At 43.6% G+C, this 144,179-nt stretch overlaps 2 protein-coding genes across 3 annotated transcripts in view; one reads left to right on the forward strand and one right to left on the reverse strand.

Moving 5' to 3' along the window:
* Positions 1–3,815, forward strand: part of LOC139372816 (serine/threonine-protein kinase 24-like) — a 23,002-nt gene extending 19,187 nt beyond the window's left edge. For both annotated transcript variants that reach the window (XM_071112621.1, XM_071112622.1), the window contains 2 exons: positions 1,966–2,102; positions 3,320–3,815. In XM_071112621.1, coding sequence (XP_070968722.1) covers positions 1,966–2,102; positions 3,320–3,359 — 177 coding nt within the window. In that variant the 3' untranslated portion in view covers positions 3,360–3,815. The remainder of the gene's footprint in view (positions 1–1,965; positions 2,103–3,319) is intronic.
* Positions 3,816–22,473: 18,658 nt separating this feature from the next.
* On the reverse strand, positions 22,474–90,745 carry LOC139372236 (solute carrier family 15 member 1-like). The gene is made up of 22 exons (XM_071111997.1): positions 90,710–90,745; positions 83,506–83,590; positions 82,787–82,928; positions 81,543–81,662; positions 81,273–81,372; positions 78,458–78,548; positions 77,249–77,332; positions 77,040–77,122; positions 75,109–75,195; positions 73,831–73,920; positions 50,843–50,887; positions 50,082–50,114; positions 42,571–42,659; positions 35,181–35,262; positions 33,358–33,477; positions 33,104–33,244; positions 30,086–30,132; positions 28,913–29,011; positions 28,705–28,822; positions 28,112–28,249; positions 27,837–27,944; positions 22,474–22,836 (listed from the first exon to the last, which is right to left on the reverse strand). Exons 2-22 carry the CDS (start codon positions 83,510–83,512, stop codon positions 22,567–22,569), a joined length of 2,094 nt encoding a protein of 697 aa, XP_070968098.1. The 5' UTR covers positions 83,513–83,590; positions 90,710–90,745; the 3' UTR covers positions 22,474–22,566.
* Between the last annotated feature and the right edge of the window lie 53,434 nt (positions 90,746–144,179).

Below are 144,179 nucleotides of genomic sequence, written 5' to 3' on the forward strand. Positions count from 1 at the left end.
CCCCGCTACAACATACTGTCTGTCTGCTGTCAGTCACCACACTACCCCGCTACAACATACTGTCTGTCTGCTGTCAGTCACCACACTACCCTGCTACAACATACTGTCTGTCTGCTGTCAGTCACCACACCGCCCTGCTACAACATACTGTCTGTCTGCTGTCAGTCACCACACTACCCCGCTACAACATACTGTCTGTCTGCTGTCAGTCACCACACGACCCTGCTACAACATACTGTCTGTCTGCTGTCAGTCACCACACTACCCTGCTACAACATACTGTCTGTCTGCTGTCAGTCACCACACCGCCCTGCTACAACATACTGTCTGTCTGCTGTCAGTCACCACACCACCCTGCTACAACATACTGTCTGTCTGCTGTCAGTCACCACACTACCCCGCTACAACATACTGTCTGTCTGCTGTCAGTCACCACACTACCCCGCTACAACATACTGTCTGTCTGCTGTCAGTCACCACACTACCCCGCTACAACATACTGTCTGTCTGCTGTCAGTCACCACACTACCCTGCTACAACATACTGTCTGTCTGCTGTCAGTCACCACACTACCCTGCTACAACATACTGTCTGTCTGCTGTCAGTCACCACACTACCCTGCTACAACATACTGTCTGTCTGCTGTCAGTCACCACACTACCCTGCTACAACAACGCCTGTTGTGTTCCCTTCTCTCTGTCCTCCCCCCTAACCCTGCTGTTCCCTTCTCTCTGTCCTCCCTCCTAACCCTGCTGTTCCCTTCTCTCTGTCCTCCCTCCTAACCCTGTTGTGTTCCCTTCTCTCTGTCCTCCCCCCTAACCCTGCTGTTCCCTTCTCTCTGTGCTTTCCTCCTAACCCTGCTGTTCCCTTCTCTCTGTCCTCCCTCCTAACCCTGCTGTTCCCTTCTCTCTGTCCTCCCTCCTAACCCTGTTGTGTTCCCTTCTCTCTGTCCTCCCCCCTAACCCTGCTGTTCCCTTCTCTCTGTCCTCCCTCCTAACCCTGCTGTTCCCTTCTCTCTGTCCTCCCTCCTAACCCTGTTGTTTTCCCTTCTCTCTGTCCTCCCTCCTAACCCTGCTGTTCCCTTCTCTCTGTCCTCCCTCCTACCACTGTTGTGTTCCCTTCTCTCTGTCCTCCCTCCTAACCCTGCTTTTCCCTTCTCTCTGTCCTCCCTCCTAAACCCTGCTGTTCCCTTCTCTCTATCCTCCCTCCTAACCCTGCTGTTCCCTTCTCTCTGTCCTCCCTCCTAACCCTGCTGTTCCCTTCTCTCTGTCCTCCCTCCTAACCCTGTTGTGTTCCCTTCTCTCTGTCCTCCCTCCTAACCCTGTTGTGTTCCCTTCTCTCTGTCCTCCCTCCTAACCCTGTTGTGTTCCCTTCTCTCTGTCCTCCCTCCTAACCCTGTTGTGTTCCCTTCTCTCTGTCCTCCCTCCTAACCCTGTTGTGTTCCCTTCTCTCTGTCCTCCCTCCTACCACTGTTGTGTTCCCTTCTCTCTGTCCTCCCTCCTAACCCTGTTGTGTTCCCTTCTCTCTGTCCTCCCTCCTAACCCTGTTGTTCCCTTCTCTCTGTCCTCCCTCCTAACCCTGTTGTGTTCCCTTCTCTCTGCCCTCCCTCCTACCACTGTTGTGTTCCCTTCTCTGTCCTCCCTCCTAACCCTGTTGTGTTCCCTTCTCTCTGTCCTCCCTCCTAACCCTGTTGTGTTCCCTTCTCTCTGTCCTCCCTCCTAACCCTGTTGTGTTCCCTTCTCTCTGTCCTCCCTCCTAACCCTGTTGCGTTCCCTTCTCTCTGTCCTCCCTCCTAACCCTGTTGTGTTCCCTTCCCTCTGTCTTCCCTCCTAACCCTGTTGTGTTCCCTTCTCTCTGTCCTCCCTCCTACCACTGTTGTGTTCCCTTCTCTCTGTCCTCCCTCCTAACCCTGTTGTTCCCTTCTCTCTGTCCTCCCTCCTAACCCTGTTGTTCCCGTCTCTCCAGTTGAAGCAGCGTCAGGAGGCAGTGAATGGGAATCCCATGGCTCTAGATGAACTGAGAGAAGCTATTCTCCTAGCTGAGGAGGCCTACCCTGGGATCTCTGACTCCCTGGTCACACAGCTGGTTAACAGACTGCAGAGGTGTGACTACTATCCCCTATAACCCTAGTACCCTACCACTAACCCCTATAACCCTAGTACCCTACCACTAACCCTAGTACCTTACCACAGACCCCTATAACCCTAGTACCCTACCACTAACCTAACCCTTGTACCCTACCACTAACCCCTATAACCCTAGTACCCTACCACTAGCCCCTATAGCCCTAGTACCCTACCACAAACACCTATAACCTAGTACCCTACCACTAACCCCTATAACCCTAGTACCCTACCACAGACCCATATAACCTTAGTTCCCTACCACTAACCTAACCCTTGTACCCTACCACTAGCCCCTATACCCCTAGTACCCTACCACTAACCCTAGTACCCTACCACTAGCCCCTATAGCCCTAGTACCCTACCGCTAACCCCTATAACCCTAGTACCCTACCACTAACCCCTATAACCCTAGTACCCTACCACTAGCCCCTATAGCCCTAGTACCCTTACCTCTAACCCCTATATCCCTAGTACTCTGCCACTAGCCCCTATACCCCTATTACCCTACCACTAACCCTAGTACCCTACCACTAACCCTAGTACCCTACCACTAGCCCATATAGCCCTAGTACCCTACCACTAACCCTAGTACCCTACCACTAGCCCCTATAACCCTAGTACCCTACCACTAGCCCCTATAGCCCTAGTACCCTACCACTAACCCCTATAACCCTCGTACCCTACCACTAACCCTAGTACCCTACCACTAACCCTAGTACCCTACCACTAACCCTAGTACCCTACCACTAGCCCCTATAACCCTAGTACCCTACCACTAGCCCCTATTGCCCTAGTACCCTACCACTAACCCCTATAACCCTCGTACCCTACCACTAACCCTAGTACCCTACCACTAACCCTAGTACCCTACCACTAACCCTAGTACCCTACCACTAGCTCCTATAGCCCTAGTACCTTACCGCTAACCCTAGTACCCTACCGCTAACCCTAGTACCCTACCATTAGCCCCTATAGCCCTAGTACCCTAACGCTAACCCTAGTACCCTACCACCAGCCCCTATAGCCCTAGTACCCTACCACTAACCCTAGTACCCTACCGCTAACCCTAGTACCCTACCGCTAACCCTAGTACCCTACCACTAACCCTAGTACCCTACCACTAACCCCTATAGATACATCTAAACCCACACCTGTCCACTGTCCTAACCTATCTTCTCTCTCCTCTCTCTTAGATTTTCTTCAGGCAGGAAGTCTTCGTGCTCTTCTCCCTAGTGATTGGCTCTCTGCCCCAGCCCGCCTCTCCCAGGTCCCGCCCCCTGTCTGTGGTCCAGTCAGAGGTTAGAGGTCAGCCTGGATAACACCATAGGTGTCCGTCACACATTCCTGCTGGAGAACCCTGAACACACCCGACGCTTGGTGATCAACTCCAAGGCCTCTTTTAGTAACTTGATAAACCTGTGGAGATCAGAGGGGGCAGTAGAGCCCAGTCACTCTTAACACTGCTGGAGAATTAACCCAAGAGCAAGGAGACACTGCTTCTCAGAGGAGGACCCATCAGTATGGACCCAGTCTGACGGAACCAGAGGAGGACCCATCAGTATGGACCCAGTCTGACGGAACCAGAGTGAGACTCATCAGTATGGACCCAGTCTGTCTGGAACCAGAGGAGGACCCATCAGTATGGACCCAGTCTGACTGGAACCAGAGGAGAACCCATCAGTATGGACTCAGTCTGTCTGGAACCAGAGGAGGACCCATCAGTATGGACCCAGTCTGTCTGGAACCAGAGGAGACCCATCAGTATGGACCCAGTCTGTCTGGAACCAGAGGGAGACCCATCAGTATGGACCCAGTCTGTCTGGAACCAGAGGAGACCCATCAGTATGGACCCAGTCTGTCTGGAACCAGAGGGAGACCCATCAGTATGGACCCAGTCTGTCTGGAACCAGAGGAGACCCATCAATATGGACCCAGTCTGTCTGGAACCAGAGGGAGACTCATCAGTATGGACCCAGTCTGTCTGGAACCAGAGGGAGACTCATCAGTATGGACCCAGTCTGTCTGGAACCAGAGGAGGACCCATCAGTATGGACCCAGTCTGTCTGGAACCAGAGGAGGACCCATCAGTATGGACCCAGTCTGTCTGGAACCAGAGGGAGACTCATCAGTATGGACCCAGTCTGCCTGACTGACTGACTGGAACCAGAGGAGGACCCATCAGTATGGACCCAGTCTGCCTGACTGACTGACTGGAACCAGAGGAGGACCCATCAGTATGGACCCAGTCTGCCTGACTGACTGACTGGAACCAGAGGAGGACCCATCAGTATGGACCCAGTCTGTCTGGAACCAGAGGGAGACCCATCAGTATGGACCCAGTCTGACGGAACCAGAGGGAGACTCATCAGTATGGACCCAGTCTGACGGAACCAGAGGAGGAGCCATCAGTATGGACCCAGTCTGTCTGGAACCAGAGGGAGACCCATCAGTATGGACCCAGTCTGTCTGGAACCAGAGGGAGACTCATCAGTATGGACCCAGTCTGTCTGGAACCAGAGGGAGACCCATCAGTATGGACCCAGTCTGTCTGGAACCAGAGGGAGACTCATCAGTATGGACCCAGTCCGTCTGACTGACTGACTGACTGGAACCAGAGTTAACTAACCTGTGTCTCTGCAGCACCATGCCTGAAGAATCAAATGCAACCAACCCCCCCCCCCCCCCCCCCCCTACCACCCCTAAAACCTGAGTACCACCCCCGACCCCCCCCCCCCTCCTGCTCCTCTCTGTGGTCTCCAGACTCCCCCCTGCTCCTCTCTATGATCTCTCCTCTCTGATCTCCTGACTCCCCCCTGCTCCTCTCTGTGATCTCCTGACTCCCCCCTGCTCCTCTCTGTGGTCTCCTGACTCCCCCCTGCTCCTCTCTGTGGTCTCCAGACTCCCTCCTGCTCCTCTCTGTGGTCTCCAGACTCCCCCCTGCTCCTCTCTGTGGTCTCCAGACTCCCCCCTGCTCCTCTCTGTGGTCTCCAGACTCCCCCTGCTCCTCTCTGTGGGCTCCTGACTCCCCCCTGCTCCTCTCTGTGGTCTCCTGACTCCCCCCTGCTCCTCTCTGTGGTCTCCTGACTCCCCCCTGCTCCTATTTGTGGTCTCCTGACTCCCCCCTGCTCCTCTCTGTGGTCTCCTGACTCCCCCTGCTCCTCTCTGTGGTCTCCTGACTCCCCCCTGCTCCTCTCTGTGGTCTCCTGACTCCCCCTGCTGCTCTCTGTGGTCTCCAGACTCCCCCTGCTCCTCTCTGTGGTCTCCAGACTCCCCCCTGCTCCTATTTGTGGTCTCCTGACTCCCCCCTGCTCCTCTCTGTGGTCTCCTGACTCCCCCTGCTCCTCTCTGTGGTCTCCTGACTCCCCCCTGCTCCTCTCTGTGGTCTCCAGACTCCCCCTGCTCCTCTCTGTGGTCTCCAGACTCCCCCCTGCTCCTCTATGTGGTCTCCAGACTCCCCCCTGCTCCTCTCTGTGGTCTCCAGACTCCCCCTGCTCCTCTCTGTGGTCTCCAGACTCCCCCCTGCTCCTCTCTGTGGTCTCCAGACTCCCCCCTGCTCCTCTCTGTGGTCTCCAGACTCCCCCCTGCTCCTCTATGTGGTCTCCAGACTCCCCCCTGCTCCTCTCTGTGGTCTCCAGACTCCCCCTGCTCCTCTCTGTGGTCTCCAGACTCCCCCCTGCTCCTCTCTGTGGTCTCCAGACTCCCCCCTGCTCCTCTCTGTGGTCTCCAGACTCCCCCTGCTCCTCTCTGTGGTCTCCAGACTCCCCCTGCTCCTCTCTGTGGTCTCCTGACTCCCCCCTGCTCCTCTCTGTGGTCTCCAGACTCCCCCTGCTCCTCTCTGTGGTCTCCTGACTCCCCCCTGCTCCTCTCTTTGGTCTCCAGACTCCCCCTGCTCCTCTCTGTGGTCTCCAGACTCCCCCTGCTCCTCTCTGTGGTCTCCAGACTCCCCCCTGCTCCTCTCTGTGGTCTCCAGACTCCCCCCTGCTCCTCTCTGTGGTCTCCAGACTCCCCCTGCTCCTCTCTGTGGTCTCCTGACTCCCCCTGCTCCTCTCTGTGGTCTCCAGACTCCCCCTGCTCCTCTCTGTGGTCTCCTGACTCCCCCCTGCTCCTCTCTGTGGTCTCCAGACTCCCCCTGCTCCTCTCTGTGGTCTCCTGACTCCCCCCTGCTCCTCTCTGTGGTCTCCAGACTCCCCCCTGCTCCTCTCTGTGGTCTCCAGACTCCCCCCTGCTCCTCTCTGTGGTCTCCAGACTCCCCCCTGCTCCTCTCTGTGGTCTCCAGACTCCCCCCTGCTCCTCTCTGTGGTCTCCAGACTCCCCCCTGCTCCTCTCTGTGGTCTCCAGACTCCCCCCTGCTCCTCTCTGTGGTCTCCAGACTCCCCCCTGCTCCTCTCTGTGGTCTCCAGACTCCCCCTGCTCCTCAGGGCTGTTGCAGCAGTCTTTGTGCACCTCAGGTGAACTGCTTTAGATGGATGGCTCCTCCAAGCCACTGGGGGCACTGTGCTGTGTAGGATTTATTTGTAAACAAACCAAACTGTATATATGTTCAGCTGTCACTGACGTTGCAGACATCAGTCACCGTGTACAAACCGTCATGGTGTGCTTTTGTAGATAATGTTGAAGGTAAATATTTAAGACTCTAATGGACAAAATGCTTTGACTTTGTTTTTTGAGATGCGTTGTAAACATTTGTTTAGCAGTTTTACTGAGCAGTGAAACTCAACAGCACTTTGTTTCCTTTGGGAGTTTGACCCTGTTGGGCTAGGTCAGTAACCATAGTAACCAACCACAGCAGGAAGTTCACTACAGAGGGACTGAGTTTACATGTGTTCTCACCCTCTGATCTGTACTCCCTTCAAGTGTGCACTTGTCCTTATAACAATCCACTGCTTTTAAACCCATGAAGGGCAGTGAGTTCACCCAGCTCCTCTCAGCTCAGTGAATATATAGACACTGTTCTGTTGACGAGTAGTGAGTTCACTCAGCTCAGTGTATATATAGACACTGTTCTGTTGATGGGTAGTGAGTTCACTCAGGTCCTCTCAGGTCAGTGTATATATAGACACTGTTCTGTTGATGGGTAGTGAGTTCACCCAGCTCCTCTCAGCTCAGTGTATATATAGACACTGTTCTGTTGATGGGTAGTGAGTTCACCCAGCTCCTCTCAGCTCAGTGAATATATAGACACTGTTCTGTTGACGGGTAGTGAGTTCACCCAGCTCCTCTCAGCTCAGTGTATATATAGACACTGTTCTGTTGACGGGTAGTGAGTTCACCCAGCTCAGTGAATATATGGACACTGTTCTGTTGACGGGTAGTGAGTTCACCCAGCTCCTCTCAGGTCAGTGTATATATAGACACTGTTCTGTTGATGGGTAGTGAGTTCACTCAGGTCCTCTCAGGTCAGTGTATATATAGACACTGTTCTGTTGATGGGTAGTGAGTTCACCCAGCTCCTGTCAGCTCAGTGTATATATAGACACTGTTCTGTTGATGGGTAGTGAGTTCACCCAGCTCCTCTCAGCTCAGTGAATATATAGACACTGTTCTGTTGACGGGTAGTGAGTTCACCCAGCTCCTCTCAGCTCAGTGTATATATAGACACTGTTCTGTTGACGGGTAGTGAGTTCACCCAGCTCAGTGAATATATGGACACTGTTCTGTTGACGGGTAGTGAGTTCACCCAGCTCCTCTCAGCTCAGTGTATATATAGACACTGTTCTGTTGACGGGTAGTGAGTTCACCCAGCTCCTCTCAGGTCAGTGAATATATAGACACTGTTCTGTTGACGGGTAGTGAGTTCACCCAGCTCCTCTCAGGTCAGTGAATATATAGACACTGTTCTGTTGATGGGTAGTGAGTTCACCCAGCTCCTCTCAGGTCAGTGTATATATAGACACTGTTCTGTTGATGGGTAGTGAGTTCACCCAGCTCCTCTCAGCTCAGTGTATATATAGACACTGTTCTGTTGACGGGTAGTGAGTTCACCCAGCTCCTCTCAGGTCAGTGTATATATAGACACTGTTCTGTTGATGGGTAGTGAGTTCAATCAGCTCAGTGTATATATAGACACTGTTCTGTTGACGGGTAGTGAGTTCACCCAGCTCCTCTCAGCTCAGTGTATATATAGACACTGTTCTGTTGACGGGTAGTGAGTTCACCCAGCTCCTCTCAGCTCAGTGAATATATAGACACTGTTCTGTTGACGGATAGTGAATTCACCCAGCTCCTCTCAGCTCAGTGTATATATAGACACTGTTCTGTTGAAGGGCAGTGAGTTCACCCAGCTCCTCTCAGCTCAGTGTATATATAGACACTGTTCTGTTGACGGGTAGTGAGTTCACTCAGCTCAGTGTATATATAGACACTGTTCTGTTGACGGGTAGTGAGTTCACCCAGCTCCTCTCAGCTCAGTGTATATATAGACACTGTTCTGTTGACGGGCAGTGAGTTCACCCAGCTCCTCTCAGCTCAGTGAATATATAGACACTGTTCTGTTGACGGGTAGTGAGTTCACTCAGCTCAATGTATATATAGACACTGTTCTGTTGATGGGCAGTGAGTTCACCCAGCTCCTCTCAGGTCAGTGTATATATAGACACTGTTCTGTTGATGGGTAGTGAGTTCACTCAGGTCCTCTCAGGTCAGTGTATATATAGACACTGTTCTGTTGACGAGTAGGGAGTTCAATCAGCTCAGTGTATATATAGACACTGTTCTGTTGACGAGTAGTGAGTTCACTCAGCTCCTCTCAGCTCAGTGTATATATAGACACTGTTCTGTTGACGAGTAGTGAGTTCACTCAGCTCAGTGTACATATAGACACTGTTCTGTTGATGGGTAGTGAGTTCACCCAGCTCCTCTCAGCTCAGTGTATACATAGACACTGTTCTGTTGACGAGTAGTGAGTTCACTCAGCTCAGTGTATATATAGACACTGTTCTGTTGACGAGTAGTGAGTTCACTCAGCTCAGTGTATATATAGACACTGTTCTGTTGACGAGTAGTGAGTTCACTCAGCTCAGTGTATATATAGACACTGTTCTGTTAACGAGTAGTGAGTTCACTCAGCTCCTCTCAGCTCAGTGTATATATAGACACTGTTCTGTTGACGAGTAGTGAGTTCACTCAGCTCAGTGTATATATAGACACTGTTCTGTTGACGAGTAGTGAGTTCACTCAGCTCAGTGTATATATAGACACTGTTCTGTTGACGGGTAGTGAGTTCACTCAGCTCAGTGTATATATAGACACTGTTATGTTGACGAGTAGTGAGTTCACTCAGCTCAGTGTATATATAGACACTGTTCTGTTGACGGATAGTGAGTTCACCCAGCTCCTCTCAGCTCAGTGTATATATAGACACTGTTCTGTTGATGGGTAGTGAGTTCACCCAGCTCCTCTCCGCTCAGTGTATATATAGACACTGTTCTGTTGATGGGTAGTGAGTTCTCTCAGCTCAGTGTATATATAGACACTGTTCTGTTGACGAGTAGTGAGTTCACTCAGCTCAGTGTATATATAGACACTGTTCTGTTGACGAGTAGTGAGTTCACTCAGCTCCTCTCAGCTCAGTGTATATATAGACACTGTTCTGTTGACGAGTAGTGAGTTCACTCAGCTCAGTGTATATATAGACACTGTTCTGTTGATGGGTAGTGAGTTCACCCAGCTCCTCTCAGCTCAGTGTATATATAGACACTGTTCTGTTGATGGGTAGTGAGTTCACCCAGCTCCTCTCAGCTCAGTGTATATATAGACACTGTTATGTTGATGGGTAGTGAGTTCACTCAGCTCAGTGTATATATAGACACTGTTCTGTTGACAAGTAGTGAGTTCACTCAGCTCCTCTCAGCTCAGTGTATATATAGACACTGTTCTGTTGACGAGTAGTGAGTTCACTCAGCTCAATGTATATATAGACACTGTTCTGTTGATGGGTAGTGAGTTCACCCAGCTCAGTATATATATAGACACTGTTCTGTTGATGGGTAGTGAGTTCACCCAGCTCAGTGTATATATAGACACTGTTCTGTTGATAGTTAGTGAGTTCACTCAGCTGTGTCGAGTGTTTGAAGGGAAAAAAGTGTTGCTAATGTCCGTCTTCTGCTATACGTTGACTCTGGCAGGGATTCAAACCTATTCCGGTTTATAGGCATTGCGGCTTTTAAAGGGGCACATTTTAAATTGAACCGCCCGTGAATGTGGTCTCCACCAACCCCTGAACAACACCTTCATCCCTTTAACTGGCACACCAAGAGAAACAATATCACCAAAAGGGTTCTGTATGTGTATTTAGCCTCAATATGGGCCGTCAATTAATCATTTTTGACTACATGACTTAAACTTTGATAGAGAATGCATCACAAACATCTCAACCCCGTTGGTTGACTTGACCAATTAGGGTAAACTGATTTAGTGTTGGATTTGCATAGACTTTTTAAATCATCTAAAAAAAATGATCCATTCATTTACATTGTCTGCTGAAGATAGGCCTAATTAAATCAGGACTGATATCTATATATTAACAAAATATTATACATTTGTGTATAATATTTAAATGCATGTCAATTTATATTTTATATTTTACAGTTTATATGCGTAGAACACAATTAAAATGACATGTGCTGAATATATAGTGAAACACATGGAAGATGACAGGCAGTAAATAATGATATGCATTTTGAAAGGATTTTTGTATTTGCGCAGACCAGGAAATCCCATAACAATATGTCTCTCTTGTCCGTCATCACTAGCTTTGATTTCATGGCTTTAATGGGCATCTCAATATGTCTCTATTGTCTGTCATCACTAGCTTTGATTTCATTCCTTTAATGGGCAACTCAATATGTCTCTCTTGTCCGTCATCACTAGCTTTGATTTCATGGCTTTCCTTTAATGGGCAACTCAATATGTCTCTATTGTCCGTCATCACTAGCTTTGATTTCATTCCTTTAATGGGCATCTCAATATGTCTCTATTGTCCGTCATCACTAGCTTTGATTTCATGGCTTTCCTTTAATGGGCAACTCAATATGTCTCTATTGTCCGTCATCACTAGCTTTGATTTCATGGCTTTCCTTTAATGGGCAACTCAATATGTCTCTCTTGTCCGTCATCACTAGCTTTGATTTCATTCCTTTAATGGGCAACTCAATATGTCTCTATTGTCCGTCATCACTAGCTTTGATTTCATGGCTTTCCTTTAATGGGCAACTCAATATGTCTCTATTGTCTGTCATCACTAGCTTTGATTTCATTCCTTTAATGGGCAACTCAATATGTCTCTATTGTCTGTCATCACTAGCTTTGATTTCATTCCTTTAATGGGCAACTCAATATGTCTCTATTGTCTGTCATCACTAGCTTTGATTTCATTCCTTTAATGGGCATCTCAATATGTCTCTATTGTCTGTCATCACTAGCTTTGATTTCATGGCTTTCCTTTAATGGGCAACTCAATATGTCTCTATTGTCCGTCATCACTAGCTTTGATTTAATTATTTTAATGGGCAACTCAATATGTCTCTATTGTCTGTCATCACTAGCTTTGATTTCATTCCTTTAATGGGCAACTCAATATGTCTCTCTTGTCCGTCATCACTAGCTTTGATTTCATTCCTTTAATGGGCAACTCAATATGTCTCTATTGTCTGTCATCACTAGCTTTGATTTCATTCCTTTAATGGGCAACTCAATATGTCTCTCTTGTCCGTCATCACTAGCTTTGATTTCATTCCTTTAATGGGCAACTCAATATGTCTCTATTGTCCGTCATCACTAGCTTTGATTTCATGGCATTCCTTTAATGGGCAACTCAATATGTCTCTCTTGTCCGTCATCACTAGCTTTGATTTCATGGCTTTAATGGGCAACTCAATATGTCTCTATTGTCTGTCATCACTAGCTTTGATTTCATGGCTTTAATGGGCAACTCAATATATCTCTATTGTCTGTCATCACTAGCTTTGATTTCATTCCTTTAATGGGCAACTCAATATGTCTCTCTTGTCCGTCATCACTAGCTTTGATTTCATTCCTTTAATGGGCAACTCAATATGTCTCTATTGTCCGTCATCACTAGCTTTGATTTCATGGCATTCCTTTAATGGGCAACTCAATATGTCTCTCTTGTCCGTCATCACTAGCTTTGATTTCATGGCTTTAATGGGCAACTCAATATGTCTCTATTGTCTGTCATCACTAGCTTTGATTTCATGGCATTCCTTTAATGGGCAACTCAATATGTCTCTATTGTCTGTCATCACTAGCTTTGATTTCATGGCTTTAATGGGCATCTCAATATATCTCTATTGTCTGTCATCACTAGCTTTGATTTCATTCCTTTAATGGGCAACTCAATATGTCTCTCTTGTCCGTCATCACTAGCTTTGATTTCATGGCTTTAATGGGCAACTCAATATATCTCTATTGTCCGTCATCACTAGCTTTGATTTCATGGCTTTCCTTTAATGGGCAACTCAATATGTCTCTATTGTCCGTCATCACTAGCTTTGATTTCATGGCTTTCCTTTAATGGGCAACTCACCGACCTGCTAAAGCAGATGTTTCAAATTGTAAAACAACGTTAGAAATGAAATGCTCTTAAATTATGTTTTAGAGGTCAACAGCATTTTGCAACCTTGTCATTTCACATTTTAAACACACAATTAGCCCCTACGACCCTAGTACCCTACCACTAGCCCCTATAACCCTAGTATGATACCGCTAGCCCCTATAACCCTAGTATGATACCGCTAGCCCCTATAACCCTAGTAGCCTACCGCTAGCCCCTATAACCCTAGTAGCCCCTTTAAGGGTTTAAAAGGGCCGATGGTATTGAATCCCAGCCTTATACGTTGACGATATGTTTCAGATTGACTACTGTAGCAACAAGGCTGAGGAGTTGCATCTACCCAGGGATGAACTGAAGAGAGATCTGACATGTTTATACCGTTAGAGTCCAGTATCAGAGTAAGGATATGGGCCGCAGACGGCCAACACTGAAACGCAGACATTTTGGTTCCTTTATACGATCTGCTGCTTTCTAGGACTGTCTGTGTGTATCACCTCTGCTTGTCATCCGAACCCCTCCAAGGTAATGGAAGCTCCTGTAGCTTTCAGTGACCTCACCAATAAACACTTCCTGCTAACAGACTCTGGTCCCTGGATGTATTTCTGTTCGTCACAAGTGCAGAAGACCCTGGACACCACGTATCAAACTCCAGGCCTTGAGGGCCTTGTGTGTCTGGGTTTTTTCTCTCTTCACTTGATTTGATCAATTAAGGTCCTTTATGAGTTAGACTACCAGCCGAGGGGACTTCCTGTGTCGTAACTGGACAGGAAATAAGGTTGTGTCTACACTGACATGGGACTTCTGCGACCAGAATAGAAGATCACATTGAAAAGACGGGTTCTACACGCACACAAGTGTTCTTCCTGTTCAGATCTGTCTTGACCACTTCAGGTGGTGGTCAGGGATGTGCGCAGGTTTCCTCCTCAGACTGGACCCAATCAGGCTCCTGAAAGAGCATACAGTGGTGACGTCATTAGCGCACTTCCCACAAGAAGAAAATGTGTGTTTTGGAGGTTGGTAGTACCAGAGTGTCCTCTGGGCGCTTCGCTCTCGGAGCTTTCACAGCGTTCACACTGGACGCTCTGGCCGAGGAGGAGGGTTGATCCTGACCTCACACCAGCAGTCACCCACCCAAGCTAACTGGCTAAAGTTGGCTAGCTACACTATTAATGGAGGTGTGGAGGAGGTGTGTCTACTGATACACTGTATTAATGGAGGTGTGGAGGAGGTGTGTCTATAGATCCACTGTATTAATGGAGGTGTGGAGGAGGTGGGTCTACAGATCCACTGTATTAATGGAGGTGTGGAGGAGGTGTGTCTACTGATACACTGTATTAATGGAGGTGTGGAGGAGGTGTGTCTACTGATACACTGTATTAATGGAGGTGTGGAGGAGATGTGTCTACTGATACACTGTATTAATGGAGGTGTGTCTACAGATACACTGTATTAATGGAGGTGTGGAGGAGGTGTGTCTACTGATACACTGTATTAATGGAGGTGTGGAGGAGGTGGGTCTACAGATCCACTGTATTAATGGAGGTGTGGAGGAGGTGGGTCTACAGATCCACTGTATTAATGGAGGTGTGTCTACAGATACACTGTATTAATGGAGGTGTGGAGGAGGTGTGTCTACTGATACACTGTATTAATGGAGGTGTGGAGGAGGTGTGTCTACAGATACACTGTATTAATGGAGGTGTGGAGGAGGTGTGTCTACAGATACACTGTATTAATGGAGTGGTGTCTACAGATACACTGTATTAATGGAGGTGTGGAGGAGGTGTGTCTATAGATACCCTGCATTAATGGAGGTGTGGAGGAGGTGTGTCTACAGATGCACTGTATTAATGGAGGTGTGGTGGAGGAGGTGTGTCTACAGATCCACTGTATTAATGGAGGTGTGTCTACAGATACACTGTATTAATGGAGGTGTGGAGGAGGTGTGTCTACAGATACACTGTATTAATGGAGATGTGTCTATAGATACCCTGTATTAATGGAGGTGTGGAGGAGGTGTGTCTACAGATACACTGTATTAATGGAGGTGTGTCTATAGATACACTGTATTAATGGAGGTGTGGAGGAGGTGTGTCTACAGATACACTGTATTAATGGAGGTGTGTCTATAGATACACTGTATTAATGGAGGTGTGGAGGAGGTGTGTCTACAGATACACTGTATTAATGGAGGTGTGTCTATAGATACACTGTATTAATGGAGGTGTGGAGGAGGTGTGTCTACAGATACACTGTATTAATGGAGTGGTGTCTACAGATACACTGTATTAATGGAGGTGTGTCTATAGATCCACTGTATTAATGGAGGTGTGTCTATAGATACACTGTATTAATGGAGGTGTGGAGGAGGTGTGTCTACAGATACACTGTATTAATGGAGGTGTGTCTATAGATACACTGTATTAATGGAGGTGTGGAGGAGGTGTGTCTACAGATGCACTGTATTAATGGAGTGGTGTCTACAGATACACTGTATTAATGGAGGTGTGGTGGAGGTGTGTCTATAGATCCACTGTATTAATGGAGGTGTGGAGGAGGTGTGTCTATAGATCCACTGTATTAATGGAGGTGTGGAGGAGGTGTGTCTACAGATACACTGTATTAATGGAGGTGTGGAGGAGGTGTGTCTTCAGATACACTGTATTAGTGGAGGTGTGGAGGAGATGTGTATAGATACACTGTATTAATGGAGGTGTGGAGGAGGTGTGTCTATAGATCCACTGTATTAATGGAGGTGTGGAGGAGGTGTGTCTACTGATACACTGTATTAATGGAGGTGTGGAGGAGGTGTGTCTACAGATACACTGTATTAATGGAGGTGTGTCTACAGATACACTGTATTAATGGAGGTGTGGAGGAGGTGTGTCTACTGATACACTGTATTAATGGAGGTGTGTCTACATATACACTGTATTAATGGAGGTGTGGAGGAGGTGTGTCTACAGATACACTGTATTAATGGAGGTGTGTCTACAGATACACTGTATGAATGGAGGTGTGGTGGAGGAGGTGTGTCTACTGATACACTGTATTAATGGAGGTGTGGTGGAGGAGGTGTGTCTATAGATCCACTGTATTAATGGAGGTGTGGAGGAGGTGTGTACAGATACACTGTATTAATGGAGGTGTGGAGGAGGTGTGTCTTCAGATACACTGTATTAATGGAGGTGTGTCTACATATACACTGTATTAATGGAGGTGTGGAGGAGGTGTGTCTACAGATACACTGTATTAATGGAGGTGTGTCTACAGATACACTGTATTAATGGAGGTGTGTCTACTGATACACCGTATTAATGGAGGTGTGGAGGAGGTGTGTCTACAGATACACTGTATTAATGGAGGTGTGTCTATAGATACACTGTATTAATGGAGGTGTGGAGGAGGTGTGTCTACTGATACACTGTATTAATGGAGGTGTGTCTACATATACACTGTATTAATGGAGGTGTGGAGGAGGTGGGTCTACAGATACACTGTATTAATGGAGGTGTGTCTACAGATACACTGTATTAATGGAGGTGTGTCTACAGATACACTGTATTAATGGAGGTGTGTCTACAGATACACTGTATTAATGGAGGTGTGTCTATAGATACACTGTATTAATGGAGGTGTGTTTACAGATACACTGTATTAATTAAGGTGTGTCTACAGATACACTATATTAATGGAGGTGTGGAGGAGGTGTGTCTACAGATACACTGTATTAATGGAGGTGTGTCTATAGATACACTGTATTAATGGAGGTGTGTTTACAGATACACTGTATTAATTAAGGTGTGTCTACAGATACACTGTATTAATGGAGGTGTGTCTACAGATACACTGTATTAATGGAGGTGTGTCTACAGATACACTGTATTAATGGAGGTGTGGTGGAGGAGGTGTGTCTACAGATACACTGTATTAATGGAGGTGTGTCTACAGATACACTGTATTAATGGAGTGGTGTCTACAGATACACTGTATTAATGGAGGTGTGTCTACAGATACACTGTATTAAGGGAGGTGTGGTGGAGGAGGTGTGTCTACAGATACACTGTATTAATTAAGGTGTGGAGGAGGTGTGTCTACAGATACACTGTGTGAATGGAGTTTACCTAAACCCTTCAATGGGTTTCAGTAGACACACCTCCTCCACACCTCCATTAATACAGTGTATCTGTAGAGACATCTCCATTAATACAGTGTATCTGTAGACACACTGTATTAATGGGGGTGTGGAGGAGGTGTGTCTACAGATACACTGTATTAATGGAGGTGTGGAGGAGGTGTGTCTACAGATACACTGTATTAATGGAGTTGTGTCTACTGATACACTGTATTAATGGAGGTGTGGAGGAGGTGTCTACTGATACACTGTATTAATGGAGGTGTGGAGGAGGTGTGTCTACAGATACACTGTATTAATGGAGGTGTGGAGGAGGTGTGTCTACAGATCCACTGTATTAATGGAGGTGTGTCTATAGATCCACTGTATTAATGGAGGTGTGGAGGAGGTGTGTCTACTGATACACTGTATTAATGGAGGTGTGTCTATAGATCCACTGTATTCATGGAGGTGTGGAGGAGGTGTGTCTACTGATACACTGTATTAATGGAGGTGTGGAGGAGGTGTGTCTACAGATACACTGTATTAATGGAGGTGTGGAGGAAGTGTGTCTACTGATACACTGTATTAATGGAGGTGTGTCTACAGATACACTGTATTAATGGAGGTGTGGAGGAGGTGTGTCTACTGATACACTGTATTAATGGAGGTGTGGAGGAGGTGTGTCTACTGATACACTGTATTAATGGAGGTGTGTCTATAGATCCACTGTATTCATGGAGGTGTGGAGGAGGTGTGTCTACTGATACACTGTATTAATGGAGGTGTGGAGGAGGTGTGTCTACAGATACACTGTATTAATGGAGGTGTGGAGGAAGTGTGTCTACTGATACACTGTATTAATGGAGGTGTGTGTACAGATACACTGTATTAATGGAGGTGTGGAGGAGGTGTGTCTACAGATACACTGTATTAATGTAGGTGTGTCTACTGATACACTGTATTAATGGAGGTGTGTCTACAGATACACTGTATTAATGTAGGTGTGTCTACAGATACACTGTATTAATGGAGGTGTGTCTACAGATACACTGTATTAATGGTGGTGTGGAGGAGGTGTGTCTACTGATACACTGTATTAATGGAGGTGTGTCTACTGATACACTGTACGGTACACTGTACCAACTCCATATTAATTCCTTCCCAGAAGAGTGGAGGCTGTTATAGCGGCAAAGGGGGGACCAACATCCTGTTAATGCCCATGATTTTGGAAAGAGATGTTTGACGAGCAGGAAACTGTGCACAACCAAAGTATTTTGGAACCGACTTCAGTGGGCAAATGCTCACCTTCGATGGCCAATGGTGTGCTCTTCACTGATGAATCCCAGTTTCAACTGTACCGGGCAGATGGCAGACAGCATGGCATCAAATCAAATCAACGTTTATTTGTCACGTGCGCCGAATACAACAGGTGTAGACCTTTCAGGGAAATGCCGAATACAACAGGTGTAGTAGACCTTAATACAACAGGTGTAGACCTTTCAGGGAAATGCTTACTGGCTCTAACCAACAGTGCAAAAAAAGGTATTAGGTGAACAATGGGTAAGTAAAGAAATAAAACAACTGTAAAAAGACAGACTATATACAGTAACCTGGAAGAATCCATTGAAGGGTTTAGGTCAACTGTCTGGGACCTGGAAGAATCCATTGAAGGGTTTAGGTAAACTGGGACCTGGTAGAATCCATTGACGGGTTTAGGTAAACTGGGACCTGAAGAATCCATTGAAGGGTTTAGGTAAACTGGGACCTGGTAGAATCCATTGAAGGGTTTAGGTAAACTGTCTGGGACCTGGAAGAATCCATTGAAGGGTTTAGGTAAACTGGGACCTGGTAGAACCCATTGAAGGGTTTAGGTAAACTGGGACCTGGTAGAATCCATTGAAGGGTTTAGGTAAACTGGGACCTGGTAGAATCCATTGAAGGGTTTAGGTCAACTGTCTGGGACCTGGAAGAATCCATTGAAGGGTTTAGGTAAACTGGGACCTGGTAGAATCAATTGAAGGGTTTAGGTAAACTGGGACCTGGAAGAATCAATTGAAGGGTTTAGGTAAACTGGGACCTGGAAGAATCAATTGAAGGGTTTAGGTAAACTGTCTGGGACCTGGTAGAATCCATTGAAGGGTTTAGGTAAACTGGGACCTGGAAGAATCCATTGAAGGGTTTAGGTAAACTGGGACCTGGAAGAATCAATTGAAGGGTTTAGGTAAACTGGGACCTGGAAGAATCCATTGAAGGGTTTAGGTAAACTGGGACCTGGAATAATCCATTGAAGGGTTTAGGTAAACTGTCTGGGACCTGAAGAATCCATTGAAGGGTTTAGGTAAACTGAGACCTGGTAGAATCCATTGAAGGGTTTAGGTAAACTGGGACCTGGAATAATCCATTGAAGGGTTTAGGTAAACTGTCTGGGACCTGGAAGAATCAATTGAAGGGTTTAGGTAAACTGGGACCTGGTAGAATCAATTGAAGGGTTTAGGTAAACTGGGACCTGGAAGAATCAATTGAAGGGTTTAGGTAAACTGGGACCTGGAAGAATCCATTGAAGGGTTTAGGTAAACTGGGACCTGGAATAATCCATTGAAGGGTTTAGGTAAACTGTCTGGGACCTGAAGAATCCATTGAAGGGTTTAGGTAAACTGGGACCTGGTAGAATCCATTGAAGGGTTTAGGTAAACTGGGACCTGGAATAATCCATTGAAGGGTTTAGGTAAACTGTCTGGGACCTGGAAGAATCAATTGAAGGGTTTAGGTAAACTGGGACCTGGTAGAATCAATTGAAGGGTTTAGGTAAACTGGGACCTGGAAGAATCAATTGAAGGGTTTAGGTAAACTGTCTGTCTGGGACCTGGAAGAATCCATTGAAGGGTTTAGGTAAACTGTCTGTCTGGGACCTGGAAGAATCCATTGAAGGGTTTACGTAAACTGGGACCTGGAAGAATCAATTGAAGGGTTTAGGTAAACTGGGACCTGGAAGAATCAATTGAAGGGTTTAGGTAAACTGGGACCTGAAGAATCCATTGAAGGGTTTAGGTAAACTGTCTGGGACCTGGAAGAATCCATTGAAGGGTTTAGGTAAACTGGGACCTGAAGAATCCATTGAAGGGTTTAGGTAAACTGGGACCTGAATAATCCATTGAAGTGTTTAGGTAAACTGGGACCTGGTAGAATCCATTGAAGGGTTTATGTAAACTGGGACCTGAAGAATCCATTGAAGGGTTTAGGTAAACTGTCTGGGACCTGGTAGAATCAATTGAAGGGTTTAGGTAAACTGGGACCTGGAAGAATCAATTGAAGGGTTTAGGTAAACTGGGACCTGGAAGAATCAATTGAAGGGTTTAGGTAAACTGGGACCTGAAGAATCCATTGAAGTGTTTAGGTAAACTGGGACCTGGTAGAATCCATTGAAGGGTTTAGGTAAACTGGGACCTGAAGAATCCATTGAAGGGTTTAGGTAAACTGGGACCTGGTAGAATCCATTGAAGGGTTTAGGTAAACTGGGACCTGGTAGAATCCATTGAAGGGTTTAGGTAAACTGGGACCTGGTAGAATCCATTGAAGGGTTTAGGTAAACTGGGACCTGGTAGAATCCATTGAAGGGTTTAGGTAAACTGTCTGGGACCTGGTAGAATCCATTGAAGGGTTTAGGTAAACTGTCTGGGACCTGGTAGAATCCATTGAAGGGTTTAGGTAAACTGGGACCTAGAATAATTAATTGTATGGTTTAGGTGAACTGTCTTGGAGGTATGAGTATTTGTAGACGAATTGGTGTACATTAATGTCCTAAGTAGACAGAATATTGAGTTTCTTAAACAAAGGTGCAGATGGAGCCAGGTAATTAGAGAGGAGGTGGGTTGTCTTGTAAATGTATTTTGTATAATGAGGGTGTAGGTAGGAGGCATATGTACTGGCACAGACAATATTACAGTAACTGAGATATGGGTAAATGAAGCCTAGGAAGAGTTAGGAAGCCTGGTGAACCAACCCCCTGATACCAACCCCCTGATACCAACCCCCTGATGCCAACCCCCTGATGCCAACCCCCTGATGCCAACCCCCTGATACCAACCCCCTGATACCAACCCCCTGATGCCAACCCCCTGATACCAACCCCCTGATACCAACCCCCTGATACCAACACATTTCCTCACTTTGCTGCAGACATATTGAATGTGATGGTTCCAGGGTAACTGTTACAACTCAGAGGAATCCAGGGGATGTTCCATTTCATTCCCAAACATTCAGATTCACTCTTTTATTATGTTTTAATTATGTAATACATAATTTCAGGTTATAACCCAGCAGGTTATTGATATAGATTAGTATGGTAGAAGACCCAGCAGTCAGGTTATTGATATAGATTAGTATAGTAGAAGACCCAGCAGTCAGTCAGGTTATTGATATAGATTAGTATGGTAGAAGACCCAGCAGTAAGGTTATTGATATAGATTAGTATGGTAGAAGACCCAGCAGTCAGGTTATTGATATAGATTAGTATGGTAGAAGACCCAGCAGTCAGGTTATTGATATAGATTAGTATGGTAGAAGACCCAGCAGTCAGGTTATTGATATAGATTAGTATGGTAGAAGACCCAGCAGTCAGGTTATTGATATAGATGAGGAATAACAAGGTCTAATTATCCAACCCTGTGGTACGCCTGGACATCTTGGCCCTAGTAGATGTACAGCCGTTTGTGTTCTAGTTCCTGCCAACATCAAACTCCACACAGCCATTGAAGAGGAATGGGACATTCACAATCATCAGCCTGATCAGCTCTATGCATCACGCTGCACAAGGTAAATGGTGGTCACACCAGAACCTGACTGGTTTTCTGATCCATGCCCCTACCTTTTTTTAAGCTATCTGCATTCTCAGGCACGTGAAATCCATAGTATAGGGTCTAATGAATGTATTTCAATTGACTGATTGATTTCCTCATGTGAACTGTATCTCAGTAAAGTCTTTGAAATTGTTGCATGTTGTGTGTGTATATATAATTTACAATCCTCTTATACAAATGGCTTACTCATTTACCTAGCTCTTATCAATAGCTAAGAAAGCTGTTATCGTGCTGAAGTTCAAGGTCAGAAAACACGTAGAGAGAAAACTGCATAAAAAGGGAATGACGTTCCATTTAAGGGCGTTTACCTCGGGTTGGAATTCCGCCCTAGGAACCAAACTAAACTGGGATGGAGCGGTCTGAACTGGGATGGAGCGGTCTGAACTGGGATGGAGCGGTCTGATTTTGTCCAAAAGAAACTCTAATTTTCGTTGGAAAACAAAGTGGTTTGCTACGGTTTGGACTAATGATTACCTTACACCTGGCTAACAATATCACCACACAAAGTTAGACTCATCCTCTTTATTGAAGAACTTGACTGCCAGGGACTCACTTGATGTGGAATTAATACCAAGAGTCCCTGGCAACATCAAACCCAAAACAACTACATATCCAGTACACAAAACACTGTACTGGGAAATGAATAGGAATGGTCATTCATACAGTATGTCCTCTTTTGAATAAATTATGATGAGCAAAAATACATTCATAATGTTGCTTTTGCTACATGGTGCAAAATAAATTGTTGTAAAAAATGATTTACAATATATCAAAGTCAAAATTTACCCATAAAGCTGTATCGAAGGATTGATGTTCATAAGATTAAGTTCCAATGGTTCTCTCCCTGAGACCTGTTCTGATTGGTTCAGGAGGAGGAAGTGGTGTGAATGGGGAGTTTTACATCTTGCTCTGTTTGACGTCTTGGTTATGCTGCTCAACAACAGAATCCCTCTTCTTCTTGTCAGAACCCTTGCTGCTCTTGCTGCAGTCTGAGTCCTTTCTCTCCATCTCAACCCGATCTCTCTTCTTCTCCTCCGGCTCGTGTTCCGGCTGGCTGAACTGGGCCTCGATCTCCGCTGGGTCAGTGTAGGTGTAGAAGTAGGACATGACGGCGAACACAATACACACCACCGCAAGGAGAGAGGCAAACAAGATGTATTCTGCCCACTGGAACACACAGACACACAGGGGTTAATATCACTACTCTGCCCCCTGGAACACACAGGGGTTAATATCACTACTCTGCCCCCTGGAACACACAGACACACCGGGGTTAATATCACTACTCTACCCCCTGGAACACACAGGGGTTAATATTATTACTCTGCCCCATGTAACACACAGGGGTTAATATCACTACTCTGCCCCCTAGAACCCAAAGACACACAGGGGTTAATATCACTACTCTGCCACCTGGAACACACATGGGTTAATATCACTACTCTGCCCCCTAGAACCCAAAGACACACAGGGGTTAATATCACTACTCTGCCACCTGGAACAAACATACACACTGGGGTTAATATCACTACTCTTCCCCCTGGAACACACAGGGGTTAATATCATTACTCTGCCCCCTGGAACACACAGGGGTTAATATCACTATTCTGCCCACTGGAACACACAGACACACAGGGGTTAATATCACTACTCTACCCCCTGGAACACACAGGGGTTAATATCACTACTCTACCCCCTGGAACACACAGGGGTTAATATCACTACTCTACCCCCTGGAACACACAGGGGTTAATATCACTACTCTGCCCCCTGGAACACACAGGGGTTAATATCACTACTCTGCCCCCTGGAACACACAGGGGTTAATATCACTACTCTGCCCCCTGGAACACACAGGGGTTAATATCACTACTCTACCCCCTGGAACACACAGGGGTTAATATCACTACTCTACCCCCTGGAACACACAGACACACAGGGGTTAATATCACTACTCTGCCCCCTGGAACACACAGCCACACAGGGGTTAATATCACTACTCTGCCCCCTGGAACACACAGGGGTTAATATCACTACTATACTCCCTGGAACACACAGGGGTTAATATCACTACTCTTCCCCCTGGAACACACAGACACACAGGGGTTAATATCACTACTCTGCCCCCTGGAACACACAGGGGTTAATATCACTACTCTGCCCCCTGGAACACACAGGGGTTAATATCACTACTCTTCCCCCCTGGAACACACAGGGGTTAATATCACTACTCTGCCCCCTGGAACACACAGACACACAGGGGTTAATATCACTACTCTACCTCCTGGAACACACAGAGTTTAATATCACTGCTGTACCCCCTGGAACACACAGACACACAGGGGTTAATATCACTACTCTGCCCCCTGGAACACACAGCCACACAGGGGTTAATATCACTACTCTGCCCCCTGGAACACACAGGGGTTAATATCACTACTCTACCCCCTGGAACACACGGGTTAATATCACTACTCTACCCCCTGGAACACACAGGGGTTAATATCACTACTCTACCCCCTGGAACACACAGACACACAGGGGTTAATATCACTACTCTGCCCCCTGGAACACACAGGGGTTAATATCACTACTCTGCCCCCTGGAACACACAGGGGATAATATCACTACTCTGCCCCCTGGAACACACAGGGGATAATATCACTACTCTGCCCCCTGGAACACACAGGGGTTAATATCACTACTCTGCCCCCTGGAACACACAGGGGTTAATATCACTACTCTGCCCCCTGGAACACACAGGGGTTAATATCACTACTCTGCCCCCTGGAACACACAGGGGTTAATATCACTACTCTGCCCCCTGGAACACACAGGGGTTAATATCACTACTCTGCCCCCTGGAACACACAGGGGTTAATATCACTACTCTGCCCCCTGGAACACACAGGGGTTAATATCACTACTCTACCCCCTGGAACACACAGGGGTTAATATCACTACTCTACCCCCACTGCACACTGCCCTAACCCATCTGGACAAGAGGAATACCTATGTGAGAATGCTGTTCATCGACTACAGCTCGGCATTCAACACCATAGTACGCTCCAAGCTCGTCATCAAGCTCGAGACCCTGGGTCTCGACCCCGCCCTGTGCAACTGGGTACTGGACTTCCTGACGGGCCGCCCCCAGGTGGTGAGGGTAGGCAACAACATCTCCTCCCCGCTGATCCTCAACACTGGGGCCCCACAAGGGTGCGTTCTGAGCCCTCTCCTGTACTCCCTGTTCACCCACGACTGCGTGGCCACGCACGCCTCCAACTCAATCATCAAGTTTGCGGACGACACAACAGTGGTAGGCTTGATTACCAACAACGACGAGACGGCCTACAGGGAGGAGGTGAGGGCCCTCGGAGTGTGGTGTCAGGAAAATAACCTCACACTCAACGTCAACAAAACTAAGGAGATTATTGTGGACTTCAGGAAACAGCAGAGGGAACACCCCCCTATCCACATCGATGGAACAGTAGTGGAGAGGGTAGCAAGTTTTAAGTTCCTCGGCATACACATCACAGACAAACTGAATTGGTCCACTCACACAGACAGCATCGTGAAGAAGGCGCAGCAGCGCCTCTTCAACCTCAGGAGGCTGAAGAAATTCGGCTTGTCACCAAAAGCACTCACAAACTTCTACAGATGCACAATCGAGAGCATCCTGGCGGGCTGTATCACCGCCTGGTATGGCAACTGCACCGCCCTCAACCGTAAGGCTCTCCAGAGGGTAGTGAGGTCTGCACAACGCATCACCGGGGGCAAACTACCTGCCCTCCAGGACACCTACACCACCCGATGTCACAGGAAGGCCATAAAGATCATCAAGGACATCAACCACCCGAGCCACTGCCTGTTCACCCCGCTATCATCCAGAAGGCGAGGTCAGTACAGGTGCATCAAAGCTGGGACCGAGAGACTGAAAAACAGCTTCTATCTCAAGGCCATCAGACTGTTAAACAGCCACCACTAACACTGAGTGGCTGCTGCCAACACACTGACACAACTCCAGCCACTTTAATAATGGGAATTGATGGGAAATTATGTAAATATATCACTAGCCACTTTAAACAATGCTACCTTATATAATGTTACTTACCCTACATTATTCATCTCATATGCATACGTATATACTGTACTCTATATCATCGACTGTCTCCTTATGTAATACATGTATCACTAGCCACTTTAAACTATGCCACTTTGTTTACATACTCATCTCATTTGTACATACTGTACTCGATACCATCTACTGTATCTTGCCTATGCTGCTCTGTACCATCACTCATTCATATATCCTTATGTACATATTCTTTATCCCCTTACACTGTGTACAAGACAGTAGTTTTGGAATTGTTAGTTAGATTACTTGTTGGTTATTACTGCATTGTCGGAACTAGAAGCACAAGCATTTCGCTACACTCGCATTAACATCTGCTAACCATGTGTATGTGACAAATAAAATTTGATTTGATTTGATTTGGAACACACAGGGGTTAATATCACTAGTCTGCCCCCTTTAACACACAGGGGTTAATATCACTACTCTGCCCCCTGGAACACACAGGGGTTAATATCACTACTCTACCCCCTGGAACACACAGGGGTTAATATCACTACTCTGCCCCCTGGAACACACAGGGGTTAATATCACTACTCTGCCCCCTGGAACACACAGGGGTTAATATCACTACTCTGCCCCCTGGAACACACAGGGGTTAATATCACTACTCTACCCCTGGAACACAAGGACACACAGGGGTTAATATCACTACTCTGCCCCCTGGAACACACAGACACACAGGAGTTAATATCACTACTCTACCCCCTGGAACACACAGGGGTTAATATCACTACTCTGCCCCCTGGAACACACAGGGGTTAATATCACTACTCTGCCCCCTGGAACACACAGGGGTTAATATCACTACTCTGCCCCCTGGAACACACAGACACACAGGAGTTAATATCACTACTCTACCCCCTGGAACACACAGACACACAGGGGTTAATATCACTACTCTGGCCCCTGGAACACACAGGGGTTAATATCACTACTCTACCCCCTGGAACACACAGGGGTTAATTTCACTACTCTGCCCCCTGGAACAAATAGGGATTAATATCACTACTCTGCCCCCTGGAACACACAGACACACAGGGGTTAATATCACTACTCTGCCCCCTGGAACACACAGGGGTTAATATCACTACTCTGCCCCCTGGAACACACAGGGGTTAATATCACTACTCTACCCCCTGGAACACACAGGGGTTAATATCACTACTCTGCCCCCTGGAACACACAGGGGTTAATATCACTACTCTACCCCCTGGAACACACAGACACACAGGGGTTAATATCACTACTCTGCCCCCTGGAACACACAAGGGTTAATATCACTAATCTGCCCCCTGGAACACACAGGGGTTAATATCACTACTCTGCCCCCTGGAACACACAGACACACAGGGGTTAATATCACTACTCTACCCCCTGGAACACACAGGGGTTAATATCACTACTCTGCCCCCTGGAACACACAGACACACAGGGGTTAATATCACTACTCTGCCCCCTGGAACACACAGGGGTTAATATCACTACTCTGCCCCCTGGAACACATAGGGGTTAATATCACTACTCTACCCCCTGGAACACACAGGGGTTAATATCACTACTCTGCCCCCTGGAACACACAGGGGTTAATATCACTACTCTGCCCCCTGGAACACACAGGGGTTAATATCACTACTCTGCCCCCTGGAACACACAGGGGTTAATATCACTACTCTGCCCCCTGGAACACACAGGGGTTAATATCACTACTCTGCCCCCTGGAACACACAGGGGTTAATATCACTACTCTGCCCCCTGGAACACACAGGGGTTAATATCACTACTCTGCCCCTTGGAACACACAGGGGTTAATATCACTACTCTGCCCCCTGGAACACACAGGGGTTAATATCACTACTCTACCCCCTGGAACACACAGACACACAGGGGTTAATATCACTACTCTGCCCCCTGGAACACACAGACAACAAGGTTTAGATTTCAATGAACTTAGGCCCAATCTGACCTCAGTACAGTGGTCAGTATTGTTTAGAGGGTTTTATAGGGTTCTAGAGGTTAGAAGATCTGTAGTAACCTGATCTGGGAGCTGTGCTGCCTCGGCAACAATCAGCACTATGATGTTTCCCACAGCGACGGTGAACAGCCAACCAGCCTGCAGCACTGACTTCATGTTGCTAGGTGCCTGCAGAGCAAGAAGAGGTGTGCATTAGGTTTTGGGTTGAGATGATAATTGAAAGTTAATTGACACAGTAACAGGTCGGAGTTGAGTTGTGTTTGGATGACAGAGAAGAGAGCCACTAGAGATCAAGGCTAGTGTGACGGGTGATAGAGGACAGTGGCGCCCCCTACCTGCGAGTAGGAGAACTCCAGGCCAGTCACAGAGAACACCACCTCTCCTGCTGTCATGAGGAAGTACTGAGGGATCTGCCAGCCCATGTGGATGGTGTTGGGCTTGATGTCTTCTACCACCTGGATGGCCTGCCAACACTGGACACAGTAATCAACACATGACACACTATTACTACAAAAAGAATACACAGGAAACAACAGAAAAACATGCTGTAAAACCCTGGTAAACAACCCAACATGGGCCTTCACCACACAATCAGACACAGCAAACATGCTGTAAAACCCTGGTAAACAGCCCAACATGGGCCTTCACAACACAATCAGACACAGCAAACAGAAAACATGCTGTAAAACCCTGGTAAACAGCCCAACATGGGCCTTCACCACACAATCAGACACAGCAAACAGAAAACATGCTGTAAAACCCTGGTAAACAACCCAACATGGGCCTTCACCACACAATCAGACACAGCAAACATGCTGTAAAACCCTGGTAAACAGCCCGACATGGGCCTTCACAACACAATCAGACAGAGCACATTGCTAGTTTGGTTGAGGGTTAGGTATCAGGGGTTATAGGATAGAGGACTTACATCAGGGATTCCAATGTTGAATGTGGATGGTATGACGAGGGTGAAGGCGCTGCCAAAGCCCAGCTCTTTAGAGTACAGACACGATGCACCACCACTGTTCATGATGGTAAACTCCGCCCTGAGACACACAACAGCCAATCAGATCTCTCTCCTTGTCCCCCCCCATACGGTATGAATGTGTGTTGATATGAAGCAAAAAGCCACTCACTTTCCCTGTGGAACCAGACTGTAGTTGGAGACAGACAGAGGAGCGATGTCACCGACTCCCAACGTAACGTTCAACGGACTGCCCAAACCATTCACAAATCTACGGTATGAAAGAGCAAAACAACAGGTCAGCAACACTTTAGATGGATAACTCATTGATCAGTTCAGAACCCAGACCCTAACCACTAACAGGACTGTTGGTAACACTCAGGGTCCTGACCCTAACCACTAACAGGACTGTTGGTAACACTCAGGGTCCTGACCCTAACCACTAACGGGACTGTTGGTAACACTCAGGGTCATGACCTTAACGGACTGTTGGCAACACTCAGGGTCCTGACCCTAACCACTAACAGGACTGTTGGTAACACTCAGGGTCCTGACCCTAACCACTAACAGGACTGTTGGTAACACTCAGGGTCCTGACCCTAACCACTAACAGGACTGTTGGTAACACTCAGGGTCCTGACCCTAACCACTTTTGGGACTGTTGGTAACACTCAGGGTCCTGACCCTAACCACTAACAGGACTGTTGGTAACACTCAGGGTCCTGACCCTAACCACTAACGGGACTGTTGGTAACACTCAGGGTCATGACCCTAACGGACTGTTGGCAACACTCAGGGTCCTGACCCTAACCACTAACAGGACTGTTGGTAACACTCAGGGTCCTGACCCTAACCACTAACAGGACTGTTGGTAACACTCAGGGTCCTGACCCTAACCACTAACAGGACTGTTGGTAACACTCAGGGTCCTGACCCTAACGGGACTGTTGGTAACACTCAGGGTCCTGACCCTAACCACTAATGGGACTGTTGGTAACACTCAGGGTCCTGACCCTAACCACTAACGGGACTGTTGGTAACACTCAGGGTCCTGACCCTAACCACTAATGGGACTGTTGGTAACACTCAGGGTCCTGACCCTAACCACTAACGGGACTGTTGGTAACACTCAGGGTCCTGACCCTAACCACTTTTGGGACTGTTGGTAACACTCAGGGTCCTGACCCTAACCACAAACAGGACTGTTGGTAACACTCAGGGTCCTGACCCTAACCACTAACGGGACTGTTGGTAACACTCAGGGTCCTGACCCTAACCACTAACGGGACTGTTGGTAACACTCAGGGTTCGGACCCGAACCACTAATGGGACTGTTGTAACTGACCTGATGGCGTTCATGCCGTCATCGGGCTTCTTGCTCAAGTCGTAAACCTGGACAGAGCAGACGAGAGAGAAACAGGAGGGGATGTTACATTCCATAGTGGCTGACTGATAAAAACAACAGACATAGTGGCTGATAGACTGATATCAACAGCAGATATAGTGGCTGATAGACTGATATCAACAACAGACATAGTGGCTGATATCAACAACAGACATAGTGGCTGATATCAACAACAGACATAGTGGCTGATAGACTGATATCAACAGCAGATATAGTGGCTGATAGACTGATATCAACAACAGATATAGTGGCTGATAGACTGATATCAACAACAGACATAGTGGCTGATATCAACAACAGACATAGTGGCTGATATCAACAACAGACATAGTGGCTGATATCAACAACAGACATAGTGGCTGATATCAACAACAGATATAGTGGCTGATTTCAACAACATATATAGTGGCTGATATCAACAACAGACATAGTGGCTGATATCAACAACAGATATAGTGGCTGATATCAACAACAGACATAGTGGCTGATATCAACAACAGATATAGTGGCTGATATAAACAACAGATATAGTGGCTGATAGACTGACATCCTCAACAGACATAGTGGCTGATATCAACAACAGATATAGTGGCTGATATCAACAACAGACATAGTGGCTGATATCAACAACAGATATAGTGGCTGATATCAACAACAGACATAGTGGCTGATATCAACAACAGATATAGTGGCTGATAGACTGACATCCTCAACAGACAAGGTCGCTGATACACTGATATCAACAACAGATATAGTGGCTGATACACATATCAACAACAGACATCTTGACTGATAGACTGATTTCAACAACAGACATAGTGGCTGATATCAACAACAGACATAGTGGCTGATATCAACAACAGATATAGTGGCTGATATCAACAACAGACATAGTGGCTGATATCAACAACAGACATAGTGGCTGATTTCAACAACAGACATAGTGGCTGATATCAACAACAGATATAGTGGCTGATATCAACAACAGACATAGTGGCTGATTTCAACAACAGACATAGTGGCTGATATCAACAACAGACATAGTGGCTGATATCAACAACAGACATAGTGGCTGATATCAACAACAGACATAGTGGCTGATATCAACAACAGACATAGTGGCTGATATCAACAACAGACATAGTGGCTGATATCAACAACATATATAGTGGCTGATATCAACAACAGATATAGTGGCTGATATCAACAACAGACATAGTGGCTGACAGACTGATATTAACAAGAGGCCTAGGCCAAGCATTTCGCTACACTCGCATTAACATCTGCTAACCATGTGTATGTGACAAATAAAATTTGATTTGATTTGATTTAGTGGCTGATATCAACAACAGATAGAGTAGCTGATAGACTGACATCATCAACAGACAAGGTCGCTTATAGACTGATATCAACAACAGATATAGTGGCTGATATCAACAACAGATATAGTGGCTGACAGACTGATATTAACAAGAGGCCTAGTGGCTGATATCAACAACAGATAGAGTAGCTGATAGACTGACATCATCAACAGACAAGGTCAACAACAGATATAGTGGCCGATAGACATATCAACAACAGACATCTTGACTGATAGATTGATTTCAACAACAGACATAGTGGCTGATATCAACAACTTATATAGTGGCTGATATCAACAACAGATATAGTGGCTGATATCAACAACAGATATAGTGTGCTGATATCAACAACAGATATAGTGGCTGATATCAACAACATACAGTTGAAGTCAGAAGTTTAAATACACTCAGGTTTGAGTCATTAAAACTAGTTTTTCAACCACTCCACTAATTTCTTGTTAACAAACTACAGTTTTGGCACTAAGTTACTCTAAGTTGACTGTGCCTTTAAACAGCTTAGACAATTCCAGAAAATGGTGTCATGGCTTTAGAAGTTTCTGATAGGCTAATTGACATCATTTGAGTCAATTGGAGGTGTACCTGTGGATATATTTCAAGGCCTTGCCTCTTTGCTTGACATCATGGGAAAATCTAAATAAATCAGCCCTGACCTCAATCCTATAGAAAATGTGTGGGCAGAACTGAAAAAGCGTGTGCGAGCAAAGAGGCTTACAAACCTGACTCAGTTACACCAGCTCTGTCAGGAGGCCTAGAAACCTGACTCAGTTACACCAGCTCTGTCAGGAGGAATGGGCCAAAATTCACCCATCTTATTGTGGGAAGCTTGTGGAAGGCTACCCGAAACGTTTGACCCAAGTTAAACAATTTAAAGGCAATGCTACCAACTACTAATTGAGTCTATGTAATTTTCTGACCCACTGGGAATGTGATGAAAAAAATAAAAGCTCAAATAAATCATTCTCTCTACTATTATTCTGGCATTTCACATTCTTAAAATAAAGTGGTGATCCTAACTGACCTAAAACAGGGAATTTTTACTAGGATTAAATGTCAGGAATTGTGAAATAATATCAACAACAGACATAGTGGCTGAGAGACTATCAACAACAGACATAGTGGCTGAGAGACTGATATCAACAACAGACATAGTGGCTGAGAGACTATCAACAACAGACATAGTGGCTGAGAGACTGATATCAACAACAGACATAGTGGCTGAGAGACTGATATCAACAACAGACATAGTGGCTGAGAGACTGATATCAACAACAGACATAGTGGCTGAGAGACTGATATCAACAACAGACATAGTGGCTGAGAGACTGATATCAACAACAGACATAGTGGCTGAGAGACTGATATCAACAACAGACATAGTTGCTGAGAGACTGATATCAACAACAGACTAGAGTGAGTCTTGGACTGAGACTAGAATGGTAGATCAACAGATCAAGACTAGAATGGTAGATCAACAGACCAAGACTAGAATGGTAGATCCTATGACTATGGACCAAGCTTTGTTCTGTAGAGTCATTTCATCAGACGTTAGGATAAGTACATATTGTGTCAACCTCACCAGGTTCATATCCAGGGTTGGAGAAACCAGGGCTGTGCGTCGGGTCTGGGACATTAAGGGCAGATCCGTCCCCGCTGACGTGTTCTTGTTGAACACCACTCTGACTGGTTTGTCAAACGTCAAGTAGCCCCCAGTATTCACCTGAAGGAAGCAGGGAGGATCAAGGGAAACAGGGATCAGAATGTGTCTTCAATGACAGACAATAATAGTTTTTGAGCACCACTTGACATGAAAGTAGAGGCTAAATGACTTGCCTGGTGAGCTGGTACAGACACATCAGCTGTCCCATCAATAGTAACAGTCAGCGGGGCCTGGTTGAGATTCAGGAACTTGACCTGGCCTGCCACACCTTTGGGCAGCTTGGGAAGGGTTTGCTGCAAGAACAATTAAAACGTGCCCTTACCCTGTCACTCTCTTCTGCTCTCTCACTGTGTGTGTGTGTGTGTGGGGGGGGGGGGGGGGGGGGTGTATGTGTGTGTGTGTGTGTGTGGGGGGGGTGTGTATCTGTGGGGGGTGTATGTGTGTGGGGGGTGTATGTATGTGTGGGGGGGGGGTGTATGTGTGTTTGGAGGGGGTGTATGTGTGTGTGGGGGGGGGGGGGGGGTGTATGTGTGTTTGGGGTGTATGTATGTGTGGAGGGGTGTATGTGTGTTTGGAGGGGGTGTATGTGTGTGGGGGGGTGTATGTGTGTTTGGGGGGGTGTATGTGTGGGGGGGTGTATGTGTGTTTGTGGGGGTGTATGTGTGGGGGGGGTGTATGTGTGTTTGGGGGGGTGTATGTGTGGGGGGGTGTATGTGTGTTTGGGGGAGGTGTATGTGTGTTTGGGGGGGTGTATGTGTGGGGGGGTTGTATGTGTGTTTGGGGGGGTGTATGTGTGTGGGGGGGTGTATGTGTGGGGGGGTGTATGTGTGTTTGGGGGGGTGTATGTGTGGGGGGGGTGTATGTGTGTTTGGGGGGGGTGTATGTGTGTGGGGGGGTGTATGTGTGTGTGGGGGGTGTATGTGTGTGGGGGGGTGTATGTGTGGGGGGGTGTATGTGTGTTTGGGGGGTGTATGTGTGGGGGGGGGGGTGTATGTGTGCGTGGGGTGGTGTATGTGTGTGTGGGGGGGTGTATGTGTGTGGGGGGGTGTATGTGTGGGGGGGTGTATGTGTGTGTGGGGGGGTGTATGTGTGTTTGGAGGGGGTGTATGTGTGTGGGGGGGTGTATGTGTGTTTGGGGGGGTGTATGTGTGGGGGGGTGTATGTGTGTTTGTGGGGGTGTATGTGTGGGGGGGAGTATGTGTGTTTGGGGGGGTGTATGTGTGGGGGGGTGTATGTGTGTTTGGCGGAGGTGTATGTGTGTTTGGGGGGGTGTATGTGTGGGGGGGTTGTATGTGTGTTTGGGGGGGTGTATGTGTGTGGGGGGGTGTATGTGTGGGGGGGTGTATGTGTGTTTGGGGGGGTGTATGTGTGGGGGGGTGTATGTGTGTTTGTGGGGGTGTATGTGTGGGGGGGGTGTATGTGTGTTTGGGGGGGTGTATGTGTGGGGGGGTGTATGTGTGTTTGGGGGAGGTGTATGTGTGTTTGGGGGGGTGTATGTGTGGGGGGGTGTATGTGTGTTTGGGGGGGTGTATGTGTGGGGGGGTGTATGTGTGGGGGGGTGTATGTGTGTTTGGGGGGGGTGTATGTGTGTGGGGGGGTGTATGTGTGTGTGGGGGGTGTATGTGTGTGGGGGGGTGTATGTGTGGGGGGGTGTATGTGTGTTTGGGGGGTGTATGTGTGTGGGGGGGGGTGTATGTGTGCGTGGGGTGGTGTATGTGTGTGTGGGGGGGTGTATGTGTGTGGGGGGGTGTATGTGTGGGGGGGTGTATGTGTGTGTGGGGGGGTGTATGTGTGTGGGGGGGTGTATGTGTGGGGGGGTGTATGTGTGGGGGGGGGGGGTGTATGTGCGTGTGGGGGGGTGTATGTGTGTGTGGGGGGTGTATGTGTGTGTGGGGGGGTGTATGTGTGTGTATGTGTATATATACTATTTTATGTGTAGGTGTGTGTGTATGTGTATATATGTGTATATATGTGTATATATACTATATATACTCACATCAATCTGTAACTGCAGCAGGGCAGCGGCTACAAAAGCCAACGCAGCAATCAGCATCCCTACTGTCATCCTCTTCAGAGGCCTACACACACACACACACACACACACACACACACACACACACACAGACACAGACAGACACACACACACACACACACACACACACAGACACAGACACAGACACAGACACAGACACACACACACCCAGACACAGACACAGACACAGACACAGACACAGACACACATAACACACACCCAGACACAGACACACCCAGACACAGACACACACACACACACAACACACACACACACACACACACACACACACACACACAGACACAGACACACACACAGGTCACACAACAACGCGAGGCCCAGTCTGTGTGACTCTGTTACAGTTTTTTCCAACTGCTTACACACAAAATCTTTTCGATTTACAGTGGCGTCCATAATGCGAACCTTCAGAAATGAGAACAGGTATGCAACTATCTAATGACTATTTTAGCATTACAGTAATGTACTGTAAAATACGTATGACTGCATAGTGTTGCATAAACATTTGTAACTCTAAGCCATCCATTTACTGCACTGCATTGAATGAATGAGGTTGGTTATCAGGCTGTACTACATGTTGTTGTACATTGTTTACAGTTCCTATGCTGAACACATACTGTGTTTGAATTCTGTACAGAGTGGAAAGGCAAAGACATCATGGAGGACGAGGACGCTTGTTTACAGATGTACAAGAGACTGCAATTATAAATATGGTTTTGGCCAAAAATGCAATTAGGATTTGAGAGATAAGAGAGCATATCTTGAAGAACGACACCATATTTAACAACATCAATGCTGTCAGCCTGTCGACCACACAACGCATCCTCCAACGGCACCGAGTGACGATGAAACAACTTTACAAGGTGCCATTTGAGAGAAACTCTGACGGAGGCAAGAATATGCGACATGACTTTGTAGAGGTATGTATGCAACACTACATCCAGTACTTCAGACCAAATTTACTCCTCTGTATATCCTTTTGTCTGTTACAGAGAGTATTGGAGCTGGATGCCCATGTAATTTGTCATTAATTTATTTATGTGGATGAGGTTGGCTTCAACCTCGCCAAAACCAGGCGCCGCGGAAGAAATGGAATAGGACAGAGGGCAACTACCAATGTCCCTGGACAGCGTGGGGGTAATATAACTATGTGTGCTGCCATCACTCAAAACGGGGTCCTCCATCACAACGCCACACTGGGTCCGTACAACACCGGCCATATGCTCACTTTTCTGGATGCAATTTACACAGTGCTTGTCCCTGATCCAGATCAGGAGCCTGCTAGATTAGTGGTTTTATGGGACAATGTTAGTTTTCACCGGGCTGTTCTGGTCCAAAACTGGTTTGCTACCCATCCACAATGTGTAGTTTTGTACCTACCCCCATATTCACCTTTTCTAAATCCCATAGAGGAATTCTTCTCAGCCTGGCACTGGAAAGTGTATGATCGCCAACCCTATGCCTGCATGCCGCTTCTCCAGGCAATGGAGGACGCATGTGGGGACATAGAGGTTGCCTCTGTCCAAGGTTGGATACGCCATGCTAGGAGATACTTCCCTCCATCTGGGGACACAGAGGTTGCCTCTGTCCAAGGTTGGATACGCCATGCTAGGAGATACTTCCCTCCATCTGGGGACATAGAGGTTGTCTCTGTCCAAAGTTGGATACACCATGCTAGGAGGTACTTCCCTCCATGTGGGGACACAGAGGTTGCCTCTGTCCAAGGTTGGATACGCCATGCTAGGAGGTACTTCCCTCCATGTGGGGACACAGAGGTTGCCTCTGTCCAAGGTTGGATACGCCATGCTAGGAGGTACTTCCCTCCATGTGGGGACACAGAGGTTGTCTCTGTCCAAGGTTGGATACGCCATGCTAGGAGGTACTTCCCTCCATGTGGGGACACAGAGGTTGTCTCTGTCCAAGGTTGGATACGCCATGCTAGGAGGTACTTCCCTCCATGTGGGGACACAGAGGTTGCCTCTGTCCAAGGTTGGATACGCCATGCTAGGAGATACTTCCCTCCATGTGGGGACACAGAGGTTGCCTCTGTCCAAGGTTGGATACGCCATGCTACTAGATACTTCCCTCCATGTGGGGACATAGAGGTTGTCTCTGTCCAAGGTTGGATACGCCATGCTAGGAGATACTTCCCTCCATGTGGGGACACAGAGGTTGTCTCTGTCCAAGGTTGGATACGCCATGCTAGTAGGTACTTCACCTCCATGTGGGGACACAGAGGTTGCCTCTGTCCAAGGTTGGATACGCCATGCTAGGAGATACTTCCCTCCATGTGGGAACACAGAGGTTGCCTCTGTCCAAGGTTGGATACGCCATGCTAGGAGATACTTCCCTCCATGTGGGGACACAGAGGTTGTCTCTGTCCAAGGTTGGATACGCCATGCTAGGAGATACTTCCCTCCATGTGGGGACACAGAGGTTGCCTCTGTCCAAGGTTGGATACGCCATGCTAGGAGATACTTCCCTCCATGTGAGGACATAGAGGTTGCCTCTGTCCAAGGTTGGATACGCCATGCTAGCAGATACTTCCCTCCATGTGGGGACATAGAGGTTGCCTCTGTCCAAGGTTGGATATGCCATGCTAGGAGATACTTCCCTCCATGTGGGGACATAGAGGTTGCCTCTGTCCAAGGTTGGATACGCCATGCTAGGAGATACCTCCCTCCATGTGGGGACATAGAGGTTGCCTCTGTCCAAGGTTGGATACGCCATGCTAGGAGGTACTTCCCTCCATGTGGGGACACAGAGGTTGCCTCTGTCCAAGGTTGGATACGCCATGCTGGGAGATACTTCCCTCCATGTGGGGACATAGAGGTTGCCTCTGTCCAAGGTTGGATACGCCATGCTAGGAGATACTTCCCTCCATGTGGGGACATAGAGGTTGCCTCTGTCCAAGGTTGGATACGCCATGCTAGGAGATACTTCCCTCCATGTGGGGACATAGAGGTTGCCTCTGTCCAAGGTTGGATACGCCATGCTAGGAGATACTTCCCTCCATGTGGGGACATAGAGGTTGCCTCTGTCCAAGGTTGGATACGCCATGCTAGGAGGTACTTCCCTCCATGTGGGGACATAGAGGTTGCCTCTGTCCAAGGTTGGATACACCATGCTAGGAGATACTTCCCTCCATGTGGGGACATAGAGGTTGCCTCTGTCCAAGGTTGGATACACCATGCTAGGAGATACTTCCCTCCATGTGGGGACATAGAGGTTGCCTCTGTCCAAGGTTGGATACGTCATGCTAGGAGATACTTCCCTCCATGTGGGGACATAGAGGTTGCCTCTGTCCAAGGTTGGATACACCATGCTAGGAGGTACTTCCCTCCATGTGGGGACATAGAGGTTGCCTCTGTCCAAGGTTTGATATGCCATGCTAGGAGATACTTCCCTCCATGTGGGGACATAGAGGTTGCCTCTGTCCAAGGTTGGATACGTCATGCTAGGAGATACTTCCCTCCATGTGGGGACATAGAGGTTGCCTCTGTCCAAGGTTGGATACACCATGCTAGGAGGTACTTCCCTCCATGTGGGGACATAGAGGTTGCCTCTGTCCAAGGTTTGATATGCCATGCTAGGAGATACTTCCCTCCATGTGGGGACATAGAGGTTGCCTCTGTCCAAGGTTGGATACGTCATGCTAGGAGATACTTCTCTCCATGTGGGGACATAGAGGTTGCCTCTGTCCAAGGTTGGATACGCCATGCTAGGAGATACTTCCCTCCATGTGGGGACATAGAGGTTGCCTCTGTCCAAGGCTGGATACGCCATGCTAGGAGATACTTCCCTCCATGTTTGGCAAGAGAAAACGTATCTTGTGATGGGGACGAAGTATTGTGGCCAGACCCAGGTCGGAGAAGAGATGAAGCGTAACTTAGCACTGGTGACTGCCCCCCCCCCCCTACCAATTCCTGGACTGCCCCCCCGGGACCCCACACACACACAATTGTGTTCTTTACTGTATTCTAAAGAATATACTTTTGGTTTACATATGTTTATGGGTTTGTCGTATGCTACTGTATACAACAGTAATGTTTGGCCTAATAAATATTTTCTGTCTCTACATTGTATTGGTGTTTACAGTGTACTTGTTACCCCTCTCAGCAGATGACTTTCACTGTAGAACATTGTATTGGTGTTTACAGTGTACTTGTTACCCCTCAGCAGATTACTTTCACTGTAGAACATTGTATTGGTGTTTACAGTGTACTTGTTACCCCTCTCAGCAGATTACTTTCACTGTAGAACATTGTATTGGTGTTTACAGTGTACTTGTTACCCCTCAGCAGATTACTTTCACTGTAGAACATTGTATTGGTGTTTACAGTGTACTTGTTACCCCTCTCAGCAGATGACTTTCACTGTAGAACATTGTATTGGTGTTTACAGTGTACTTGTTACCCCTCTCAGCAGATTACTTTCACTGTAGAACATTGTATTGGTGTTTACAGTGTACTTGTTACCCCTCTCAGCAGATTACTTTCACTGTAGAACATTGTATTGGTGTTTACAGTGTACTTGTTACCCCTCTCAGCAGATTACTTTCACTGTAGAACATTGTATTGGTGTTTACAGTGTACTTGTTACCCCTCTCAGCAGATGACTTTCACTGTAGAACATTGTATTGGTGTTTACAGTGTACTTGTTACCCCTCAGCAGATTACTTTCACTGTAGAACATTGTATTGGTGTTTACAGTGTACTTGTTACCCCTCTCAGCAGATTACTTTCACTGTAGAACATTGTATTGGTGTTTACAGTGTACTTGTTACCCCTCAGCAGATTACTTTCACTGTAGAACATTGTATTGGTGTTTACAGTGTACTTGTTACCCCTCTCAGCAGATGACTTTCACTGTAGAACATTGTATTGGTGTTTACAGTGTACTTGTTACCCCTCTCAGCAGATTACTTTCACTGTAGAACATTGTATTGGTGTTTACAGTGTACTTGTTACCCCTCTCAGCAGATTACTTTCACTGTAGAACATTGTATTGGTGTTTACAGTGTACTTGTTACCCCTCTCAGCAGATTACTTTCACTGTAGAACATTGCATTGGTGTTTACAGTGTACTTGTTACCCCTCTCAGCAGATTACTTTCACTGTAGAACATTGTATTGGTGTTTACAGTGTACTTGTTACCCCTCTCAGCAGATTACTTTCACTGTAGAACATTGTATTGGTGTTTACAGTGTACTTGTTACCCCTCAGCAGATTACTTTCACTGTAGAACATTGTATTGGTGTTTACAGTGTACTTGTTACCCCTCTCAGCAGATTACTTTCACTGTAGAACATTGTATTGGTGTTTACAGTGTACTTGTTACCCCTCTCAGCAGATTACTTTCACTGTAGAACATTGTATTGGTGTTTACAGTGTACTTGTTACCCCTCTCAGCAGATTACTTTCACTGTAGAACATTGTATTGGTGTTTACAGTGTACTTGTTACCCCTCTCAGCAGATTACTTTCACTGTAGAACATTGTATTGGTGTTTACAGTGTACTTGTTACCCCTCAGCAGATTACTTTCACTGTAGAACATTGTATTGGTGTTTACAGTGTACTTGTTACCCCTCTCAGCAGATTACTTTCACTGTAGAACATTGTATTGAAATGTAGATATAAGCCTATGAAAGACCAAAGAGCTTTAGATTTAGAACAGTGTTTACATGGTAGATCCAGAAAGGTACTATTATGAAAGCAGTGTTTGCCATTTGATGCAAATGCTTCATTCTGACATGTGTTCATGGCATTTTGAATGCAGTGTTACATTTTGAAGGAGATGTGAGGCATTTTGAATGCAGTGTTACATTTTGAAGGAGATGTGAGGCATTTTGAATGCAGTGTTACATTTTGAAGGAGATGTGAGGCATTTTGAATGCAGTGTTACATTTTGAAGGAGATGTGAGGCATTTTGAATGCAGTGTTACATTTTGAAGGAGATGTGAGGCATTTTGAATGCAGTGTTACATTTTGAAGGAGATGTGAGGCATTTTGAATGCAGTGTTACATTTTGAAGGAGATGTGAGGCATTTTGAATGCAGTGTTACATTGTGAAGGAGATGTGAGGCATTTTGAATGCAGTGTTACATTGTGAAGGAGATGTGAGGCATTTTGAATGCAGTGTTACATTGTGAAGGAGATGTGAGGCATTTTGAATGCAGTGTTACATTTTGAAGGAGATGTGAGGCATTTTGAATGCAGTGTTACATTTTGAAGGAGATGTGAGGCATTTTGAATGCAGTGTTACATTTTGAAGGAGATGTGAGGCATTTTGAATGCAGTGTTACATTGTGAAGGAGATGTGAGGCATTTTGAATGCAGTGTTACATTTTGAAAGAGATGTGAGGCATTTTGAATGCAGTGTTACATTGTGAAGGAGATGTGAGGCATTTTGAATGCAGTGTTACATTTTGAAGGAGATGTGAGGCATTTTGAATGCAGTGTTACATTTTGAAGGAGATGTGAGGCATTTTGAACGCAGTGTTACATTGTGAAGGAGATGTGAGGCATTTTGAATGCAGTGTTACATTTTGAAGGAGATGTGAGGCATTTTGAATGCAGTGTTACATTGTGAAGGAGATGTGAGGCATTTTGAATGCAGTGTTACATTTTGAAGGAGATGTGAGGCATTTTGAATGCAGTGTTACATTTTGAAAGAGATGTGAGGCATTTTGAATGCAGTGTTACATTGTGAAGGAGATGTGAGGCATTTTGAATGCAGTGTTACATTTTGAAGGAGATGTGAGGCATTTTGAATGCAGTGTTACATTTTGAAGGAGATGTGAGGCATTTTGAATGCAGTGTTACATTGTGAAGGAGATGTGAGGCATTTTGAATGCAGTGTTACATTGTGAAGGAGATGTGAGGCATTTTGAATGCAGTGTTACATTTTGAAGGAGATGTGAGGCATTTTGAATGCAGTGTTACCTTGTGAAGGAGATGTGAGGCATTTTAAATGCAGTGTTACATTTTGAAGGAGATGTGAGGCATTTTGAATGCAGTGTTACATTGTGAAGGAGATGTGAGGCATTTTGAATGCAGTGTTACATTTTGAAGGAGATGTGAGGCATTTTGAATGCAGTGTTACATTTTGAAGGAGATGTGAGGCATTTTGAATGCAGTGTTACATTGTGAAGGAGATGTGAGGCATTTTGAATGCAGTGTTACATTTTGAAGGAGATGTGAGGCATTTTGAATGCAGTGTTACATTTTGAAGGAGATTTGAGGCATTTTGTGTGTGCAGTTTTGGGAATTGCGTGTAGAGTTTTGAAAAAAGGAGACAGTTTTGAAAACGTGTGTAAGCAGTCACACAACTTACGTAAAGTTCAGGTGGCATTTCTTTATGAGAGGGTAGACCAGGCTATCCATGATGGGGACCAGGGCCAGGATCAGGATGGGGTTGACAGTCTGACAGACAGGAAGCAGAACATGGTAAGAGCATGTCACGCCTACAAATTATAGTATATATTTAATCAATAAGGCCAGAGGAGGTCTGGTATATTTAATCAATAAGGCCAGAGGAGGTCTGGTATATTTAATCAATAAGGCCAGAGGAGTCTGGTATATTTAAGCAATAAGGCTAGTATATATAGTTAGTATAGTTAGTATATATAGTTAGTATATAGTATATAGAGTTAGTATAGTTAGTATATATAGTTAGTATAGTTAGTATATAGAGATAGTATATATAGTTAGTATAGGTAGTATATAGAGATAGTATATATAGTTAGTATATAGAGATAGTATATATAGTTAGTATAGTTAGTATATAGAGATAGTATATATAGTTAGTATAGTTAGTATATAGAGATAGTATATATAGTTAGTATAGTTAGTATATAGAGATAGTATATATAGTTAGTATATAGTATATAGAGTTAGTATAGTTAGTATATATAGTTAGTATAGTTAGAATATAGAGATAGTATATATAGTTAGTATATAGAGATAGTATATATAGTTAGTTTAGTTAGTATATATAGTTAGTATAGTTAGTATATAGAGATAGTATATATAGTTAGTATAGTTAGTATATATAGTTAGTATAGTTAGTATATAGAGATAGTATATATAGTTAGTATAGTTAGTATATAGAGATAGTATATATAGTTAGTATAGTTAGTATATAGAGATAGTATATATAGTTAGTATAGTTAGTATATAGAGATAGTATATATAGTTAGTATATAGTATATAGAGTTAGTATAGTTAGTATATATAGTTAGTATAGTTAGTATATAGAGATAGTATATATAGTTAGTGTCACGTTCTGACCTTTATTTCCTTGGTTTTGTCATTATTTAGTATGGTCAGGGCGTGAGTTGGGGTGGTCAGTCTATGTTTGTTTTTCTATGATTTGGGTATTTATATGTTTCGGCCTAGTATGGTTCTCAATCAGAGGCAGGTGTCATTAGTTGTCTCTGATTGAGAATCATACTTAGGTAGCCTGGGTTTCACTGTGTGTTTGTGGGAGATTGTTCCTGTCTCTGTGTTTGCACCAGATAGGGCTGTTTTGGTTTTTTCACATTTCTTGTTTTGTTAGTTTATTCATGTATAGTGTCTTTATTAAAGAACCATGAATAACCACCACGCTGCGTTTTGGTCCGCCTCTCCTTCACCTCAACCCGTTACAGAATCCCCCACCACAACAGGACCAAGCGGCGTGGTAACGGGCAGCAGCAACAGCGGCGCAAAGAGGAATGGACTTGGGACGATGTATTGGACGGCAAGGGTTGCTACACATGGGTGGAGATCCTGGCGGGAAAGGATCGCCTTCCATGGGAACAGGTGGAGGCAGCTAGGAGAGCAGAGGCAGCCGGAGAGAGAAGCCGGCGATATGAGGGAACACGACTGGCAAGGAAGCCCGAGAGGCAGCCCCAAAAATTTATTGGGGGGGGGCACACAGGAAGTGTGGCGAAGCCAGGTAGGAGACCTGCACCAACTTCCTGTGCTTACCGGGGGGCTGGAGAGACCGGGCAGGCACCGTGTTATGCTGTGAAGTGTACGGTGTCCCCAGTGCGGGTGCATAGCCCGGTGCGGTACATTCCAGCTCCGCGTATCGGCCGGGCTAGAGTGGGCATCGAGCCAAGTGCCATGAAGCCGGCTCTACGCATCTGGTCTCCAGTGCGTCTCCTTGGGCCGGCTTACATGGCACCAGCCTTGCGCATGGTGTCCCCGGTTCGCCTGCATAGCCCAGTGCGGGCTATTCCACCTCGCCGCACTGGCAGGGCGACCGGGAGCATGCAACCAGGTAGGGTTGGGCAGGCTCGGTGCTTAAGAGCTCCAGTGCGCCTGCATGGTCCGTCTATCCGTCACCACCTCCACGTACCAGCCCTCCGGTGGCAGCCCCCCGCACCAGGCTGTCTCTCCGGCTCATCCTTACAGGTGCTCCCGCCTGTCCAGCGCTGCCTGAGCCTTCCTCCTCTCCAGCGCAGCCGGAGTCTCCCGCCTGTTCGGCGCTGCCAGAGCTCCCGCCCCTCAGTCCAGAGGCGCCAGAGCCCCTCAAACCAGAGCTTCCGCCCCTCTGTCCAGAGCTTCCACCCCTCTGTCCCGAGCTGCCCCTCTGTCTAGTGGGGTCATTTAGTGGGGTCGCCGTGGTTAGGAGGCCACGGAGGCGCACAATAATGCGGACTAAGACGATGGTGAAGTGGGGTCCGCGTCCCGCGCCAGAGTCCCGCGCCACCACCACGGACAGACGCCCACCCAGACCCTCCCCTATAGGTTAAGGTTTTGCGGCCGGAGTCCGCACCTTTGGGGGGGGGGGGGGGGTACTGTCACGTTCTGACCTTTACTTCCTTTGTTTTGTCATTATTTAGTATGGTCAGGGCGTGAGTTGGGGTGGGCAGTCTATGTTTGTTTTTCTATGATTTGGGTATTTCTATGTTTCGGCCTAGTATGGTTCTCAATCAGAGGCAGGTGTCATTAGTTGTCTCTGATTGAGAATCATACTTAGGTAGCCTGGGTTTCACTGTGTGTTTGTGGGTGATTGTTCCTGTCTCTGTGTTTGCACCAGATAGGGCTGTTTTGGGTTTTCCCACTTCTTGTTTTTGTTAGTTTGTTCATGTGAAGTGATTTATTAAACATGAATCAAAATAACCACGCTGCGCTTTGGTCCGCCTCTCCTTCACCTCAAGAGAACCGTTACAGTTAGTATATAGAGTTAGTATAGTTAGTATATATAGTTAGTATAGTTCGTGTAGATAGTGTATATATAGTTAGCATAGTTAGTATATATAGTTAGTGTAGTTAGTGTATATATAGTTAATATATATATATATATATAGTTAGTTTAGTCAGTATAGTTAGTATATATATATATATATATATAGTTATTATAGTTAGTATATATAGTCAGTGTATATATAGTTAGTAAAGCTAGTATATATAGGCAGTATAGTTAGTATACATATATAGTTAGTATAGTTAGTATATATATATATATATAGTTAGTGTATATATAGTTAGTATATTTCGTTAGTATATTTCGTTAGTATAGTTAGTATATGTAGTTAGTATAGTTCGTATATAGAGTTAGTATATGTAGTTAGTATAGTTAGTATATAGAGTTAGTATAGTTTGTATATATAGTTAGTGTAGTTAGCATATACAGTGGGGCAAAAAAGTATTTAGTCAGCCACCAATTGTGCAAGTTCTCCCACTTTAAGTTAAAAAAATGAGAGAGGCCTGTCATTTTCATCATAGGTACACTTCAACTATGACAGACAAATTAGAAAAAAAATCCCAAAAATCACATTGTATGATTTTTAATGAATTTATTTGCAAATTATGGTGGAAAATATGTATTTGGTCAATAACAAAAGTTTATCTCAATACTTTGTTATATACCCTTTGTTGGCAATGACAGAGGTCAAACATTTTCTGTAAGTCTTCACAAGGTTTTCACACACTGTTGCTGGTATTTTGGCCCATTCCTCCATGCAGATCTCCTCTAGGCAGTGATGTTTTGGGGCTGTTGGTGGGCAACACGGACTTTCAACTCCCTCCAAAGATTTTCTATGCTTCTTACGAAGCCACTCCTTCGTTGCTCGGGCGGTGTGTTTGGGATCATTGTCATGCTGAAAAACCCAGCCACATTTCATCTTCAATGCCCTTGCTGGGTTAGGGTTAGCATAACCCTAACCCTAACCCTAACCCTTGGTTTTCACTCAAAATCTCACGATACATGGCCCCATTCATTCTTTCCTTTACACGGATCAGTCGTCCTGGTCCCTTTGCAGAAAAACAGCCCCAAAGCATGATGTTTCCACCCCCATGCTTCACAGTAGGTATGGTGTTCTTTGGCTGCAACTCAGCATTCTTTGTCCTCCAAACACGACGAGTTGAGTTTTTACCAAAAAGTTCAATTTTGGTTTCATCTGACCATATGACATTCTCCCAATCTTCTTCTGGATCATCCAAATGCTCTCTAGCAAACTTCAGACGGTCCTGGACATGTACTGGCTTAAGCAGGGGGACACGTCTAGCACTGCAGGATTTGAGTCCCTGGCGGCGTAGTGTGTTACTGATGGTAGGCTTTGTTACTTTGGTCCCAGCTCTCTGCAGGTCATTCACTAGGTCCCCCCGTGTGGTTCTGGGATTTTTGCTCACCGTTCTTGTGATCAATTTGTCCCCACGGGGTGAGATCTTGCGTGGAGCCCCAAATCGAGGGAGATTATCAGTGGTCTTGTATGTCTTCCATTTCCTAGTAATTTCTCCCACAGTTGATTTCTTCAAACCAAGCTGCTTACCTATTGCAGATTCAATCTTCCCAGCCCTGTGCAGGTCTACAATTTTGTTTCGGGTGTCCTTTGACAGCTCTTTGGTCTTGGCCATAGTGGAGTTTGGAGTGTGACTGTTTGAGGTTGTGGACAGGTGTCTTTTATACTGATAACAAGTTCAAACAGGTGTCATTAATACAGGTAATGAGTGGAGGACAGAGGAGCCTCTTAAAGAAGGTCTGTGAGAGCCAGAAATCTTGCTTGTTTGTAGGTGACCAAATACTTATTTTCCACCATAATTTGCAAATAAATTCATAAAAAATCCTACAATGTGATTTTTCCCTCTCATTTTGTCTGTCATAGTTGAAGTGTACCTATGATGAAAATTACAGGCCTCTCTCATCTTTTTAAGTGGGAGAACTTGCACAATTGGTAGCTGACTAAATACTTTTTTGCCCCACTGTAAATATATATATATAGTTAGTATATATAGTTAGTATAGTTAGTAAATATAGTTAGTATAGTTAATATATATATATATATATATATAGTTAGTATATATAGTTAGTACATATAGTTAGTATATGGTTTATAGAGTTGGTATATGGTTTGTAGAGTTAGTATAGTTAATATATATATATATATATATATATATATATATATATATATATAGGTAGTATAGTTAATATATATATATATATAGTTAGTATAGTTAATATATATATATATATATATATATATATATATATATATATATAGTTAGTATATGGTTTATATAGTTAGTATATGGTTTATAGCGTTAGTATATGGTTTATAGCGTTAGTATATGGTTTATAGCGTTAGTATATGGTTTATATAGTTAGTATATGGTTTATATAGTTAGTATATATATATATATATATATATAGTTAGTATAGTTAATATATATATATATATATATAGTTAGTATAGTTAATATATATATATATATATATATATAGGTAGTATAGTTAGTATATATAGTTAGTATATGGTTTATATAGTTAGTATATATAGTTAGTATATATAGTTAGTATATGGTTTATATAGTTAGTATATGGTTTATATAGTTAGTATATGGTTTATATAGTTAGTATATGGTTTATATAGTTAGTATATATAGTTAGTATATATAGTTAGTATATATAGTTAGTATATGGTTTATATAGTTAGTATATGGTTTATATAGTTAGTATATATAGTTAGTATATGGTTTATATAGTTAGTATATGGTTTATTGAGTTAGTATATATAGTTAGTATATATAGTTAGTACATATAGTTAGTATATGGTTTATATAGTTAGTATATGGTATATATAGTTAGTATATGGTTTATATAGTTAGTATATATAGTTAGTATATGGTTTATATAGTTAGTATATGGTTTATATAGTTAGTATATGGTTTATATAGTTAGTATATGGTTTATTGAGTTAGTATATATAGTTAGTATATATAGTTAGTACATATAGTTAGTATATGGTTTATATAGTTAGTATATGGTTTATATAGTTAGTATATGGTTTATATAGTTAGTATATATAGTTAGTATATGGTTTATATAGTTAGTATATGGTTTATTGAGTTAGTATATATAGTTAGTATATATAGTTAGTATATATAGTTAGTATATGGTTTATAGAGTTAGTATATGGTTTGTATAGTTAGTCTATGGTTTATATAGTTAGTCTATGGTTTATAGAGTTAGTATATATAGTTAGTATATATATAGTATATATAGTTAGTATATGGTTAATATAGTTAGTATATGGTTTATATAGTTAGTATATATAGTTAGTATATATAGTTAGTACATATAGTTAGTATATATAGTTAGTATATGGTTTATATAGTTAGTATATATAGTTAGTATATATAGTTAGTACATATAGTTAGTATATATAGTTAGTACATATAGTTAGTATATGGTTTATAGAGTTAGTATATATAGTTAGTATATATAGTTAGTACATATAGTTAGTACATATAGTTAGTATATGGTTTATAGAGTTAGTATATATAGTTAGTATATATAGTTAGTACATATAGTTAGTATATATAGTTAGTACATATAGTTAGTATATGGTTTATAGAGTTAGTATATATAGTTAGTATATATAGTTAGTATATATAGTTAGTACATATAGTTAGTATATGGTTTATATAGTTAGTATATATAGTTAGTACATATAGTTAGTATATATAGTTAGTATATGGTTTATATAGTTAGTATATGGTTTATAGAGTTAGTATATTATATAGTTAGTATATATAGTTAGTATATGGTTTATATAGTTAGTATATGGTTTATATAGTTAGTATATGGTTTATATAGTTAGTATATATAGTTAGTATATATAGTTAGTACATATAGTTAGTATATGGTTTATAGAGTTAGTATATATAGTTAGTATATATAGTTAGTATATATAGTTAGTATATGGTTTATAGAGTTAGTATATGGTTTATATAGTTAGTCTATGGTTTATAGAGTTAGTATATGGTTTATATAGTTAGTATATATAGTTAGTATATATAGTTAGTATATGGTTTATAGAGTTAGTATATGGTTTGTATAGTTAGTATATGGTTTATATAGTTAGTATATATAGTTAGTATATATAGTTAGTATATGGTTTATATAGTTAGTAGATGGTTTATATAGTTAGTATATGGTTTATAGCATTAGTATATGGTTTATATAGTTAGTATATGGTTTATATAGTTAGTATATGGTTTATAGAGTTAGTATATATAGTTAGTATATGGTTTATAGAGTTAGTATATGGTTCATAGAGTTAGTATATGGTTTATATAGTTAGTATATGGTTTATAGAGTTAGTATATGGTTTGTATAGTTAGTATATGGTTTCTAGAGTTAGTACATATAGTTAGTATATGGTTTATAGCGTTAGTATATGGTTTCTAGAGTTAGTACATATAGTTAGTATATGGTTTATAGAGTTAGTATATGGTTCATAGAGTTAGTATATGGTTTATATAGTTAGTATATGGTTTATAGAGTTAGTATATGGTTTGTATAGTTAGTATAGTTTAAGTTGTTAGCATATAAAGATAGGGGAAGTGGCTCACCTGCATCTGATCTGGCTGCACCATGAGAATTCCCTGCGGAGGAGAAACAGCAGTTAGTTACGCATGTTCTTGGGTGTCTTTAATTCAGGTGAACATGTCCCATTCATTCTTTCCTTTACACGGATCAGTCGTCCTGGTCCCTTTGCAGAAAAACAGCCCCAAAGCATGATGTTTCCACCCCCATGCTTCACAGTAGGTATGGTGTTCTTTGGCTGCAACTCAGCATTCTTTGTCCTCCAAACATTGCTTGTTGCTCCCACAGTTGATTTCTTCAAACCAAGCTGCTTACCTATTGCAGATTCAATCTTCCTTAATTGTGTCTTTAATTCAGGTGAATTCAGGTGAACATGTCCCTGGGTGTCTTTAATTCAGGTGAACATGTCCTTGGGTGTCATTCATTCAGGTATACATGTCCTTGGGTGTCATTAATTCAGGTTAACATGTCCTTGGGTGTCATTAATTCAGGTAAACATGTCATTGGGTGTCATTAATTCAGGTAAACATGTCATTGGGTGTCATTAATTCAGGTAAACATGTCCTTGGGTGTCATTAATTCAGGTAAACATGTCCTTGGGTGTCATTAATTCAGGTAAACATGTCCTTGGGTGTCATTAAGTTAGGTAAACATGTCTTTGGGTGTCTTTAATTCAGGTAAACATGTCCTTGGGTGTCATTAATATTGAATTCAAATATCATTTGATCAATAGTAATAACCCTAACCCTTATATCATTGTTGTTTCTGAGGGTTGAATTACACGTACAAAGTTTCCGTCCATGGTGGTGGCCTGGAGGGTCCATCTGGAGCCCTGGGGAGGAGACACAGGAGTTTAGGAGGATCCCAACCGCCTTAAAATACTGTCAGTCTACTGCCAAGGTGTAGTCTGTGGTTCTATGGCACAGCTCAGTCTACTGCCAAGGTGTAGTCTGTGGTTCTATGGCACAGCTCAGTCTACTGCCAAGGTGTAGTCTGTGGTTCTATGGCACAGCTCAGTCTACTGCCAAGGTGTAGTCTGTGGTTCTATGGCACAGCTCAGTCTACTGCCAAGGTGTAGTCTGTGGTTCTATGGCACAGCTCAGTCTACTGCCAAGGTGTAGTCTGTGGTTCTATGGTACAGCTCAGTCTACTGCCAAGGTGTAGTCTGTGGTTCTATGGAACAGCTCAGTCTACTGCCAAGGTGTAGTCTGTGGTTCTATGGTACAGCTCAGTCTACTACCAAGGTGTAGTCTGTGGTCCTATGGCACAGCTCAGTCTACTGCCAAGGTGTAGTCTGTGGTTCTATGGAACAGCTCAGTCTACTGCCAAGGTGTAGTCTGTGGTTCTATGGAACAGCTCAGTCTACTGCCAAGGTGTAGTCTGTGGTTCTATGGTACAGCTCAGTCTACTGCCAAGGTGTAGTCTGTGGTCCTATGGCACAGCTCAGTCTACTGCCAAGGTGTAGTCTGTGGTTCTATGGAACAGCTCAGTCTACTGCCAAGGTGTAGTCTGTGGTTCTATGGTACAGCTCAGTCTACTGCCAAGGTGTAGTCTGTGGTCCTATGGCACAGCTCAGTCTACTGCCAAGGTGTAGTCTGTGGTTCTATGGTACAGCTCAGTCTACTACCAAGGTGTAGTCTGTGGTCCTATGGCACAGCTCTTGTGCACAAAGTATTTACAAAGTATCCTTAGGGGTTAGGGGTTAGGGTGAGTAGTCTTAGGGGTTAGGGTGAGTAGTCTTAGGGGTTAGGGCGAGTAGTCTTAGGGGTTAGGGGTTAGGGTGAGTAGGATTAGGGGTTAGGGTGAGTAGTATTAGGGGTTAGGGGTTAGGGTGAGTAGTCTTAGGGGTTAGGGTGAGTAGTCTTAGGGGTTAGGGTGAGTAGTCTTAGGGGTTAGGGTGAGTAGTCTTAGGGGTTATGGGTTGGGTTAGGGGTTAGGGTGAGTAGTCTTAGGGGTTAGGGTGAGTAGTCTTATGGGTTAGGGTGAGTAGTCTTAGGGGTTAGGGGTTAGGGTGAATAGTCTTAGTGGTTAGGGGTTAGGGGTTAGGGTGAATAGTCTTAGGGGTTAGGGTTTAGGGTGAGTAGTCTTAGGACTTAGGGGTTAGGGTGAGTAGTCTTAGGGGTTAGAGGTTAGGGGTTAGGGGTTAGGGTGAGTAGTATTAGGGGGTAGGGGTTAGGGTGAGTAGTCTCAGGGGTTAGGGTGAGTAGTCTTAGGGGTTAGGGTGAGCAGTCTTATGGGTTAGGGTGAGTAGTCTTAGGGGTTAGGGGTTAGGGTGAGTAGTCTTAGGGGTTAGGGGTTAGGGTGAGTAGTCTTAGGGGTTAGGGTGAGTAGTCTTAGGGGTTAGGGGTTAGGGTGAATAGTCTTAGGGGTTAGGGGTTAGGGTGAATAGTCTTAGGGGTTAGGGTTTATGGTGAGTAGTCTTAGGGGTTAGGGGTTAGGGTGAGTAGTCTTAGGGGTTAGGGTGAGTAGTCTTAGGGGTTAGGGTGAGTAGTCTTAGGGGTTAGGGGTTAGGGTGAGTAGTCTTAGGGGTTAGGGTGAGTAGTCTTAGGGGTTAGGGTGAGTAGTCTTAGGGGTTAGGGTGAGTAGTCTTAGGGGTTAGGGATTAGGGTGAATAGTCTTAGTGGTTAGGGGTTAGGGGTTAGGGTGAATAGTCTTAGGGGTTAGGGTTTAGGGTGAGTAGTCTTAGGACTTAGGGGTTAGGGTGAGTAGTCTTAGGGGTTAGGGGTTAGGGTGAGTAGTCTTTGGGGTTAGGGGTTAGAGTGAGTAGTCTTTGGGGTTAGGGATTAGGGTGAGTAGTCTTAGGGGTTAGGGGTTAGGGTGAGTAGTCTATGGGGTTAGGGGCTAGGGTGAGTAGTCTTAGGGGTTAGGGGTTAAGGGTTAGGGTGAGTAGTCTTTGGGGTTAGGGGTTAGGGTGAGTAGTCTAAGGGGTTAGGGGTTAGGGTGAGTTGTCTAAGGGGTTAGGGGTTAGGGTGAGTAGTCTAAGGGGTTAGGGGTTAGGGTGAGTAGTCTTAGGGGTTAGGGGTTATGGTGAGTAGTCTTAGGGGTTAGGGGTTAGGGTGAGTAGTATTAGGGGTTAGGGGTTAGGGTGAGTATTCTTAGGGGTTAGGGGTTAGGGTGAGTAGTCTTAGGGGTTAGGGGTTAGGTGGTAGGGTGAGTAGTCTTAGGGGTTAGGGGTTAGGGTGAGTAGTCTTAGGGGTTAGGGGTTAAGGTGAGTAGTATTATGGGTTAGGGGTTAGGGTGAGTAATCTTAGGAGTTAGGGGTTAGGGTGAGTAGCCTTAGGGGTTATGGGGTTAGGGGGTAGGGTGAGTAGTATTAGGGGTTAGGGGTTAGGGTGAGTAGTCTTAGGGGTTAGGGTGAGTAGTCTTAGGGGTTAGGGGTTAGGGGTTAGGGTGAGTAGTCTTAGGGGTTAAGGGTTAGGGTGAGCAGTCTTAGGGGTTAGGGGTTACGGTGAGTAGTCTTAGGGGTTAGGGTGAGTAGTCTTAGGGGTTAGGGGTTAGGCTGAGTAGTCTAAGGGGTTAGGGGTTAGGGTGAGTAGTCTTAGGGGTTAGGGTGAGTAGTATTATGGGTTAGGGGTTAAGGTGAGTAATCTTAGGGGTTAGGGGTTAGGCTGAGTAGCCTTAGGGGTTATGGGGTTAGGGGGTAGGGTGAGTAGTATTAGGGGTTAGGGGTTAGGGTGAGTAGTCTTAGGGGTTAGGGTGAGTAGTCTTAGGGGTTAGGGGTTAGGGGTTAGGGTGAGTAGTCTTAGGGGTTAGGGGTTAGGGTGAGTAGTCTATGGGGTTAGGGGCTAGGGTGAGTAGTCTTAGGGGTTAGGGGTTAAGGGTTAGGGTGAGTAGTCTTTGGGGTTAGGGGTTAGGGTGAGTAGTCTTAGGGGTTAGGGGTTAGGGTGAGTAGTCTATGGGGTTAGGGGCTAGGGTGAGTAGTCTTAGGGGTTAGGGGTTAAGGGTTAGGGTGAGTAGTCTTTGGGGTTAGGGGTTAGGGTGAGTAGTCTAAGGGGTTAGGGGTTAGGGTGAGTTGTCTAAGGGGTTAGGGGTTAGGGTGAGTAGTCTAAGGGGTTAGGGGTTAGGGTGAGTAGTCTTAGGGGTTAGGGGTTATGGTGAGTAGTCTTAGGGGTTAGGGGTTAGGGTGAGTAGTATTAGGGGTTAGGGGTTAGGGTGAGTATTCTTAGGGGTTAGGGGTTAGGGTGAGTAGTCTTAGGGGTTAGGGGTTAGGTGGTAGGGTGAGTAGTCTTAGGGGTTAGGGGTTAGGGTGAGTAGTCTTAGGGGTTAGGGGTTAAGGTGAGTAGTATTATGGGTTAGGGGTTAGGGTGAGTAATCTTAGGAGTTAGGGGTTAGGGTGAGTAGCCTTAGGGGTTATGGGGTTAGGGGGTAGGGTGAGTAGTATTAGGGGTTAGGGGTTAGGGTGAGTAGTCTTAGGGGTTAGGGTGAGTAGTCTTAGGGGTTAGGGGTTAGGGGTTAGGGTGAGTAGTCTTAGGGGTTAAGGGTTAGGGTGAGCAGTCTTAGGGGTTAGGGGTTACGGTGAGTAGTCTTAGGGGTTAGGGTGAGTAGTCTTAGGGGTTAGGGGTTAGGCTGAGTAGTCTAAGGGGTTAGGGGTTAGGGTGAGTAGTCTTAGGGGTTAGGGTGAGTAGTATTATGGGTTAGGGGTTAAGGTGAGTAATCTTAGGGGTTAGGGGTTAGGCTGAGTAGCCTTAGGGGTTATGGGGTTAGGGGGTAGGGTGAGTAGTATTAGGGGTTAGGGGTTAGGGTGAGTAGTCTTAGGGGTTAGGGTGAGTAGTCTTAGGGGTTAGGGGTTAGGGGTTAGGGTGAGTAGTCTTAGGGGTTAGGGGTTAGGGTGAGTAGTCTATGGGGTTAGGGGCTAGGGTGAGTAGTCTTAGGGGTTAGGGGTTAAGGGTTAGGGTGAGTAGTCTTTGGGGTTAGGGGTTAGGGTGAGTAGTCTAAGGGGTTAGGGGTTAGGGTGAGTTGTCTAAGGGGTCAGGGGTTAGGGTGAGTAGTCTAAGGGGTTAGGGGTTAGGGTGAGTAGTCTTAGGGGTTAGGGGTTATGGTGAGTAGTCTTAGGGGTTAGGGGTTAGGGTGAGTAGTATTAGGGGTTAGGGGTTAGGGTGAGTATTCTTAGGGGTCAGGGGTTAGGGTGAGTAGTCTTAGAGGTTAGGGGTTAGCTGGTAGGGTGAGTAGTCTTAGGGGTTAGGGGTTAGGGTGAGTAGTCTTAGGGGTTAGGGGTTAAGGTGAGTAGTATTATGGGTTAGGGGTTAGGGTGAGTAATCTTAGGGGTTAGGGGTTAGGGTGAGTAGCCTTAGGGGTTATGGGGTTAGGGGGTAGGGTGAGTAGTATTAGGGGTTAGGGGTTAGGGTGAGTAGTCTTAGGGGTTAGGGTGAGTAGTCTTAGGGGTTAGGGGTTAGGGGTTAGGGTGAGTAGTCTTAGGGGTTAAGGGTTAGGGTGAGCAGTCTTAGGGGTTAGGGGTTAGGGTGAGTAGTCTTAGGGGTTAGGGTGAGTAGTCTTAGGGGTTAGGGGTTAGGCTGAGTAGTCTAAGGGGTTAGGGGTTAGGGTGAGTAGTCTTAGGGGTTAGGGTGAGTAGTATTATGGGTTAGGGGTTAGGGTGAGTAATCTTAGGGGTTAGGGGTTAGGGTGAGTAGCCTTAGGGGTTATGGGGTTAGGGGGTAGGGTGAGTAGTATTAGGGGTTAGGGGTTAGGGTGAGTAGTCTTAGGGGTTAGGGTGAGTAGTCTTAGGGGTTAGGGGTTAGGGGTTAGGGTGAGTAGTCTTAGGGGTTAAGGGTTAGGGTGAGCAGTCTTAGGGGTTAGGGGTTAGGGTGAGTAGTCTTAGGGGTTAGGGTGAGTAGTCTTAGGGGTTAGGGGTTAGGCTGAGTAGTCTAAGGGGTTAGGGGTTAGGGTGAGTAGTCTTAGGGGTTAGGGTGAGTAGTCTTAGGGGTTAGGGTGAGTAGTCTTAGGGGTTAGGGTGAGTAGTCTTAGGGGTTAGGGATTAGGGTGAATAGTCTTAGTGGTTAGGGGTTAGGGGTTAGGGTGAATAGTCTTAGGGGTTAGGGTTTAGGGTGAGTAGTCTTAGGACTTAGGGGTTAGGGTGAGTAGTCTTAGGGGTTAGGGGTTAGGGTGAGTAGTCTTAGGGGTTAGGGGTTAGGGGTTAGGGTGAGTAGTCTTAGGGGTTAAGGGTTAGGGTGAGCAGTCTTAGGGGTTAGGGGTTAGGGTGAGTAGTCTTAGGGGTTAGGGTGAGTAGTCTTAGGGGTTAGGGGTTAGGGTGAGTAGTCTAAGGGGTTAGGGGTTAGGGTGAGTAGTCTTAGGAGTTAGGGGTTGGGGTGAGTAATCTTAGGGGTTAGGGTGAGTAGTCTTAGGGGTTAGGGGTTAGGGTGAGTAGTCTTAGGGGTTAGGGGTTAGGGTGAGTAGTCTTAGGGGTTAGGGATTAGGGTGAGTAGTCTTAGGTGTTAGGGGTTAGGGTGAGTAGTCTAAGGGGTTAGGGGTTAGGGTGAGTAGTCTTAGGGGTTAGGGGTTAGGGGTTAGGGTGAGTAATCTTAGGGGTTAGGGGTTAGGGTGAGTAGTCTTAGGAGTTAGTGGTTAGGGTGAATAGTCTTAGGGGTTAGGGGTTAGGGAGAATAGTCTTAGGAGTTAGGGGTTAGGGTGAGTAATCTTAGGGGTTAGGGGTTAGGGTGAGTAGTCTTAGGGGTTAGAGGTTAGGGGTTAGGGTGAGTAGTCTTAGAGGTTAGGGTGAGTAGTCTTAGGGGTTAGAGTGAGTAGTCTTAGGGGTTAGGGGTTAGGGTGGGTAGTATTAGGGGTTAGGGCTTAGGGTGAGTAGTCTTAGGGGTTAGGGGTTAGGGGTTAGGGTGAGTGGTCTTAGGGGTTAGGGGTTAGGGGTTAGGGTGAGTAGTCTTAGGGGTTAAGGGTTAGGTTGAGCAGTCTTAGGGGTTAGGGGTTAGGGTGAGTAGTCTTAGGGGTTAGGGTGAGTAGTCTTAGGGGTTAGGGGTTAGGGTGAGTAGATTTAGGGGTTAGGGGTTAGGGTGAGTAGTCTTAGGGGTTAGGGGTTAGGGGTTAGGGTGAGTAGTCTTAGGGGTTAGGGTGAGTAGTTTTAGGGGTTAGGGGTTAGGGTGAATAGTCTTAGGGGTTAGGGTTTAGGGTGAGTAGTCTTAGGGGTTAGGGATTAGGGTGAGTAGTCTTCTGGGTTAGGGGTTAGGGTGAGTAGTCTTAGCGGTTAGGGGTTAGGGTGAGTAGTATTAGGGGCTAGGGGTTAGGGTGAGTAGTCTTAGGGGTTAGGGTGAGTAGTCTTAGTGGTTAGGGTGAGTAGTCTTAGGGGTTAGGGTGAGTAGTCTTAGGGGTTAGGGGTTAGGGTGAGCAGTCTTAGGGGTTAGGGGTTAGGGTGAGTAGTCTTAGGGGTTAGGGGTTAGGGTGAGTAGTCTTAGGGGTTAGGGTGAGTAGTCTTAGGGGTTATGGGTTGGGTTAGGGGTTAGGGTGAGTAGTCTTAGGGGTTAGGGTGAGTAGTCTTATGGGTTAGGGTGAGTAGTCTTAGGGGTTAGGGGTTAGGGTGAATAGTCTTAGTGGTTAGGGGTTAGGGGTTAGGGTGAATAGTCTTAGGGGTTAGGGTTTAGGGTGAGTAGTCTTAGGACTTAGGGGTTAGGGTGAGTAGTCTTAGGGGTTAGAGGTTAGGGGTTAGGGGTTAGGGTGAGTAGTATTAGGGGGTAGGGGTTAGGGTGAGTAGTCTCAGGGGTTAGGGTGAGTAGTCTTAGGGGTTAGGGTGAGCAGTCTTATGGGTTAGGGTGAGTAGTCTTATGGGTTAGGGGTTAGGGTGAGTAGTCTTAGGGGTTAGGGGTTAGGGTGAGTAGTCTTAGGGGTTAGGGTGAGTAGTCTTAGGGGTTAGGGGTTAGGGTGAATAGTCTTAGGGGTTAGGGGTTAGGGTGAATAGTCTTAGGGGTTAGGGTTTATGGTGAGTAGTCTTAGGGGTTAGGGGTTAGGGTGAGTAGTCTTAGGGGTTAGGGTGAGTAGTCTTAGGGGTTAGGGTGAGTAGTCTTAGGGGTTAGGGGTTAGGGTGAGTAGTCTTAGGGGTTAGGGTGAGTAGTCTTAGGGGTTAGGGTGAGTAGTCTTAGGGGTTAGGGTGAGTAGTCTTAGGGGTTAGGGATTAGGGTGAATAGTCTTAGTGGTTAGGGGTTAGGATTTAGGGTGAATAGTCTTAGGGGTTAGGGTTTAGGGTGAGTAGTCTTAGGACTTAGGGGTTAGGGTGAGTAGTCTTAGGGGTTAGGGGTTAGGGTGAGTAGTCTTTGGGGTTAGGGGTTAGAGTGAGTAGTCTTTGGGGTTAGGGATTAGGGTGAGTAGTCTTAGGGGTTAGGGGTTAGGGTGAGTAGTCTATGGGGTTAGGGGCTAGGGTGAGTAGTCTTAGGGGTTAGGGGTTAAGGGTTAGGGTGAGTAGTCTTTGGGGTTAGGGGTTAGGGTGAGTAGTCTAAGGGGTTAGGGGTTAGGGTGAGTTGTCTAAGGGGTTAGGGGTTAGGGTGAGTAGTCTAAGGGGTTAGGGGTTAGGGTGAGTAGTCTTAGGGGTTAGGGGTTATGGTGAGTAGTCTTAGGGGTTAGGGGTTAGGGTGAGTAGTATTAGGGGTTAGGGGTTAGGGTGAGTATTCTTAGGGGTTAGGGGTTAGGGTGAGTAGTCTTAGGGGTTAGGGGTTAGGTGGTAGGGTGAGTAGTCTTAGGGGTTAGGGGTTAGGGTGAGTAGTCTTAGGGGTTAGGGGTTAAGGTGAGTAGTATTATGGGTTAGGGGTTAGGGTGAGTTATCTTAGGGGTTAGGGGTTAGGGTGAGTAGCCTTAGGGGTTATGGGGTTAGGGGGTAGGGTGAGTAGTATTAGGGGTTAGGGGTTAGGGTGAGTAGTCTTAGGGGTTAGGGTGAGTAGTCTTAGGGGTTAGGGGTTAGGGGTTAGGGTGAGTAGTCTTAGGGGTTAAGGGTTAGGGTGAGCAGTCTTAGGGGTTAGGGGTTACGGTGAGTAGTCTTAGGGGTTAGGGTGAGTAGTCTTAGGGGTTAGGGGTTAGGCTGAGTAGTCTAAGGGGTTAGGGGTTAGGGTGAGTAGTCTTAGGGGTTAGGGTGAGTAGTATTATGGGTTAGGGGTTAAGGTGAGTAATCTTAGGGGTTAGGGGTTAGGCTGAGTAGCCTTAGGGGTTATGGGGTTAGGGGGTAGGGTGAGTAGTATTAGGGGTTAGGGGTTAGGGTGAGTAGTCTTAGGGGTTAGGGTGAGTAGTCTTAGGGGTTAGGGGTTAGGGGTTAGGGTTAGTAGTCTTAGGGGTTAGGGTGAGTAGTCTATGGGGTTAGGGGCTAGGGTGAGTAGTCTTAGGGGTTAGGGGTTAAGGGTTAGGGTGAGTAGTCTTTGGGGTTAGGGGTTAGGGTGAGTAGTCTAAGGGGTTAGGGGTTAGGGTGAGTTGTCTAAGGGGTTAGGGGTTAGGGTGAGTAGTCTAAGGGGTTAGGGGTTAGGGTGAGTAGTCTTAGGGGTTAGGGGTTATGGTGAGTAGTCTTAGGGGTTAGGGGTTAGGGTGAGTAGTATTAGGGGTTAGGGGTTAGGGTGAGTATTCTTAGGGGTTAGGGGTTAGGGTGAGTAGTCTTAGGGGTTAGGGGTTAGGTGGTAGGGTGAGTAGTCTTAGGGGTTAGGGGTTAGGGTGAGTAGTCTTAGGGGTTAGGGGTTAAGGTGAGTAGTATTATGGGTTAGGGGTTAGGGTGAGTAATCTTAGGGGTTAGGGGTTAGGGTGAGTAGCCTTAGGGGTTATGGGGTTAGGGGGTAGGGTGAGTAGTATTAGGGGTTAGGGGTTAGGGTGAGTAGTCTTAGGGGTTAGGGTGAGTAGTCTTAGGGGTTAGGGGTTAGGGGTTAGGGTGAGTAGTCTTAGGGGTTAAGGGTTAGGGTGAGCAGTCTTAGGGGTTAGGGGTTAGGGTGAGTAGTCTTAGGGGTTAGGGTGAGTAGTCTTAGGGGTTAGGGGTTAGGCTGAGTAGTCTAAGGGGTTAGGGGTTAGGGTGAGTAGTCTTAGGGGTTAGGGTGAGTAGTATTATGGGTTAGGGGTTAGGGTGAGTAATCTTAGGGGTTAGGGGTTAGGGTGAGTAGCCTTAGGGGTTATGGGGTTAGGGGGTAGGGTGAGTAGTATTAGGGGTTAGGGGTTAGGGTGAGTAGTCTTAGGGGTTAGGGTGAGTAGTCTTAGGGGTTAGGGGTTAGGGGTTAGGGTGAGTAGTCTTAGGGGTTAAGGGTTAGGGTGAGCAGTCTTAGGGGTTAGGGGTTAGGGTGAGTAGTCTTAGGGGTTAGGGTGAGTAGTCTTAGGGGTTAGGGGTTAGGCTGAGTAGTCTAAGGGGTTAGGGGTTAGGGTGAGTAGTCTTAGGGGTTAGGGTGAGTAGTCTTAGGGGTTAGGGTGAGTAGTCTTAGGGGTTAGGGTGAGTAGTCTTAGGGGTTAGGGATTAGGGTGAATAGTCTTAGTGGTTAGGGGTTAGGGGTTAGGGTGAATAGTCTTAGGGGTTAGGGTTTAGGGTGAGTAGTCTTAGGACTTAGGGGTTAGGGTGAGTAGTCTTAGGGGTTAGGGGTTAGGGTGAGTAGTCTTAGGGGTTAGGGGTTAGGGGTTAGGGTGAGTAGTCTTAGGGGTTAAGGGTTAGGGTGAGCAGTCTTAGGGGTTAGGGGTTAGGGTGAGTAGTCTTAGGGGTTAGGGTGAGTAGTCTTAGGGGTTAGGGGTTAGGGTGAGTAGTCTAAGGGGTTAGGGGTTAGGGTGAGTAGTCTTAGGAGTTAGGGGTTGGGGTGAGTAATCTTAGGGGTTAGGGTGAGTAGTCTTAGGGGTTAGGGGTTAGGGTGAGTAGTCTTAGGGGTTAGGGGTTAGGGTGAGTAGTCTTAGGGGTTAGGGATTAGGGTGAGTAGTCTTAGGTGTTAGGGGTTAGGGTGAGTAGTCTAAGGGGTTAGGGGTTAGGGTGAGTAGTCTTAGGGGTTAGGGGTTAGGGGTTAGGGTGAGTAATCTTAGGGGTTAGGGGTTAGGGTGAGTAGTCTTAGGAGTTAGTGGTTAGGGTGAATAGTCTTAGGGGTTAGGGGTTAGGGAGAATAGTCTTAGGAGTTAGGGGTTAGGGTGAGTAATCTTAGGGGTTAGGGGTTAGGGTGAGTAGTCTTAGGGGTTAGAGGTTAGGGGTTAGGGTGAGTAGTCTTAGAGGTTAGGGTGAGTAGTCTTAGGGGTTAGAGTGAGTAGTCTTAGGGGTTAGGGGTTAGGGTGGGTAGTATTAGGGGTTAGGGGTTAGGGGTTAGGGTGAGTGGTCTTAGGGGTTAGGGGTTAGGGGTTAGGTTGAGTAGTCTTAGGGGTTAAGGGTTAGGGTGAGCAGTCTTAGGGGTTAGGGGTTAGGGTGAGTAGTCTTAGGGGTTAGGGTGAGTAGTCTTAGGGGTTAGGGGTTAGGGTGAGTAGATTTAGGGGTTAGGGGTTAGGGTGAGTAGTCTTAGGGGTTAGGGGTTAGGGGTTAGGGTGAGTAGTCTTAGGGGTTAGGGTGAGTAGTTTTAGGGGTTAGGGGTTAGGGTGAATAGTCTTAGGGGTTATGGTTTAGGGTGAGTAGTCTTAGGGGTTAGGGATTAGGGTGAGTAGTCTTCTGGGTTAGGGGTTAGGGTGAGTAGTCTTAGCGGTTAGGGGTTAGGGTGAGTAGTATTAGGGGCTAGGGGTTAGGGTGAGTAGTCTTAGGGGTTAGGGTGAGTAGTCTTAGTGGTTAGGGTGAGTAGTCTTAGGGGTTAGGGTGAGTAGTCTTAGGGGTTAGGGGTTAGGGTGAGTAGTCTTAGGGGTTAGGGGTTAGGGTGAGTAGTCTTAGGGGTTAGGGGTTAGGGTGAGTAGTCTTAGGGGTTAGGGTGAGTAGTCTTAGGGGTTAGGGTGAGTAGTCTTAGGGGTTAGGGGTTAGGGTGAGTAGTCTTAGGGGTTAGGGTGAGTAGTCTTAGGGGTTAGGGTGAGTAGTCTTAGGGGTTAGGGTGAGTAGTCTTAGGGGTTATGGATTAGGGTGAATAGTCTTAGTGGTTAAGGGTTAGGGGTTAGGGTTTAGGGTGAGTAGTCTTAGGACTTAGGGGTTAGGGTGAGTAGTCTTAGGGGTTAGGGGTTAGGGTGAGTAGTCTTTGGGGTTAGGGGTTAGATTGAGTAGTCTTTGGGGTTAGGGATTAGGGTGAGTAGTCTTAGGGGTTAGGGGTTAGGGTGAGTAGTCTATGGGGTTAGGGGCTAGGGTGAGTAGTCTTAGGGGTTAGGGGTTAAGGGTTAGGGTGAGTAGTCTTTGGGGTTAGGGGTTAGGGTGAGTAGTCTAAGGGGTTAGGGGTTAGGGTGAGTTGTCTAAGGGGTTAGGGGTTAGGGTGAGTAGTCTAAGGGGTTAGGGGTTAGGGTGAGTAGTCTTAGGGGTTAGGGGTCATGGTGAGTAGTCTTAGGGGTTAGGGGTTAGGGTGAGTAGTATTAGGGGTTAGGGGTTAGGGTGAGTGTTCTTAGGTGTTAGGGGTTAGGGTGAGTAGTCTTAGGGGTTAGGGGTTAGGGGGTAGGGTGAGTAGTCTTAGGGGTTAGGGGTTAGGGTGAGTAGTCTTAGGGGTTAGGGGTTAAGGTGAGTAGTAATATGGGTTAGGGGTTAGGGTGAGTAATCTTAGGGGTTAGGGGTTAGGGTGAGTAGCCTTAGGGGTTATGGGGTTAGGGGGTAGGGTGAGTAGTATTAGAGGTTAGGGGTTAGGGTGAGTAGTCTTAGGGGTTAGGGTGATTAGTCTTAGGGGTTAGGGGTTAGGGGTTAGGGTGAGTAGTCTTAGGGGTTAGGGTGAGTAGTCTTAGGGGTTAGGGGTTAGGGTGAGTAGTCTAAGGGGTTAGGGGTTAGGGTGAGTAGTCTTAGGGGTGAGGGTGAGTAGTCTTAGGGGTTAGGGTGAGTAGTCTTAGGGGTTAGGGTGAGTAGTCTTAGGGGTTAGGGATTAGGGTGAATAGTCTTAGTGGTTAGGGGTTAGGGGTTAGGGTGAATAGTCTTAGGGGTTAGGGGTTAGGGTGAGTAGTCTTAGGACTTAGGGTTTAGGGTGAGTAGTCTTAGGGGTTAGGGGTTAGGGTGAGTAGTCTTAGGGGTTAGGGGTTAGGGTGAGTAGTCTTAGGGGTTAAGGGTTAGGGTGAGCAGTCTTAGGGGTTAGGGGTTAGGGTGAGTAGTCTTAGGGGTTAGGGTGAGTAGTCTTAGGGGTTAGGGGTTAGGGTGAGTAGTCTTAGGGGTTAGGGGTTAGGGTGAGTAGTCTTAGGGGTTAGGGGTTAGGGGTTAGGGTGAGTAGTCTTAGGGGTTAGGATGAGTAGTTTTAGGGGTTAGGGGTTAGGGTGAGTAGTCTTAGGGGTTAGGGGTTAGGGTGAGTAGTCTTAGGGGTTAGGGGTTAGGGTGAGTAGTCTTAGGGGTTAGGGGTTAGGGTTTAGGGTGAGTAGTCTTAGGGGTTAGGGATTAGGGTGAGTAGTCTTCTGGGTTAGGGGTTAGGGTGAGTAGTCTTAGTGGTTAGGGGTTAGGGTGAGTAGTATTAGGGGCTAGGGGTTAGGGTGAGTAGTCTTAGGGGTTAGGGTGAGTAGTCTTAGGGGTTAGGGTGAGTAGTCTTAGGGGTTAGGGTGAGTAGTCTTAGGGGTTAGGGGTTAGGGTGAGTAGTCTTAGGGGTTAGGGGTTAGGGTGAGTAGTCTTAGGGGTTAGGGGTTAGGGTGAGTAGTCTTAGGGGTTAGGGTGAGTAGTCTTAGGGGTTAGGGTGAGTAAGGGGTTAGGGGTTAGGGTGAGTAGTCTTAGGGGTTAGGGTGAGTAGTCTTAGGGGTTAGGGTGAGTAGTCTTAGGGGTTAGGGATTAGGGTGAATAGTCTTAGTGGTTAGGGGTTAGGGGTTAGGGTGAATAGTCTTAGGGGTTAGGGTTTAGGGTGAGTAGTCTTAGGACTTAGGGGTTAGGGTGAGTAGTCTTAGGGGTTAGGGGTTAGGGTGAGTAGTCTTTGGGGTTAGGGGTTAGAGTGAGTAGTCTTTGGGGTTAGGGATTAGGGTGAGTAGTCTTAGGGGTTAGGGGTTAGGGTGAGTAGTCTATGGGGTTAGGGGCTAGGGTGAGTAGTCTTAGGGGTTAGGGGTTAAGGGTTAGGGTGAGTAGTCTTTGGGGTTAGGGGTTAGGGCGAGTAGTCTAAGGGGTTAGGGGTTAGGGTGAGTTGTCTAAGGGGTTAGGGGTTAGGGTGAGTAGTCTAAGGGGTTAGGGGTTAGGGGAGTAGTCTTAGGGGTTAGGGGTTATGGTGAGTAGTCTTAGGGGTTAAAGGTTAGGGTGAGTAGTATTAGGGGTTAGGGGTTAGGGTGAGTATTCTTAGGGGTTAGGGGTTAGGGTGAGTAGTCTTAGGGGTTAGGGGTTAGGGGGTAGGGTGAGTAGTCTTAGGGGTTAGGGGTTAGGGTGAGTAGTCTTAGGGGTTAGGGGTTAAGGTGAGTAGTAATATGGGTTAGGGGTTAGGGTGAGTAATCTTAGGGGTTAGGGGTTAGGGTGAGTAGCCTTAGGGGTTATGGGGTTAGGGGGTAGGGTGAGTAGTATTAGGGGTTAGGGGTTAGGGTGAGTAGTCTTAGGGGTTAGGGTGAGTAGCCTTAGGGGTTATGGGGTTAGGGGGTAGGGTGAGTAGTATTAGGGGTTAGGGGTTAGGGTGAGTAGTCTTAGGGGTTAAGGGTTAGGGTGAGCAGTCTTAGGGGTTAGGGGTTAGGGTGAGTAGTCTTAGGGTTAGGGTGAGTAGTCTTAGGGGTTAGGGGTTAGGGTGAGTAGTCTAAGGGGTTAGGGGTTAGGGTGAGTAGTCTTAGGGGTGAGGGTGAGTTGTCTTAGGGGTGAGGGTGAGTAGTCTTAGGGGTTAGGGTGAGTAGTCTTAGGGGTTATGGTGAGTAGTCTTAGGGGTTAGGGATTAGGGTGAATAGTCTTAGTGGTTAGGGGTTAGGGGTTAGGGTGAATAGTCTTAGGGGTTAGGGTTTAGGGTGAGTAGTCTTAGGACTTAGGGGTTAGGGTGAGTAGTCTTAAGGGTTAGGGGTTAGGGTGAGTAGTCTTAGGGGTTAGGGGTTAGGGGTTAGGGTGAGTAGTCTTAGGGGTTAGGGTGAGTAGTCTTAGGGGTTAGGGATTAGGGTGAATAGTCTTAGTGGTTAGGGGTTAGGGGTTAGGGTGAATAGTCTTAGGGGTTAGGGTTTAGGGTGAGTAGTCTTAGGACTTAGGGGTTAGGGTGAGTAGTCTTAGGGGTTAGGGGTTAGGGTGAGTAGTCTTTGGGATTAGGGGTTAGAGTGAGTAGTCTTTGGGGTTAGGGATTAGGTTGATTAGTTTTAGCGGTTAGGGGTTAGGGTGAGTAGTCTATGGGGTTAGGGGCTAGGGTGAGTAGTCTTAGGGGTTAGGGGTTAAGGGTTAGGGTGAGTAGTCTTTGGGGTTAGGGGCTAGGGTGAGTAGTCTTAGGGGTTAGGGGTTAAGGGTTAGGGTGAGTAGTCTTTGGGGTTAGGGGTTAGGGTGAGTAGTCTAAGGGGTTAGGGGTTAGGGTGAGTTGTCTAAGGGGTTAGGGGTTAGGGTGAGTAGTCTAAGGGGTTAGGGGTTAGGGTGAGTAGTCTTAGGGGTTATGGGTTATGGTGAGTAGTCTTAGGGGTTAGGGGTTATGGTGAGTAGTCTTAGGGGTTAGGGGTTAGAGTGAGTAGTCTTTGGGGTTAGGGATTAGGGTGAGTAGTCTTAGGGGTTAGGGGTTAGGGTGAGTAGTCTATGGGGTTAGGGGCTAGGGTGAGTAGTCTTAGGGGTTAGGGGTTAAGGGTTATTGTGAGTAGTCTTTGGGGTTAGGGGTTAGGGTGAGTAGTCTAAGGGGTTAGGGGTTAGGGTGAGTTGTCTAAGGGGTTAGGGGTTAGGGTGAGTAGTCTTAGGGGTTAGGGGTTATGGTGAGTAGTCTTAGGGGTTAGGGGTTAGGGTGAGTAGTATTAGGGGTTAGGGGTTAGGGTGAATATTCTTAGGGGTTAGGGGTTAGGGTGAGTAGTCTTAGGGGTTAGGGGTTAGGGGTTAGGGTGAGTAGTCTTAGGGGTTAAGGGTTAGGGTGAGCAGTCTTAGGGGTTAGGGGTTAGGGTGAGTAGTCTTAGGGTTAGGGTGAGTAGTCTTAGGGGTTAGGGGTTAGGGTGAGTAGTCTAAGGGGTTAGGGGTTAGGGTGAGTAGTCTTAGGGGTGAGGGTGAGTAGTCTTAGGGGTGAGGGTGAGTAGTCTTAGGGGTTAGGGTGAGTAGTCTTAGGGGTTAGGGTGAGTAGTCTTAGGGGTTAGGGATTTTGGTGAATAGTCTTAGTGGTTAGGGGTTAGGGGTTAGGGTGAATAGTCTTAGGGGTTAGGGTTTAGGGTGAGTAGTCTTAGGACTTAGGGGTTAGGGTGAGTAGTCTTAAGGGTTAGGGGTTAGGGTGAGTAGTCTTAGGGGTTAGGGGTTAGGGGTTAGGGTGAGTAGTCTTAGGGGTTAGGGTGAGTAGTCTTAGGGGTTAGGGATTAGGGTGAATAGTCTTAGTGGTTAGGGGTTAGGGGTTAGGGGGAATAGTCTTAGGGGTTAGGGTTTAGGGTGAGTAGTCTTAGGACTTAGGGGTTAGGGTGAGTAGTCTTAGGGGTTAGGGGTTAGGGTGAGTAGTCTTTGGGGTTAGGGGTTAGAGTGAGTAGTCTTTGGGGTTAGGGATTAGGTTGATTAGTCTTAGCGGTTAGGGGTTAGGGTGAGTAGTCTATGGGGTTAGGGGCTAGGGTGAGTAGTCTTAGGGGTTAGGGGTTAAGGGTTAGGGTGAGTAGTCTTTGGGGTTAGGGGCTAGGGTGAGTAGTCTTAGGGGTTAGGGGTTAAGGGTTAGGGTGAGTAGTCTTTGGGGTTAGGGGTTAGGGTGAGTAGTCTAAGGGGTTAGGGGTTAGGGTGAGTTGTCTAAGGGGTTAGGGGTTAGGGTGAGTAGTCTAAGGGGTTAGGGGTTAGGGTGAGTAGTCTTAGGGGTTAGGGGTTATGGTGAGTAGTCTTAGGGGTTAGGGGTTAGAGTGAGTAGTCTTTGGGGTTAGGGATTAGGGTGAGTAGTCTTAGGGGTTAGGGGTTAGGGTGAGTAGTCTATGGGGTTAGGGGCTAGGGTGAGTAGTCTTAGGGGTTAGGGGTTAAGGGTTAGGGTGAGTAGTCTTTGGGGTTAGGGGTTAGGGTGAGTAGTCTAAGGGGTTAGGGGTTAGGGTGAGTTGTCTAAGGGGTTAGGGGTTAGGGTGAGTAGTCTTAGGGGTTAGGGGTTAGGGTGAGTAGTCTTAGGGGTTAGGGTGAGTAGTATTAGGGGTTAGGGGTTAGGGTGAATATTCTTAGGGGTTAGGGGTTAGGGTGAGTAGTCTTAGGGGTTAGGGGTTAGGGGTTAGGGTGAGTAGTCTTAGGGGTTAAGGGTTAGGGTGAGCAGTCTTAGGGGTTAGGGGTTAGGGTGAGTAGTCTTAGGGTTAGGGTGAGTAGTCTTAGGGGTTAGGGGTTAGGGTGAGTAGTCTAAGGGGTTAGGGGTTAGGGTGAGTAGTCTTAGGGGTGAGGGTGAGTAGTCTTAGGGGTGAGGGTGAGTAGTCTTAGGGGTTAGGGTGAGTAGTCTTAGGGGTTAGGGTGAGTAGTCTTAGGGGTTAGGGATTAGGGTGAATAGTCTTAGTGGTTAGGGGTTAGGGGTTAGGGTGAATAGTCTTAGGGGTTAGGGTTTAGGGTGAGTAGTCTTAGGACTTAGGGGTTAGGGTGAGTAGTCTTAAGGGTTAGGGGTTAGGGTGAGTAGTCTTAGGGGTTAGGGGTTAGGGGTTAGGGTGAGTAGTCTTAGGGGTTAGGGATTAGGGTGAATAGTCTTAGTGGTTAGGGGTTAGGGGTTAGGGTGAATAGTCTTAGGGGTTAGGGTTTAGGGTGAGTAGTCTTAGGACTTAGGGGTTAGGGTGAGTAGTCTTAGGGGTTAGGGGTTAGGGTGAGTAGTCTTTGGGGTTAGGGGTTAGAGTGAGTAGTCTTTGGGGTTAGGGATTAGGTTGATTAGTCTTAGCGGTTAGGGGTTAGGGTGAGTAGTCTATGGGGTTAGGGGCTAGGGTGAGTAGTCTTAGGGGTTAGGGGTTAAGGGTTAGGGTGAGTAGTCTTTGGGGTTAGGGGCTAGGGTGAGTAGTCTTAGGGGTTAGGGGTTAAGGGTTAGGGTGAGTAGTCTTTGGGGTTAGGGGTTAGGGTGAGTAGTCTAAGGGGTTAGGGGTTAGGGTGAGTTGTCTAAGGGGTTAGGGGTTAGGGTGAGTAGTCTAAGGGGTTAGGGGTTAGGGTGAGTAGTCTTAGGGGTTAGGGGTTATGGTGAGTAGTCTTAGGGGTTAGGGGTTATGGTGAGTAGTCTTAGGGGTTAGGGGTTAGAGTGAGTAGTCTTTGGGGTTAGGGGTTAGGGTGAGTAGTCTTAGGGGTTAGGGGTTAGGGTGAGTAGTCTATGGGGTTAGGGGCTAGGGTGAGTAGTCTTAGGGGTTAGGGGTTAAGGGTTAGGGTGAGTAGTCTTTGGGATTAGGGGTTAGGGTGAGTAGTCTAAGGGGTTAGGGGTTAGGGTGAGTTGTCTAAGGGGTTAGGGGTTAGGGTGAGTAGTCTTAGGGGTTAGGGGTTATGGTGAGTAGTCTTAGGGGTCAGGGGTTAGGGTGAGTAGTATTAGGGGTTAGGGGTTAGGGTGAATATTCTTAGGGGTTAGGGGTTAGGGTGTGTAGTCTTAGGGGTTAGGGGTTAGGGGGTAGGGTGAGTAGTCTTAGGGGTTAGGGGTTAGGGTGAGTAGTCTTAGGGGTTAGGGGTTAAGGTGAGTAGTAATATGGGTTAGGGGTTAGGGTGAGTAGTCTTAGGGGTTAGGGGTTAGGGTGAGTAGCCTTAGGGGTTATGGGTTAGGGTGAGTAGTCTTAGGGGTTAGGGTGAGTAGTCTTAGGGGTTAGGGGTTAGGGGTTAGGGTGAGTAGTCTTAGGGGTTAAGGGTTAGGGTGAGCAGTCTTAGGGGTTAGGGGTTAGGGTGAGTAGTCTTAGGGGTTAGGGTGAGTAGTCTTAGGGGTTAGGGGTTAGGGTGAGTAGTCTAAGGGGTTAGGGGATAGGGTGAGTAGTCTTAGGGGTGAGGGTGAGTAGTCTTAGGGGTTAGGGTGAGTAGTCTTAGGGGTTAGGGTGAGTAGTCTTAGGGGTTAGGGATTAGGGTGAATAGTCTTAGTGGTTAGGGGTTAGGGGTTAGGGTGAATAGTCTTAGGGGTTAGGGTTTAGGGTGAGTAGTCTTAGGACTTAGGGGTTAGGGTGAGTAGTCTTAGGGGTTAGGGGTTAGGGTGAGTAGTCTTAGGGGTTAGGGGTTAGGGGTTAGGGTGAGTAGTCTTAGGGGTTAAGGGTTAGGGTGAGCAGTCTTAGGGGTTAGGGGTTAGGGTGAGTAGTCTTAGGGGTTAGGGTGAGTAGTCTTAGGGGTTAGGGGTTAGGGTGAGTAGTCTTAGGGGTTAGGGGTTAGGGTGAGTAGTCTTAGGGGTTAGGGGTTAGGGGTTAGGGTGAGTAGTCTTAGGGGTTAGGGGTTAGGGTGAGTAGTATTAGGGGTTAGGGGTTAGGGTGAGTATTCTTAGGGGTTAGGGGTTAGGGTGAGTAGTCTTAGGGGTTAGGGGTTAGGGGGTAGGGTGAGTAGTCTTAGGGGTTAGGGGTTAGGGTGAGTAGTCTTAGGGGTTAGGGGTTAGGGTGAGTAGTCTTAGGGGTTATGGGTTAGGGGGTAGGGTGAGTAGTATTAGGGGTTAGGGGTTAGAGTGAGTAATCTTATGGGTTAGGGGTTATGGTGAGTAGTTTTAGGGGTTAGGGATTAGGGTGAGTAGTCTTAGGGGTTAGGGGTTAGAGTGAGTAGTCTTAGGGGTTATGGGGTTAGGGGGTAGGGTGAGTAGTCTTAGGGGGTAGGGGTTAGTGTGAGTAGTCTTATGTGTTAGGGGTTAGGGTGAGTAATCTTAGGGGTTAGGGGTTAGGGAGAGTAGTCTTAGGGGTTAGGGGTTAGGGTGAGTAGTCTTAGGGGTTAGGGGTTAGGGAGAGTAGTCTTAGGGGTTAGGGGTTAGGTTGAGTAGTCTTAGTAGTTAGGGGTTAGGGTGAGTAGTCTTAGGGGTTAGAGGTTAGGGTGAGTAGTCTTAGGGGTTAGAGATTAGGGGTTAGGGTGAGTAGTCTTAGGGGTTAGGGTGAGTGGTCTTAGGGGTTAGAGTGAGTAGTCTTAGGGGTTAGGGTGAGTAGTCTTAGGGGTTAAGGGTTAGGGTGAGCAGTCTTAGGGGTTAGGGGTTAGGGTGAGTAGTCTTAGGGGTTAGGGTGAGTAGTCTTAGGGATTAGGGGTTAGGGTGAGTAGTCTTAGGGGTTAGGGGTTAGGGTGAGTAGTCTTAGGGGTTAGGGGTTAGGGGTTAGGGGTTAGGGTGAGTAGTCTTAGGGGTTAGGGTGAGTCGTCTTAGGGGTTAGGGTGAGTAGTCTTGGGGTTAGGGTGAATAGTCTTAGGGGTTATGGGTTAGGGTGAGTAGTCTTAGGGGTTAGGGGTTAGGGTGAGTAGTCTTAGGGGTTAGGGGTTAAGGTGAGTAGTCTTAGGGGTTAGGGGTTAGGGTGAGTAGTATTAGGGGTTAGGGGTTAGGGTGAGTAGTCTTAGGGGTTAGGGTGAGTAGTCTTAGAGGTTAGGGTGAGTAGTCTTAGTGGTTAGGGTGAGTAGTCTTAGGAGTTAGGGGTTAGGGTTAGGGGTTAGGGTGAGTAGTCTTAGGGGTTAGGGGTTAGGGTGAGTAGTCTTAGGGGTTAGGGGTTAGGGTGAGTAGTCTTAGGGGTTAGGGGTTAGGGTGAGTAGTCTTAGGGGTTAGGGTGAGTAGTGTTAGGGGTTAGGGGTTAGGGTGAGTAGTCTTAGGGGTTAGGGGTTAGGGTGAGTAGTCTTAGGGGTTAGGGTGAGTAGTCTTAGGGGTTAGGGGTTAGGGTGAATAGTCTTAGGGGTTAGGGGTTAGGGGTTAGGGTGAATAGTCTTAGGGGTTAGGGGTTAGGGTGAGTAGTCTTAGGGGTTAGGGGTTAGGGTGAGTAGTCTTAGGGGTTAGGGTGAGTAGTGTTAGGGGTTAGGGGTTAGGGTGAGTAGTCTTAGGGGTTAGGGGTTAGGGTGAGTAGTCTTAGGGGTTAGGGTGAGTAGTCTTAGGGGTTAGGGGTTAGGGTGAATAGTCTTAGGGGTTAGGGGTTAGGGGTTAGGGTGAATAGTCTTAGGGGTTAGGGTTTAGGGTGAGTAGTCTTAGGAGTTAGAGGTTAGGGTGAGTAGTCTTAGGGGTTAGGGGTTAGGGTGAGTAGTCTTACGGGTTAGGGGTTAGGGTGAGTAGTCTTTGGGATTAGGATTAGGGTGAGTAGTCTTAGGGGTTAGGGGTTAGGGTGAGTAGTCTAAGGGGTTAGGGGTTAGGGTGAGTAGTCTTAGGGGTTAGGGTTTAGGGTGAGTAGTCTAAGGGGTTAGGGGTTAGGGTGAGTAGTCTTTGGGATTAGGATTAGGGTGAGTAGTCTTAGGGGTTAAGGGTTAGGGTGAGTAGTCTTTGGGGTTAGGAGTTAGGGTGAGTAGTCTAAGGGGTTAGGGTTTAGGGTGAGTAGTCTAAGGGGTTAGGGGTTAGGGTGAGTAGTCTAAGGGGTTAGGGGTTAGGGTGAGTAGTCTTAGGGGTTAGGGGTTAAGGGTTAGGGTGAGTAGTCTTAGGGGTTAGGGGTTAGGGTGAGTAGTCTTATGGGTTAGGGGTTAGGGTGAGTAGTCTTAGGGGTTAGGGGTTAGGGTGAGTAGTATTAGGGGTTAGGGGTTAGGGTGAGTAATCTTAGGGGTTAGGGGTTAGGGTGAGTAGTCTTAGGGGTTATGGGTTAGGGGGTAGGGTGAGTAGTCTTAGGGGTTAGGGGTTAGGGTGAGTAGTCTTAGGGGTTAGGGGTTAGGGTGAGTAGTCTTACGGGTAAGGGGTTAGGGTGAGTAGTCTTTGGGATTAGGATTAGGGTGAGTAGTCTTAGGGGTTAGGGGTTAGGGTGAGTAGTCTCAGGGGTTAGGGGTTAGGGTGAGTAGTCTTAGGGGTTAGGGGTTAAGGGTTAGGGTGAGTAGTCTTTGGGGTTAGGAGTTAGGGTGAGTAGTCTAAGGGGTTAGGGTTTAGGGTGAGTAGTCTAAGGGGTTAGGGGTTAGGGTGAGTAGTCTAAGGGGTTAGGGGTTAGGGTGAGTAGTCTTAGGGGTTAGGGGTTAAGGGTTAGGGTGAGTAGTCTTAGGGGTTAGGGGTTAGGGTGAGTAGTCTTATGGGTTAGGGGTTAGGGTGAGTAGTCTTAGGGGTTAGGGGTTAGGGTGAGTAGTATTAGGGGTTAGGGGTTAGGGTGAGTAATCTTAGGGGTTAGGGGTTAGGGTGAGTAGTCTTAGGGGTTATGGGTTAGGGGGTAGGGTGAGTAGTCTTAGGGGTTAGGGGTTAGGGTGAGTAGTCTTAGGGGTTAGGGGTTAGGGTGAGTAGTATTAGGGGTTAGGGGTTAGGGTGAGTAGTCTTAGGGGTTAGGGGTTAGGGTGAGTAGTCTTAGGGGTTAGGGATTAGGGTGAGTAGTCTTAGGGGTTAGGGGTTAGAGTGAGTAGTCTTAGGGGTTATGGGGTTAGGGGGTAGGGTGAGTAGTCTTAGGGGTTAGGGGTTAGTGTGAGTAGTCTTATGTGTTAGGGGTAAGGGTGAGTAATCTTAGGGGTTAGGGTGATTAGTCTTAGGGGTTAGGGGTTAGGGTGAGTAGTTTTAGGGGTTAGGGGTTAGGTTGAGTAGTCTTAGGGGTTAGAGGTTAGGGGTTAGGGTGAGTAGTCTTAGGGGTTAGGGGTTAGGGTGAGTAGTGTTAGGGGTTAGGGTGAGTAGTCTTAGGGGTTAGGGGTTAGGGTGAGTAGTCTTAGGGGTTAGGGATTAGGGTGAGTAGTCTTAGGGGTTAGGGGTTAGGGTGAGTAGTCTTAGGGGTTAGGGTGAGTAGTCTTAGGGGTTAGGGTGAGTAGTCTTAAGGGTTAGGGTGAGTAGTCTTAGGGGTTAGGGGTTAGGGGTTAGGGTGAGTAGTCTTAGGGGTTAGGGTGAGTAGTCTTAGGGGTTAGGGGTTAGGGTGAGTAGTCTTAGGGGTTAGGGGTTAGGGTGAGTAGTCTTAGGGGTTAGGGATTAGGGTGAGTAGTCTTAGGGGTTAGGGGTTAGAGTGAGTAGTCTTAGGGGTTAGGGTGAGTAGTCTTAGGGGTTAGGGGTCAGGGTGAGTAGTCTTAGGGGTTAGGGGTTAGGGTGAGTAGTCTTAGGGGTTAGTTTAAGGGTTACGGGGTAGTTTAGGGGTTCCCAACATGTGGGTAGGTTCAAATCTACCTTCATAATTCCATTAATTTTTCTAACCAGCACCGGGTACCGTCAGATGAATTGTCTCATGGTGCCAAAGAGGCTCTCGCTCTGCCACCTTTCACTGCCGATGCGGAACATCGGCGGACGATTGGATTGAGACGCAGCCAATGCAAAAAATATATCTATCTTAAATTGATATCTGTACCATAAACAGATCTGTCTAGCTGAAACCGATCTATCTAGCTGAAACCGATCTATCTAGCTGAAACGGATCTATCTAGCTGAAACCGATCTCTCTAGCTGAAACTGATCTCTCTAGCTGAAACTGATCTCTCTAGCTGAAACTGATCTGTCTAGCTGAAACAGATCTATCTAGCTGAAACAGATATCTCTAGCTGAAACAGATCTATCTAGCTGAAACCGATCTATCTAGCTGAAACTGATCTGTCTAGCTGAAACTGATCTGTCTAGCTGAAACTGATCTGTCTAGCTGAAACTGATATCTCTAGCTGAAACAGATATCTCTAGATTAAACTGACACATTTTGATAGGGATTTTTTCATTATGTTACTTAGATGGATGGGTTTAGGGTTAGGGTTCTTACCTGTTGGTCAAACAGAGTCCAGAACATGGGAAGGGGGATGTAGAGAAACAGAACCTTCAGCACCATCTTCACCTGGGCCACCAGCAATTTCTGGAGGAGAGGAGGAGGAAAGTGGAGGACGGGCAGGAGGAGGAGAGAGGAGAGAAGGAGGAGGAGAGAGGAGGACGGGAAGAGGAGAGAAGAAAGGAGAGGAGGAGGAGAGAGGAGGATGAGGAGGAGGAGGAGGAGAGCAGAAAGGAGAGGAGGAGGAGAGAGGAGGCCGGGAGGAGGAGGAGGAGAGCAGAAAGGAGAGGAGGAGGAGAGAGGAGGATGGGAGGAGGAGGAGAAAGGAGAGAAGAAGGAGGAGGAGAGAGAAGGATGGGGAGGAGGAGGAGAGAGGAGAGGAGAAGGAGGAGGACGGGAGGAGGAGGATGAGAGGAGGAGGAGAAAGGAGAGAAGAAGGAGGAGGAGAGAGGAGGATGGGGAGGAGGAGGAAAGCAGAAAGGAGAGGATGAGAGAGGAGGATGGGAGGAGGAGGAGAGCAAAAAGTAGAGGAGGATGGGAGGAGGAGGAGAAAGGAGAGAAGAAGGAGGAGGAGAGAGGAGGATGGAGAGGAGGAGGAGGAGAGAGGAAAGGAGAAGGAGGAGGAGAAGGAGGAGGAGAGAGCAGGACAGGAGGAGGAGGAGAGCAGAAAGGAGAGGAGGAGGAGAGAGGAGGATGGGAGGAAGAGGAGAGCAGAATGGAGAGGAGGAGGAGAGACGAGGACGGGAGGAGGAGGAGAGAGGAGGATGGGAGAAGGAGGAGAGCAGAAAGGAGAGGAGGATGAGAGAGGAGGACGGGAGGAGGAGAGAGGAGGATGGGAAAAGGAGGAGAGTAGAAAGGAGAGGAGGAGGAGAGAGGAGGACGGGAGGAGGAGAGCAGAAAGGAGAGGAGGAGGAGAGAGGAGGATGGGAGGAGGAGAGCAGAAAGGAGAGGAGGAGAGAGGAGGATGGGAGGAAGAGGAGAGAGGAGGACGGGGAGGAGGAGAAGAGAGGAGAGAAGGAGGAGGAGAGAGGAGGACGGGGAGGAGGAGGAGAGCAGAGAGGAGAGGGGAAGGAGAGAGGACGGGAGGAGGAGAGAGGAGAGAAGGGGAAGGAGAGCAGAGAGGAGAGGAGAAGGAGGAAGAAGAGGAGAGGAAGGATTTATTAATGAGTTCTCTGTGTTGTAAACATCCTTCAATGTACTTTCATTTTCAACAGTTTTATGAACTGCTAATTTGGTTGTGCTGGTTTTCCCATTGGCCGATGAACATGGCCCTACGTCATATTTCTCATCGGCCCAGTCCATCCAGTGTTCTCTCTTAGGGAACGTCTTGCTGCGATGTCTGAAGCGGTTCTTTATGGCAAACTAGAGAGGAGCGAAAGAACACAAAAACACTTAATAGCTCTGCTGAAAACCAGACATTGTTGTTGAATATCACATTCACTTCCTGTAGAGTTTCACATGGAAAGATATGACACTGTAAGTCTTCTACTGTCTGTATTTTATTACTGTCTCATCCCTTACTGTCTGAATGGTATTTGACTGTCTTAGCCCTTACTGTCTGTGTGTTATCTGACTGTCTCATCCCTTACTGTCTGTATGTTACTAGACTGTCTTACCTCCTTACTGTCTGTATGTTATTAGACTGTCTTACCACCTTACTGTCTGTATGTTAATAAACTGTCTCATCCCTTACTGTCTGTATGTTATTAGACCGTCTTACCACCTTACTGTCTGTATGTTATTAGACTGTCTCATCCCTTACTGTCTGTATGTTATTAGACTGTCTCATCCCTTACTGTCTGTATGTTATTAGACTGTCTTACCCCCTTACTGTCTGTATGTTATTAGACTGTCTCATCCCTTACTGTCTGTATGTTATTAGACCGTCTTACCACCTTACTGTCTGTATGTTATTAGACTGTCTTACCCCCTTACTGTCTGTATGTTATTAGACTGTCTCATCCCTTACTGTCTGTATGTTATTAGACCGTCTTACCACCTTACTGTCTGTATGTTATTAGACCGTCTTACCCCCTTACTGTCTGTATGTTATTAGACCGTCTTACCACCTTACTGTCTGTATGTTATTAGACTGTCTCATCCCTTACTGTCTGTATGTTATTAGACTGTCTTACCACCTTACTGTCTGTATGCTACTAGACTGTCTCATCCCTTACTGTCTGTATGTTATTAGACTGTCTTACCTCCTTACTGCCTGTATGTTATTAAACTGTCTCATCCCTTACTGTCTGTATGTTATTAGACTGTCTTACCTCCTTACTGCCTGTATGTTATTAGACTGTCTCATCCCTTACTGTCTGTATGTTATTAGACCGTCTTACCAAATTACTGTCTGTATGTTATTAGACTGTCTTACCCCCTTACTGTCTGTATGTTATTAGACTGTCTCATCCCTTACTGTCTGTATGTTATTAGACCGTCTTACCACCTTACTGTCTGTATGTTATTAGACCGTCTTACCCCCTTACTGTCTGTATGTTATTAGACCGTCTTACCACCTTACTGTCTGTATGTTATTAGACTGTCTCATCCCTTACTGTCTGTATGTTACTAGACTGTCTTACCCCCTTACTGTCTGTATGTTATTAGACTGTCTTACCCCCTTACTGTCTGTATGTTATTAAACTGTCTCATCCCTTACTGTCTGTATGTTATTAGACTGTCTTACCACCTTACTGTCTGTATGCTACTAGACTGTCTCATCCCTTACTGTCTGTATGTTATTAGACCGTCTTACCCCCTTACTGTCTGTATGTTATTAGACTGTCTCATCCCTTACTGTCTGTATGTTATTAGACTGTCTTACCACCTTACTGTCTGTATGCTACTAGACTGTCTCATCCCTTACTGTCTGTATGTTATTAGACTGTCTTACCACCTTACTGTCTGTATGCTACTAGACTGTCTCATCCCTTACTGTCTGTATGCTACTAGACTGTCTTACCTCCTTACTGCCTGTATGTTATTAAACTGTCTCATCCCTTACTGTCTGTATGTTATTAGACTGTCTCATCCCTTACTGTCTGTATGTTATTAGTCTGTCTCATCCCTTACTGTCTGTATGCTACTAGACTGTCTTACACCCTTACTGTCTGTGTGTTATTAGACTGTCTCATCCCTTACTGTCTGTATGTTATTAGACCGTCTTACCCCCTTACTGTCTGCGTGTTATTAGACTGTCTTACCCCGATACACTTGCAGACCTCCAGCATAATGTTGCCTTTAGGAGCAGTCTTGTTGTACATGCCACTGCCCATAATGAACACGACTGTGGAAACACAGAAAGACGTCCACCTCTGTTAACTAGACAGAGACAGAGTTCAGATCAATACTGATGGTTGATAGAGGCAAGGAGAGGAAGGAAGCTCCTCCATGTAGTGGTAACAGTACTCACTGAGAGCCACCACCATGAGGGCTGCAGGGACGCCGAAGGCCAGAGGATAACACTTCTGTTGGGAGTGGATACCACACTCCTGACCTGGAGGAGGGAACACACATGCTTCTGGCTCACTGCGCTAATGGATGGAGGAACTGGCCCTATTGCACAGGCATAACCATAGCCAAGTCTGACCAGGCATTGTGTTAGTTTAGAGTTAGTAATGTAAAGTCTGACCAGGTATTGTGTTAGTTTAGGGTTAGTAATGTAAAGTCTGACCAGGTATTGTGTTAGTTTAGGGTTAGTAATGTAAAGTCTGACCAGGTATTGTGTTAGTTTAGGGTTAGTAATGTAAACTCTGACCAGGTATTGTGTTAGTTTAGGGTTAGTAGTAGTCAAGTCTGACCAGGTATTGTGTTAGTTTAGAGTTAGTAGTAGTCAAGTCTGACCAGGTATTGTGTTAGTTTAGGGTTAGTAATGTAAAGTCTGACCAGGTATTGTGTTAGTTTAGAGTTAGTAGTAGTCAAGTCTGACCAGGTATTGTGTTAGTTTAGAGTTAGTAATGTAAAGTCTGACCAGGTATTGTATTAGTTTAGGGTTAGTAATGTAAAGTCTGACCAGGTATTGTGTTAGTTTAGGGTTAGTAATGTAAAGTCTGACCAGGTATTGTGTTAGTTTAGAGTTAGTAATGTAAAGTCTGACCATGTATTGTGTTAGTTTAGGGTTAGTAATGTAAAGTCAGACCAGGTATTGTGTTAGTTTAGGGTTAGTAATGTAAACTCTGACCAGGTATTGTGTTAGTTTAGGGTTAGTAATGTAAAGTCTGACCAGGTATTGTGTTAGTTTAGAGTTAGTAATGTAAAGTCTGACCAGGTATTGTGTTAGTTTAGGGTTAGTAATGTAAAGTCTGACCAGGTATTGTGTTAGTTTAGGGTTAGTAATGTAAAGTCTGACCAGGTATTGTGTTAGTTTAGGGTTAGTAGTAGTCAAGTCTGACCAGGTATTGTGTTAGTTTAGAGTTAGTAATGTAAAGTCTGACCAGGTATTGTGTTAGTTTAGGGTTAGTAATGTAAAGTCTGACCAGGTATTGTGTTAGTTTAGAGTTAGTAATGTAAAGTCTGACCAGGTATTGTGTTAGTTTAGGGTTATGGTCGTACCTCTGAGGATGGGTGTAATGACAGTAGACAGGAGAACAGGTATTGTGTTAGTTTAGGGTTATGGTCATACCTCTGAGGATGGGTGTAATGACAGTAGACAGGAGACTACCAGCGTTGATTGACAGGTAGAAGATGGAGAAGAACGTGCTCCTCTGTTTCTCCTGGAGAATGTATGGACAGGAGGACAGGAGGACAGGAGGACAGGAGGACAGGAGACAGGAGGACAGGAAGACAGGAGACATGGACAGGAGGACAGCAGACAGGAGGACAGGAGGACAGGAAGACAGGAGACATGGACAGGAGGACAGGAGACAGGAGGACAGGAGGACAGGAGAACAGGAGGACAGGAAGACAGGAGACATGGACAGGAGGACAGGAGGACAGGAGACATGGACAGGAGGACATGAGGACAGGTGACATGGACAGGAGGACATGAGGACAGGTGACATGGACAGGAGGACAGAAGGACAAGAGGACAGGAGACATGGACAGGAGGACAGAAGGACAAGAGGACAGGAGACATGGACAGGAGGACAGAAGACATGGACAGGAGGACAGGAGTACAGGAGACATGGACAGGAGGACAGGAGACATGGACAGGAGGACAGGAGACATGGACAGGAGGACAGGAGACAGGAGGACAGAAGGACAAGAGGACAGGAGACATGGACAGGAGGACAGGAGACATGGACAGGAGGACAGGAGACATGGACAGGAGGACAGGTGGACAGGAAGACAGGAAGACAGGAGGACAGGAGACATGGACAGGAGGACAGGAGGACAGGAGACATGGACAGGAGGACAGGAGGACAGGAGGACAGGAGGACAGGAGGAGGACAGGAGACATGGACAGGAGGACAGGAGGACAGGAGACATGGACAGGAGGACAGGATACATTTACAGGAGGATAGGAGGACAGGAGGACAGGAGGAGGACAGGAGACATGGACAGGAGGACAGGAGGACAGGAGACATGGACAGGAGGACAGGAGGACAGGAGACATGGACAGGAGAACAGGAGGTCAGGAGACATGGACAGGAGGACAGGAGGACAGGATACATGGACAGGAGGACAGGAGGACAGGAGACATGGACAGGAGGACAGGAGGACAGGAGACATGGACAGGAGGACAGGAAACAGGATACATGGACAGGAGGATATGAGGACAGGAGGACAGGAGGAGGACAGGAGACATGGACAGGAGGACAGGAGGACAGGAGACATGGACAGGAGGACAGGAGGACAGGAGACATGGACAGGAGAACAGGAGGACAGGAGACATGGACAGGAGGACAGGAGGACAGGAGGACAGGAGGACAGGAGACATGGACAGGAGAACAGGAGGACAGGAGACATGGACAGGAGAACAGGAGGACAGGAGACATGGACATGAGATCAGGAGGACAGGAGAACAGGAGGACAAGAGACATGGACAGGGGGACAGGAGGACATGAGACATGGACAGGAGACATGGACAGGAGAACAGGTTTAGAACTGCAAACATCTGACCTTGGCATTTGTATCTAACCATAGCTAGCAGCACCATCTATCTGCTGGAGATTCAAGGTGTTTAGATTAATCCACAATCAGCAACATGATGCTCTATAACCTTTGACCTAAATGCACCTTCCAGTAGGTAACCAGGGTTAATGGTTATTAAACAACCATCTGGGATGTGTTCTGCTGGCTCAGCACTGATAATGACTGAAGTCACGTTGATAAACCATGCTGATCACTACTTCCTGAGTCTGGAGTCTACACTACTGTAAAGACAGAGGTCGGTAGAGACAGAATCTAAAATTGAGTCTACACTACCGTATAGACCGAGGTTGGTAGAGACAGACTCAAAAATGGAGTCTACACTATTGTAAAGACAGAGGTCGGTAGAGACAGAATCTAAAATGGAGTCTACACTATTGTAAAGACCGAGGTCAGAGGTCAGTAGAGACAGACTAACCGAGGTCGGTAGAGACAGACTCTAAAAGAGAGTCTACACTACCTTATAGACCGAGGTTGGTAGAGACAGACTCTAAAATGGAGTCTACACCACTGTACTGACCGAGGTCGGTAGAGACAGACTCTAACCGAGGTTGGTAGAGACAGACTCTAACCGAGGTCGGTAGAGACAGACTCTAACCGAGGTCGGTAGAGACAGACTCAAAAATGGAGTCTACACCACTGTACTGACCGAGGTCGGTAGAGACAGACTCTAACCGAGGTCGGTAGAGACAGACTCTAACCGAGGTCGGTAGAGACAGACTCTAACCGAGGTTGGTAGAGACAGTCTCAAAAATGGAGTCTACACCACTGTACTGACCGAGGTCGGTAGAGACAGACTCTAACCGAGGTCGGTAGAGACAGACTCTAACCGAGGTCGGTAGAGACAGACTCTAACCGAGGTTGGTAGAGACAGACTCAAAAATGGAGTCTACACCACTGTACTGACCGAGGTCGGTAGAGACAGACTCTAACCGAGGTTGGTAGAGACAGACTCTAACCGAGGTCGGTAGAGACAGACTCTAACCGAGGTCGGTAGAGACAGACTCTAACCGAGGTTGGTAGAGACAGACTCTAACCGAGGTTGGTAGAGACAGACTCTAACCGAGGTCGGTAGAGACAGACTCTAACCGAGGTCGGTAGAGACAGACTCTAACCGAGGTCGGTAGAGACAGACTCTAACCGAGGTCGGTAGAGACAGACTCTAAAATAGAGTCTAAACTACCGTATAGACCGAGGTTGGTAGAGACAGACTCTAAAATGGAGTCTACACTACTGTAAAGACCGAGGTCGGTAGAGACAGACTCTAAAATTAAGTCTACACTACAGTAATGACCGAGGTCGGTAGAGACAGACTCTAAAATGGCTGCTCCGCTAGCGTTACCAACCTGGTGGTCTTCAAACTGGTCTCCTCCAAAGGCAGCGACACAGGGTTTGATGCCCCCCGTCCCCAGAGCGATGAGGAACAGGCCAACCATAGACATGGCACTGAGGGGAGAGAACAGGACATCACTTATCAGTTCAACTAATGGAACTCATATCATAGCAGTTGAGTCAACATGAATTGACTAAGTTTACACAACTCAAATATTTTTACAATGCTGTTGTACAGGCTTATATAGGATGTTGTGTTTGGGGTGCACAGCAGATGAACTCACACATGGAAGGTCATGTTGTCAGGGGTCCCGTCCCTGTCTGTGTCTGTGATGTCGTGTATGGCGCTTACTGCCATGACGACCTGTCCCACCGTATAGACGATGGATAAATAGACAATAGTCCTGGGGAGAGAGAGGAAAGAGAGGGAGGAGAGAGAGAGGAGAGAGAGAGAGGAGAGAGAGAGAGGAAAGAGAGAGGAGAGAGAGAGAGGAGAGAGAGGAGAGAGAGGAAAGAGAGAGAGGAAAGAGAGAGGAGAGAGAGAGAGGAGAGAGAGAGGAGAGAGAGAGAGGAAAGAGAGAGGAAAGAGAGAGAGGAGAGAGAGAGAGAGGAGAGAGAGAGGAAAGAGAGAGGAGAGAGAGAGGAAAGAGAGAGAGGAGAGAGAGGAAAGAGAGAGAGGAGAGAGAGAGGAAAGAGAGAGGAGAGAGAGAGAGGAGAGAGAGAGGAGAGAGAGAGAGGAAAGAGAGAGAGGAGAGAGAGAGGAGAGAGAGAGGAAAGAGAGAGAGGAGAGAGAGAGGAGAGAGAGAGGAAAGAGAGCGAGAGAGAGAGAGGAGAGAGAGAGGAAAGAGAGAGAGGAGAGAGATAGGAAAGAGAGAGAGGAGAGAGAGAGGAAAGGGAGAGAGGAGAGAGAGAGGAAAGAGAGAGAGGAGAGAGAGAGGAAAGAGAGAGAGGAGAGAGAGAGGAAAGAGAGAGAGGAGAGAGAGAGGAAAGAGAGCGAGAGAGAGGGGAAAGAGAGAGAGAGAGAGAGAGAGGAAAGAGAGAGAGAAGAGAGAGAGGAGAGAGAGAGGAAAGAGAGAGAGGAGAGAGAATTCGAAAACAAACCCAATCTTGATAAACTCCCATATCTACTGGGTTAAATTCCACAGTGTGCCATCACAGCAGCATGATTTGTGACCTGTTGCCACAAGAAACGGGCAACCAGTGAAGAACACACACCATTGCAAATACAACCCATATTTATGTTGATTTATTTTCCCTTTTGTACTTTAACCATTTGGACATCATTAAAAAACTGTAAATATACATAATATGGAACTTTTGTGAGTATTATGTTTACTGTTCATTTTTTATTTAACTTTTCTATATTATCTATTTCATTTGTTTTTGCAAAGTAAAAAGTGTGTGAGGGGAGAAAAACGAATGAAAGGGATTTACCAGGAGGGCAGACAACTACAAGCGAGGGAACTACAATCCCCAGATATCCTATGGAAGATCAGATAATATGTGGATGTACTGGGTTTGGACTCACTTGAACTTCCCCAGCCAGGAGTCTGCCACTATGGCCCCCAGTATAGGAGTCAGGTAGCAGAGAGCGATGAAGGTGTGATAGATAGAGGTGGCCAGGTCATCATCCCACTTCAGGAAATACCTGAAGTACAGGACCAACACCGCTACGGGGGGACAACAGAACCACTCAATATGTCCATCTACAGGACTAACACCGCTAGAGGAGACAACAGAACCACTCAATATGTCCATCTACAGGACCAGTCCTTAACATTGGTCAATGAAATGTAACTACCAAAGACTTATTTACATTCTGTAGTAAACACTGCTATTTGTCAACATAGAGAGGTGTGATTGGCTCAGCTCTCTGCTATCTGTAAACATAGAGAGGTGTGATTGGCTCAGCTCTCTGCTATCTGTCAACATAGAGAGGTGTGATTGGCTCAGCTCTCTGCTATCTGTAAACATAGAGAGGTGTGATTGGCTCAGCTCTCTGCTATCTGTCAACATAGAGAGGTGTGATTGGCTCAGCTCTCTGCTATCTGTCAACATAGAGAGGTGTGATTGGCTCAGCTCTCTGCTATTTGTCAACATAGAGAGGTGTGATTGGCTCAGCTCTCTGCTATCTGTAAACATAGAGAGGTGTGATTGGCTCAGCTCTCTGGTATTTGTCAACAGAGAGAGGTGTGATTGGCTCAGCTCTCTGCTATCTGTCAACATAGAGAGGTGTGATTGGCTCACCTCGCATGCCATAGTAGGAGAAACGTTCACAGAACTCATTGACCACGATGAAGAAGATACTGAGAGGATACCCGCACACATCCACCTGGACACAGAGTAGCAGACACATTTGGAGTTGACCTTTATTTGACCAAATCAAATCACATTTTATTTGTCAAATACACTTGTTTAGTAGACGTTATTGCGGGTGTAGCGAAATGCTTGTGTTTCTAGCTCCAACAGTGCAGTAATATCTAACAATTCACAACAACACACATAATACACTCAAATCTAAAAGTAAAAGAATGGAATTAAAAAATATATAAATATTAGCACGAGCAATGTGGGAGTGGCGTTGACTAACACACAGTAGAATAGAATACAGTACATACAGATGAGATGAGTAGCAGTATGTAAACAGTATTAAAGTGACTAGTTAGTAAACACAGTAGAATAGAATACAGTACATACAGATGAGATGAGTAGCAGTATGTAAACAGTATTAAAGTGACTAGTTAGTAAACACAGTAGAATAGAATACAGTACATACAGATGAGATGAGTAGCAGTATGTAAACATTATTAAAGTGACTAGTTAGTAAACACAGTAGAATAGAATACAGTATATACATATGAGATGAGTAGCAGTATGTAAACAGTATTAAAGTGACTAGTTAGTAAACACAGTAGAATAGAATACAGTACATACAGATGAGATGAGTAGCAGTATGTAAACAGTATTAAAGTGACTAGTTAGTAAACACAGTAGAATAGAATACAGTACATACAGATGAGATGAGTAGCAGTATGTAAACAGTATTAAAGTGACTAGTTAGTAAACACAGTAGAATAGAATACAGTAAATACATATGAGATGAGTAAAGCAGTATGTAAACAGTATTAAAGTGACTAGTGTTCCATTATTAAAGTGTTGTGTCGTCTGCAAACTTGATGATTGAGTTTGAGGCGTGCTTGGCCATGCAGTCATGGGTGAACAGGGAGTACAGGAGGGGGCTGAGCACTCACCCTTGTGGGGCCCCTGTGTTGAAGATCAGCGAAGTGGAGATTATGTTTCCTACCTCCAACACCTGAGGGCGGCCCGTCAGGAAGTCCAGGACCCAGTTGCACAGCAGGGTGGGATTGAGACCCAGGGCCTCAAGCTTAATAATGAGCTTGGAGGGTACTATGGTGTTGAATGCTGAGCTATAGTCAATAAACAGAATTCTTACATAGGTATTCGTCTTGTCCAGATGGGATAGGGCAGTGTGCTGCTCAATGGCAATTGCATCGTCTGTGGACCTGTTGGGGCGGTATTCAAACTGAAGTGGATCTAAGGTGTCAGGTAAGGTGGAGGTGACATGATCCTTAACTAGTCTCTCAAAGCACTTCATGATGACAGTATTGAGTGCTACGGGGTGATAGTAATTCAGTTCAGTAATCTATGACTTATTGGGTTCAGGAACAAGGTGGCCATCTTGAAACATGTGGTGACAGCAGACTGGGATAGGGAGAGATTGAATATGTCCGTAAACACTCCAGCCAGCTGGTCTGGTCATGCTCTGAGGACGCGGCTAGGGATGCCGTCTGGGCCGGCAGCCTTGCGAGGGTTAACACGTTTAAATGTCTTAAATGTCGGTGTCCGTGATGTGACTGGTCTTCCCTTTGTAATCCGTGATTGTCTGTAGACTGGTCTTCCCTTTGTAATCTGTGATTGTCTGTAGACTGGTCTTCCCTTTGCAATCCGTGATTGTCTGTAGACTGGTCTTCCCTTTGTAATCTGTGATTGTCTGTAGACTGGTCTTCCCTTTGTAATCCGTGATTGTCTGTAGACTGGTCTTCCCTTTGTAATCTGTGATTGTCCGTAGACTGGTTTTCCCTTTGTAATCCGTGATTGTCTGTAGACTGGTCTTCCCTTTTGTAATCTGTGATTGTCTGTAGACTGGTCTTCCCTTTGTAATCCGTGATTGTCTGTAGACTGGTCTTCCCTTTGTAATCTGTGATTGTCTGTAGACTGGTCTTCCCTTTGTAATCTGTGATTGTCTGTAGACTGGTCTTCCCTTTGTAATCTGTGATTGTCCGTAGACTGGTCTTCCCTTTGTAATCTGTGATTGTCTGTAGACTGGTCTTCCCTTTGTAATCCGTGATTGTCCGTAGACTGGTCTTCCCTTTGTAATCTGTGATTGTCCGTAGACTGGTCTTCCCTTTGTAATCCGTGATTGTCTGTAGACTGGTCTTCCCTTTGTAATCCGTGATTGTCTGTAGACTGGTCTTCCCTTTGTAATCCGTGATTGTCTGTAGACTGGTTTTCCCTTTGTAATCCATGATTGTCTGTAGACTGGTCTTCCCTTTGTAATCTGTGATTGTCTGTAGACTGGTCTTCCCTTTGTAATCCGTGATTGTCTGTAGACTGGTCTTCCCTTTGTAATCCGTGATTGTCTGTAGACTGGTTTTCCCTTTGTAATCCATGATTGTCTGTAGACTGGTCTTCCCTTTGTAATCCGTGATTGTCTGTAGACTGGTCTTCCCTTTGTAATCCGTGATTGTCTGTAGACTGGTCTTCCCTTTGTAATCTGTGATTGTCTGTAGACTGGTCTTCCCTTTGTAATCCGTGATTGTCTGTAGACTGGTCTTCCCTTTGTAATCTGTGATTGTCTGTAGACTGGTTTTCCCTTTGTAATCCATGATTGTCTGTAGACTGGTCTTCGCTTTGTAATCCGTGATTGTCTGTAGACTATCGTTTTTACCTTGAAGTCATTCAAAGAGACAAGCTGTTGGAATTTCATGGCTATAGGTAGACACGAGGACAGAGATGAGACAGGTACCTGACAGACTGCTGCAACACTGGTCACTTTAATAATGTTTACATACTGTTTTACCCACTTCATGTGAATATACTGTATTCTAGTCATGGTTCATCCTGCTGTCCACTTCATATGTATATACTGTATTCTAGTCATGGTTCATCCTGCTGTCCACTTCATGTGAATATACTGTATTCTAGTCATGGTTCATCCTGCTGTCCACTTCATATGTATATACTGTATTCTAGTCATGGTTCATCCTGCTGTCCACTTCATATGTATATACTGTATTCTAGTCATGGTTCATCCTGCTGTCCACTTCATATGTATATACTGTATTCTAGTCATGGTTCATCCTGCTGTCCACTTCATATGTATATACTGTATTCTAGTCATGGTTCATCCTGCTGTCCACTTCATATGTATATACTGTATTCTAGTCATGGTTCATCCTGCTGTCCACTTCATATGTATATACTGTATTCTAGTCATGGTTCATCCTATATAACTACTGCTGTCCACTTCATATGAATATACTGTATTCTAGTCATGGTTCATACTATATAACTACTGCTGTCCACTTCATATGTATATACTGTATTCTAGTCATGGTTCATCCTGCTGTCCACTTCATATGTATATACTGTATTCTAGTCATGGTTCATCCTGCTGTCCACTACATATGAATATACTGTATTCTAGTCATGGTTCATCCTGCTGTCCACTACATATGTATATACTGTATTCTAGTCATGGTTCATCCTGCTGTCCACTACATATGTATATACTGTATTCTAGTCATGGTTCATCCTGCTGTCCACTTCATATGTATATACTGTATTCTAGTCATGGTTCATCCTGCTGTCCACTACATATGAATATACTGTATTCTAGTCATGGTTCATCCTGCTGTCCACTACATATGTATATACTGTATTCTAGTCATGGTTCATCCTGCTGTCCACTACATATGTATATACTGTATTCTAGTCATGGTTCATCCTGCTGTCCACTACATATGAATATACTGTATTCTAGTCATGGTTCATCCTGCTGTCCACTACATATGTATATACTGTATTCTAGTTCATCCTATATAACTACTGTTGTCCTCTTCATATGTATATACTGTATTCTAGTCATGGTTCATCCTGCTGTCCACTACATATGAATATACTGTATTCTAGTCATGGTTCATCCTATATAACTACTGCTGTCCACTTCATATGTATATACTGTATTCTAGTTCATCCTATATAACTACTGCTGTCCACTTCATATGTATATACTGTATTCTAGTTCATCCTATATAACTACTGCTGTCCACTTCATATGTATATACTGTATTCTAGTCATGGTTCATCCTAAATAACTACTGCTGTCCACTTCATATGTATATACTGTATTCTAGTCATGGTTCATCCTATATAACTACTGCTGTCCACTTCATATGTATTTACTGTATTCTAGTCATGGTTCATCCTATATAACTACTGCTGTCCACTTCATATGTATTTACTGTATTCTAGTCATGGTTCATCCTATATAACTACTGCTGTCCACTTCATATGTATATACTGTATTCTAGTCATGGTTCATCCTGCTGTCCACTACATATGAATATACTGTATTCTAGTCATGGTTCATCCTGCTGTCCACTACATATGTATATACTGTATTCTAGTCATGGTTCATCCTGCTGTCCACTACATATGTATATACTGTATTCTAGTCATGGTTCATCCTGCTGTCCACTACATATGAATATACTGTATTCTAGTCATGGTTCATCCTGCTGTCCACTACATATGTATATACTGTATTCTAGTTCATCCTATATAACTACTGTTGTCCTCTTCATATGTATATACTGTATTCTAGTCATGGTTCATCCTGCTGTCCACTACATATGAATATACTGTATTCTAGTCATGGTTCATCCTATATAACTACTGCTGTCCACTTCATATGTATATACTGTATTCTAGTTCATCCTATATAACTACTGCTGTCCACTTCATATGTATATACTTTATTCTAGTTCATCCTATATAACTACTGCTGTCCACTTCATATGTATATACTGTATTCTAGTCATGGTTCATCCTGCTGTCCACTTTATATGTATATACTGTATTCTAGTCATGGTTCATCCTATATAACTACTGCTGTCCACTTCATATGTATTTACTGTATTCTAGTCATGGTTCATCCTATATAACTACTGCTGTCCACTTCATATGTATTTACTGTATTCTAGTCATGGTTCATCCTATATAACTACTGCTGTCCACTTCATATGTATTTACTGTATTCTAGTCATGGTTCATCCTATATAACTACTGCTGTCCACTTCATATGTATATACTGTATTCTAGTCATGGTTCATCCTATATAACTACTGCTGTCCACTTCATATGTATTTACTGTATTCTAGTCATGGTTCATCCTATATAAATACTGCTGTCCACTTTATATGTATTTACTGTATTCTAGTCATGGTTCATCCTATATAACTACTGCTGTCCACTTCATATGTATTTACTGTATTCTAGTCAAAAATTGAGATTTCCATACCCAACTACAACATTGTCCGTCAACATAGAACTGCCAAAGGGGGAGGAGTTGCAATCTACTGCAGAGATAGCCTGCAAAGTAATGTCATACTTTCCAAGTCTATGCCCAAACAGTTCGAACTTCTAATTTTAAGAATGAATCTCTCCAGAAATAGTCTCTCACTGTTGCCACCTGTTTTAGACCCCCCTCAGCTCCCAGCTGTGCCCTGGACACCATATGTGAATTGATTGCCCCCATCTATCTTCAGAGTTCGTTCTGTTAGGTGACCTAAACTGGAATATACTTAACACCCCAGCAGTCCTACAATCTAAGCTAGATGCCCTCAACCTCACACAAATTATCAAGGAAATCACCAGGTACAACCCTAAATCCGTAAACATGGGCACCCTCATAGATATTATCCTGTCAACTTGCCCTCCAAATACACCTCTGCTGTTTTCAATCAGGATCTCAGCGATCACTGCCTCATTGCCTGCATCCGCTATGGGTCCGCGGTCAAACGACCACCCCTCATCACTGTCAAACGCTAAAACACTTCTGCGAGCAGGCCTTTCTAATTCACCTGTCCCGGGTATCCTGGAAGGATATTGACCTCATCCCGTCAGTCGAGGATGCCTGGTCGAACTTTAAAAGTAATTTCCTCACCATCTTAAATAAGCATGCCCCTTTCAAAAACTGTAGAACTGAGAACAGATATAGCCCTTGGTTCACTCCAGACCTAACTGCCCTTGACCAGCACAAAAACATCCTGTGGCGGACTGCAATAACATTGAATAGTCCCCACGATATGCAACTGTTCAGGGATGTCAGGAACCAATACACGCAGTCAGTCAGGAAAGCAAAGGCTAGCTTTTTCCTCCCAACCCCGGCCAACAGCTCCGCACCCCTCGTAGCTACTTGCCCGAGCCTCCCCAGTTTCTCCTTCACCCAAATCCAGATCGCAGATGTTCTGAAAGAGCTGCAAAACCTGGACCCGGACAAATCAGCTGAGCTAGACAATCTGGACCCTCTCTTTCTAAAATTATCCGCCGCCAATGTTGCAACCCCTATTACCAGCCTGTTCAACCTCTCTTTCGTATAGTCCGGGATCCCTAAAGATTGGAAAGCTGCCGCGGTCATCCCCCTCTCAAAGGGGGTGACACCCTTGACCCAAACTGTTACAGACCTATATCCATCCTGCCCTGCCTTTCTAAAGTCTTCGAAAGCCAAGTTAATAAACAGATCAGTGACCATTTTACTGTTGGAGCTAGAAACACAAGCATATTGTTAGGTATTACTGTTGGAGCTAGAAACACAAGCATATTGCTAGGTATTACTGTAGGAGCTAGAAACACACGCATATTGTTAGGTATTACTGTTGGAGCTAGAAACACAAGCATATTGTTAGGTATTACTGTACTGTTGGAGCTATAACCTGCACTTGCGATGAATAGTGATAACAGAATGATAGACAGTGAGAATACAGAGTAGGGAATAGAGGAGTGAATAGAGTAGGGAATAGAGGAGGGAATAGAGGAGGGAATAGAGGAGTGAATAGATGAGGGAATAGAGTAGGGAATAGAGGAGGGATAACAGAATGATAGACAGTGAGAATACACATAAAACTGGACCTTATAATAGAATAGAGGAGTGAATAGAGGAGGGAATAAAGGAGAGATAACAGAATGATAGACAGTGAGAATACACATAAAACTGGACCTTATAATCATGCATGTTGGTACTTACATCAGATATTTTCTTAAAGACAGCTTTGAGTGAAACTGCAAGTTGATGAGAAAAGATAAACAACCCAGGGAAAGAAGGAGAGAAAGAGAGATGGCATGAAAGGCGTGGGTGTCTGGTTCTTACCTTTCTTTTGGGCTTCTTCACATCGATGTCTTTGTCTGTCAGGGAACAATAAAGAGTTCATGACACAATCATGATGACGGTTCAGTGTTACACAGAACGCCAACGAAGAGTGTGGTTGGTAGATACCTTTGTTTAAAGGTGGATTCCACCTCATCATATACCAATACAGCAATGGCTGCTCACATTCAAGGAAATGGTTTAGGGAGTTCATTATATATATATAATGTATTGCATGAATCCTATAAATGGTTTAGGGAGTTCATTATATATATATAATGTATTGTATGAATCCTATAAATGGTTTAGGGAGTTCATTATATATATATAATGTATTGTATGAATCCTATAAATGGTTTAGGGAGTTCATTATATATATATAATGTATTGTATGAATCCTATAAATGGAAATAATACAAAATGAATGTGGTAAAATTCAATCACGCAAATTGACCAAACACCTAATCAATGATAAAACAATCCAAAATTATCATTCTTCAGTACAGCAAAATATAATTAGCATTCATTAATAGAATTAATATTTAACAAATATTTGTCTTTTTTTGCCAAGTCAATTATTATAAATAGCTAATTAATTCGGGACTGAATGCATTTCATGTTTGTCCTGGTTATATTGTCTACATTAAATTCTGAAAGAAACATTTAGAAATATTCCCAAAGATGCTGTGATCCCCTGGGAGAGGATGGAGTTGTATCCAGTATTCTCCTCTCACCCACCTGTCATGGCTGAGTTGAGAAGACTCCTAGTCCTCTCTCTGTTTAATATCCTTCACAAGGTATATGGAGTATAAATGGTTAGTATATCAGGAAGTATCTCCCTCTGATCCCGAGGAAGACTCTGCACGGGGCTTTTGTAACCTGTCCCCCAGCAGAGCCCTCACCTCCCCCACAATGCACCTCCCACTGGACTGGTATAGAACCTGTCCCCCAGCAGAGCCCTCACCTCCCACAATGCACCTCCCACTGGACTGTGCCCTGTCTTTATGGTGCCTTGTGCCACAACACCAGAGGAGAGGTGGGACAGGTCAAATATGGGGGCGGGAGTCAGGAGGCAGAGATACAGGTACAGAACTATATTGAACAGAATAAGCTGCCCGTCAATAATTACTGTATGACTCAGGGATAAAGATGAGGGTCCTCTCATACAAAGAGAGATAGTATAGAGGAATAGAGTATAGAGAAATGTATAATAAAATTTGATTTGAAGGAGAGACAGAGAGAGGCGAGAGAGAGAGAGAGGGTACAGAGAGAGAGAGATACAGAGAGATAGGATAGACAGAGAGAGAGATAGAGACAGAGAGATAGACAGAGACAGAGAAAGGCGAGAGAGAGAGAGGGGACAGACAGAGAGAGAGAGAGAGAGGGGACAGACAGAGAGAGAGAGAGAGAGAGAGAGAGAGAGGGGGAACAGACAGAGAGAGAGGGAGATAGGATAGACAGAGAGTGAGACAGAGACAGAGAGAGAGAGAGAGAGAGAGAGGGGACAGACGGAGAGAGAGAGAGATACAGAGAGATAGGATAGACAGAGAGAGAGAGAGAGAGACCCAAACAAACACAAACACACCCTACAGAGCCCCAGGACAGCAGCACAATAGACCCAACCAAATCATGATTTGAAGGAGAGACAGAGAGAGGCGAGAGAGAGAGAGAGAGGGTACAGAGAGAGAGAGATACAGAGAGATAGGATAGACAGAGAGAGAGATAGAGACAGAGAGATAGACAGAGACAGAGAAAGGCGAGAGAGAGAGAGGGGACAGACAGAGAGAGAGAGAGAGAGGGGACAGACAGAGAGAGAGAGAGAGAGAGAGAGAGAGGGGGAACAGACAGAGAGAGAGGGAGATAGGATAGACAGAGAGTGAGACAGAGACAGAGAGAGAGAGAGAGAGAGAGAGGGGACAGACGGAGAGAGAGAGAGATACAGAGAGATAGGATAGACAGAGAGAGAGAGAGAGAGACCCAAACAAACACAAACACACCCTACAGAGCCCCAGGACAGCAGCACAATAGACCCAACCAAATCATGATTTGAAGGAGAGACAGAGAGAGGCGAGAGAGAGAGAGAGAGGGTACAGAGAGAGAGAGATACAGAGAGATAGGATAGACAGAGAGAGAGATAGAGACAGAGAGATAGACAGAGACAGAGAAAGGCGAGAGAGAGAGAGGGGACAGACAGAGAGAGAGAGAGAGAGGGGACAGACAGAGAGAGAGAGAGAGAGAGAGAGAGAGGGGGAACAGACAGAGAGAGAGGGAGATAGGATAGACAGAGAGTGAGACAGAGACAGAGAGAGAGAGAGAGAGAGAGAGAGAGGGGACAGACGGAGAGAGAGAGAGATACAGAGAGATAGGATAGACAGAGAGAGAGAGAGAGAGACCCAAACAAACACAAACACACCCTACAGAGCCCCAGGACAGCAGCACAATAGACCCAACCAAATCATGACAAAACAAAAAGATAATTACTTGACACATTGGATAGAATTAACAAAAAAACAGAGCAAACTAGAATGCTATTTGGCCCTAAACAGAGAGTACACAGCGGCAGAATACCTGACCACTGTGACTGACCCAAACTTAAGGAAAGCTTTGACTATGTACAGACTCAGTGAGCATTGACTTGCTATTGAGAAAGGCCGCCGTAGGCAGACATGGCTCTCAAGAGAAGACAGGTGCTCACTGCCCACAAAATGAGGTGGAAACTGAGCTGCACTTCCTAACCTCCTGCCCAATGTATGACCATAGTAGAGAGACATATTTCCCTCAGATTACACAGATACACAAAGACTTCGAAAACAAATATTTAACCAGAGATAGACTAGTACAGTAATGTACAGTATATAACCCCTGACTTCACTATTTAACCAGAGATAGACTAGTACAGTATATAACCCCTGACATCACTATTTAACCAGAGATAGACTAGTACAGTAATGTACAGTATATAACCCCTGACTATACTATTTAACCAGAGAGAGACTAGTACAGTATATAACCCCTGACTATACTATTTAACCAGAGATGGACTAGTACAGTGTATAACCCCTGACTACACTATTTAACCAGAGATAGACTACTACAATATATAACCCCTGACTACACTATTTAACCAGAGATAGACTAGTACAGTATATAACCCCTGACTACACTATTTAACCAGAGATAGACTAGTACAGTATATAACCCCTGACTATACTATTTAACCAGAGATAGACTAGTACAGTATATAACCCCTGACTACACTATTTAACCAGAGAGAGACTAGTACAGTAATGTACAGTATATAACCCCTGACTTCACTATTTAACCAGAGAGAGACTAGTACAGTAATGTACAGTATATAACCCCTGACTACACTATTTAACCAGAGAGAGACTAGTACTGTAATGTACAGTATATAACCCCTGACTATACTATTTAACCAGAGATAGACTAGTACAGTATATAACCCCTGACTACACTATTTAACCAGAGATAGACTAGTACAGTGTATAACCCCTGACTTCACTATTTAACCAGAGAGAGACTAGTACAGTATATAACCCCTGACTTCACTATTTAACCAGAGATAGACTAGTACAATATATAACCCCTGACATCACTATTTAACCAGAGATAGACTAGTACAGTATATAACCCCTGACTTCACTATTTAACCAGAGATAGACTTGTACAGTATATAACCCCTGACTTCACTATTTAACCAGAGATAGACTAGTACAGTATATAACCCCTGACTACACTATTTAACCAGAGATAGACTAGTACAGTAATGTACAGTATATAACCCCTGACTTCACTATTTAACCAGAGAGAGACTAGTACAGTATATAACCCCTGACTTCACTATTTAACCAGAGATAGACTACTACAATATATAACCCCTGACTACACTATTTAACCAGAGAGAGACTAGTACTGTAATGTACAGTATATAACCCCTGACTACACTATTTAACCAGAGATAGACTAGTACAGTAATGTACAGTATATAACCCCTGACTACACTATTTAACCAGAGATAGACTACTACAATATATAACCCCTGACTACACTATTTAACCAGAGATAGACTAGTACAGTATATAACCCCTGACTTCACTATTTAACCAGAGATAGACTAGTACAGTATATAACCCCTGACTTCACTATTTAACCAGAGATAGACTAGTACAGTATATAACCCCTGACTACAATATTTAACCAGAGATAGACTAGTACAGTATATAACCCCTGACATCACTATTTAACCAGAGATAGACTAGTACAGTATATAACCCCTGACTTCACTATTTAACCAGAGAGAGACTAGTACAGTAATGTACAGTATATAACCCCTGACTACACTATTTAACCAGAGAGAGACTAGTACAGTATATAACCCCTGACTACACTATTTAACCAGAGATAGACTAGTACAGTATATAACCCCTGACTACACTATTTAACCAGAGATAGACTAGTACAGTATATAACCCCTGACTTCACTATTTAACCAGAGATAGACTAGTACAGTAATGTACAGTATATAACCCCTGACTATACTATTTAACCAGAAATAGACTAGTACAGTATATAACCCCTGACATCACTATTTAACCAGAGATAGACTACTACAATATATAACCCCTGACTTCACTATTTAACCAGAGATAGACTAGTACAGTAATGTACAGTATATAACCCCTGACTATACTATTTAACCAGAGATAGACTAGTACAGTATATAACCCCTGACATCACTATTTAACCAGAGATAGACTAGTACAGTATATAACCCCTGACTTCACTATTTAACCAGAGATAGACTAGTACAGTATATAACCCCTGACATCACTATTTAACCAGAGATAGACTAGTACAGTATATAACCCCTGACTTCACTATTTAACCAGAGATAGACTAGTACAGTAATGTACAGTATATAACCCCTGACTATACTATTTAACCAGAGAGAGACTAGTACAGTATATAACCCCTGACATCACTATTTAACCAGAGAGAGACTAGTACAGTATATAACCCCTGACTACACTATTTAACCAGAGATAGACTAGTACAGTATATAACCCCTGACATCACTATTTAACCAGAGATAGACTAGTACAGTATATAACCCCTGACTTCACTATTTAACCAGAGAGAGACTAGTACAGTAATGTACAGTATATAACCCCTGACTACACTATTTAACCAGAGAGAGACTAGTACAGTATATAACCCCTGACTACACTATTTAACCAGAGATAGACTAGTACAGTATATAACCCCTGACTACACTATTTAACCAGAGATAGACTAGTACAGTATATAACCCCTGACTTCACTATTTAACCAGAGATAGACTAGTACAGTAATGTACAGTATATAACCCCTGACTATACTATTTAACCAGAGATAGACTAGTACAGTATATAACCCCTGACATCACTATTTAACCAGAGATAGACTACTACAATATATAACCCCTGACTTCACTATTTAACCAGAGATAGACTAGTACAGTAATGTACAGTATATAACCCCTGACTATACTATTTAACCAGAGATAGACTAGTACAGTATATAACCCCTGACATCACTATTTAACCAGAGATAGACTAGTACAGTATATAACCCCTGACTTCACTATTTAACCAGAGATAGACTAGTACAGTATATAACCCCTGACATCACTATTTAACCAGAGATAGACTAGTACAATATATAACCCCTGACATCACTATTTAACCAGAGATAGACTAGTACAGTATATAACCCCTGACTTCACTATTTAACCAGAGATAGACTTGTACAGTATATAACCCCTGACTTCACTATTTAACCAGAGATAGACTAGTACAGTATATAACCCCTGACTACACTATTTAACCAGAGATAGACTAGTACAGTAATGTACAGTATATAACCCCTGACTTCACTATTTAACCAGAGAGAGACTAGTACAGTATATAACCCCTGACTTCACTATTTAACCAGAGATAGACTACTACAATATATAACCCCTGACTACACTATTTAACCAGAGAGAGACTAGTACTGTAATGTACAGTATATAACCCCTGACTACACTATTTAACCAGAGATAGACTAGTACAGTAATGTACAGTATATAACCCCTGACTACACTATTTAACCAGAGATAGACTACTACAATATATAACCCCTGACTACACTATTTAACCAGAGATAGACTAGTACAGTATATAACCCCTGACTTCACTATTTAACCAGAGATAGACTAGTACAGTATATAACCCCTGACTTCACTATTTAACCAGAGATAGACTAGTACAGTATATAACCCCTGACTACAATATTTAACCAGAGATAGACTAGTACAGTATATAACCCCTGACATCACTATTTAACCAGAGATAGACTAGTACAGTATATAACCCCTGACTTCACTATTTAACCAGAGATAGACTACTACAATATATAACCCCTGACTACACTATTTAACCAGAGAGAGACTAGTACTGTAATGTACAGTATATAACCCCTGACTACACTATTTAACCAGAGATAGACTACTACAATATATAACCCCTGACTACACTATTTAACCAGAGATAGACTAGTACAGTATATAACCCCTGACTTCACTATTTAACCAGAGATAGACTAGTACAGTATATAACCCCTGACTTCACTATTTAACCAGAGATAGACTAGTACAGTATATAACCCCTGACTACAATATTTAACCAGAGATAGACTAGTACAGTATATAACCCCTGACATCACCATTTAACCAGAGATAGACTAGTACAGTATATAACCCCTGACTTCACTATTTAACCAGAGAGAGACTAGTACAGTAATGTACAGTATATAACCCCTGACTACACTATTTAACCAGAGAGAGACTAGTACAGTATATAACCCCTGACTACACTATTTAACCAGAGATAGACTAGTACAGTATATAACCCCTGACTACACTATTTAACCAGAGATAGACTAGTACAGTAATGTACAGTATATAACCCCTGACTATACTATTTAACCAGAAATAGACTAGTACAGTATATAACCCCTGACATCACTATTTAACCAGAGATAGACTACTACAATATATAACCCCTGACTTCACTATTTAACCAGAGATAGACTAGTACAGTAATGTACAGTATATAACCCCTGACTATACTATTTAACCAGAGATAGACTAGTACAGTATATAACCCCTGACATCACTATTTAACCAGAGATAGACTAGTACAGTATATAACCCCTGACTTCACTATTTAACCAGAGATAGACTAGTACAGTATATAACCCCTGACATCACTATTTAACCAGAGATAGACTAGTACAGTATATAACCCCTGACTTCACTATTTAACCAGAGATAGACTAGTACAGTAATGTGCAGTATATAACCCCTGACTATACTATTTAACCAGAGAGAGACTAGTACAGTATATAACCCCTGACATCACTATTTAACCAGAGATAGACTAGTACAGTATATAACCCCTGACTACACTATTTAACCAGAGATAGACTAGTACAGTATATAACCCCTGACTTCACTATTTAACCAGAGATAGACTAGTACAGTATATAACCCCTGACTACACTATTTAACCAGAGATAGACTAGTACAGTAATTTACAGTATATAACCCCTGACTACACTATTTAACCAGAGAGAGACTAGTACAGTATATAACCCCTGACTACACTATTTAACCAGAGATAGACTAGTACAGTATATAACCCCTGACATCACTATTTAACCAGAGATAGACTAGTACAGTATATAACCCCTGACTTCACTATTTAACCAGAGAGAGACTAGTACAGTAATGTACAGTATATAACCCCTGACTACACTATTTAACCAGAGAGAGACTAGTACAGTATATAACCCCTGACTACACTATTTAACCAGAGATAGACTAGTACAGTATATAACCCCTGACTACACTATTTAACCAGAGATAGACTAGTACAGTATATAACCCCTGACTTCACTATTTAACCAGAGATAGACTAGTACAGTAATGTACAGTATATAACCCCTGACTATACTATTTAACCAGAGATAGACTAGTACAGTATATAACCCCTGACATCACTATTTAACCAGAGATAGACTACTACAATATATAACCCCTGACTTCACTATTTAACCAGAGATAGACTAGTACAGTAATGTACAGTATATAACCCCTGACTATACTATTTAACCAGAGATAGACTAGTACAGTATATAACCCCTGACATCACTATTTAACCAGAGATAGACTAGTACAGTATATAACCCCTGACTTCACTATTTAACCAGAGATAGACTAGTACAGTATATAACCCCTGACATCACTATTTAACCAGAGATAGACTAGTACAATATATAACCCCTGACATCACTATTTAACCAGAGATAGACTAGTACAGTATATAACCCCTGACTTCACTATTTAACCAGAGATAGACTTGTACAGTATATAACCCCTGACTTCACTATTTAACCAGAGATAGACTAGTACAGTATATAACCCCTGACTACACTATTTAACCAGAGATAGACTAGTACAGTAATGTACAGTATATAACCCCTGACTTCACTATTTAACCAGAGAGAGACTAGTACAGTATATAACCCCTGACTTCACTATTTAACCAGAGATAGACTACTACAATATATAACCCCTGACTACACTATTTAACCAGAGAGAGACTAGTACTGTAATGTACAGTATATAACCCCTGACTACACTATTTAACCAGAGATAGACTAGTACAGTAATGTACAGTATATAACCCCTGACTACACTATTTAACCAGAGATAGACTACTACAATATATAACCCCTGACTACACTATTTAACCAGAGATAGACTAGTACAGTATATAACCCCTGACTTCACTATTTAACCAGAGATAGACTAGTACAGTATATAACCCCTGACTTCACTATTTAACCAGAGATAGACTAGTACAGTATATAACCCCTGACTACAATATTTAACCAGAGATAGACTAGTACAGTATATAACCCCTGACATCACTATTTAACCAGAGATAGACTAGTACAGTATATAACCCCTGACTTCACTATTTAACCAGAGAGAGACTAGTACAGTAATGTACAGTATATAACCCCTGACTACACTATTTAACCAGAGAGAGACTAGTACAGTATATAACCCCTGACTACACTATTTAACCAGAGATAGACTAGTACAGTATATAACCCCTGACTACACTATTTAACCAGAGATAGACTAGTACAGTATATAACCCCTGACTTCACTATTTAACCAGAGATAGACTAGTACAGTAATGTACAGTATATAACCCCTGACTATACTATTTAACCAGAGATAGACTAGTACAGTATATAACCCCTGACATCACTATTTAACCAGAGATAGACTACTACAATATATAACCCCTGACTTCACTATTTAACCAGAGATAGACTAGTACAGTAATGTACAGTATATAACCCATGACTATACTATTTAACCAGAGACAGACTAGTACAGTATATAACCCCTGACATCACTATTTAACCAGAGATAGACTAGTACAGTATATAACCCCTGACTTCACTATTTAACCAGAGATAGACTAGTACAGTAATGTACAGTATATAACCCCTGACTATACTATTTAACCAGAGATAGACTAGTACAGTATATAACCCCTGACATCACTATTTAACCAGAGATAGACTAGTACAGTATATAACCCCTGACTACACTATTTAACCAGAGATAGACTAGTACAGTATATAACCCCTGACTTCACTATTTAACCAGAGATAGACTAGTACAGTATATAACCCCTGACTACACTATTTAACCAGAGATAGACTAGTACAGTAATTTACAGTATATAACCCCTGACTACACTATTTAACCAGAGAGAGACTAGTACAGTATATAACCCCTGACTACACTATTTAACCAGAGATAGACTAGTACAGTATATAACCCCTGACTTCACTATTTAACCAGAGATAGACTAGTACAGTATATAACCCCTGACTACACTATTTAACCAGAGATAGACTAGTACAGTATATAACCCCTGACTTCACTATTTAACCAGAGATAGACTAGTACAGTATATAACCCCTGACTTCACTATTTAACCAGAGATAGACTAGTACAGTATATAACCCCTGACTTCACTATTTAACCAGAGATAGACTAGTACAGTATATAACCCCTGACTTCACTATTTAACCAGAGATAGACTTGTACAGTATATAACCCCTGACTTCACTATTTAACCAGAGATAGACTAGTACAGTATATAACCCCTGACTTCACTATTTAACCAGAGATAGACTAGTACAATATATAACCCCTGACATCACTATTTAACCAGAGATAGACTAGTACAGTATATAACCCCTGACTTCACTATTTAACCAGCGATAGACTAGTACAGTATATAACCCCTGACATCACTATTTAACCAGAGATAGACTAGTACAGTAATGTACAGTATATAACCCCTGACTACACTATTTAACCAGAGATAGACTAGTACAGTAATGTACAGTATATAACCCCTGACTTCACTATTTAACCAGAGAGAGACTAGTACAGTATATAACCCCTGACTTCACTATTTAACCAGAGATAGACTACTACAATATATAACCCCTGACTACACTATTTAACCAGAGAGAGACTAGTACTGTAATGTGCAGTATATAACCCCTGACTACACTATTTAACCAGAGATAGACTAGTACAGTAATGTACAGTATATAACCCCTGACTACACTATTTAACCAGAGATAGACTACTACAATATATAACCCCTGACTACACTATTTAACCAGAGATAGACTAGTACAGTATATAACCCCTGACTTCACTATTTAACCAGAGATAGACTAGTACAGTATATAACCCCTGACATCACTATTTAACCAGAGATAGACTAGTACAATATATAACCCCTGACATCACTATTTAACCAAAGATAGACTAGTACAGTATATAACCCCTGACTTCACTATTTAACCAGAGATAGACTTGTACAGTATATAACCCCTGACTTCACTATTTAACCAGAGATAGACTAGTACAGTATATAACCCCTGACTACACTATTTAACCAGAGATAGACTAGTACAGTAATGTACAGTATATAATCCCTGACTTCACTATTTAACCAGAGATAGACTACTACAATATATAACCCCTGACTACACTATTTAACCAGAGAGAGACTAGTACTGTAATGTACAGTATATAACCCCTGACTACACTATTTAACCAGAGATAGACTAGTACAGTAATGTACAGTATATAACCCCTGACTACACTATTTAACCAGAGATAGACTACTACAATATATAACCCCTGACTACACTATTTAACCAGAGATAGACTAGTACAGTATATAACCCCTGACTTCACTATTTAACCAGAGATAGACTAGTACAGTATATAACCCCTGACTTCACTATTTAACCAGAGATAGACTAGTACAGTATATAACCCCTGACATCACTATTTAACCAGAGATAGACTAGTACAGTATATAACCCCTGACTTCACTATTTAACCAGAGAGAGACTAGTACAGTAATGTACAGTATATAACCCCTGACTACACTATTTAACCAGAGAGAGACTAGTACAGTATATAACCCCTGACTACACTATTTAACCAGAGATAGACTAGTACAGTATATAACCCCTGACTACACTATTTAACCAGAGATAGACTAGTACAGTATATAACCCCTGACTACACTATTTAACCAGAGATAGACTAGTACAGTATATAACCCCTGACTTCACTATTTAACCAGAGATAGACTAGTACAGTAATGTACAGTATATAACCCCTGACTATACTATTTAACCAGAGATAGACTAGTACAGTATATAACCCCTGACATCACTATTTAACCAGAGATAGACTACTACAATATATAACCCCTGACTTCACTATTTAACCAGAGAGAGACTAGTACAGTAATGTACAGTATATAACCCCTGACTACACTATTTAACCAGAGAGAGACTAGTACAGTATATAACCCCTGACTACACTATTTAACCAGAGATAGACTAGTACAGTATATAACCCCTGACTACACTATTTAACCAGAGATAGACTAGTACAGTACATAACCCCTGACTACACTATTTAACCAGAGATAGACTAGTACAGTATATAACCCCTGACTTCACTATTTAACCAGAGATAGACTAGTACAGTAATGTACAGTATATAACCCCTGACTATACTATTTAACCAGAGATAGACTAGTACAGTATATAACCCCTGACATCACTATTTAACCAGAGATAGACTACTACAATATATAACCCCTGACTTCACTATTTAACCAGAGATAGACTAGTACAGTAATGTACAGTATATAACCCCTGACTATACTATTTAACCAGAGATAGACTAGTACAGTATATAACCCCTGACATCACTATTTAACCAGAGATAGACTAGTACAGTATATAACCCCTGACTTCACTATTTAACCAGAGATAGACTAGTACAGTATATAACCCCTGACATCACTATTTAACCAGAGATAGACTAGTACAGTATATAACCCCTGACTTCACTATTTAACCAGAGATAGACTAGTACAGTAATGTACAGTATATAACCCCTGACTATACTATTTAACCAGAGAGAGACTAGTACAGTATATAACCCCTGACATCACTATTTAACCAGAGATAGACTAGTACAGTATATAACCCCTGACTACACTATTTAACCAGAGATAGACTAGTACAGTATATAACCCCTGACTTCACTATTTAACCAGAGATAGACTAGTACAGTATATAACCCCTGACTACACTATTTAACCAGAGATAGACTAGTACAATATATAACCCCTGACTACACTATTTAACCAGAGAGAGACTAGTACTGTAATGTACAGTATATAACCCCTGACTACACTATTTAACCAGAGATAGACTAGTACAGTAATGTACAGTATATAACCCCTGACTACACTATTTAACCAGAGATAGACTACTACAATATATAACCCCTGACTACACTATTTAACCAGAGATAGACTAGTACAGTATATAACCCCTGACTTCACTATTTAACCAGAGATAGACTAGTACAGTATATAACCCCTGACATCACTATTTAACCAGAGATAGACTAGTACAATATATAACCCCTGACATCACTATTTAACCAAAGATAGACTAGTACAGTATATAACCCCTGACTTCACTATTTAACCAGAGATAGACTTGTACAGTATATAACCCCTGACTTCACTATTTAACCAGAGATAGACTAGTACAGTATATAACCCCTGACTACACTATTTAACCAGAGATAGACTAGTACAGTAATGTACAGTATATAACCCCTGACTTCACTATTTAACCAGAGATAGACTACTACAATATATAACCCCTGACTACACTATTTAACCAGAGAGAGACTAGTACTGTAATGTACAGTATATAACCCCTGACTACACTATTTAACCAGAGATAGACTAGTACAGTAATGTACAGTATATAACCCCTGACTACACTATTTAACCAGAGATAGACTACTACAATATATAACCCCTGACTACACTATTTAACCAGAGATAGACTAGTACAGTATATAACCCCTGACTTCACTATTTAACCAGAGATAGACTAGTACAGTATATAACCCCTGACTTCACTATTTAACCAGAGATAGACTAGTACAGTATATAACCCCTGACATCACTATTTAACCAGAGATAGACTAGTACAGTATATAACCCCTGACTTCACTATTTAACCAGAGAGAGACTAGTACAGTAATGTACAGTATATAACCCCTGACTACACTATTTAACCAGAGAGAGACTAGTACAGTATATAACCCCTGACTACACTATTTAACCAGAGATAGACTAGTACAGTATATAACCCCTGACTACACTATTTAACCAGAGATAGACTAGTACAGTATATAACCCCTGACTACACTATTTAACCAGAGATAGACTAGTACAGTATATAACCCCTGACTTCACTATTTAACCAGAGATAGACTAGTACAGTAATGTACAGTATATAACCCCTGACTATACTATTTAACCAGAGATAGACTAGTACAGTATATAACCCCTGACATCACTATTTAACCAGAGATAGACTACTACAATATATAACCCCTGACTTCACTATTTAACCAGAGATAGACTAGTACAGTAATGTACAGTATATAACCCCTGACTATACTATTTAACCAGAGATAGACTAGTACAGTATATAACCCCTGACATCACTATTTAACCAGAGATAGACTAGTACAGTATATAACCCCTGACTTCACTATTTAACCAGAGATAGACTAGTACAGTATATAACCCCTGACATCACTATTTAACCAGAGATAGACTAGTACAGTATATAACCCCTGACTTCACTATTTAACCAGAGATAGACTAGTACAGTAATGTACAGTATATAACCCCTGACTATACTATTTAACCAGAGAGAGACTAGTACAGTATATAACCCCTGACATCACTATTTAACCAGAGATAGACTAGTACAGTATATAACCCCTGACTACACTATTTAACCAGAGATAGACTAGTACAGTATATAACCCCTGACTTCACTATTTAACCAGAGATAGACTAGTACAGTATATAACCCCTGACTACACTATTTAACCAGAGATAGACTAGTACAATATATAACCCCTGACTACACTATTTAACCAGAGAGAGACTAGTACTGTAATGTACAGTATATAACCCCTGACTACACTATTTAACCAGAGATAGACTAGTACAGTAATGTACAGTATATAACCCCTGACTACACTATTTAACCAGAGATAGACTACTACAATATATAACCCCTGACTACACTATTTAACCAGAGATAGACTAGTACAGTATATAACCCCTGACTTCACTATTTAACCAGAGATAGACTAGTACAGTATATAACCCCTGACTTCACTATTTAACCAGAGATAGACTAGTACAGTATATAACCCCTGACTACAATATTTAACCAGAGATAGACTAGTACAGTATATAACCCCTGACATCACTATTTAACCAGAGATAGACTAGTACAGTATATAACCCCTGACTTCACTATTTAACCAGAGAGAGACTAGTACAGTAATGTACAGTATATAACCCCTGACTACACTATTTAACCAGAGAGAGACTAGTACAGTATATAACCCCTGACTACACTATTTAACCAGAGATAGACTAGTACAGTATATAACCCCTGACTACACTATTTAACCAGAGATAGACTAGTACAGTATATAACCCCTGACTTCACTATTTAACCAGAGATAGACTAGTACAGTAATGTACAGTATATAACCCCTGACTATACTATTTAACCAGAGATAGACTAGTACAGTATATAACCCCTGACATCACTATTTAACCAGAGATAGACTACTACAATATATAACCCCTGACTTCACTATTTAACCAGAGATAGACTAGTACAGTAATGTACAGTATATAACCCCTGACTATACTATTTAACCAGAGATAGACTAGTACAGTATATAACCCCTGACATCACTATTTAACCAGAGATAGACTAGTACAGTATATAACCCCTGACTTCACTATTTAACCAGAGATAGACTAGTACAGTATATAACCCCTGACATCACTATTTAACCAGAGATAGACTAGTACAGTATATAACCCCTGACTTCACTATTTAACCAGAGATAGACTAGTACAGTAATGTACAGTATATAACCCCTGACTATACTATTTAACCAGAGAGAGACTAGTACAGTATATAACCCCTGACATCACTATTTAACCAGAGATAGACTAGTACAGTATATAACCCCTGACTACACTATTTAACCAGAGATAGACTAGTACAGTATATAACCCCTGACTTCACTATTTAACCAGAGATAGACTAGTACAGTATATAACCCCTGACTACACTATTTAACCAGAGATAGACTAGTACAGTAATTTACAGTATATAACCCCTGACTACACTATTTAACCAGAGAGAGACTAGTACAGTATATAACCCCTGACTACACTATTTAACCAGAGATAGACTAGTACAGTATATAACCCCTGACTTCACTATTTAACCAGAGATAGACTAGTACAGTATATAACCCCTGACTACACTATTTAACCAGAGATAGACTAGTACAGTATATAACCCCTGACTTCACTATTTAACCAGAGATAGACTAGTACAGTATATAACCCCTGACTTCACTATTTAACCAGAGATAGACTAGTACAGTATATAACCCCTGACTTCACTATTTAACCAGAGATAGACTAGTACAGTATATAACCCCTGACTTCACTATTTAACCAGAGATAGACTAGTACAGTATATAACCCCTGACTTCACTATTTAACCAGAGATAGACTAGTACAGTATATAACCCCTGACTTCACTATTTAACCAGAGATAGACTAGTACAGTATATAACCCCTGACTTCACTATTTAACCAGAGATAGACTAGTACAGTATATAACCCCTGACTTCACTATTTAACCAGAGATAGACTAGTACAGTATATAACCCCTGACATCACTATTTAACCAGAGATAGACTAGTACAGTAATGTATAGTATATAACCCCTGACTACACTATTTAACCAGAGATAGACTAGTACAGTAATGTACAGTATATAACCCCTGACTTCACTATTTAACCAGAGAGAGACTAGTACAGTATATAACCCCTGACTTCACTATTTAACCAGAGAGAGACTAGTACAGTATATAACCCCTGACTTCACTATTTAACCAGAGATAGACTAGTACAGTATATAACCCCTGACTTCACTATTTAACCAAAGATAGACTAGTACAGTATATAACCCCTGACTTCACTATTTAACCAGAGATAGACTAGTACAGTATATAACCCCTGACTACAATATTTAACCAGAGATAGACTAGTACAGTATATAACCCCTGACATCACTATTTAACCAATGATAGACTAGTACAGTATATAACCCCTGACTTCACTATTTAACCAGAGAGAGACTAGTACAGTAATGTACAGTATATAACCCCTGACTACACTATTTAACCAGAGAGAGACTAGTACAGTATATAACCCCTGACTACACTATTTAACCAGAGATAGACTAGTACAGTATATAACCCCTGACTACACAATTTAACCAGAGATAGACTAGTACAGTAATGTACAGTATATAACCCCTGACTATACTATTTAACCAGAGATAGACTAGTACAGTATATAACCCCTGACATCACTATTTAACCAGAGATAGACTACTACAATATATAACCCCTGACTTCACTATTTAACCAGAGATAGACTAGTACAGTAATGTACAGTATATAACCCCTGACTATACTATTTAACCAGAGATAGACTAGTACAGTATATAACCCCTGACATCACTATTTAACCAGAGATAGACTAGTACAGTATATAACCCCTGACTTCACTATTTAACCAGAGATAGACTAGTACAGTATATAACCCCTGACATCACTATTTAACCAGAGATAGACTAGTACAGTATATAACCCCTGACTTCACTATTTAACCAGAGATAGACTAGTACAGTAATGTACAGTATATAACCCCTGACTATACTATTTAACCAGAGAGAGACTAGTACAGTATATAACCCCTGACATCACTATTTAACCAGAGATAGACTAGTACAGCATATAACCCCTGACTTCACTATTTAACCAGAGATAGACTAGTACAGTAATACAGTAACCCCTGACTACACTATTTAACCAGAGAGAGACTAGTACAGTATATAACCCCTGACTACACTATTTAACCAGAGATAGACTAGTACAGTATATAACCCCTGACTACACTATTTAACCAGAGATAGACTAGTACAGTATATAACCCCTGACTACACTATTTAACCAGAGATAGACTAGTACAGTATATAACCCCTGACTACACTATTTAACCAGAGATAGACTAGTACAGTATATAACCCCTGACTACACTATTTAACCAGAGATAGACTAGTACAGTATATAACCCCTGACTACACTATTTAACCAGAGATAGACTAGTACAGTATATAACCCCTGACTACACTATTTAACCAGAGATAGACTAGTACAGTACTATTTAACCAGAGATAGACATACATATAACCCCTGACTTCACTATTTAACCAGAGATAGACTAGTACAGTAGATATAACCCCTGACTACACTATTTAACCAGAGATAGACTAGTACAGTATATAACCCCTGACTACACTATTTAACCAGAGAGAGACTAGTACAGTAATGTACATCATATAACCCCTGACTTCACTATTTAACCAGAGATAGACTAGTACAGTATATAACCCCTGACTTCACTATTTAACCAGAGATAGACTAGTACAGTATATAACCCCTGACTACACTATTTAACCAGAGATAGACTAGTACAGTAATGTACAGTATATAACCCCTGACATCACTATTTAACCAGAGATAGACTAGTACAGTATATAACCCCTGACTTCACTATTTAACCAGAGAGAGACTAGTACAGTATATAACCCCTGACTACACTATTTAACCAGAGATAGACTAGTACAGTAATGTACAGTATATAACCCCTGACATCACTATTTAACCAGAGATAGACTAGTACAGTATATAACCCCTGACATCACAATTTAACCAGAGATAGACTAGTACAGTATATAACCCCTGACTTCACTATTTAACCAGAGATAGACTAGTACAGTATATAACCCCTGACATCACTATTTAACCAGAGATAGACTAGTACAGTAATGTACAGTATATAACCCCTGACTACACTATTTAACCAGAGATAGACTAGTACAGTAATGTACAGTATATAACCCCTGACTTCACTATTTAACCAGAGAGAGACTAGTACAGTATATAACCCCTGACTTCACTATTTAACCAGAGATAGACTACTACAATATATAACCCCTGACTACACTATTTAACCAGAGAGAGACTAGTACTGTAATGTACAGTATATAACCCCTGACTACACTATTTAACCAGAGATAGACTAGTACAGTAATGTACAGTATATAACCCCTGACTACACTATTTAACCAGAGATAGACTACTACAATATATAACCCCTGACTACACTATTTAATCAGAGATAGACTAGTACAGTATATAACCCCTGACTTCACTATTTAACCAGAGATAGACTAGTACAGTATATAACCCCTGACTTCACTATTTAACCAGAGATAGACTAGTACAGTATATAACCCCTGACTACAATATTTAACCAGAGATAGACTAGTACAGTATATAACCCCTGACATCACTATTTAACCAGAGATAGACTAGTACAGTATATAACCCCTGACTTCACTATTTAACCAGAGATAGACAGTAGTACAGTATATAACCCCTGACTACACTATTTAACCAGAGAGAGACTAGTACAGTATATAACCCCTGACTACACTATTTAACCAGAGATAGACTAGTACAGTATATAACCCCTGACTACACTATTTAACCAGAGATAGACTAGTACAGTATATAACCCCTGACTTCACTATTTAACCAGAGATAGACTAGTACAGTATGTACAGTATATAACCCCTGACTATACTATTTAACCAGAGATATTTAACCAGAGATAGACTAGTACAGTATATAACCCCTGACATCACTATTTAACCAGAGATAGACTACTACAATATATAACCCCTGACTTCACTATTTAACCAGAGATAGACTAGTACAGTAATGTACAGTATATAACCCCTGACTATACTATTTAACCAGAGATAGACTAGTACAGTATATAACCCCTGACATCACTATTTAACCAGAGATAGACTAGTACAGTATATAACCCCTGACTTCACTATTTAACCAGAGATAGACTAGTACAGTATATAACCCCTGACATCACTATTTAACCAGAGATAGACTAGTACAGTATATAACCCCTGACTTCACTATTTAACCAGAGATAGACTAGTACAGTAATGTACAGTATATAACCCCTGACTATACTATTTAACCAGAGAGAGACTAGTACAGTATATAACCCCTGACATCACTATTTAACCAGAGATAGACTAGTACAGTATATAACCCCTGACTACACTATTTAACCAGAGATAGACTAGTACAGTATATAACCCCTGACTTCACTATTTAACCAGAGATAGACTAGTACAGTATATAACCCCTGACTACACTATTTAACCAGAGATAGACTAGTACAGTAATTTACAGTATATAACCCCTGACTACACTATTTAACCAGAGAGAGACTAGTACAGTATATAACCCCTGACTACACTATTTAACCAGAGATAGACTAGTACAGTATATAACCCCTGACTTCACTATTTAACCAGAGATAGACTAGTACAGTATATAACCCCTGACTACACTATTTAACCAGAGATAGACTAGTACAGTATATAACCCCTGACTACACTATTTAACCAGAGATAGACTAGTACAGTATATAACCCTGACTACACTATTTAACCAGAGATAGACTAGTACAGTATATAACCCCTGACTACACTATTTAACCAGAGATAGACTAGTACAGTATATAACCCCTGACTACACTATTTAACCAGAGAGAGACTAGTACAGTAATGTACATCATATAACCCCTGACTTCACTATTTAACCAGAGATAGACTAGTACAGTATATAACCCCTGACTTCACTATTTAACCAGAGATAGACTAGTACAGTATATAACCCCTGACTACACTATTTAACCAGAGATAGACTAGTACAGTAATGTACAGTATATAACCCCTGACATCACTATTTAACCAGAGATAGACTAGTACAGTATATAACCCCTGACTACACTATTTAACCAGAGATAGACTAGTACAGTATATAACCCCTGACTTCACTATTTAACCAGAGAGAGACTAGTACAGTATATAACCCCTGACTACACTATTTAACCAGAGATAGACTAGTACAGTAATGTACAGTATATAACCCCTGACATCACTATTTAACCAGAGATAGACTAGTACAGTATATAACCCCTGACATCACTATTTAACCAGAGATAGACTAGTACAGTATATAACCCCTGACTTCACTATTTAACCAGAGATAGACTAGTACAGTATATAACCCCTGACTTCACTATTTAACCAGAGATAGACTAGTACAGTATATAACCCCTGACATCACTATTTAACCAGAGAGAGACTAGACTACAGTACAGTAGTACAGTATATAACCCCTGACTACACTATTTAACCAGAGATAGACTAGTACAGTAATGTACAGTATATAACCCCTGACTTCACTATTTAACCAGAGATAGACTAGTACAGTATATAACCCCTGACTACACTATTTAACCAGAGATAGACTAGTACAGTAATGTACAGTATATAACCCCTGACTACACTATTTAACCAGAGATAGACTAGTACAGTAATGTACAGTATATAACCCCTGACTACACTATTTAACCAGAGATAGACTAGTACAGTATATAACCCCTGACTACACTATTTAACCAGAGATAGACTAGTACAGTAATGTACAGTATATAACCCCTGACTATCACTATTTAACCAGAGATAGACTAGTACAGTATATAACCCCTGACATCACAATTTAACCAGAGATAGACTAGTACAGTATATAACCCCTGACTTCACTATTTAACCAGAGATAGACTAGTACAGTATATAACCCCTGACTTCACTATTTAACCAGAGATAGACTAGTACAGTATATAACCCCTGACATCACTATTTAACCAGAGATAGACTAGTACAGTAATGTATAGTATATAACCCCTGACTACACTATTTAACCAGAGATAGACTAGTACAGTAATGTACAGTATATAACCCCTGACTTCACTATTTAACCAGAGATAGACTAGTACAGTATATAACCCCTGACTTCACTATTTAACCAGAGATAGACTAGTACAGTATATAACCCCTGACTAGAGATAGACTACAGTATATAACCCCTGACTTCACTATTTAACCAGAGATAGACTAGTACAGTATATAACCCCTGACTACACTATTTAACCAGAGATAGACTAGTACAGTATATAACCCCTGACTTCACTATTTAACCAGAGATAGACTAGTACAGTATATAACCCCTGACTACACTATTTAACCAGAGATAGACTAGTACAGTATATAACCCCTGACATCACTATTTAACCAGAGATAGACTAGTACAGTATATAACCCCTGACTACACTATTTAACCAGAGAGAGACTAGTACAGTAATGTACAGTATATAACCCCTGACTACACTATTTAACCAGAGAGAGACTAGTACAGTATATAACCCCTGACTACACTATTTAACCAGAGATAGACTAGTACAGTATATAACCCCTGACTACACTATTTAACCAGAGATAGACTAGTACAGTATATAACCCCTGACTACTATTTAACCAGAGATAGACTAGTAACAGTATATAACCCCTGACTATACTATTTAACCAGAGATAGACTAGTACAGTATATAACCCCTGACATCACTATTTAACCAGAGATAGACTAGTACAGTATATAACCCCTGACTTCACTATTTAACCAGAGATAGACTAGTACAGTAATGTACAGTATATAACCCCTGACTATACTATTTAACCCGAGATAGACTAGTACAGTATATAACCCCTGACTCACTATTTAACCAGAGATAGACTAGTACAGTATATAACCCCTGACTTCACTATTTAACCAGAGATAGACTAGTACAGTATATAACCCCTGACTACACTATTTAACCAGAGATAGACTAGTACAGTATATAACCCCTGACTTCACTATTTAACCAGAGATAGACTAGTACAGTAATGTACAGTATATAACCCCTGACTATACTATTTAACCAGAGAGAGACTAGTACAGTATATAACCCCTGACATCACTATTTAACCAGAGATAGACTAGTACAGTATATAACCCCTGACTACACTATTTAACCAGAGATAGACTAGTACAGTATATAACCCCTGACTTCACTATTTAACCAGAGATAGACTAGTACAGTATATAACCCCTGACTACACTATTTAACCAGAGATAGACTAGTACAGTAATTTACAGTATATAACCCCTGACTACACTATTTAACCAGAGAGAGACTAGTACAGTATATAACCCCTGACTACACTATTTAACCAGAGATAGACTAGTACAGTATATAACCCCTGACTTCACTATTTAACCAGAGATAGACTAGTACAGTATATAACCCCTGACTACACTATTTAACCAGAGATAGACTAGTACAGTATATAACCCCTGACTACACTATTTAACCAGAGATAGACTAGTACAGTATATAACCCCTGACTACACCCCTGACTACACTATTTAACCAGAGATAGACTAGTACAGTATATAACCCCTGACTACACTATTTAACCAGAGAGAGACTAACCCCTGACTTCACTATTTAACCAGAGATAGACTAGTACAGTATATAACCCCTGACTTCACTATTTAACCAGAGATAGACTAGTACAGTATATAACCCCTGACTACACTATTTAACCAGAGATAGACTAGTACAGTAATGTACAGTATATAACCCCTGACATCACTATTTAACCAGAGATAGACTAGTACAGTATATAACCCCTGACTACACTATTTAACCAGAGATAGACTAGTACAGTATATAACCCCTGACTACACTATTTAACCAGAGATAGACTAGTACAGTAATGTACAGTATATAACCCCTGACTACACTATTTAACCAGAGATAGACTAGTACAGTATATAACCCCTGACTATCACTATTTAACCAGAGATAGACTAGTACAGTATATAACCCCTGACTTCACTATTTAACCAGAGATAGACTAGTACAGTATATAACCCCTGACTACACTATTTAACCAGAGATAGACTAGTACAGTAATGTACAGTATATAACCCCTGACTACACTATTTAACCAGAGATAGACTAGTACAGTAATGTACAGTATATAACCCCTGACTTCACTATTTAACCAGAGAGAGACTAGTACAGTATATAACCCCTGACTTCACTATTTAACCAGAGATAGACTACTACAATATATAACCCCTGACTACACTATTTAACCAGAGAGAGACTAGTACTGTAATGTACAGTATATAACCCCTGACTACACTATTTAACCAGAGATAGACTAGTACAGTAATGTACAGTATATAACCCCTGACTACACTATTTAACCAGAGATAGACTACTACAATATATAACCCCTGACTACACTATTTAACCAGAGATAGACTAGTACAGTATATAACCCCTGACTTCACTATTTAACCAGAGATAGACTAGTACAGTATATAACCCCTGACTTCACTATTTAACCAGAGATAGACTAGTACAGTATACAACCCCTGACTACAATATTTAACCAGAGATAGACTAGTACAGTATATAACCCCTGACATCACTATTTAACCAGAGATAGACTAGTACAGTATATAACCCCTGACTTCACTATTTAACCAGAGAGAGACTAGTACAGTAATGTACAGTATATAACCCCTGACTACACTATTTAACCAGAGAGAGACTAGTACAGTATATAACCCCTGACTACACTATTTAACCAGAGATAGACTAGTACAGTATATAACCCCTGACTACACTATTTAACCAGAGATAGACTAGTACAGTATATAACCCCTGACTACACTATTTAACCAGAGATAGACTAGTACAGTATACAGTATATAACCCCTGACTATACTATTTAACCAGAGATAGACTAGTACAGTATATAACCCCTGACTATCACTATTTAACCAGAGATAGACTAGTACAGTATATAACCCCTGACATCACTATTTAACCAGAGATAGACTACTACAATATATAACCCCTGACTTCACTATTTAACCAGAGATAGACTAGTACAGTAATGTACAGTATATAACCCCTGACTATACTATTTAACCAGAGATAGACTAGTACAGTATATAACCCCTGACTCACTATTTAACCAGAGATAGACTAGTACAGTATATAACCCCTGACTTCACTTCACTATTTAACCAGAGATAGACTAGTACAGTATATAACCCCTGACATCACTATTTAACCAGAGATAGACTAGTACAGTATATAACCCCTGACTTCACTATTTAACCAGAGATAGACTAGTACAGTAATGTACAGTATATAACCCCTGACTATACTATTTAACCAGAGATAGACTAGTACAGTATATAACCCCTGACATCACTATTTAACCAGAGATAGACTAGTACAGTATATAACCCCTGACTACACTATTTAACAGAGATAGACTAGTATATATAACCCCTGACTTCACTATTTAACCAGAGATAGACTAGTACAGTATATAACCCCTGACTTCACTATTTAACCAGAGATAGACTAGTACAGTAATACAGTATATAACCCCTGACTATACTATTTAACCAGAGATAGACTAGTACAGTATATAACCCCTGACATCACTATTTAACCAGAGATAGACTAGTACAGTATATAACCCCTGACTTCACACTATTTAACCAGAGATAGACTAGTACAGTATATAACCCCTGACTTCACTATTTAACCAGACAGTAATGTACAGTATATAACACTATTTAACCAGAGATAGACTAGTACAGTATATACACTATTTAACCAGAGATAGACTAGTACAGTATATAACCCCTGACTTCACACTATTTAACCAGAGATAGACTAGTACAGTAATGTACAGTATATAACCCCTGACTACACTATTTAACCAGAGATAGACTAGTACAGTATATAACCCCTGACTACACTATTTAACCAGAGATAGACTATTTAACCAGAGATAGACTAGTACAGTATATAACCCCTGACTACACTATTTAACCAGAGATAGACTAGTACAGTATATAACCCCTGACTACACTATTTAACCAGAGATAGACTAGTATAGACTAGTACAGTATATAACCCCTGACTACACTATTTAACCAGAGATAGACTAGTACAGTATATAACCCTGACTACACTATTTAACCAGAGATAGACTAGTACAGTATATAACCCCTGACTACACTATTTAACCAGAGAGAGACTAGTACAGTAATGTACAGTATATAACCCCTGACATCACTATTTAACCAGAGATAGACTAGTACAGTATATAACCCCTGACTTCACTATTTAACCAGAGAGAGACTAGTACAGTATATAACCCCTGACTACACTATTTAACCAGAGAGAGACTAGTACTGTAATGTACAGTATATAACCCCTGACTACACTATTTAACCAGAGATAGACTAGTACAGTAATGTACAGTATATAACCCCTGACTTCACTATTTAACCAGAGAGAGACTAGTACAGTATATAACCCCTGACTTCACTATTTAACCAGAGATAGACTACTACAATATATAACCCCTGACTACACTATTTAACCAGAGAGAGACTAGTACTGTAATGTACATCATATAACCCCTGACTTCACTATTTAACCAGAGATAGACTAGTACAGTATTTAACCCCTGACTTCACTATTTAACCAGAGATAGACTAGTACAGTATATAACCCCTGACTACACTATTTAACCAGAGATAGACTAGTACAGTATATAACCCCTGACTACACTATTTAACCAGAGATAGACTAGTACAGTATATAACCCTGACTACACTATTTAACCAGAGATAGACTAGTACAGTATATAACCCCTGACTTCACTATTTAACCAGAGAGAGACTAGTACAGTAATGTACAGTATATAACCCCTGACTACACTATTTAACCAGAGAGAGACTAGTACAGTATATAACCCCTGACTACACTATTTAACCAGAGATAGACTAGTACAGTATATAACCCCTGACTACACTATTTAACCAGAGATAGACTAGTACAGTATATAACCCCTGACTTCACTATTTAACCAGAGATAGACTAGTACAGTAATGTACAGTATATAACCCCTGACTATACTATTTAACCAGAGATAGACTAGTACAGTATATAACCCCTGACATCACTATTTAACCAGAGATAGACTACTACAATATATAACCCCTGACTACACTATTTAACCAGAGAGAGACTAGTACTGTAATGTACAGTATATAACCCCTGACTACACTATTTAACCAGAGATAGACTAGTACAGTAATGTACAGTATATAACCCCTGACTTCACTATTTAACCAGAGAGAGACTAGTACAGTATATAACCCCTGACTTCACTATTTAACCAGAGATAGACTACTACAATATATAACCCCTGACTACACTATTTAACCAGAGAGAGACTAGTACTGTAATGTACAGTATATAACCCCTGACTACACTATTTAACCAGAGATAGACTAGTACAGTAATGTACAGTATATAACCCCTGACTACACTATTTAACCAGAGATAGACTACTACAATATATAACCCCTGACTACACTATTTAACCAGAGATAGACTAGTACAGTATATAACCCCTGACTTCACTATTTAACCAGAGATAGACTAGTACAGTATATAACCCCTGACTTCACTATTTAACCAGAGATAGACTAGTACAGTATACAACCCCTGACTACAATATTTAACCAGAGATAGACTAGTACAGTATATAACCCCTGACATCACTATTTAACCAGAGATAGACTAGTACAGTATATAACCCCTGACTTCACTATTTAACCAGAGAGAGACTAGTACAGTAATGTACAGTATATAACCCCTGACTACACTATTTAACCAGAGAGAGACTAGTACAGTATATAACCCCTGACTACACTATTTAACCAGAGATAGACTAGTACAGTATATAACCCCTGACTACACTATTTAACCAGAGATAGACTAGTACAGTATATAACCCCTGACTTCACTATTTAACCAGAGATAGACTAGTACAGTAATGTACAGTATATAACCCCTGACTATACTATTTAACCAGAGATAGACTAGTACAGTATATAACCCCTGACATCACTATTTAACCAGAGATAGACTACTACAATATATAACCCCTGACTTCACTATTTAACCAGAGATAGACTAGTACAGTAATGTACAGTATATAACCCCTGACTATACTATTTAACCAGAGATAGACTAGTACAGTATATAACCCCTGACATCACTATTTAACCAGAGATAGACTAGTACAGTATATAACCCCTGAATTCACTATTTAACCAGAGATAGACTAGTACAGTATATAACCCCTGACATCACTATTTAACCAGAGATAGACTAGTACAGTATATAACCCCTGACTTCACTATTTAACCAGAGATAGACTAGTACAGTAATGTACAGTATATAACCCCTGACTATACTATTTAACCAGAGAGAGACTAGTACAGTATATAACCCCTGACATCACTATTTAACCAGAGATAGACTAGTACAGTATATAACCCCTGACTACACTATTTAACCAGAGATAGACTAGTACAGTATATAACCCCTGACTTCACTATTTAACCAGAGATAGACTAGTACAGTATATAACCCCTGACTACACTATTTAACCAGAGATAGACTAGTACAGTAATATATACAGTATATAACCCCTGACTGAGATAGACTAGTACAGTATATAACCCCTGACTACTACACTATTTAACCAGAGAGAGACTAGTACAGTATATAACCCCTGACTACACTATTTAACCAGAGATATAGTACAGTATATAACCCCTGACTTCACTATTTAACCAGAGATAGACTAGTACAGTATATAACCCCTGACTACACTATTTAACCAGAGATAGACTAGTACAGTATATAACCCCTGACTACACTATTTAACCAGAGATAGACTAGTACAGTATATAACCCTGACTACACTATTTAACCAGAGATAGACTAGTACAGTATATAACCCCTGACTACACTATTTAACCAGAGAGAGACTAGTACAGTAATGTACATCATATAACCCCTGACTTCACTATTTAACCAGAGATAGACTAGTACAGTATATAACCCCTGACTTCACTATTTAACCAGAGATAGACTAGTACAGTATATAACCCCTGACTACACTATTTAACCAGAGATAGACTAGTACAGTATATAACCCCTGACTACACTATTTAACCAGAGATAGACTAGTACAGTATATAACCCTGACTACACTATTTAACCAGAGATAGACTAGTACAGTATATAACCCCTGACTACACTATTTAACCAGAGAGAGACTAGTACAGTAATGTACATCATATAACCCCTGACTACTATTTAACCAGAGATAGACTAGTACAGTATATAACCCCTGACTTCACTATTTAACCAGAGATACCCCTGACTACACTATTTAACCAGAGATAGACTATATAACCCCTGACTTCACTATTTAACCAGAGATAGACTAGTACAGTATATAACCCCTGACTTCACTATTTAACCAGAGATAGACTAGTACAGTATATAACCCCTGACTACACTATTTAACCAGAGATAGACTAGTACAGTACAGTATATAACCCCTGACATCACTATTTAACCAGAGATAGACTAGTACAGTATATAACCCCTGACTACACTATTTAACCAGAGATAGACTAGTACAGTATATAACCCCTGACTTCACTATTTAACCAGAGAGAGACTAGTACAGTATATAACCCCTGACTACACTATTTAACCAGAGATAGACTAGTACAGTAATGTACAGTATATAACCCCTGACATCACTATTTAACCAGAGATAGACTAGTACAGTATATAACCCCTGACATCACTATTTAACCAGAGATAGACTAGTACAGTATATAACCCCTGACTTCACTATTTAACCAGAGATAGACTAGTACAGTATATAACCCCTGACTTCACTATTTAACCAGAGATAGACTAGTACAGTATATAACCCCTGACATCACTATTTAACCAGAGAGAGACTAGTACAGTAATGTACAGTATATAACCCCTGACTACAGTATACAGTATATAACCCCTGACTACACTATTTAACCAGAGAGAGACTAGTACAGTAATGTACAGTATATAACCCCTGACTACACTATTTAACCAGAGATAGACTAGTACAGTAATGTACAGTATATAACCCCTGACTTCACTATTTAACCAGAGATAGACTAGTACAGTAATGTACAGTAACCCCTGACTTCACTATTTAACCAGAGATAGACTAGTACTAGTACAGTAGTACAGTATATAACCCCTGACTACACTATTTAACCAGAGATAGACTAGTACAGTAATGTACAGTATATAACCCCTGACTACACTATTTAACCAGAGATAGACTAGTACAGTAATGTACAGTATATAACCCCTGACTACACTATTTAACCAGAGATAGACTAGTACAGTATATAACCCCTGACTACACTATTTAACCAGATATAGACTAGTACAGTATATAACCCCTGACTACACTATTTAACCAGAGATAGACTTGAACAGTAATGTACAGTATATAACCCCTGACTACACTATTTAACCAGAGATAGACTAGTGCAGTATATAACCCCTGACTACACTATTTAACCAGAGATAGACTAGTATAGTATATAACCCCTGACATCACTATTTAACCAGAGATAGACTAGTACAGTATATAACCCCTGACTACACTATTTAACCAGAGATAGACTAGTACAGTATATAACCCCTGACATCACTATTTAACCAGAGATAGACTAGTACAGTATATAACCCCTGACTAGACTAGACTAGTACAGTATATAACCCCTGACTACACTATTTAACCAGAGAGAGACTAGTACAGTAATGTACAGTATATAACCCCTGACTACACTATTTAACCAGAGATAGACTAGTACAGTAATGTACAGTATATAACCCCTGACTTCACTATTTAACCAGAGATAGACTAGTACAGTATATAACCCCTGACTACACTATTTAACCAGAGATAGACTAGTACAGTAATGTACAGTATATAACCCCTGACTACACTATTTAACCAGAGATAGACTAGTACAGTAATGTACAGTATATAACCCCTGACTACACTATTTAACCAGAGATAGACTAGTACAGTATATAACCCCTGACTACACTATTTAACCAGATATAGACTAGTACAGTATATAACCCCTGACTACACTATTTAACCAGAGATAGACTAGAACAGTAATGTACAGTATATAACCCCTGACTACACTATTTAACCAGAGATAGACTAGTACAGTATATAACCCCTGACTACACTATTTAACCAGAGATAGACTAGTATAGTATATAACCCCTGACATCACTATTTAACCAGAGATAGACTAGTACAGTATATAACCCCTGACTACACTATTTAACCAGAGATAGACTAGTACAGTATATAACCCCTGACATCACTATTTAACCAGAGATAGACTAGTACAGTATATAACCCCTGACTACACTATTTAACCAGAGAGAGACTAGTACAGTAATGTACAGTATATAACCCCTGACATCACTATTTAACCAGAGATAGACTAGTACAGTATATAACCCCTGACTTCACTATTTAACCAGAGAGAGACTAGTACAGTATATAACCCCTGACTACACTATTTAACCAGAGAGAGACTAGTACTGTAATGTACAGTATATAACCCCTGACTACACTATTTAACCAGAGATAGACTAGTACAGTAATGTACAGTATATAACCCCTGACTTCACTATTTAACCAGAGATAGACTAGTACAGTATATAACCCCTGACTTCACTATTTAATCAGAGATAGACTAGTACAGTATATAACCCCTGACATCACTATTTAACCAGAGATAGACTAGTACAGTAATGTACAGTATATAACCCCTGACATCACTATTTAACCAGAGATAGACTAGTACAGTATATAACCCCTGACTTCACTATTTAACCAGAGATAGACTACTACAATATATAACCCCTGACTTCACTATTTAACCAGAGATAGACTAGTACAGTATATAACCCCTGACTTCACTATTTAACCAGAGATAGACTAGTACAGTATATAACCCCTGACTTCACTATTTAACCAGAGATAGACTAGTACAGTATATAACCCCTGACTTCACTATTTAACCAGAGATAGACTTGTACAGTATATAACCCCTGACTTCACTATTTAACCAGAGATAGACTAGTACAGTATATAACCCCTGACATCACTATTTAACCAGAGATAGACTAGTACAGTATATAACCCCTGACTTCACTATTTAACCAGAGATAGACTAGTACAGTATATAACCCCTGACTTCACTATTTAACCAGAGAGAGACTAGTACAGTATATAACCCCTGACTACACTATTTAACCAGAGAGAGACTAGTACTGTAATGTACAGTATATAACCCCTGACTACACTATTTAACCAGAGATAGACTAGTACAGTAATGTACAGTATATAACCCCTGACTTCACTATTTAACCAGAGATAGACTAGTACAGTATATAACCCCTGACTTCACTATTTAACCAGAGATAGACTAGTACAGTATATAACCCCTGACTACACTATTTAACCAGAGATAGACTAGTACAGTATATAACCCCTGACTTCACTATTTAACCAGAGATAGACTACTACAATATATAACCCCTGACTACACTATTTAACCAGAGAGAGACTAGTACTGTAATGTACAGTATATAACCCCTGACTACACTATTTAACCAGAGATAGACTACTACAATATATAACCCCTGACTACACTATTTAACCAGAGAGAGACTAGTACTGTAATGTACAGTATATAACCCCTGACTACACTATTTAACCAGAGATAGACTAGTACAGTAATGTACAGTATATAACCCCTGACTATACTATTTAACCAGAGAGAGACTAGTACAATATATAACCCCTGACTTCACTATTTAACCAGAGATAGACTAGTACAGTAATGTACAGTATATAACCCCTGACTACACTATTTAACCAGAGAGAGACTGGTACAGTATATAACCCCTGACTACACTATTTAACCAGAGATAGACTAGTACAGTATATAACCCCTGACTTCACTATTTAACCAGAGATAGACTAGTACAGTAATGTACAGTATATAACCCCTGACTACACTATTTAACCAGATATAGACTAGTACAGTATATAACCCCTGACTACACTATTTAACCAGAGATAGACTAGTACAGTATATAACCCCTGACTACACTATTTAACCAGAGATAGACTAGTACAGTAATGTACAGTATATAACCCCTGACTATACTATTTAACCAGAGAGAGACTAGTACAGTATATAACCCCTGACTATACTATTTAACCAGAGATAGACTAGTACAGTATATAACCCCTGACATCACTATTTAACCAGAGATAGACTAGTACAGTATATAACCCCTGACTACACTATTTAACCAGAGAGAGACTAGTACTGTAATGTACAGTATATAACCCCTGACTACACTATTTAACCAGAGATAGACTACTACAATATATAACCCCTGACTTCACTATTTAACCAGAGATTGACTAGTACAGTATATAACCCCTGACTACACTATTTAACCAGAGATAGACTAGTACAGTATATAACCCCTGACATCACTATTCAGTAGAATGAAAAGCAGCAGATCAGCTGATGATACCTGTTGAGTGACGTGGTCACAGCTAATCAGCCCCTTGGCAGACAACCCTCACGTGCCTCAGGGAATTAGTGATAAACCAACACGTTCCTCGTAACCAGGTAGTATTATCTTGGTTCAAAGAGCAATGCATTAAGACTCTATGCCAAGTTAACAACAATAGCACATTACTTTCTACATCAATCTAACTAATGTCAACAGTATTAAAAAAGTTCTCCCTTTTTTCCCTCTCTCTCAAAACACGCATTTTGTATATTAAATCCAGCAGATTTCTCTCAACCACTAGATCAAACGGAATGAATAAACAGTGAATTAGACAGTCACTCACAGATGAACCATGGTGTTTGTCGCCTTCCCCGTCTCATTGAATGAGACACACAGAACGCAAACAAGCCCCCACCAATGATGTGTTGCGTTGAGGGGGGGGGGTCAGGTAAGTTATTTTACACGGTAGAGAGAGACGTTTCGTTAGACTCAGCTGCCAGCTTTCAGTCCCAACGTCACATATCCTCTCCTACCCTCTGTAACCCTATACGCCACAGATCCCTGAACATCATAAAAGGCACTATCTCTTAGCTCAGCCCGGGTTTGAAATAATAATGAATAGATCCTAATCAACAGGCCCATAAATTATGTTGCAATAGAGCAGGGCAGCTACCCAGCTAACAATTATATGGGGAGAGAACGTTTTCATAATGTTACTGGTAGATAACCTATTGTTTGAGGGTCCAGTTTTCCATTAGTTAGAGGAACGTTCTATTTATGTTAACAAAAACCTTCTAAAGAACCTTTTTAGTATGTTTTGGTGTTAAAGTTAGGAGAGCATTCCATTAATGTTAGTTTGTCTCTGTGAATGGTTTGTCCTCTGACAAATCAAATGTAAATTTCGGTGTTCCTCAAGGTTCCGTTTTAGGACCACTATTGTTTTCACTATATATTTTACCTCTTGGGGATGTCATTCGAAAACATAATTTTAACTTTCACTGCTATGCAGATGACACACAGCTGTACATTTCAATGAAACATGGTGAAGCCCCAAAATTGCCCTCGCTAGAAGCCTGTGTTTCAGACGTAAGGAAGTGGATGGCTGCAAACGTTCTACTTTTAAACTCGGAAAAAACAGAGATGCTTGTTCTAGGTCCCAAGGAACAAAGAGATCTTCTGTTGAATCTGACAATTAATCTTGATGGTTGTACAGTCGTCTCAAATAAAACTGTGAAGGACCTCGGCGTTACTCTGGACCCTGATCTCTCTTTTGACGAACATATCAAGACTGTTTCAAGGACAGCTTTTTTCCATTTACGAAACATTGCAAAAATCTGAAATTTTCTGCCCAAAAATGATGCTTTTGTTACTTCTAGGTTAGACTACTGCGATGCTCTACTTTCTGGCTACTTCAGTTTGTGCTAAATATGGCTGCTAGAATCCTGACTAGCCTCTCTACAATGGCTTCCTGTTAAGGCAAGGGCTGATTCCAAGATTTTACTGCTGACCTACAAAGTATTACATGGGCTTGCTCCTACCTATCTTTCCGATTTGGTCCTGCCGTACATACCTACACGTACTCTACGGTCACAAGACGCAGGCCTCCTAATTGTCTCTAGAATTTCTAAGCAAACAGCTGGAGGCAGGGCTTTCTCCTATAGAGCTCCATTTTTATGGAATGGTCTGCCTACCCATGTGAGAGACGCAGACTCGGTCTCAACCTTTAAGTCTTTATTGAAGACGTATCTCTTCACTAGGTCATATGATTGAGTGTAGTCTGGCCCAGGAGTGTGAAGGTGAACGGAAAGGCTCTGGAGCAACGAACCGCCCTTGTTGTCTCTGCCTGCCCGGTTCCCCTCTCTCCACTGGGATTCTCTGCCTCTAACCCTATTACAGGGGCTGAGTCACTGGCTTACTGGTGCTCTTCCATGCCGTCCCTAGCAGGGGTGCGTCACTTGAGTGGATTGAGTCACTGACGTGGTCTTCCTGTCTGGGTTGGCGCACCCCCCTTGGGTTGTGCCGTGGCAGAGGTCTTTGTGGGCTATACTCGGCCTTGTCTCAGGATGGTAAGTTGGTGGTTGAAGATATCCCTCAAGTGGTGTGGGGGCTGTGCTTTGGCAAAGTGGGTGGGGTTATATCCTGCCTATTTGGCCCTGTCCAGGGGTATCATCGGATGGGGCCACAGTGTCTCCTGACCCCTCCTGTCTCAGCCTCCCGTATTTATGCTGCAGTAGTTTGTGTCGGGGGGCTAGGGTCAGTCTGTTATATCTTGAGTACTTCTCCTGTCTTATCTGGTGTCCTGTGTGAATTTATGTATGCTCTCTCTCTCTCTCTCTCTCTCTCTCTCTCTCTCTCTCGCTCTCTCTCTCTCTCTCTCTCTCTCTCTCTCTCTCTCTCTCTCTCTCTCTCTCTCTCTCTCTCTCTCTCTCTCTCTCTCTCAGAGGAGGAGGAGGAGGAGGACCTGAGCCCTAGGACCATGCCTCAGGACTACCTGGCATGATGACTCCTTGTTGTCCCCAGTCCACCTGGCCGTGCTGCTGCTCCAGTTTCAACTGTTCTGCCTGCGACTATGGAACCTGTTTACTGTGATTACTATTATCTGACCCTGCTGGTCATTTATGAACATTTGAACATCTTGGCCATGTTCTGTTATAATCTCCACCCGGCACAGCCAGAAGAGGACTGGCCGCCCCCCGTAGCCTGGTTCCTCTCTAGGTTTCTTTCTAGGTTTTGACCTTTGTAGGAAGTTTTTCCTAGCCGCCGTGCTTCTACACCTGCATTGCTTGCTGTTAGGGGTTTTAGGTTGGGTTTCTGTAGAGCACTTTGAGATATCAGCTGATGTAAGAAGGGCTATATAAATACATTTGATTTGAATGATCCATTCACAGCTCTTTAACATAGTGTTTTAACATGGATATATTTGGCACACTTTGAAATACATTCTGCATGTTATTACAACTGAGTGCCGTTGCCTGGCATGAAGTGAGAAGGATGGTCTCGGGCCCCGGGGTAATCGCCTTGGCTCTATAATGGCAAGACAGCGTATCAGGCTTGACATTCTTGGATCCCGGCCAGTATGAGAGGGAGAAGTTGAACCGTGTTAACAGCAGGGCCCATCTAGCTTGCCTGAGAGTTGAGGCGTTTGGCATTGCGGAGAAACTCCATATTTTTGTGGTCGGTCCTGAACATTAACGTTCTAGACACGTTTCATGAGAACATTTCAAGAACATTCCTGCGTCCAGTTTTCTGATGGTTAGGAGAATATTCCATCAACGTTACATGAAAAATACACAGAACACGGTGCCATGTTCTCAGAACAAGATATTCATGTTGTAGACCCATTTCCTGGAACCATTCCAATAACATTCCTGTGTATTTTATTACACAGCAAGCCTTGTTACTGCTGCCAAGCCCATCAAGGCCCTGATTGGTGAACCACTGATCCATTCACAGCTCTTAGGTTAGGGATACTCCCACACACAGTGATTTTAACATAGTGTTTTAAACTGACATATTTGACACACTTTGCATTCTGCATGTTCATTTATACAGTAATTATAATTCAACATGTCCTCACCTGGGATTTGAACTCGCAGCCTCTTGATTCACGGCATTCAGAGCTTGTTGCTACTCCACAGTTATCAGTTGACTTAACTATTCTCTCTCATCATTGATTGATTTACTTATTTCAACCATTTTTATTTCAACAGTTTTTTGTATAGTTGTCAAATGTTGGTGGGGCATATTAACCCTACTCCTGGGTTCGCGACCCACTAGGGGAGTCACCCTACTCCTGGGTTCGCGACCCACTAGGGGAGTAAACCTACTCCTGGGTTCGCGACCCCCTAGGGGAGTCACTCTACTCCTGGGTTTGTGACCCACTAGGGGAGTCACCCTACTCCTGGGTTCGCGACCCACTAGGGGAGTAACCCTACTCCTGGGTTCGCGACCCACTAGGGGAGTCACTCTACTCCTGGGTTCGTGACCCACTAGGGGAGTCACCCTACTTCTGGGTTTGTGACACTAGGGGTGTCACCCTACTTCTGGGTTCATGATCCACTAGGGGAGTCACTCTACTTCTGGGTTCGCAACCCACTAGGGGAGTCACCCTACTTCTGGGTTCGCGACCGCCAGGGGAGTCACCCTACTCCTGGGTTTGCGACCCACTAGGGGAGTCACACTACTTCTGGGTTCGTGACCCACTAGGGGAGTCACCCGACTCTCACATTGTATTTGTTAATGTCATTATTTGGTAGCATTTACAACACATCTGATGTAATAAAAATGTGTTTTTATTGAAAGATGGGAATCAGGGGGGCTGTCACGAACCGGCTCAAAGCCCGTAACAAAGGGAGACAACGTGGAGATAAGGAGTAACAAAATATATATTTATTAACTAAAGCAACTAAGGAAAATATACAATGGTGTGTGTAATCAGTAATCAGTAGTGTAAGTGAGTGTTTTGCATGCATGAATGTGATAATGCAGGGTGTTGAAAGGTGCCAAAGCAAACAAACAAAAGGCCACCAAGAACCACAACACAATCTACAAAGGTGTCTGCATGGAGAGAGTCTCCTCCATGAATGTGGAAGAGGTCTATTTATCCTGGGAGACACCTGGCCCAGGTGTTTCCCATGAAGCTGACGACCCTCCCAACTCCCCCCACCGGCATCCTAATAAGGAAACAAGAACAAAGACAGAATACGGCAGACAGAGTGGGAGGGTCGTCACAGGGCGCGCCAATAATGTAACACGTTTCCCAGCACTCCTACCAGTTGTGACCAGTTTAATTTACCTTTTCATTTATTTTGCTTAACTATGTATTGATAACATAGTTTGATATCTTGTTGCTCTTCCGAAAGGTAACAATGGCGTGATTAGCTGAATGGGACATTGTTAAAGTAGGCAGCAGCAAAGGGTTGGATTTCCCTGAAAGAGCTACCAACTGGAGAGACGCTCATATTTGTCTGCACCTGCCACAATTCCGGTTTAAGTTATCTTGGTATAAATGATCTTGGACGGCAGAATATCCAAAGCAGTAATTGTCATCTATGTTCTGATCAAAACAGTGAAAGAAGCAATCTAATTACTGTAAAAAAAATTGCCATGTTTGCAGTTTTCCTGCCAAATTAATCTACTTTGAAAACGATGTCGCGGGTGAAAATGTATTGGTCGTGGGTGAAAATGTATTGGCCGTGGGTGAAAATGTATTGGTCGTGGGTGGAAATGTATTGGTAGTGGGTGAAAATATATTGGTCGTGGGTTGAAAATGTATTGGTCGTGGGTGAAAATGTATTGGCCGTGGGTGAAAATGTATTGGTCAAGGGGTGAAAATGTATTGGCCGTGGGTGAAAATGTATTGGTCGTGGGTGAAAATGTATTGGTCGTGGGTGAAAATGTATTGGTCGTGGGTGAAAATGTATTGGCCGTGGGTGAAAATGTATTGGTCATGGGTTGAAAATGTGGTGGGGAGGACTGGAGGGTTGTGTGTGTAAGAGTTGACAGGTCGAGCTAAAATCTCTGGCCCAAAACCCACACAAAAGGCCTGAAAACTAGTCCAACATTTTTTTTACACAGCAAGAGTTATCTATACAATAAACCCTTTTTCCATAACGATATCTCATAGTAACCTGTAATGACGTTATCGAGCCAATCAGAAGGAATATCACAGTAACTGTAATGATCTTGGTCACACTAGCCTTGTACAGCATGATATTCAGATGTTGCCTGGGCCTGGGACGCCTTTGTGTTGCCTGGGCCACCTGCGTGTTGCCTGGGCCGCCTGCGTGTTGCCTGGGCCGCCTGCGTGTTGCCTGGGCCACCTGCGTGTTGCCTGGGCCGCCTGCGTGTTGCCTGGGCCGCCTGCGAAGCAGCAATCAGGGCAGATGACAATTAAAAAGCAGCTCAATGCCGACCAGCAAAGTCTTGAAACAAGAGTAGCCTCTCCAAGCCACGGCAGCTGTGTTTCACCGATAGTCATGATAGGCAAAAAGGACCAGACATACCGTCTATGTGTGGACTACAGGGCTCTAAATGAGGTTACTGTTAAGGATGCATATCCACTTCCTTTCCTCGTATCCAAGACACTCTAGATACCCTGTCGACAGCCAAATGGTTTAGCACTTTGGACTTTCTCCCAGGGCCTGTAAGGCGGCCGCTTTCTGCAGCAGGAAGGGCCTCTGAGAGGAATGTGATGCCTTTTGGGCTCTGCAACGCACAGGCGACGTTTCAACATCTAATGGACCGCGTCCTGACCTGAATGCAATGGGAGACCTGCCTCTCTCTCTCTCTCTCTGAGGAGGAGGACCTGAGCCCTAGGACCATGCCTCAGGACTACCTGGCATGATGACTCCTTGTTGTCCCCAGTCCACCTGGCCGTGCTGCTGCTCCAGTTTCAACTGTTCTGCCTGCGACTATGGAACCTGTTCACTGTGATTACTATTATCTGACCCTGCTGGTCATTTATGAACATTTGAACATCTTGGCCATGTTCTGTTATAATCTCCACCCGGCACAGCCAGAAGAGGACTGGCCACCCCACATAGCCTGGTTCCTCTCTAGGTTTATAATCTCCACCCGGCACAGCCAGAAGAGGACTGGCCGCCCCCCGTAGCCTGGTTCCTCTCTAGGTTTCTTTCTAGGTTTTGACCTTTGTAGGAAGTTTTTCCTAGCCGCCGTGCTTCTACACCTGCATTGCTTGCTGTTAGGGGTTTTAGGTTGGGTTTCTGTAGAGCACTTTGAGATATCAGCTGATGTAAGAAGGGCTATATAAATACATTTGATTTGAATGATCCATTCACAGCTCTTTAACATAGTGTTTTAACATGGATATATTTGGCACACTTTGAAATACATTCTGCATGTTATTACAACTGAGTGCCGTTGCCTGGCATGAAGTGAGAAGGATGGTCTCGGGCCCCGGGGTAATCGCCTTGGCTCTATAATGGCAAGACAGCGTATCAGGCTTGACATTCTTGGATCCCGGCCAGTATGAGAGGGAGAAGTTGAACCGTGTTAACAGCAGGGCCCATCTAGCTTGCCTGAGAGTTGAGGCGTTTGGCATTGCGGAGAAACTCCATATTTTTGTGGTCGGTCCTGAACATTAACGTTCTAGACACGTTTCATGAGAACATTTCAAGAACATTCCTGCGTCCAGTTTTCTGATGGTTAGGAGAATATTCCATCAACGTTACATGAAAAATACACAGAACACGGTGCCATGTTCTCAGAACAAGATATTCATGTTGTAGACCCATTTCCTGGAACCATTCCAATAACATTCCTGTGTATTTTATTACACAGCAAGCCTTGTTACTGCTGCCAAGCCCATCAAGGCCCTGATTGGTGAACCACTGATCCATTCACAGCTCTTAGGTTAGGGATACTCCCACACACAGTGATTTTAACATAGTGTTTTAAACTGACATATTTGACACACTTTGCATTCTGCATGTTCATTTATACAGTAATTATAATTCAACATGTCCTCACCTGGGATTTGAACTCGCAGCCTCTTGATTCACGGCATTCAGAGCTTGTTGCTACTCCACAGTTATCAGTTGACTTAACTATTCTCTCTCATCATTGATTGATTTACTTATTTCAACCATTTTTATTTCAACAGTTTTTTGTATAGTTGTCAAATGTTGGTGGGGCATATTAACCCTACTCCTGGGTTCGCGACCCACTAGGGGAGTCACCCTACTCCTGGGTTCGCGACCCACTAGGGGAGTAAACCTACTCCTGGGTTCGCGACCCACTAGGGGAGTCACTCTACTCCTGGGTTTGTGACCCACTAGGGGAGTCACCCTACTCCTGGGTTCGCGACCCACTAGGGGAGTAACCCTACTCCTGGGTTCGCGACCCACTAGGGGAGTCACTCTACTCCTGGGTTCGTGACCCACTAGGGGAGTCACCCTACTTCTGGGTTTGTGACACTAGGGGTGTCACCCTACTTCTGGGTTCATGATCCACTAGGGGAGTCACTCTACTTCTGGGTTCGCAACCCACTAGGGGAGTCACCCTACTTCTGGGTTCGCGACCGCCAGGGGAGTCACCCTACTCCTGGGTTTGCGACCCACTAGGGGAGTCACACTACTTCTGGGTTCGTGACCCACTAGGGGAGTCACCCTACTCTCACATTGTATTTGTTAATGTCATTATTTGGTAGCATTTACAACACATCTATCTGATGTAATAAAAATGTGTTTTTATTGAAAGATGGGAATCAGGGGGGCTGTCACGAACCGGCTCAAAGCCCGTAACAAAGGGAGACAACGTGGAGATAAGGAGTAACAAAATATATATTTATTAACTAAAGCAACTAAGGAAAATATACAATGGTGTGTGTAATCAGTAATCAGTAGTGTAAGTGAGTGTTTTGCATGCATGAATGTGATAATGCAGGGTGTTGAAAGGTGCCAAAGCAAACAAACAAAAGGCCACCAAGAACCACAACACAATCTACAAAGGTGTCTGCATGGAGAGAGTCTCCTCCATGAATGTGGAAGAGGTCTATTTATCCTGGGAGACACCTGGCCCAGGTGTTTCCCATGAAGCTGACGACCCTCCCAACTCCCCCCACCGGCATCCTAATAAGGAAACAAGAACAAAGACAGAATACGGCAGACAGAGTGGGAGGGTCGTCACAGGGCGCGCCAATAATGTAACACGTTTCCCAGCACTCCTACCAGTTGTGACCAGTTTAATTTACCTTTTCATTTATTTTGCTTAACTATGTATTGATAACATAGTTTGATATCTTGTTGCTCTTCCGAAAGGTAACAATGGCGTGATTAGCTGAATGGGACATTGTTAAAGTAGGCAGCAGCAAAGGGTTGGATTTCCCTGAAAGAGCTACCAACTGGAGAGACGCTCATATTTGTCTGCACCTGCCACAATTCCGGTTTAAGTTATCTTGGTATAAATGATCTTGGACGGCAGAATATCCAAAGCAGTAATTGTCATCTATGTTCTGATCAAAACAGTGAAAGAAGCAATCTAATTACTGTAAAAAATTTTGCCATGTTTGCAGTTTTCCTGCCAAATTAATCTACTTTGAAAACGATGTCGCGGGTGAAAATGTATTGGTCGTGGGTGAAAATGTATTGGCCGTGGGTGAAAATGTATTGGTCGTGGGTGGAAATGTATTGGTAGTGGGTGAAAATATATTGGTCGTGGGTTGAAAATGTATTGGTCGTGGGTGAAAATGTATTGGCCGTGGGTGAAAATGTATTGGTCAAGGGGTGAAAATGTATTGGCCGTGGGTGAAAATGTATTGGGCGTGGGTGAAAATGTATTGGTCGTGGGTGAAAATGTATTGGCCGTGGGTGAAAATGTATTGGCAGTGGGTGAAAATGTATTGGTCGTGGGTTGAAAATGTATTGGTCGTGGGTGAAAATGTATTGGTCGTGGGTGAAAATGTATTGGTCGTGGGTGAAAATGTATTGGCCGTGGGTGAAAATGTATTGGTCATGGGTTGAAAATGTGGTGGGGAGGACCGGAGGGTTGTGTGTGTAAGAGTTGCCAGGTCGAGCTAAAATCTCTGGCCCAAAACCCACACAAAAGGCCTGAAAACTAGTCCAACATTTTTTTTACACAGCAAGAGTTATCTATACAATAAACCCTTTTTCCATAACGATATCGAGCGAATTCAGAAGGAATCTCATAGTAACCTGTAATGACGTTATCGAGCCAATCAGAAGGAATATCACAGTAACTGTAATGATCTTGGTCACACTAGCCTTGTACAGCATGATATTCAGATGTTGCCTGGGCCTGGGACGCCTTTGTGTTGCCTGGGCCACCTGCGTGTTGCCTGGGCCGCCTGCGTGTTGCCTGGGCCGCCTGCGTGTTGCCTGGGCCACCTGCGTGTTGCCTGGGCCGCCTGCGTGTTGCCTGGGCCGCCTGCGAAGCAGCAATCAGGGCAGATGACAATTAAAAAGCAGCTCAATGCCGACCAGCAAAGTCTTGAAACAAGAGTAGCCTCTCCAAGCCACGGCAGCTGTGTTTCACCGATAGTCATGATAGGCAAAAAGGACCAGACATACCGTCTATGTGTGGACTACAGGGCTCTAAATGAGGTTACTGTTAAGGATGCATATCCACTTCCTTTCCTCGTATCCAAGACACTCTAGATACCCTGTCGACAGCCAAATGGTTTAGCACTTTGGACTTTCTCCCAGGGCCTGTAAGGCGGCCGCTTTCTGCAGCAGGAAGGGCCTCTGAGAGGAATGTGATGCCTTTTGGGCTCTGCAACGCACAAGCGACGTTTCAACATCTAATGGACCGCGTCCTGACCTGAATGCAATGGGAGACCTGCCTAGTAAATCTAGATGGCATCATGTTTCATCTCCTGTGTTCGATTGGCTACGCCAAGCCAACCTGAAATTGAAACCCCCCGAGGGCTGTCTCTTCCACTGACAGGTAACCTACATTGGACACATCGTTTCCAAACATGGCATCACCACAGATTCCCAGAAAGTCCATGAATGGCCCCACAGTCTAATAGATTTGTATTTCACTGCTGTAGCCAAACCCCTTCATGAGTTTACAAAGAAGCTTGTTTCCGGTGGACACCAGAGTGCCAGGAGGCATTCAGGGATCGGCGTCCCGTCAACGGATGTAAATCATGCAGCGCCTTGTGTCACGATCGCAGATTTTAGAGAAACAACAAATGTTGATACATATAAGTCGGTACATACTGCACTGTCCAATTTACAGTAGCTATTACTGCGAAAAATTCCATGCTGTTGTTTGAGGAGAGCTCCTAACAACAAAACACTTTTTCACCGCGATAGGTTTGATAAATTCTCCTCTGAAGGTGAAATGTGTACTTACATTCTGAAATCTTGCTCTGATTTATCATCCAAAGGGTCCCAGAGATAACACGAAGTGTCGTTTTGTTAGAAAAAATCATTTTTCATATCCTAAAAAAAGTCCATATGGCATGCAAGATAGATTTCGTATTTCCACTCGTTCAATTTGTAAAGAAAGGAATCTGTGAAAATATAACCCTAAACGTCGTTTCAACCAGTCAAATCACGTTCGTATTAATTCCTCAGAGATCCTAGAACGTAGAATGTACCTGAGTGACTTAACACTAAATGTCATACCTCAAGTTATTCGTCTGAAACTTTGAACATACACTACTGCCATCTTGGAATTACAACCAGAGTGATGGCTAGAACTGGAACCTTTTTCTTCTTTACCCCCTATTTCTCCCCAATTTCGTGGTATCCAATTGTTAGTAGTTACTATCTTGTCTCGTCGCTACAACTCCTGTACGGGCTCGGGAGAGACGAAGGTCGAAAGCCATGCGTCCTCCGAAACACAACCCAACCAAGCCGCACTGCTTCTTAACACAGCGCCATCCAACCCGGAAGCCAGCCGCACCACTGTGTCTAAGGAAACACCGTGCACCTGGCTACCTTGGTTAGCGCGCACTGTGCCCGGCCCGCCACAGGAGTCGCTGGTGCGCGATGAGACAAGGAGGTATGTGGCTGTAGGTGGAGGTAAGGATGACAGAGGCAGAATATATTATCGTTTACAGGGACTTTGTTTCCTTCACACGGTAATTTGGGGAAAAAGGTCTGGACGGAACCAAAGCAAAGAAAGTTCAAGTTAAAGAGCCCCCTCTCCTACCTTACCTGCCTACCCACTATTTGCCTAATTAGCCCCACCTGGCGCGCTAACCAAAATACACGGAATGGTCCACCCAGGTCTAACCTGGGTTGTTAATCTACAGCAGGAAGTGGTCTCCTGCCTGACAGAATCCACTCACACAGTTCTGGGCTGTTCATCTACAACAGGAAGTGGTTTCCTGCCTGACAGTACCCACTCACACAGTTCTGGGTTGTTCATCTACAACAGGAAGTGGTCTCCTGCCTGACAGAATCCACTCACACAGTTCTGGGTTGTTCATCTACAACAGGAAGTGGTCTCCTGCCTGACAGAACCCACTCACACAGTTCTGGGTTGTTCATCTACAACAGGAAGTGGTCTCCTGTCTGACAGAACCCACTCACACAGTTCTGGGTTGTTAATCTACAACAAGAAGTGGTCTCCTGCCTGACAGAACCCACTCACACAGTTCTGGGTTGTTCATCTACAACGGGAAGTGGTCTCCTGCCTGAGAACCAACACACACAGTTCTGGGTTGTTCATCTACAAACAGGAAGTGGTCTCCTGACTGAGAACCAACACACACAGTTCTGGGTTGTTCATCTACAACAGGAAGTGGTCTCCTGTCTGACTGAGAACCGGTTCTGGGTTGTTCATCTACAACAGGAAGGGGTCTCTGCCTCACTGAGAACCCACTCACACAGTTCTGGGTTGTTCATCAGGAAGTGGTCTCCTGCCTGACTGAGAACCCACTCACACAGTTCTGAATTGTTCATCTACAACAGGAAGGGGTCTCTGCCTCACTGAGAACCCACTCACACAGTTCTGGGTTGTTCATCAGGAAGTGGTCTCCTGTCTGACTGAGAACCCACTCACACAGTTCTGGGTTGTTCATCTACAACAGGAAGGGGTCTCTGCCTGACTGAGAACCCACTCACACAGTTCTGGGTTGTTCATCTACAACAGGAAGGGGTCTCTGCCTGACTGAGAACCGGTTCTGGGTTGTTCATCTACAACAAGAAGGGGTCTCCTGCCTGACTGAGAACCGGTTCTGGGTTGTTCATCTAGAGCAGGAAGTGGTCTCCTGCCTGACTGAGAACCGGTTCTGGGTTGTTCATCTACAGCAGGAAGTGGTCTCCTGCCTGGCTGAGAACCGGTTCTGGGTTGTTCATCTACATCAGGAAGTGGTCTCCTGTCTGACTGAGAACCCACTCACACAGTTCTGGGTTGTTCACCTACAACAGGAAGTGGTCTCCTGCCTGACTGAGAACCCACTCACACAGTTCTGGGTTGTTCATCTACAAACAGGAAGTGGTCTCTGCCTGACTGAGAACCCACTCACACAGTTCTGGGTTGTTCATCTACAACTGGAAGGGGTCTCCTGCCTGACTGAGAACCGACTCACACAGTTCTGGGTTGTTCATCTACAACAGGAAGGGGTCTCTGCCTGACTGAGAACCCACTCACACAGTTCTGGGTTGTTCATCTACATCAGGAAGGGGTCTCTGCCTGACTGAGAACCGGTTCTGGGTTGTTCATCTACAACAGGAAGGGGTCTCCTGCCTGACTGAGAACCGGTTCTGGGTTGTTCATCTACAGCAGGAAGTGGTCTCCTGCCTGACTGAGAACCGGTTCTGGGTTGTTCATCTACAGCAGGAAGTGGTCTCCTGCCTGGCTGAGAACCGGTTCTGGGTTGTTCATCTACATCAGGAAGTGGTCTCCTGTCTGACTGAGAACCAACTCACACAGTTCTGGGTTGTTCACCTACAACAGGAAGTGGTCTCCTGCCTGACTGAGAACCCACTCACACAGTTCTGGGTTGTTCATCTACAAACAGGAAGTGGTCTCTGCCCGACTGAGAACCCACTCACACAGTTCTGGGTTGTTCATCTACAACAGGAAGGGGTCTCTGCCTGACTGAAAACCCACTCACACTGTTCTGGGTTGTTCATCTACAAACAGGAAGTGGTCTCCTGACTGAGAACCCACACACACAGTTCTGGGTTGTTCATCTACAACAGGAAGTGGTCTCCTGCCTGACTGAGAACCGGTTCTGGGTTGTTCATCTACAACAGGAAGGGGTCTCTGACTCACTGAGAACCCACTCACAGAGTTCTGGGTTGTTCATCAGGAAGTGGTCTCCTGTCTGACTGAGAACCCACTCACACAGTTCTGGGTTGTTCATCTACAACAGGAAGGGGTCTCTGCCTGACTGAGAACCGGTTCTGGGTTGTTCATCTACAACAGGAAGGGGTCTCCTGCCTGACTGAGAACCGGTTCTGGGTTATTCATCTACAGCAGGAAGTGGTCTCCTGCCTGACTGAAAACCGGTTCTGGGTTGTTCATCTACAGCAGGAAGTGGTCTCTGCCTGACTGAGAACCCACTCACACAGTTCTGGGTTGTTCATCTACAAACAGGAAGTGGTCTCTGCCTGACTGAGAACCCACTCACACAGTTCTGGGTTGTTCATCTACAACTGGAAGGGGTCTCCTGCCTGACTGAGAACCCACTCACACAGTTCTGGGGTCTCTGCCTGACTGAGAACACACTCACACAGTTCTGGGTTGTTCATCTACAACAGGAAGGGGTCTCTGCCTGACTGAGAACCCACTCACACAGTTCTGGGTTGTTCATCTACAACAGGAAGGGGTCTCTGCCTGACTGAGAACCGGTTCTGGGTTGTTCATCTACAACAGGAAGTGGTCTCCTGCCTGCCTGAGAACCGGTTCTGGGTTGTTCATCTACAACAGGAAGGGGTCTCTGCCTGACTGAGAACCGGTTCTGGGTTGTTCATCTACAACAGGAAGGGGTCTCTGCCTGACTGAGAACCGGTTCTGGGTTGTTCATCTACAACAGGAAGGTGTCTCTGCCTGACTCAGAACCGGTTTTGGGTTGTTCATCTACAACAGGAAGGGGTCTCTGCCTGACTGAGAACCGGTTCTGGGTTGTTCATCTACAACCGGAAGGGGTCTCTGCCTGACTGAGAACCGGTTTTGGGTTGTTCATCTACAACAGGAAGGGGTCTCTGCCTGACTGAGAACCGGTTCTGGGTTGTTCATCTACAACAGGAAGTGGTCTCCTGCCTGCCTGAGAAAGCAGTAGATGTTCTGGTCCAGTTTGGCACCACATGCCTATGTCCATCAGGGTTCTCAACTCTGGACTACTTAAAACACAAGTACAGAAACCGTCTCAATGCTGAGCATGACCTCAGTGTTACACTGTCAAACTGATCCCAGAATAGACCTGGTTGTTGAAAACTTCAACCAGCAACACACCTCTCATTAGGACTGTGTGTGTTTTCTGATCTACAGTACTAATCCATCTGATTGTTTTTTTTAATATTTTTTTATTTTAAATTGAACCTTTATTTAACTGAATGACGGCCTACATCCGGCCAAACCTGGACGACACTGGGATAATTAGTGCCGCCTTATGGAACTCCCAATCACAGCCGGATGCGATACAGCCTGGATCCTTCAGTTTATTCCACTTCACGGCCGGATGCGATACAGCCTGGATCCGTCAGTTTATTCCACTTCACGGCCGGATGCGATACAGCCTGGATCCATCAGTTTATTCCACTTCACGGCCGGATGCGATACAGCCTGGATCCGTCAGTTTATTCCACTTCAGAGCCGGATGCGATACAGCCTGGATCCATCAGTTTATTCCACTTCAGAGCCGGATGCGATACAGCCTGGATCCATCAGTTTATTCCACTTCACGGCCGGATGCGATACAGCCTGGATCCATCAGTTTATTCCACTTCACAGCCGGATGCGATACAGCCTGGATCCATCAGTTTATTCCACTTCACAGCCGGATACGATACAGCCTGGATCCATCAGTTTATTCCACTTCACAGCCGGATGCGATACAGCCTGGATCCTTCAGTTTATTCCACTTCACGGCCGGATGCGATACAGCCTGGATCCATCAGTTTATTCCACTTCACAGCCGGATACGATACAGCCTGGATCCATCAGTTTATTCCACTTCACAGCCGGATGCGATACAGCCTGGATCCTTCAGTTTATTCCACTTCACGGCCGGATGCGATACAGCCTGGATCCGTCAGTTTATTCCACTTCAGAGCCGGATGCGATACAGCCTGGATCCATCAGTTTATTCCACTTCACAGCCGGATGCGATACAGCCTGGATCCATCAGTTTATTCCACTTCACAGCCGGATGCGATACAGCCTGGATCCATCAGTTTATTCCACTTCACAGCCGGATGCGATACAGCCTGGATCCATCAGTTTATTCCACTTCAGAGCCGGATACGATACAGCCTGGATCCATCAGTTTATTCCACTTCACAGCCGGATGCGATACAGCCTGGATCCATCAGTTTATTCCACTTCACAGCCGGATGCGATACAGCCTGGGTCCATCAGTTTATTCCACTTCACAGCCGGATGCGATACAGCCTGGATCCATCAGTTTATTCCACTTCAGAATAAAAATGACGACTTCTATTTTAACAGCAACAGCTCCAACCTAGACTTTCTCTCAACAATATTTTCTACAGTAAGATATAACAGTAGGCCTGATAATTTTTCATCTGGTCTGTTACTTAGGGTTGCACTATCAAAAAGCCTGTGTGTGTTCTGTTATGCATCTGTGTGATGTGATTAATCAGTTTGTTCCAGTTCAGAATTAACTGTTCAGAAAAGTTTAATGGGGGAAAATAAACATGAATAGCTATTTACTGTATATGGCTATTTAATTTAATTGTTTATTTGTTTTTGTCTATATTGCATTTGCTTTAGGCATAATATAAATAGATATTCCTTAGCTTGGGTCCCAGGAAAACACAGAATTTCTAATTTGGGTTCCAGGCTGAGAAAGTTTAAGAACCTCTGGTCTAGAACATTGATATCTTATGTTCTGAGAACATGGCAACCATGTTCTGTGTATGTTTGGTGGGACGTTAATGGGATCGTCTCCTAACCCACACAACAGGACACAGGCATGTTCTGTGTATGTTTGGTGGGACGTTGATGGGATCGTCTCCTAACCCACACAACAGGACACAGGTATGTTCCTGCAGCGTTCCCATTAAACATATCTAGGACATTAATATCTTAAGTTCTGAGAACATGGTAACCACATTCTGGGTAACTTCTATTTTACATTAAGGGAATGGTTTCTTGGAAACATTCCTATGAAAACATAATTTAATGACCTAAGGATACTCTTAAGGGAACGTTCTCTAAAATTGTGGGAACGTTTGTTGTTAGCTGGGTATGTCAAATTAATGTTAGAGGCATTATTTACTACACAGGCTAACTACTATCAAAACCGGCTACTAACAGGAAGCGACGGGATTGGTGCAGGCTGTGCTCAATCCGCTGGTGAGCACTAAACTAAACTAAACACACACACCACACCACACACACACACACCACACACAAACAAACAACACAACACTAAACTTACCAAAACTACTGCTTGTTTACTTCTTCTTGCAGTATACCAGATCTTCCTGTTGATCCATCCATCCATCCATTTACATGTTCTACAGACAAAACCACCTCCACCAGAAAAAGCAGTCCAGCTGGTCAGCTGAAGAACAGTTTGAAAAAGCAGTCCAGCTGGTCAACTGAAGAACAGTTTGAAAAAGCAGTCCAGCTGGTCAACTGAAGGACAGTTTGAAAAAGCAGTCCAGCTGGTCAACTGAAGAACAGTTTGAAAAAGCAGTCCAGCTGGTCAACTGAATGACAGTTTGAAAAAGCAGTCCAGCTGGTCAACTGAAGAACAGTTTGAAAAAGCAGTCCAGCTGGTCAACTGAAGAACAGTTTGAAAAAGCAGTCCAGCTGGTCAACTGAAGAACAGTTTGAAAAAGCAGTCCAGCTGGTCAACTGAAGAACAGTTTGAAAAAGCAGTCCAGCTGGTCAACTGAAGAACAGTTTGAAAAAGCAGTCCAGCTGGTCAACTGAAGAACAGTTTGAAAAAGCAGTCCAGCTGGTCAACTGAAGAACAGTTTGAAAAAGCAGTCCAGCTGGTCAACTGAAGGACAGTTTGAAAAAGCAGTCCAGCTGGTCAACTGAAGAACAGTTTGAAAAAGCAGTCCAGCTGGTCAGCTGAAGAACAGTTTGAAAAAGCAGTCCAGCTGGTCAACTGAAGAACAGTTTGAAAAAGCAGTCCAGCTGGTCAACTGAAAGACAGTTTGAAAAAGCAGTTCAGCTGGTCAACTGAAGGACAGTTTGAAAAAGCAGTCCAGCTGGTCAACTGAAGGACAGTTTGAAAAAGCAATCCAGCTGGTCAGCTGAAGAACAGTTTGAAAAAGCAGTCCAGCTGGTCAGCTGAAGAACAGTTTGAAAAAGCAGTCCAGCTGGTCAACTGAAGAACAGTTTGAAAAAGCAGTCCAGCTGGTCAGCTGAAGAACAGTTTGAAAAAGCAGTCCAGCTGGTCAGCTGAAGAACAGTTTGAAAAAGCAGTCCAGCTGGTCAGCTGAAGCACAGTTTGAAAAAGCTGAAAAGTCCAGCTGAATAGACAGTATATAATGATGTGTATAGACAGTATATAATGGTGTGTATAGACAGTATATAATGGTGTGTATAGACAGTATATAATGGTGTTGTATAGACAGTATATAATGGTGTGTATAAACAGTATATAATGGTGTGTATAGACAGTATATAATGGTGTGTATAGACAGTATATAATGGTGTGTATAGACAGTATATAATGGTGTGTATAGACAGTATATAATGGTGTGTATAGACAGTATATAATGGTGTGTATAGACAGTATATAATGGTGTTGTATAGACAGTATATAATGGTGTGTATAAACAGTATATAATGGTGTGTATAGACAGTATATAATGGTGTGTATAGACAGTATATAATGGTGTGTATAGACAGTATATAATGGTGTGTATAAACAGTATATAATGGTGTGTATAGACAGTATATAATGGTGTGTATAGACAGTATATAATGGTGTTGTATAGACAGTATATAATGGTGTGTATAAACAGTATATAATGGTGTGTATAGACAGTATATAATGGTGTGTATAAAATGGGTGTATGGACAGTATGTAATGGTGTCAATGGTGTCAATAGACATCATGTAATGGTGTGTATAGACAGTATGGACAGTATATAATGATGGTATAAATAGTATGGACAGCATATATTGGTGTGTATAAACAGTATGTAATGGTGTGTATATATAGTGTGAACAGTTTATAACGGCGTATAGACAGTATATAATGGTGTACATAGTTAATATATAATGGTGTATGACTGTATATACTTTAGACAGTATATAATGGTGTGTATGGACAGGATGTAATGGTGTGTATAGACAGTATGGACAGGATTTAATGTGTGTATAGACAGTATGGACAGGATGTAATGGTGTGTATAGACAGGATGTAATGGTGTGTATAGACAGTATGGACAGGATGTAATGGTGTGTATAGACAGTATGGACAGGATTTAATGGTGTGTATGGACAGGATGTAATGATGTGTATAGACAGTATGGACAGGATGTAATGGTGTGTATAGACAGTATCTAATGGTGTGTATAGACAGTATGGACAGGATATAATGGTGTGTATAGTCAGTATGGACAGGACGTAATGGTGTGTATGGACAGTATGGACAGGATATAGTGGTGTGTATAGACAGTATGGACAGGATGTAATGGTGTGTATAGACAGTATGGACAGAATGTAATGCTGTGTATAGACAGTATGTAATGGTGTGTATACACAGTATGGACAGGATGTAATGGTGTGTATAGACAGTATGGACAGGATGTAATGGTGTGTATAGACAGTATGGACAGGATGTAATGGTGTGTATAGACAGTATGGACAGGATGTAATGGTGCGTATAGACAGTATATAATGGTGTATGTACAGACAGGATGTAATGGTGTGTATAGACAGTATGGACAGGATGTAATGGTGTGTATGGACAGGATGTAATGTGTGTATAGACAGTATGGACAGGATGTAATGGTGTGCCTGGACAGGATGTAATGGTGTGTATAGACAGTATGGACAGGATGTAATGGTGTGTATAGACAGTATGGACAGGATGTAATGTGTGTATAGACAGTATGGACAGGATGTAATGGTGTGTATAGACAGTATGGACAGGATGTAATGGTGTGTATGGACAGTATGGACAGGATGTAATGGTGTGTATGGACAGGATGTAATGGTGTGTATAGACAGTATGGACAGGATGTAATGGTGTGTATGGACAGTATGTGTACAGACAGTATATAATGGTGTATGTACAGACAGGATGTAATGGTGTGTATAAACAGGAT

This window comes from Oncorhynchus clarkii, chromosome 18 (assembly GCF_045791955.1).
Source record: "Oncorhynchus clarkii lewisi isolate Uvic-CL-2024 chromosome 18, UVic_Ocla_1.0, whole genome shotgun sequence".
NCBI classification, from domain to species: domain Eukaryota; kingdom Metazoa; phylum Chordata; class Actinopteri; order Salmoniformes; family Salmonidae; genus Oncorhynchus; species Oncorhynchus clarkii.

Bases quoted from the DNA above. Each gene is read 5' to 3' on its own strand.
- LOC139372236 (XM_071111997.1), bottom strand. The intron at 77,333-78,457 runs GTATGACCATAA...TCCCTCCTCCAG, and splicing joins CATTACACCCATCCTCAGAG to GTCAGGAGTGTGGTATCCAC. The intron at 28,823-28,912 runs GTGAGTGGCTTT...TGTGTGTCTCAG, and splicing joins AGTCTGGTTCCACAGGGAAA to GGCGGAGTTTACCATCATGA.